At 47.3% G+C, this 144,179-nt stretch overlaps 1 protein-coding gene across 7 annotated transcripts; it reads right to left on the reverse strand.

The window, feature by feature from the left end:
* Nucleotides 1-2,270: 2,270 nt before the first annotated feature.
* Nucleotides 2,271-77,908, reverse strand: MLX (MAX dimerization protein MLX). Of its 7 annotated transcripts, none has more exons than XM_069241931.1 (10): nt 69,199-69,273; nt 44,910-45,057; nt 43,694-43,767; nt 40,663-40,699; nt 37,811-37,891; nt 36,601-36,707; nt 34,144-34,243; nt 33,102-33,201; nt 29,606-29,807; nt 2,271-5,412 (listed from the first exon to the last, which is right to left on the reverse strand). In XM_069241931.1, exons 3-10 carry the CDS (start codon nt 43,739-43,741, stop codon nt 5,353-5,355), a joined length of 735 nt encoding a protein of 244 aa, XP_069098032.1. In that variant the 5' UTR covers nt 43,742-43,767; nt 44,910-45,057; nt 69,199-69,273; the 3' UTR covers nt 2,271-5,352. The 7 variants fall into 7 exon arrangements, with proteins under 7 accessions (XP_069098032.1, XP_069098033.1, XP_069098035.1 ...); XM_069241932.1 differs by lacking the exon at nt 69,199-69,273 and adding an exon at nt 69,082-69,169; XM_069241934.1 differs by lacking the exons at nt 44,910-45,057; nt 69,199-69,273 and adding an exon at nt 77,741-77,892.
* Between the last annotated feature and the right edge of the window lie 66,271 nt (nt 77,909-144,179).

Below are 144,179 nucleotides of genomic sequence, written 5' to 3' on the forward strand. Positions count from 1 at the left end.
CAGAATTGAGCCGGCGGTGTGGGAAGGTGCGACGGGTGCAGTTGCACCCGTCGCGAATTTCAGTGTCTGCTAGGCAGACACTGAAATTCTTTTTGGGGCCCTCTTACGGGGGCCCCTGCAGTGCCCATGCCATTGGCATGGGCACTGCAGGGGCCCCCAGGGGCCCCGCGGCACCCCCTACCGCCATCCTGTTCCCGGCGGGAGAACCGCCAGGAATTGGATGGCGGTAGGGGGTGTCAGAATCCCCATGGCGGCGGAGCGCGCTCCGCCGCCATGGAGGATTCTCAAGGGCAGCGGAAAGTCAGCGGGACACCGCCGACTTTCCGTTTCTAATGCCCAGCGGTGCACCGCCAGCCTGTTGGCGGTGCTACCGCCGACCTCCGCCATGGCGGTAATTACCGCCAGGGTCAGAATGACCCCCTTAATGTTCCTTTCTTTTCTAATATCATCACACACTTTAAATAGTTAAGGGGAGAACACATTATAGCTTTAGGTGATCTTCATATTTGTAGCGGCTGGGACATGCTGGTAAACAGCCAGGTGGCGACCCCAATCATGACTCACTGAAGGCTTTGCCCCTGCACTTAATGGTAATAAATAGCACATCAAACCCTGCACACACATCAGTTTATAGATAACTTCAATGAATGGAATAGTGAACTGGACGGTGCTGCTGGTGTGCATTCACGAGAGCTACGGAAACAAGCTACTTAATGACCCCTCGGAAAACAACATTACACCAAATTAAAGTGCGTTATACACGCCAAGCGTGACTTAACACAGGAAATATCCTGAATGGAGGTAAGTGGCTGGCCGGCAGTAAGGAACAAAGACAGACAAGACAACTTTCAAACACTGATATAAAACATTACAGGAAATGTGACGCAAAGCAATAGCTAACTCTATACAAGATTGAACATTTCCTTTCATAGCAGTTATATTAAGAGTGCGTTAGACCAAAATAAAAGCTTTCAGGGACCTGCTACATATTGCCCAGCAGCTGACAGTTTACAGAAGAGGCATTTTTAGGATATAGCCCCCCCGCCCCCCAGCAGGGCAGTGCAACTAGGGCCGGGCACAAGCCAGATGTTCCGCGTAGTCAAGGCCTATGGAGAGGAGTTTCACCAACATCCACTGTACGAACATGTGCCTTGGGTGGATTTGTTGAACATAGGACATTGAGGAGGATCTATCCCTCACACCATTACCGCACGCAGCACTCTGAGCAAACATATTTATACAATGACCTGCCCCAAAATATTCTGCATTATTATTCTCCATCTAAAGGTGAGACTGTTGGATAGATATACACTTTTTCATCAGCCTTCTGAGTATAAAAAAACAAAAAAAACGATGTTGAGGTGAGGGCAACAATGGTATGACGATCAACCAGGACCTTAAACGACCACAGCGGAGGAACATGAAAAGAACACCTCCACATTATATGTATGTGTACGCATGTAGGTATGTATGTTATGGGGATTGTGTGGACTTTACAACTGTCTTGGGCAAGCTTAAAATAAAGCTCAACGTGTGTGCTATCCTGCAGGGGCCTGCACTCTACCTGAAGTCGAGCCTCACCTCCAGGTGCCACAAACTGTTCCATTGAGGTTGGCAGGATGACTGAAGGAAGACGGGAACGTTGAAGTCACCCTGGATGGTTCTTCCACACAACCTACCATTCCTTGTGGAACACCAGAGAGGAACCGTCAAATGCCTGGAAGGGGACAGTCCGGCAAACTGCCCAAACCAGGAGTCAACTATGCAATGAGACATGTCAACTGTTGAAGACCCGCCTATATATCCAGAAGACTGTCTTCTTTAGACATCACTGAGTTACTCAATTTATCACTCAGTCAACTCCAAAAAAAAAAATCTATCTTTTGGAAAAGCAGCATTTTTAGATGTCAAGGAATGCCCACTGAATCGCTGATCCTACATTTTTGTCACAAGTGTAATTGTTCTCCAAACCTGTGCAGAGCGATCAGCAACAAGCAGAGTGTAGTGGTAACTAAGAACAGAGTAGGAATGAATAGAAGCGGGGCACTTGGAAAGGCAGGCATAAGTAAAGCAATAGTCGGACCTTTCAAAGGCACTGTACAACCTCTCGGTGTAACAACGAGGTGGCTATTTTGGCAAAAGCATAAGGACATGTGCGTTCACAACTTATGATGCGACTGACTATATATATATATATATATATATATATATATATATATATATATATATATATATATATATATATATATATATTATATATAATATAAAGAATTTACTGTTCCAAGATGGCCACCCAACTTGGAGTGGAAAAAATTTGCAGATAAAGAAAAAAATATGTTAAACTGGGGACAACGGTGGAGCAAGTCAGTGCCATCAGCTAGCAGGAGAGAGCATGGGTGGACAAGGGAGTCAATAGAGGAGCTACAAAGCAGTGAGTGTGGGGGTGGCAAAAAGGAGGAAATAAAAAAATAAAAAAAAGCCAACAAAAAGGAGAAAAACACACCAACCCAAAACCAACAAAAACCCACCAACCTCCCCCCCCCCCACAAAAAAAAAAAAAAAATTGCAGGAGGGCAACAGTAGTGAAAATTGCAGGGAAAGCGATGGATGGGGGTTTGAAGTGTTTATATTTATGCAAACAAAAAATAAAACAGGAAGATGTGGGGAGAGCAACAAAGGAGCAGAGGGTGCGGGCAGCTACACAGCACAGGGCGTCTATATGAAGGGGAAGAAGCACAATGGGGAGATGGAAGAAAACACCGTTGATGGCAAAAAAAAAAAAAAAACATTGGCAAAGGCAATAGGTCTTGCCGATCAGCTTTGGCAATGATTTTTAACCACACTGTACAGCAGCGCTAGTTACAAAAATAAAGAAGAAAAGCACTACGACATAGTAATTTTGTAGGCATGTGCCAACATGGATGCGTACGTCTACAAAAAGGGGTGCCCAGTTTTCTTTTTGTTTACCAAGCAGATGATTTGGTAAATAAATAAAAAAAATATGCAAAATGCACTTTGATACAGACCTAATGCGCTTTTGTTAAAATAAACAAAAACCCAAACCTGGAGGAGGGGGTTGATGTGATGGGCACGCAGGGGACAAGGCAACACGATGGGAATGAAGGTGGGAGAGTGAGGGGTAACAATGGGTAAGCACAAATACAACGGAGGGTGGGCCGGCGGATATGGGGAAGCACAAATCCAATGGAGAGTGGGCCGGTGGATATGGGGAAGCACAAATACAATAGAGGGTGGGCCGGCGGATATGGGGGAAGCACAAATACAACAGAGAGTGGGCCAGCGGATATGGGGGAAGCACAAATACAACAGAGGGTGGGCCGGCGGATATGGGGGAAGCACAAATGCAACAGAGGGTGGGCTGACGCATATGGGTGCAGCATAAATACAACAGAGGGTAAGCAGGCGCATATGGGGGCAGCACATGGCCAACGGAGGGTGGGCCAGTGGATATGGTGAAGCACCTGACCAACGGAGGGTGGCTGGGTAGCGATGAGGAAGCACGAGGACAATGAATAGTCACCGGGAGGGGACGGGGATGACAATCAAGACGGTAGGGGGACGGATAAGCACATGGAAAACAGAGCAGGGTGAGGAAGCAAGAGACAACAAAAGGTAGGCAAGCTGGATGGAAGCAAGAACTGCAACAGAGAGGGAGATTGAGGGGGAGACACACAGGGGTGAGAAAAAGGTGAACAAAATACATGAGGGAGACAGTTGGGGGGGAAAAACCCACTCTTGCAGTGCTTATGCTAAAAGAAAAAAAATAGTGCCTAAAAAGGGAGCAGTGGGAGGACCACAAGTAAGGAGTGTATGCTTAAGGGAAGGGACACTGAAAGAGGAAGGAAGCCCACAGGTGCGGACTAATAATGAGCAAGCCGACGGGCCACCGATATAGCAATGGAACTAGAAGTTCTTTTCATAAAAGGTTATAAAGAAGAAAGGTTCTTTAAATCAGCACTAAGCTCGCTGGTCTATTCCTGGTTCCCAGCTAAAGTAAAAAAGCACCTGAAATGTAATATTGCTGGTTTAAGAATTAAATATGAACAAAAGGAAATATCAATTAGGTCCAATGTCCACTCCTGCTATCAAACAAATGGTGTCACCCTTAGGCAAAAAAGCTGTGAAGTGTTGTTCATCTCTAAGAATACTCTTCATCACATAGGTGAACACCCTGAATGAAGGACTTTCACACAGCAGAATGTTTTTGTCACGAGTCCGTGCTGCCGAACCAATTACAGACAACACACTGTTCACACACAGGCCAGCTAGGCAAGAACTTTTCCCTTTGCATTTCCCTTATAAGAGACAAACAATATCAGGTTTTTGCTAGTTTTCCCAACTCCACCATTTCAAAATCAAAGGCAATCGGTGTACGGTTCTATTCTTAGGCGTTACTTGTAACTGAGACGGAGGGAGGTGCCGTATGCACATGGAGATTCACCTTGCTAAAGGGGGGCTAAAGACAATCAGGCAGTTTCATCACGAGTTCGGGTTTTTCAAGCTCTTCATGAACAAGTATTATTTTGTCCACCCAGTGATTCTATGAATGAAGACGAGGTTGTAGGACAGAGACTGATATTAGAGTGCAACAAAGGAAATACTAGACCTTCCTCCCCTGCGACCAACACAAACTAATCATCATGGCCATTTTAAATTGCGGGTGCGGAACAACAGGGAGGCGTAGAAGAAATATCCTTAAGTTGGCCGAGGCCAATAGCACGTAGTCTTGGTTGACAGAGAACAGCGATTGTTTTAGACGACAGTAGCAACAATTCACTTGAATCAGATACTAGAACGCTTTCTCTTTGTGTGACTAACCCATGCTTGCATTATTGCTTAATTAACAGGCACCTTGAAACACAAATAAAAATACTAAAGACCAAGGCCACAAATGAATGTTGATTATTGCACAATACGAGTTATTGCTTATACCTCTCGCGCTGAATGTGATGTGTATAAAGCTGGTTGAGTGATTTTTCCCTTCCCTTCAAACACTGAAAACTAGGGGATTCACCAAGCACCCCAACTGATCTGAAGCATGTCTCTTCGGTGAAACACTAGATCCTCTTTTAAAGGGCTGTAATGTACAGTGTCATCCCAACCCTTTTTTCTTTTCATATGTTGCACAGAATAATGCCGAAAGCTCAAATTTCTACTTTGGTTTCATAGTCTATGTAGTAAATAAACAGATCACAACATATACAAAAGAAGTGCAGAGCCTGTATCTTTAAGCGTCTCCTGCGTCGAGCCCAAGGCAGGGATCCATGTTGGAACAGACACATCCATCCTGCTGTGTGGGTGGGCAGGAGTTCAGCTTCTTGAGAGGTCCCATCATCCATAGATTGGATTCTTCAACTGGTGTAAAATACCCAGCACAATCTCTTGTAGTGTCTGGATAGAGGAGAAACGAGGACTTTAGCTTTCAGCAATGGGACCAAAAAGGTTGTGTACGGGTTAGAAGTCAAATCATGCAGCACAGACTTGGATTGAAACTACCTTGTAATTACAAAGCTTTATTAATTTTGCTAATATGAAAAGAAGATCAAATAGATGGAGCTGAATGCATCAACACGCCCAACTCACCGGGAGAGCAAGTACAACCATCTTCATGGAACTGCTGCTTCCAGCTACAACTGAGGGCTAGAAGAACAAGTTACTTACCTTCGGTAACGCTTTTTCTGGTGGATACACTAGCTACCTGTGGATTCCTCACCTTATGAATTCGTCCTTGCGCCAGCATCCGACGGAAAGTCTTCTTCTTAGCTGTCCATGTTGACGAGGACGTCATAATGGACGGCTCCACGTGACTCCGTCTGACGTCACTGTGCCAATAAGAGGTCCTCGTTGGTGTGCTGACGTCAGTTTCACCTCATTTGTTTTGTGCCTTTGAGGCGAACAGGTGAGAACCGACCCATAAAAAATGTAAAGAAAACTACACAAGAACACTTCCCATAATTGCATATATTCACATGAAATACAAGTATTAGATTACACCCATAAATACATATATATATATACATATACATGGAGTGCAGAATTATTAGGCAAGTTGTATTTTTGAGGATTAATTTTATTATTGAACAACAACCATGTTCTCAATGAACCCAAAAAACTCATTAATATCAAAACTGAATATTTTTGGAAGTAGTTTTTAGTTTGTTTTTAGTTTTAGCTATGTTAGGGGGATATCTGTGTGTGCAGGTGACTATCACTGTGCATAATTATTAGGCAACTTAACAAAAAAAAATATATACCCATTTCAATTATTTATCATTACCAGTGAAACCAATATAACATCTCAACATTCACAAATATACATTTCTGACATTCAAAAACAAAACAAAAACAAATCAGTGACCAATATAGCCACCTTTCTTTGCAAGGACACTCAAAAGCCTGCCATCCATGGATTCTGTCAGTGTTTTGATCTGTTCACCATCAACATTGCGTGCAGCAGCAACCACAGCCTCCCAGACACTGTTCAGAGAGGTGTACTGTTTTCCCTCCTTGTAAATCTCACATTTGATGATGGACCACAGGTTCTCAATGGGGTTCAGATCAGGTGAACAAGGAGGCCATATCATTAGATCTCCTTCTTTTATACCCTTTCTTGCCAGCCACGCTGTGGAGTACTTGGACGCGTGTGATGGAGCATTGTCCTGCATGAAAATCATGTTTTTCTTGAAGGATGCAGACTTCTTCCTGTACCACTGCTTGAAGAAGGTGTCTTCCAGGAACTGGCAGTAGGACTGGGAGTTGAGCTTGACCCCATCCTCAACCCGAAAAGGCCCCACAAGCTCATCTTTGATGATACCAGCCCAAACCAGTACTCCAACTCCACCTTGCTGGCATCTGAGTCGGACTGGAGCTCTCTGCCCTTTACCAATCCAGCCACGGGCCCATCCATCTGGCCCATCAAGACTCACTCTCATTTCATCAGTCCATAAAACCTTAGAAAAATCAGTCTTGAGATATTTCTTGGCCCAGTCTTGACGTTTCAGCTTGTGTGTCTTGTTCAGTGGTGGTCGTCTTTCAGCCTTTCTTACCTTGGCCATGTCTCTGAGTATTGCACACCTTGTGCTTTTGGGCACTCCAGTGATGTTGCAGCTCTGAAATATGGCCAAACTGGTGGCAAGTGGCATCGTGGCAGCTGCACGCTTGACTTTTCTCAGTTCATGGGCAGTTATTTTGCGCCTTGGTTTTTCCACACGCTTCTTGCGACCCTGTTGACTATTTTGAATGAAACGCTTGATTGTTCGATGATCACGCTTCAGAAGCTTTGCAATTTTAAGAGTGCTGCATCCCTCTGCAAGATATCTCACTATTTTTGACTTTTCTGAGCCTGTCAAGTCCTTCTTTTGACCCATTTTGCCAAAGGAAAGGAAGTTGCCTAATAATTATGCACACCTGATACAGGGTGTTGATGTCATTAGACCACACCCCTTCTCATTACAGAGATGCACATCACCTAATATGCTTAATTGGTAGTAGGCTTTCGAGCCTATACAGCTTGGAGTAAGACAACATGCATAAAGAGGATGATGTGGTCAAAATACACATTTGCCTAATAATTCTGCACTCCCTGTGTATATATATATATATATATACATATACATATACATATACATACATACATACATAAGCATATATTAACTTTTGCAAGATATCTGTGCAATCAGGCAGGCAACCGGGAGGGACCGTGAGGAATCCACAGGTAGCTAGTGTATCCACCAGAAAAAGCGTTACCGAAGGTAAGTAACTTGTTATTCTGATGGATACAACTACCTGTGGATTCCTCACCTTATAAATAGAGTCCCAAAGCCGTACCGCACTTGGTGGTGGGTGCCCGCCTGATTACACCAAGAAATCTTGCAATACAGAGCGAGCAAAATGGCCGTCCCTCCTCACCTCAGAATCCAAACAGTAATGTTTTGCGAAGGTATGGAGGGACGCCCAAGTTGGCGCCTTACAAATGTCCACTAATGGAACTCCTCTTGCTAGGGCCGAAGTTGCTGACTTAGCCCTAGTGGAATGGGCCCGATACCTTCTGGGGGAACTTTCTTCGCCAGAGAGTAACAAACTTTTATACACAGGATGACCCACCTGGAGATTGTTCGTTTCTGGACCGCTCTGCCCTTCTGCTGTCCAACATACCCTACGAACAGCTGATCATCGAGAACAAAGTCTTTTGTTCTCTCCAAGTACAAACTAAGAGCCCTCTTAGGGTCCAATCGATGGAGTCTCTCTTCATCCTTAGAGGGGTGGGGAGGAGGGTAGAACGAGGGAAGGGCAATAGTCTGTCCCATATGAAAAGGAATGAAAACTTTTGGCAGAAAAGCTGCCCTGGTTTTCAACACCACTTTATCAGGGAAAAACATGGTAAATGGGGGTTTAACGGAAAGGGCTTGAAGCTCCCCAACCCTTCTAGCAGAGGTAATTGCAATCAAGAAAACAGTCTTTAGAACGAAGTATCTTAACGGGCATGAATGCAAAGGCTCAAAAGGCGAACCCATCAGAAATGTCAATACCAGATTCAGGTCCCACTGAGGCATGGGAAAAGGCGTGGGAGGAAACTTATTAACTAATCCCTTAATGAACCTATTTACAATCGGAGATTTGAATAAAGAAGGCTGGTCCGGAAGGCAAAGAAAAGCCGACAGAGCTGCCAAATAGCCTTTAACTGTAGCTACCGCACAGCCTTTCTTTGCTAAATCAAGAGAAAACAAAAGAACATCTGAAAAGTCGGCCTTTAAGGGATCTTTTTGATTCTCTCCGCAGAAAACCACAAATTTTGCCCACCTACCTGCATAAATGGATTTAGTGGAGTGTCGCCTGGATGATAGAATAACATCCACTACATCCGGTGGGAGAGAAAAGGAACTCCGGTTGCCCCATTCGATCTCCAGGCATGAAGGTGCAGGCTCTGGAGGTGGGGGTGTAGAACCTGCCCCTGCGACTGTGAGAGGAGGTCTGCCCTGAGTAGGAGACGGAGCGGAGGGCACAGAGAGTTGAAGTAGGTCTGTGTACCACACCCTTCTCGGCCTATCCGGTGCCACCAAGATTACTTGGGCCTGGTCTTGACTAACCTTCCTCAGAACCCGAGGAATCAAGGGTATTTGGGGGGGGGGGGGGAGGGGGGAGAACATGTAAAGCAACTGGCCGCTCCAGGACATCTGAAACGTGTCCCCCAACGCTCCTTGCAATGGATACTGAAGGCTGCAGAACAACGGACAGTGCGCGTTCTCCAGAGTGGCAAATAGATCCACCTGAGGCGTACCCCACATTCCCAAGATGTAGAGGACCAGGTCCGGATGGGGACGCCACTCGTGATCCACTGAGTAGTGACAACTGAGACCGTCCACACGTACATTCAGAGCTCCGGCCAAATGATTTGCTATTAAGCAAATCTGATGGTCCTGAGCCCAGGACCAGAGTCGCAGAGCCTCTCTGCAGAGAAGGTACGACCCTACTCCTCCCTGCTTGTTTATGTACCACATCGCGGTAGTGTTGTCCGTCAAGACCTGAACCGACTGACCACGAAGGGAAGGGAGGAAGGCCTTGAGCACCAAACGTATTGCCCGCAACAGATTGATCTGCAACATCTGTTTCGCTGGAGACCAATAACCCTTGATCTTCAGGTCCCCCAGATGAGCTCCCCACCCCAGAGTGGAAGCATCCGATACCACTGTGGTCACAGGCGGTGGTAGCGAAAACGGTTTTCCTTGGGAAAGGTTGCCGTCCACTATCCACCAACGAAGATCCGCCGTGGTGTCCCTGGAGATCCTTATCGAATCCCCGAGATCTCCTTTGTGCTTGAACCACTGCCTGCGGAGGCACCACTAAAGAGCCCTCATATGCCAGCGTGCATGAGTGACCAACAGAATGCAAGAAGCAAACAGACCTGACAGGCGTAAGACTGAGGACTGGAACTGCCGCTCCATTCTGAAACATTGGAATCCGCGCCTGAATGTCCCGAACCCGCTGAGGCGGTGGGTAGGCCCGAAACAATGTTGTGTCCAATACTGCCCCTATGAACAGGAGGCGCTGAGAGGGCTCCAGGTGAGATTTGGGTACATATACTGAAAAACCCAGATCGAACAACAACTGGGTTGACTTCCGCAGGTGAGACAACACAACCTCTGGAGACTTGGCTTTGATCAATCAATCGTCCAGGTAGGGAAATACCGCTACTCCCTTCCTTCTGAAATGTGCTGCAACCACTGCCATCACCTTCGTAAAAACTTGAGGTGCTGAAGTAAGTCCAAACGGAAGGACCGCAAACTGGTAGTGTTGCGACCACACCACAAACCGGAGATACTTCCTGTACGACTTGATTATCGGAATATGAAAGTACGCATCCTGCAAGTCGACAGACACCATCCAGTCTCCTTTGTTCAACGCCAATAGCACCTGCGCTAGGGTCAGCATTTTGAATTTCTCCTGTTTGAGGAACAAATTCAAAATCCTCAAGTCCAGGATCGGTCTTAGACGACCGTCCACTTTGGGGATCAGGAAATATCTTCAATAACACCCCTGACCCCTTTCCTGCACCAACTCTATTGCGCCCTTTGATAACATGGCCAGAACTTCCTGTTGTAACAACAGAAGATGGTCTTCTGAACAAAATGAGGGGGGGGGGGGGGGGAGAGAGAAGAGGAGGGGACTCCTGAAAGGGGAGAGCATATCCTTTTTCCACAATCCTTAACACCCAAGAGTCAGTTGTTATCGACTCCCACTTGTGGAGAAAAAGTCTCAACCTTCCCCCTACAGGAGAGGTATGAACAATAAAGTGTGGAAAACTAGGGCTGCTTCTGCTGTTGTCCACCGGCGAAGGAGGATAAAGATGAAGGCTGCTGGACTGCCCCTCTAGCTCTACCCCTACCCCGCCCTCTAAAGGCACGATATGGCGGATTGGCAGGTTGTTGGGCCAAGTATTGGGACCTCCGAAAGGCAGAACCACGTGCAAACCCCCTGAATCTGCGAAAAGGTCTATAAGATGTAGCAGTGGTAGTCTATAAGCCCAAAGACTTAGCTGTTGCCCAACTGTCTTTAAACCTTTCAAGGGCAGAATCCGCCTTCTCTCCAAACAGCTTTTCACCATCGAATGGCAGATCCAACAAGGACCAGGCGTGCCTCCTAGTAGCCACAGATGTTCCCATGGCCCTGGCTACCGAATCAGATGTGTCCAGGCCAGACTGTATAATCTGTTGTGCAGCCGCCTGCGCATCAGAAAAAAGAGACCCAAAGGACCTCTGTACCTCCTGCGTTAGATCTCTGACCATCTCCTTAGTAGAGTCCATAAGGGCGTGGACATACCTGCCCAGCACACAGGTAGAATTTGCAGCCTTGAGCGCCATGCTACAGGATGAAAAGATCTTCTTAGAAGACTGCTCCATCCTCTTGGACTCCCTATCAGTTGGAACCACAGGGAATGTTCCAGGAGCAGACTTCGCAGAGCAAGACGCCTGGACTACTAAACATTCAGGAGTCGGATGACGAGACAGGAAAACCGGATCTCTGGGTGCTCCTCTATGCCTCATCGCTACTGCCCTGTTCACTGCAGGAGTCGTAACCGGCTTCCTCCACAAATCCGAAATGGGCTTAGTCAACGCCTCATTGAAGGGCAGCAAAGGATCAGCACTGGACGCAGAAGGGTGCAACACCTCAGTCAGCAGGTTGGTTTTCACCTCCGCCACAGACAAGGGCAAGTCTAGAAACTCTGCTGCTTTCCTGATCACCGTATGGAAGGATGCTGCATCCTCTAAACTCCCCCGGAGATGCAATGTCCCACTCTGGGGAAGTATCCAGGCCGCTTGCAGACGCCAGACCTTGGTACTCATCACAAGGCCCAATTTCACCCTCCTCCCAACTGCCTGTACTCTTCCTCTTCCAGAAGTCGTAAAGCCTTTCTTCGAGACCGAAGGCGTGTTTCCAAAGTCTGCGTCAATAATGAAGCCATCGACGCCGAAGACTTCGAATCCCGGTAGGGCAGAGGAAGAGATGGATGACTCCAAGCATCACCCGGCGCCGACACGGACTCCAATGACGTCCTCTGCGGAGTCAGCTGGCAGGAAGGCGATGGGGCCGGCCGGGAAGGAGTCATCGACGTCGAATGGCACGGCGATGGCGTCGGCTGATGCGATGGTGGAGCCACAGACACAGCTGGTGAAGATCTCCCACGAGGAGACATCCTCGCCGCCGATCCGACACCCTCAGCAGGGCAAAAAGGCATAAATGGAGCCGCCTTATATGGCGCCGGAGAGCCCAAATCAAAGGCCAATGGCCCCGTGGGACCCACCGGTGCACCAGCAGGAGCCATGGACTAGAAAACGGCATACATTGCATTAAAAAATGCAGCCGGATCCGCCCCTGGAGCCGGGAAAGCAGGATTTGCAGAGTAGAGGACTGTCCTTGAACCTGCTGTACACATTATGCTCCTGCGACGCCGGCGAAAACGGAGGACTATGATGAGACACCTCAAAGACAGACGGCGCCGGAGATAACTCCGGACTCCTGGGCTGAGGCGTCACAGAAGGGCTCATCTCCCATGTCTTTTGGCGTTGAGAAGACGGAGACCTCGACCGGCTCCGCTCAGACCGGTGCCAAGTCATGACGGCGCCGTGCATCATGGGGACGCCGCTTCTTATGCTTCTTTGGTGAAGCATGGGAGGAATCTCTATTATGGCCCTTCTTCTTGGCTTTTGCCATAAAAAGCTTCGCCTCTCGCTCTTTTAGAGCCTTAGGGTTCATACTCTGGCACGACCTACACCCTTTAATGTTGTGCTCAGAGCTAAGGCACCAGATGCAATCCAAATGTGGATCGGTCACTGACATCCGACCTCCACATTCCCTACATGGCTTAAACCAGACTTCTTTGGAGGAGACATTGTAACCACCAAAAACACAACAGTAATCAACGAGCCAGGAAGAAAAACTGTTTGCGTCGATGGCACGGAAAAAAGGAAAACTGACGTCAGCACGCCGACGGGGACCTCTTTTTGGCATGGTGACGTCAGACGGAGTAACGTGAAGCCGTGCCATTATGACGTCCTCGTCGACAGCTAGGAACAAGACTTTCCGTCGGATGCTGGCGCAAGGACGAATTCATAAGGTGAGGAATCCACAGGTAGTTGTATCCATCAGAAAGATTAATCAAATGACCAAGTGACTTCCATAACTACCTACGAAGTACAGGATGAAAAGTGACTGGAAACTTAATCTGTCCACTCAGAAGGCACTTCTATCAGTCACTTGCTCCAATTCTTAAATGCTTTGTCATTACCTCTGACCTTGGATCAGATTACCTTTAACAGTTATCGCCACGGAGATCAACGTGGCAGAAAATTTAATTTTGTTTGTAAAATTATCTGTTAAAAAACCCAAAATGTAGGACATAAAGATCTTTGGGACATTATGTCTAAATCATCTCCAGGCTTCTTATTTAACAGACTGGAAATGCTGATGAGGAAAGTAAGGCCTGACCGTTCAGTATCTTTAGGCCCGCCAAGTGTTTTTCAAGAAAAGGCATTTTTGTATTTCTATCTCCTGAGGGCACAGCAGCTTCAATACCTTTCCGCACGCTGAGTAACTACATCTCTGTTTCCTTTTACCCCCCCTCTGACATCTTTGCATCCCCTACATTGTTTGTTTTTACATTATTCTGATTTACCAGGTCCATGACCTAAAACACAGTTGCTAACTGCAGGTAAGGGGAAAAGAATGCACTTAATTTCAAGATCGACAAATCACAATTGAGGCGCTGCCTTTAGCCTTGTTTTCAATGCGGCGTGATGGGTACTAGTAACACATTGGGATCCACACCATGTCAGCCAGATGCACATCTACACAGGCTCTACAACTGGTTACATAGAGGAACTCAAAATACTCATCTCCACACTCTGCATCCCACATCCTCCCAAACCACCCAGCCACTGACATGCCACACACCAGATATTCATCCAGTAACAGGACTGACTGCTCTCACAGACACGCTCCACCGCTACAAGAAACTGGCAAAGAGCCCTGTTGGCACTTGTCCCAGGTACCTTTACTTATGTTTTGTCCTGTTAGTTCCTCTAGGGCCCACCACGTCTTGCAGACTCAGCACTAACACTAGGAGTGGTGGATCCCTGGGCTGCTGCTCCCACCGGATCACTGCTTACTCTCAAATAAATATCTTTACAGAGTTCAGGATCTCTCCAGCGCCATCGATGAATTTGTCCAATGATTCTAGTTCACATGTACTAGGACATGTTGATATGATTTATTTCAATGTTTGTGATGATATGGTTATCTTGAGAGAAATAAGCGCTTCTGTAAAAGATTGACAAAGGGGAAAAAGAACCAATAAACAGTGGCAGTTAGAATCCGCGAGGTCGAGCTGAGAAGCACAAACTGACAATCTTCGAAGGGGAAAGATCTGAGTAAAAGGAGATCCTGACTATTTCAGTTCCAACAAGTGTCCTGAATCAAAGGTAGTTGGGCTGTGCTCCGAGGCGAGCATCCAGGGCGCTCGGTTTCAGGAGCGTGCAGTCCCAGGAAATGGCCACCAGGTTTCAGCTACTTGATGGAGCACTGACGGATCAGGGACAGAGACGCTTATCAGAGGCTCCTGATGGGGACGTGTTGGGGAGGCAGCGTGTGGCAGTCTTTGTTTAAGTAGACCACTGGATAACACAAGATATCCTTAGTTTGACTGGGACCTCTCTTGGAGCCAGCAGGGTGCATTTAGTGCTGTTTACGCAAGACTGTGTGCGCTGTCCACAGGAATCTTTGGAAAGCCTGGTAACACTAACAAGCGGTACTGAAGTCAACCTAAGACAAACCACCTTGTATCAACCCATGACACCTTAGCAAGAGCGGAAGAAGCTTGCGGAGCCTGGAGGGGCACATGGACACCCGCAATCCCAGCACTCCGCAGAATGAGGGGTTAAAGTAACAGAGATTTAATTAGCCGAAGGCCCTTGGTGCTCTTGCACCTGATCAACGGCAGCACTACAAAGTGGGAAGGTAAGAGGCTAGAAAGATTGTTTAAGCTTCGAACATGAAGGTTTCAAGGCTTTCCTAGAACACAAGAATGACAAATGATTTATAAGCTGCTCACGCACCACCCAATACAGAGCCCTTTGATCTTTGGGCTAATTCACCCTTAAGCCTTCATAACATTTTTTTCCAAGTGGCATCTATGGGGAAGCCAGGATTGAGCCCAGGCTTTCTGGTTTCACGCTGTGCGATTCAATCTCTAGAATGAATTCTTTGCTTCCAGTACATGCCCCTCCCCCACGATGGCCACTCGGCTGCAATCAGTTCAGCCCTTGGTCTACCCACAGACCAAACTTTTCACCCATGTGAAAATGTTAGTGAGTACCCATGCTCTATGACAGATACTCCAACAAAACACCCAAAGTGATGAGGGAATTCTTGAATTAATCTCAGCCACTACTCGCTGGTTGGGCTGCGTTTCATCTTTTTTCACACATTACCATTCTAGACAGAGACCAGCCATAGGCAAATCAGACTTGGTTATGCTCCAAAAAAAAAAAAAAAAAAAAAAAAAAGTACAGTTGGCTTTCAAGGACTCATCCAATCCAGACAGGAGCACAGAAAAACCCAGAGCGACTGTGACCTATTAAGAGCTCTTCATCGAGGTACAGGTCTGTGGGATCTGAGCTTGATCTCATGGTCAAAGGTTCAAACCTCAGCACACCCACTCAGCCCAACACCCTCTGATGTTGATAAAATGACTACCACTGAGGTGGGTGACAAACATCTGCTTTTCAGTGCATAAGAGAAAGGAAAGGTCAGAATGTGAAAATACGAAGCTGATCGTGTATACCCCGCTCTGCATGCAGGTCCATTAATAACTTCGTTAAATTTGATTGCGGTTTATGATCAATTTGCATGGATCTTCCCACACATTCAAACTGCACACTAACAGAATCTCTGCTGGCAAAGTTTGTAGGTGGAAGGTGGGGTTGAGACCGTCGCCCATGAATTTGGGATTATAATCTTTTGGTCTGCAGATTCTTTTAAGAAAGAAGCAACTATTTGACTCCACTCAACATCTTACAGTCCCACATTTGACTAAAGCAGGTGCCTCAGTGCTTTTCTGAACAGGTCAGACAGCAGAGTAAAACAGGGGAATCCCTGTCCTCTTTTTTGGGGTCACTTTTGTGCACCACTGAGTCTTAAACTTTATGCGTGATCATCGGTCTAACATGTCAAATGTGGCATTTGTCAATAAAAGCATGTATATCAACCATGTGATTCTGGACATAATGGGTTTGGAGAGACTCGTTCTGAAAGCTCTGATGTGGATTCCCCGAGCTGGTTCTCTCCGGACCCAGCTAGTAGATGGAGTGAACTCCTGCTCTGGGTACATGATGGGCCAACCAAAGTACAAGTGGTCAGAAGCCTGTTTTAAGTATCCACAGTACAGAACTGTCCCTTTACTGACCACAGGAGAGGCCTGGATCTTGCTTTTGCCACTTGTTTTTTTCTAAATTTAATGCATTGTCACCCAACATTGGGACATTTTAGATTAAGGGGTGGTGGCTGCGGCTGGGTAGATTGAAGTGCATTTTGATTACTTGACTTGCAGTTTTGGTAATAATGACTGATGATTGGGCTTAAGAGATCTGTACTGAAGATGTAAATAAAGGAATAAATTAATACTATATTTTTAATTGCATAGTACCAAGACCTCAAGACCTCAAAACACAGTATGCTGGCGATTCCCCTATTTGGAACATTTGATCATATCAGGAAAAAAGCAAATCATACAGGGCAAAAGAGATCGCAGGAGTATGTTAAATTAAATATGTGGGTCTTGGACTTAATTGTTCGTTCTTCTGCAAAGAGTTGGGTGGGTTGTGTTCTGATTAGGCCTTGACGGAACTTGCAGAATTTCACTCTGCAGAATTCCATGGAGCTACATAACAAGACCCGAGAGTCTGGAGTTCTGCCAATGGGTGGAAAAATGTACATGTACATCGCGGCGGCAGCAGCATGCCATCCTGAATCAGAACTGTTCCCTTTGTAAACGGTTGAGAATGTTCTAGATCAGTGGTTCCCAACCTTTGGACTTCTGTGGGCCCCCATTTTATCACTGCTGGATCCCGGGGACCCCCACTGAATCGTTATTGGAATCTGGGGACCCCTCCGTCCCCCCCACTAGGTCATTACTGAAAGCTGGGGACCTAATCTGTTATTTAATTATATAAGGAGTCGCGGACCCCCTGAGGGTTCCTGGACCACAGTTTGGGAACCACTGTTCTAGATGAAATGGCTGTCGTGTCTAGCTTGCATATCAAGGCATGAAGGAAGAAATCTGAAGAACAACCCATGCCAGGCTGCTGGGTCCTGGGTGAGGAAATCCGGTCTGCTGTGGGGATTCCACACCTCTGCAATGAGTAGGAAGTATTGCTTGTTAATCGGGCACACTGATCTTAATTTTATCTCCAAGTTTAAAACTTCTCTCACTGATTGGGAAGGACACTAGACAGAGCCAGCAGGCTTCCACCAGTAATTCTGGTAGCTTCATTATTCTCGTTTTGGGGGTGGGGGATTGTAGTTTGAACCTGTGATAAGGTGAAGCCCATCTCAGCAGGATGAACATTACTGGGCAATGGTTCAGAACCATGTAGTGCTTTGGCCAGCACGCGTCCGTCACAGCTACTAATTGCGGAGGTATTTCTTAGTATAACCTGACCTCACTGTGTCTGTTTTTATCCCCCGTATCATTTGGTGATGATATAAACATGGAATATTTAATAAGCATCAATAAAAATACTGAAAAAAATACTAATATAATTCATGAGCGACAATAGTGCCCTGCATACGTTTATTTACTGATGAGATTATTCGTATGGTCAGAACTGGCTGGTGCCCGCGTCACCTTTATTGCATGACATTTCTTATGATGCCATCTGGGTTAGGTTTGCAGGTACGTTTTCTTTGATGTGCAGCCTTTTAAATGGTTTGCTTGGTGATGCTAATTTACAATAGGCTGCGAGTTACGATCAATCTCAGATCTATGTTTGAATGTGGCCCAAGCTCACCTCGCAAGTGTATTTGCAATCTTACAGCAATGCGCAGTGGGACCGCAGGCGCAATCTAGTTCTTTGTGGAGCTGGATCTAGAGAAAGGATTGCCTGCACGCGTTTTCAATATATCAGTGTTGCATGCCAACCTTCAGAATCTCACCCTTTGGCCCTGGAGATTTAGGGGAGAACTATGGCGAGCAGGACATCGGAGAAAGATAAATGAAGTAAACTTGCAGTCGAAAGACGATCCATGGAACCTCTGAATACACCGAGGCAGAGCACATCTGCAGGTTGTGAACTACTCAAACGTGTTCGGCTGGTGCAGAGGTTCCCAATGTTCTTACGTGAACCCTTCATTGCTGCGCAGTTGAAGCATCTTTCTACCAAGTTTTTAGAAGTTGTAAAATGTACATCTAAAGCCCATCATGTTGCCAAGGAGGGCATGAACCTGGCACTATTTATTTCTTTAAACCACTAAGTTTGAGAATGTTCTGCCTCGCTCCCTTAGCTTTCCTCGTGGCCATAGCACAGAACTACCCCTGTGCCCTCAGTCGGAGGGAAGTAGTTCTGACTGTTGGAAAGTCACTTCTTCCTAAAATGATGCACTTTCTCATTGGTTAAAAAATATTTAATTTTCATGTTCTGTGCCACCACCATCTAGATACAAAGAACCTCTTCACATACATGTTAGCCCTTTTACTGGAAATAGATCAAAGTAGTTCAGATTAGAGGATCAACTTTTTGATGGAACTTCCAGAAGAAAGAAAGCACCATCCAGAAGGGCTGTGCTCTGCATCCAAGGGGGGTATGGACAGACTCCTAACGAGCCTGCAGAAGAAATTCAAACTCATTCCACGAGAGGCAAGGTCACTACATCTAAACACTCAAGAGTACTACCGAGCCAAGGGTACTGTCACAAACTCTTCACTTCAAACCTTCAACTCAGTCTCTGATTAGGAGGTGCTGAAGATCAGAGATCCCAAGTATCAAAAAAGCATTGCTCCGAGAAGCACAAGTCTCTGGGCCACTCATATCTTTCATTTCTCTTATGATAATAAATTATTATATAAAGGACAAGTGGTCCAAACAAAACTCTGGAGCAAAACCTAATTCCTTCACAACCAGTCCAAACCCATGTCTTAAAAAAAGGAGAGAAAGTTAGTGGCAGCAGCTCCGCCCTAAAGGCGCCACCACGGTCCCCCGATGAGCCTGTGGCACTTGGACTAACAATTCAAGGGATTCCGACAATAGGGTAAGAGGAGATCCCACTGTCGGAAATCATAAAAGAAGCAGGGGGGGGGGGAGGGAACAGTGGGTTTGGCAGGGTGCGAGCTCTGCCAATTTATGGCAGGCCGCCTACTTCAAACACTAAATGAGGCTGTGTGCCTTAAGAACCAGGCGGTTAGACTGCCACTAAATCTCTGTGTAATGACCACATAAAACCTGCACCAAGAGCTCCAGGGATGTGGAATTCCTATAGCCCGACCGGACATCTTGTTTGGGGTCAAGGGCAACAAGTTTTTATGTTCACTTTGTCCTTGGGACAAGTAGGCCCAACCCTTTGGCTGCCTGTTTACAGAGAGTGGAACTCTCTGCAGTTGAGGTAATGTGTTTCCAAAAGATAATGCTGTTCGAACTTGTATTTATGGTTCATTATTTGAAAACCTTCATTATTAGGGTGAGTGCTGTAAATAAATATTTTAAGGTCACACTTCACTACGGACGTAGGTTCCAGTACAAAAAAAAAAAAAAAAAAAGTGTATACAGGGAGTGCAGAATTATTAGGCAAATGAGTATTTTGACCACATCATCCTCTTTATGCATGTTGTCTTACTCCAAGCTGTATAGGCTCGAAAGCCTACTACCAATTAAGCATATTAGGTGATGTGCATCTCAGTAATGAGAAGGGGTGTGGTCTAATGACATCAACACCCTATATCAGGTGTGCATAATTATTAGGCAACTTCCTTTCCTTTGGCAAAATGGGTCAAAAGAAGGACTTGACAGGCTCAGAAAAGTCAAAAATAGTGAGATATCTTGCAGAGGGATGCAGCACTCTTAAAATTGCAAAGCTTCTGAAGCGTGATCATCGAACAATCAAGCGTTTCATTCAAAATAGTCAACAGGGTCGCAAGAAGCGTGTGGAAAAACCAAGGCGCAAAATAACTGCCCATGAACTGAGAAAAGTCAAGCGTGCAGCTGCCACAATGCCACTTGCCACCAGTTTGGCCATATTTCAGAGCTGCAACATCACTGGAGTGCCCAAAAGCACAAGGTGTGCAATACTCAGAGACATGGCCAAGGTAAGAAAGGCTGAAAGACGACCACCACTGAACAAGACACACAAGCTGAAACGTCAAGACTGGGCCAAGAAATATCTCAAGACTGATTTTTCTAAGGTTTTATGGACTGATGAAATGAGAGTGAGTCTTGATGGGCCAGATGGATGGGCCCGTGGCTGGATTGGTAAAGGGCAGAGAGCTCCAGTCCGACTCAGACGCCAGCAAGGTGGAGGTGGAGTACTGGTTTGGGATGGTATCATCAAAGATGAGCTTGTGGGGCCTTTTCGGGTTGAGGATGGAGTCAAGCTCAACTCCCAGTCCTACTGCCAGTTCCTGGAAGACACCTTCTTCAAGCAGTGGTACAGGAAGAAGTCTGCATCCTTCAAGAAAAACATGATTTTCATGCAGGACAATGCTCCATCACACGCGTCCAAGTACTCCACAGCGTGGCTGGCAAGAAAGGGTATAAAAGAAGGAAATCTAATGACATGGCCTCCTTGTTCACCTGATCTGAACCCCATTGAGAACCTGTGGTCCATCATCAAATGTGAGATTTACAAGGAGGGAAAACAGTACACCTCTCTGAACAGTGTCTGGGAGGCTGTGGTTGCTGCTGCACGCAATGTTGATGGTGAACAGATCAATACACTGACAGAATCCATGGATGGCAGGCTTTTGAGTGTCCTTGCAAAGGAAGGTGGCTATATTGGTCACTGATTTGTTTTTGTTTTGTTTTTGAATGTCAGAAATGTATATTTGTGAATGTTGAGATGTTATATTGGTTTCACTGGTAATAATAAATAATTGAAATGGGTATATATTTGTTTTTTGTTAAGTTGCCTAATAATTATGCACACCTGATATAGGGTGTTGATGTCATTAGACCACACCCCTTCTCATTACAGAGATGCACATCACCTAATATGCTTAATTGGTAGTAGGCTTTCGAGCCTATACAGCTTGGAGTAAGACAACATGCATAAAGAGGATGATGTGGTCAAAATACTCATTTGCCTATTAATTCTGCACTCCCTGTACACATGTTTGAAAAGTTTAGGCTATGAGGCTAAGTATAATGCTCTCTGATTAGATGCAAATGAAGTGTCATTTAGTAAAATGTTTTGATGCATGCTAGTATTTCCCAAAAATATTTCTAATGGAAAATCAGTGTAACCATTTTCAACACGATTATGGGAAGCATGAAAATAAACAAACACTGACAAAGCCAACTGATCTGACATATTTTTATGTCTTTTAGTTTCATCAATGCATGTCTTGTTTTGACATGGCTTTTGTAACACTTTATTGTTGTGGGAGCTACCAGGCCCTCAACATTGTAACAAACACTGGCAAAAAAAACAAAAACGTTTTTGAACTCTAAAAGCACACGTTGCCACCAGTGGCATAACAAAGGCCCCGCAGCCGCCCTCCAGGGGGCCCCTTCAGCACAGCACCTGCCCTGAGCGAGTCTGGAGAGGGGGCTCCTCCATGGTCTTTGCAAAGGGGCACCCTCCAGTTTCGTTACGTCACTGATTGCCACTGTTGTTCCTGAGACTGAACAAAACTAATTTGTGTGCCAATATGCTCCTTGTGGAAGAGAAGAATGCGATCATTCACAGTAAAGCCAGCCAAAAGAGAGAGAAATAGAAGTTTAATAAAAACAAAATGTCTTTGTTAACACCAGACCTAATTAGGGACCAAGACCCACATCTAGGTAGCTTTTTGCATGTCGCAAACAGAGACTTTCACTGTTTGCGACGTGCAAAAAGCACATTGCGATGCACAAACCCAGTTTTGCGATTCGGTAAAGTGGTTACCGAATCGCAAAACGGGTTTGCGACTCGCAATTAGGAAGGGGGGTTCCCTTCCTAATTGCGACTCGTAGTGCAATGTAGGATTGTTTTGCGAACGCGGGCGCAATCCAATCGCAGTTTGCACCCATTTCAAATGGGTGCTAACACTTTCACAAAAGGGAAGAGGTCCCCCTGGGACCCCTTCCCCATTGTGAATGTCACTGTAATGAAAATGTCACTTACCCAGTGTACATCTGTTCGTGGCATCAGTCGCTGTAGATTCGCATGTTATGCATAGCTCGCCATCTGGTGTTGGGTCGGAGTGTTACAAGTTGTTTTTCTTCGAAGAAGTCTTTCGAGTCACGGGACCGAGTGACTCCTCCTTTTGTCTCCATTGCGCATGGGCGTCGACTCCATCTTCGATTGTTTTTCCCCGCAGAGGGTGAGGTAGGAGTTGTATTGTAGTAATGGTGCCCATGCAATGGAGTGAGTAAGTATGTACCTATTGAAGGTTAAAAAAGATATATATACAAATAGTTGAAGGTAACTTCCGAACTGCTACAGGCTCCCGGGGAGGCGGGTGGGCACATGCGAATCTACAGCGACTGATGCCACGAACAGATGTACACTGGGTAAGTGACATTTTCAGTTCGATGGCATCTGTCGCTGTAGATACGCATGTTTTGCATAGACTAGTAAGCAGTTATCTCCCCAAAAGCGGTGGTTCAGCCTGTAGGAGTGGAAGTAGTCTGAAACAATGTTCTTAGTACGGCTTGACCTACTGTGGCTTGTTGTGCGGATAACACGTCTACACAGTAGTGCTTGGTGAATGTGTGAGGCGTAGACCATGTGGCTGCCTTACATATTTCTTGCATTGGGATGTTTCCTAGAAAGGCCATGGTAGCACCTTTCTTTCTGGTTGAGTGTGCCCTTGGTGTAATGGGCAGCTGTCGTTTAGCTTTAAGGTAGCAGATTTGGATGCATTTAACTATCCATCTGGCTATACCTTGTTTTGATATTGGGTTTCCTGCATGAGGTTTTTGAAATGCAATAAATAGTTGTTTAGTTTTTCTGATGTTCTTTGTTCTGTAAATGTAATACATTAATGCTCTTTTGACATCTAATGTATGTAGTGCCCTCTCAGCTACGTAATCTGGCTGTGGGAAGAACACTGGAAGTTCCACTGTTTGATTTAGATGGAACGGTGAAATAACCTTTGGTAAAAATTTAGGATTAGTCCTTAGGACGACCTTATTTTTGTGTAGCTGTATAAAAGGTTCTTGTATTGTAAACGCCTGAATTTCGCTTACTCTTCTTAGAGAAGTAATGGCGATGAGAAATGCAACCTTCCAGGTTAGGAACTGTATTTCGCAGGAGTGCATTGGTTCAAAGGGTGGACCCATAAGTCTAGTTAAGACAACATTTAGGTTCCATGAAGGAACAGGTGGTGTTCTTGGTGGAATAATTCTTTTAAGGCCTTCCATGAATGCTTTAATGACTGGTATCCTATATAGGGAAGTTGAATAGGTAGTCTGCAGGTATGCAGATATTGCTGCAAGGTGTATTTTAATGGAAGAGAAAGCTAGGTTAGATTTTTGTAAGTGAAGCAAGTAACCCACTACATCCTTTGGAGTTGCGTGTAATGGTTGGATTTGATTAATATGGCAGTAGCAGACAAACCTCTTCCATTTACTTGCACAGCAGTGCCTGGTAGATGGCCTTCTAGCTTGCTTTATGACTTCCATACATTCTTGGGTAAGTTGTAAGTGTCCGAATTCTAGGATTTCAGGAGCCAGATTGCTAGATTCAGCGATGCTGGATCTGGGTGCCTGATCTGTTGGTTGTGTTGTGTTAGCAAATCCGGCCTGTTTGGCAGTTTGATGTGGGGTACTACTGATAGGTCTAGCAGCGTTGTGTACCAGGGTTGCCTTGCCCAAGTTGGTGCTATTAATAAGAGTTTGAGTTTGTTTTGACTGAGTTTGTTTACCAGATAAGGAAGGAGAGGTAGAGGAGGAAAAGCGTAGGCAAATATCCCTGACCAGTTCATCCATAGGGCATTGCCCTGGGACTGACTGTGTGGGTATCTGGATGCAAAGTTTTGGCATTTTGCGTTCTCTTTTGTTGCAAACAAGTCTATCTGAGGTGTTCCCCAGAGCTTGAAGTAATTGTTCAGAGTTTGGGGGTGAATTTCCCATTCGTGGACTTGTTGGTGATCTCGAGAGATTGTCTGCGAGTTGATTCTGAATCCCTGGGATAAACTGTGCTATTAGGCGAATTTGGTTGTGAATTGCCCAACGCCATATTTTTTGTGCTAGCAGGCTCAACTGCGTTGAATGTGTGCCCCCTTGCTTGTTTAGATAATACATTGTTGTCATGTTGTCTGTTTTGACGAGAATGTATTTGTGAACTATTATTGGTTGGAAAGCCTTTAGTGCTTGAAAAACTGCTAGCAGTTCTAGGTGATTTATATGCAGTTTTGTTTGATGTACGTTCCATTGTCCTTGTATGCTGTGTTGATCGAGGTGTGCTCCCCACCCTGTCATGGAAGCATCTGTTGTTATTACGTATTGTGGCACTGGGTCTTGGAAAGGCCGCCCTTTGTTTAAATTTATATTGTCCCACCATAGAAGCGAGAGGTAAGTTTGGCGGTCTATTAACACCAGATCTAGAAGGTGACCCTGTGCTAGTGACCACTGTGATGCTAGGCACTGTTGTAAGGGCCTCATGTGCAGTCTTGCGTTCGGGACAATGGCTATGCATGAAGACATCATGCCTAGGAGTTGTAATATCATCTTTGCTTGTATTTTTTGTGTTGGATACATGCGTTGTATGATGTTGTTGAAATTTTGAATTCTTTGTGGACTTGGAGTGGCTACTCCTTTTGTTGTGTTTATTATGGCTCCTAGGTACTGTTGTACCTTGCACGGCAGAATGTTGGATTTTGCGAAGTTGACAGTGAACCCTAGTTTGTAGAGGGTTTGTATGATTTGATTTGTGTGGTGTGAGCACTTTGCTAACGAATGTGTCTTGATTACCAGTCGTCTAGATACGGGAATACATGTATTTGCTGTCTCCTGATGTGTGCAGCGACTACTGCTAGACATTTTGTAAAGACTCTTGGTGCTGTTGTTAAACCGAAAGGCAATACTTTGAATTGGTAATGTATTCCTTTGAATACAAACCTTAGGTATTTCCTGTGCGATGGATGTATTGGTATATGGAAATACGCATCTTTGAGGTCTAAGGTTGTCATGTAGTTTCAGCAATGGTAACACTTCTTGTAGTGTGACCATGTGAAAGTGGTCTGATTTGATGTATGTGTTTACTATTCTGAGGTCTAGGATTGGTCTTAGCGTCTTGTCCTGTTTTGGTATTAAGAAGTACAGTGAATAAACTCCTGTGTTTATTTGTGTGTTTGGTACTAATTCGATTGCATTCTTTTGCAATAGTGCTCGAACTTCTGTCTCCAGGAGCTCGGAATTATGTTTTGATAAATTTTGTGCTCTTGGTGGTATGTTTGGAGGGAATTGTAGAAATTCTATGCAATAACCATGTTGGATAATTGCTAGAACCCAAGTGTCTGTAGTGATTTCCTGCCATGCTTTGTAATAATGACCTATTCTTCCCCCCACTGGTGTTGTGTGGAGGGGATGAGTGACATGTGAGTCACTGCTTAGTTGTAGGGGTTTTGGGGCTTTGAAATTTTCCCCTATTCCTAGGGAATTGCCCCCCTCTGTATTGGCCCCGAAAGCCTCCCCTGTACTGTCCCTGGTAACTGGACGGTGTTGCCTGTGAGGTGCTGGCTTGTGTGGCCTGACCCCGAAACCCCCCTCTAAAGGGTGTTTTGCGAAAGGTGCTGTAACTTCCTCTGCTCTGCGGGGAGTAGAGTGCGCCCATGGCTTTAGCAGTGTCTGTGTCTTTTTTAAGTTTCTCAATCGCCGTGTCCACTTCTGGACCGAACAGTTCTTTTTCGTTGAATGGCATACTGAGAACTGCTTGCTGAATCTCTGGTTTAAACCCAGACGTACGTAGCCATGCATGCCTTCTGATGGTTACAGCTGTATTAATTGTCCTTGCAGCTGTGTCCGCTGCGTCCATGGAGGAGCGTATTTGGTTGTTTGAAATGTTCTGTCCTTCCTCAACCACTTGCTTTGCCCTTTTTTGTAGGTCTTTGGGTAGGTGCTCAATGAGGTGTTGCATCTCATCCCAATGGGCTCTGTCGTAGCGCGCAAGTAGTGCCTGTGAGTTAGCGATGCGCCACTGGTTTGCAGCTTGTGCTGCGACTCTCTTTCCAGCTGCATCGAATTTGCGGCTTTCCTTATCTGGGGGTGGTGCATCCCCAGATGTGTGGGAGTTGGCCCTTTTCCTAGCTGCTCCTACAACAACAGAATCTGGGGGCAGCTGTGTATTGATGAAAACAGGGTCCGTAGGAGGCGCCTTATACTTTTTTCCCACCCTTGGTGTGATTGCCCTACTTTTGACCGGCTCCTTAAAGATGTCTTTTGCGCGCCGAAGCATACCAGGGAGCATGGGTAGGCTTTGGTAGGAGCTGTGGGTGGAGGAGAGGGTGTTGAATAGAAAGTCATCCTCGACTTGTTCTGAGTGGAGACTTACATTGTGGAATTGTGCTGCTCTAGCCACCACCTGAGAATATGCAGTGCTGTCTTCTGGTGGTGATGGCTTTGTAGGGTATGCCTCCGGACTGTTATCTGACACAGGGGCATCGTATAAGTCCCATGCGTCTTGATCCTGGTCACCCTGGCTCATGGTGGTGTGAGCCGGGGAGTGTGATGGAGTTTGTGGTGGTGAGACGTGAATTACATGCGGAGGAGAGGGTGGTGGAGTAACCTTTTTCGCCACCTTTGTTTGTGGTGTTTGTTCAGTTTGGAACTCTAGTCTTCTTTTTCTCCTAATAGGGGGAAGGGTGCTTATTTTTCCTGTCCCCTGCTGTATAAAAATACGCTTTTGCGTATGGTCTACATCGGTTGATTGCAGTTCTTCCTCAAACCTATGCTTTCGCATTTGGGAGGACAGTGATTGCTCCTCTGTATAAGAGCCTGACACTGGGTCGGTTGCAGGTTGTTTTGGCACCGAAACCCTCTCTGCATCTTTTTTCGGCTCCGATGTGACTTTTTTCTTTTTCGGGGCCGAAACCTCTCGGCGTCGATCCTCGTCGGTGCCGCTGTCTCGGCGTCGAGCCGTGTCTACACCGCTATCTCGGTGTCGATGCTTGTCTCCAGCACTTTCTCGGTCCCGAGAAGGCTGCGTGCCGGTGTCTCGACCGGAGTCGGACGGCGTCGGCACTGTTTGGGCCTTTTTCGGTGCCGATTTTCGGTCACCGAATTTATGGGTCGAGCCATGGCCTGCTGGCAGTGGCGTCCCCTGGGCCTTGTCAATCTTTTTCTGAATGGTTTTCGACGTCTTACTCACGGTTCGTGGATCGTCGAATTCCTCGGAGTCCGAATCGTGGACCGAAAAGGTTCCTTCCTCTTCTTCTTCCTCGAACTCTCGGTGGGCTGTCGGCGTGGACGCCATTTGAAGTCTTCTGGCTCGACGGTCTCGGAGTGTTTTTCGGGACCGGAACACACGACAGGCCTCGCAAGTGTCTTCACTGTGCTCAGGTGACAGGCACAGGTTACAGACCAAGTGTTGGTCTGTATAGGGGTATTTCTTGTGGCATTTGGGACAGAAACGGAACGGGGTCCGTTCCATCGGCGTTCTTCTACACGCGGTCGGGCCGACCAGGCCCCGACGGGGGATCGAAAACTACCCCGAAGGGCACCGGAGCTCTTCGATCTTCAATACGGTGTTGAATCTAACTACGCCGATCCCGAACGCAACAATACCGACGAAAATCTTCCGAAATTTAGCTATCTTTCCGTTCCGAAACTCGGAGCGACAGGAACACGTCCGAACCCGATGGCGGAAAAAAAACAATCGAAGATGGAGTCGACGCCCATGCGCAATGGAGACAAAAGGAGGAGTCACTCGGTCCCGTGACTCGAAAGACTTCTTCGAAGAAAAACAACTTGTAACACTCCGACCCAACACCAGATGGCGAGCTATGCATAACATGCGAATCTACAGCGACAGATGCCATCGAACACATTTTTTCAGAGCAGTGCCTGCTCTGAAAAAATGAAACAAAAACGTTTCATTTTTCGTTTTTGTAATGCATCTCGTTTTCCTTTAAGGAAAACGGGCTGCATTACAAAAAAAAAAAAAAAAACTGCTTTATTGAAAAGCAGTCACAGACATGGTGGTCTGCTGTCTCCAGCAGGCCACCATCCCTGTGAGGCCGCCATTCACAAGGGGGTCGCAAATTGCGACCCACCTCATGATTATTCATGAGGTGTGCATTTGCGAAGCCCTTGCGAATCACAGATGGTGTCAGGGACACCATCCTACACTCGGATTTGCGACTCGCAATTTGCGGGTCGCAAATCTGAACCTACCTACATGTGGCCCCAAATTCTTAAAGAAAGTCACAAAAGTGCACCCATGGTATATGTCGTACCCCTATAAAATATTTGTGAACTGTATTTTAGCATGGGTAAATACGCATGTGTAGATTTTCTCATGTGAAAATCTATTGAGCATTTGCAAGTTCATTTTCCCTCCAGCCACTTTCTTCTCAACCCTGGAAGAAGTTCTAATTCTGCCATTGTCAGGAGTAAATGTCCAACCTTTCTTATTATGGGAAAATATTAGAGAGAAGCTGGTGAAAATCTTTAAAACATGCAGGTTAGAAGGTTTGCAGACTCAAAGGCATTCCAGCCCTGGAACTACTGCTTACTGCTTCCTCCAGCCCCAGTATGCAGATCTGCAGAAAGGTGGAAAAATAAGGAAATTGCTACAGTAGGGATTGAAACGGCAAGTATTCAAGCCCTACTATGGTAGTAGCCCTGGCATAATCAGAGAGGCTATTATCAGAGCTCTTACATAATGAGATTGCTGCCATAATTTGGCGCCACACTACATGGCACCAAAGGGACAAGTAGATCTTTTTACAGGACCATTAGATTTGAGAAGCAAATCTATTTTTGACATGACCCTCTCAGTACTGAATGTGTCTGAGGAAATGTCTACCAGAGGTGCTTGGTACAGTCTTACCAACAGTGGGTGGAGTGGCATGCACATTCATGTAGAACTGTCTCTCCCCAGCTCAGTCCAATGCTCCTCTGACTGTATAGATCCTTACAATGTCACATTAACCTAGAACAATATCGGACTTCTAGAAAATGGATTAGGCATCTGAGAATAATCAATATTGCAGTGTTAATCTTTCGTAGATTCACGTGCCTTGAATTATTTTCAGATTACAGGGAATAATTCAAATGAAGTCAACGTATGAAGGATATAAATACTGGAGAACTGACCTTACAGGGAAGTATCTTCTCCCTATAGGGTCTCCCGGACGTACATGAGTGCCCACTAAAAGACACTGAAAGTTATGATTGATTACCTGTGGTTTGCAGTGCTCCTCAATCCAACTGAAGACACACGCCGACAGCTCCTGAAAGCTGTTTACAGAGATGGAGGCGTTAAATGACTGGAACAAGGAATCCATGATGCTCTGGAAAACACTGAATTTCACCTGATCGGACACCTGATCTTTCCCCTCAAGCGGGTTATTTTGATGAGCTTTGACAATCTCCTCATAGTTCCTGAAACCAAAAAACGGAGGGTATTAGCAAAAGATAAAGCACCATTTGGTTGTGTGTTGCATGCACACAGTCACAGTAACCCAAGTTCCCTGTACTGCTTGGAGACTTTCAAGAGACCTACAATGCTATGGAGAGACACTGGTGATACCCATCAACCTTTACAGTCCATTACTGTATCCTCAGGTGTGCAGCACCTGCCGACCAGTATTTTGTGAATACGCTTGGTACCAATTTTATGCCAAAGGGCAGCACCTTGAACTGATGGTGTACCCAGTCTATGATGAATTGGAGGTACTGCCTGTGTCATTGGTGTGTGCAGGTAGGCATCCCTAGGTCTATGGTGGCCATGTAGTCCCCCTTCTTTAGGAGTGGGATAACCTCTTGTAGTGTTGTCATTTTAAAGTGTTGTGTTCGTATGAACTTCTTTAGTTATCTGAAGTTCAGTTTTGTTCTCAATGTCCGGCCTTGCTTTGGTACTAGGAAGTACGCTTCCAGTCTCGGTGTGGGACAGGTTCTATGGCTCATATTTTTTTTTTTTTAATGAGCGCTTTCCTCCTTGGCGCAGTTGTACGAGTCTTGCTCCTTTAATATTCTTTTCTTTGGGGGGGGGAGTGTAGGAGTCGGTTTCCTGGGGAGTGGTATGCAGGAGTATTTTATTATGCTTAGTATCCAATTGTGTGAGTTGATTGACCTCTAGGCTTGCTTGAACCCCCACCTCTTGTAGGTTGGCCTGTCTAGCTCTGCTTTCTGTGAAAGAGCTGTCTTGCTGGTTGCTGCACTGCTGGTGGGGATCTGGAGCACAGTTTGATGGCCAAGCCCCTGCTGCTGTTGGGAGGCTGCTTGGAAACCTCCCCCATCTGCAGGTCTTGCTTCCTCTCTTAAAGACCCCATAAACCGCAAGGTGCCCAATGTCTTTGCAGTGTTGAGTCCCTTCTTTATTTGTTGCAGTTTCATATCCCCTGCTGGGCTTATCCTGTGAAGGACATGCTGATGACTGATACCTGCACCCTCAGCCTTAAGGCCTGAGACCCTCATTCAGGTGTCCCCCCCCCCCCCCCCGAGGGTTGTCTCCATGAACATTGCCCCTCGGCTTAGTCTGCCCCACTGAGGGCTGACTGGAGTCAGGAGTTTCAAATGTTCCTGCCCTCTTGGATGAATGCACGGACAGACTTTTTAAATTCTTCAGGGAGGTGTTATATAAGGCCCTACATCTCACCCCCATTGCTGGTGAACAGAGGTTGAGCTCGGAGTTGGCGTCCTCCACTGGGTTGCTGCCTCTTTCTCCATATTTCTGCCCACCAGGTCCATCCTCTAGCTCTACTGATCTGGTGGTGACCTGGTTGACGTCAGGGTGTTCCCCTTTTCGTGGCTGTTGCTACGGTTATGGACTCTGCAGGTACATCTCTTTAATGTACTGAGGTTCTGCTCGGAATATTTGTATATTTTTCAACCTGTGGGGTCATAGCCCGTGCAGTGGCCAGCTCCGTGAACACATCCATAACCGTGTTAAGGGGGGGCTCAATCTCTGGCTGTTCACCTTCTCATTCCTTCTGCTCCGGGGGTGGATTTGAAATCCCTTCAAGGAGTCGTCAAAGCTCCTTCCTCTAGAGGAGTTCTGATTTGTCCGTTTTGAGCTGATGTTTTACGCTTGACCATTCATTGTTCAGCGTCTGCCTTCAATGTTGTCTTCCTCTTTGGGGTCCTTGGCTTTTGGTTCTTTCTCCTTTGACTCGCTCCTGCCAGTGTCGAAGGATGGCCTCCATCACGGTCATTTAGTGGGGACCAGCCTGGCTCGCTTGTGCCGTCCACCAACTGTTTCGAAGTCAAGGCAGGCAATTTGCAGCCTGACCCATTCAGCTTTTTTGTTACCTTCTGTGGCGACTTTTCGGTGTTGCTTTTCCTGCGGCCTCAGCTTCGGGACTGATGAAGACTTTTTTTGGAGGGGGGGGGGAGGGGGGCGCGGAGAGTCCTAATCTCTTCCTTGAGGCAGTTTGACTTCTACTTTTAATTCTTCCTTGCTGGATGCTTCAGAGACTTCTGCCTCCTTTGGGTGTTGGCCATGGCATGGTGTGCCAAACTGTCTCAGCCTCGCCTTCAGCATCTTTGGTGCGAACCTTGCGCACGCCTTGCAGTCTTCAGTGGCGTGGTCCTTGATGAGGCACAAGTTGCAGACCTCATAGGGTTGTCTGGATTAACTTGTGGTGGAAGCTGGGACAGAAATTAAAAGGGGTACTTTCCATCGCTCCCGGCCGTCTCATCTCTGTGAATTCTCTGGTCACAGGGTCTTTGATCAATAGGGTCCCCTATGGTGGTAGAGAGGGCTCTCCTCCACTGTTCGACCTTCTCTGTTCAGCACTGATACTTGGTTACTTTTGGTGGAATATCTTTGATGTCTGTAGCTCTTCCTGGCGATGTCCTCAGTTCTTCAGAGGTTCTCCATCCTGCTCCGAGACCCAACAGTGGAAAAGAGAAGCTGAAGAGGTCGCTCACGCACAGAACTTCCAGGGCATGTCTGGCTTCACAGAGGGGATGGAAAACACAATTCCGTATCCAACCAGTAGATGGTGGACTAATGCACAGCAAGTGAATTCAGAAAAGGAAAGATGCTGGAAGAGCACAATTATATTAATGTAGTTGGGGCTAGGGTGGAACTTTGAAGATGGAAACTGCTGTAGTGTTTGTTTCCTTCTGCTCGGTCTGAACCCCTTTATTACTCTGGATAGCCCAGCCTAGCCCTGATCAACCGAGCTTCGGTGTATCAATTATCCAGACTACACAAAGTCCAGAGTTGGACACTCAGGTATGTTTTTAATCTAAAGAGAAATCTCACCTGCATTGGTGGAATTTAAAATCCTGTGCTCAGAGCAACTGGGGCAAAGGCCCTGTACACCTGAATCCAGAGGTCAGAAAGCACCGCCCTGGATGGATGGCATTGTTGGAAACAGCGAGAATAGTCACTCCCAAGTACATCAAGGCCAGTGCAGGCAAAGAATGAGAGCACAGGGAGCCCTGCTGTAGAATAATCTTCACAAGATCTCCAAGTGATCAAGGACTGCTCAGGTTTTAGAAAGATGCTGAAGATGTTTCTCTTCAGAGACATATACAGTGGTCTTGAACAAATATCATAAATGTCAAGCTAGGTGTGCAGGAAGCATGGACATGGAGAGGGGGAACCTTGAAAATCAGTGTGTAAGGTATTTTAATCTTCTTAAATCTGACCCTCCAAGAGGGACAGGAGGCCCAAGACAATGTAATTAACGAGCTCCAAAATGAGTAAAAATAGATAGCTCTTACGACTTCATAATCTTCAAGGCCATGACATCTTTTCTGAGGGTTGACACCTCTTCTTCCTGCTTCTTTTTTTCTTTATGTAAAAACTGAATGTAGTCAATTGCTAAAGAAAAAAAAAACATTTTAGAAGAAACAGTACAGAAGCTGTGATTTACAGGGTTAAAGAGACTGCTACCACAGTGCAGGTAGTTTTAGGGCATCATTCAAGAATGACAGTACCAGGACATCAGTCTACCTCCCTTGTGGACCCCCTGCCATATGTAGAGGTTTTAGCTCTCCTGACAGCAGAGCGACTGTCAGCTCTGTCACTATGAAATCCATAAACACTGGTGGAAATACCATTCTTAGACCTGCTCCAAGTAGAGCTTATGTCTGTCCAACTGCATGCCCACTGGGACCCCAGCAAAAGAGAAGGGGCACAGTTTTTGTTTGTACATTTCAGAAGCAAATACCCACTTTCATATTGGTCTTTGAAAAAAAACAAATGCTGACTGGTCCTGCCAAGTTACGTTGCTGCTCCTGTATAGTTTTTACCAGAGCACTTCCGGTTAGAAACTGCAGGTGCATTAGCGGCACAACATAAATGTGCCCAGGACACCCCAACACTTCGGTGACTGCCTGCGAAGCGACTCCGTGCGCGATACCGGCCAGATATTGGAGACCTACGACAAATCTTTACCTGATCTTCAACGGTCAGGTATATTTCAGTCACGAGCAAGAAACTGTGTTCTTTGCACTCTAGTTGAGAATAAATATAATGTATCACAAACCATTCCAGATATGTTTTGGAGGTTTATCAAAAACATATTTAGGGTCCATTTTTTAAACTAAATTAATACATTTTCGTTGCTGCAGTTTCATAAAGTCAAGTTCAATAAGATTCTCTGGATGTCACTAAAGGAATCCAGAGTCATCTGTCTGCTTCCCTGATCACAGTTTACCCTCCATTGCTGCCCACCCATAAGACACATTTAGGAAATTCATGAAATGAGAAAAAAATTACTAAGAAGAAAAACTATTCAGAAATTCTGTGGTGAAAACTTACTTTTCTGGAGGACAACAGCTTTGCTCATTTTTGGGGAGCCAATTGAAAACTCTTGTTGCAGGCACGTGGGGACGATTGCTTGTAAGTCGTCATAACCTTTCTGTTTCAAGATAGAATTTGTGTTAACTGCTTGAATTCCAATGAAGAGCTTATTTAAACATGCCTCAATCATCGGACTGTCACATTTTGCCCAATGAATACCTTACAAGGTTCCCCTCCCACTGTGTTACTCAGACAGCACTCTACAGCCCCTGCCCTCAATGATGAATATAGAAGCTGAAGGCTGCAGAGAATGGAGGATGGAAACCAGTGGAGTTCAGATGGTCTCTGAAGGAAAGGTGAGGATGGCAGGATAGCTTGACGACAATACTGTAATTTTTGCACAATGAGCTTTTAGTGCATGCGTTAAGCTGCGCACAGAAAAATATAATTGTATCTACTGTCAGGTAAAGCGAGTTGAGGGGAAGAGACGTGTAATGGAAAAACACAAGATTAGAGACCGCGCATACAGTGTACCTGCCAAGATATTACTTTCCAATCTGTGAGGACTACCCAATGACATGTTAAATAGGAGCTGGGCAGAGCCAGAGATGTGCGAGGATGAGAAGCAGTGGCTCTAAGGTGGTCTAGTGTCAGATGTGTGAGGACCAGAAGCTACAAAAGGACATCTCTCAGGCAGTGGCTCTAAGGTGCTCTAGTGTCAGATTGGTGAGGACCAGAAGCTACAAAAGGACATCTCTCAGGCAGTGGCTCTAAGGTGGTCTAGTGTAAGATGCGTGAGGACCAGAAGCTACAAAAGGACATCTCTCAGGCAGTGGCTCTAAGGTGGTCTAGTGTCAGATGCGGGAGGACCAGAAGCTACAAAAGGACATCTCTCAGGCAGTGGCTCTAAGGTGGTCTAGTGTCAGATGCGTGAGGACCAGAAGCTACAAAAGGACATCTCTCAGGCAGTGGCTCTAAGGTGGTCTAGTGTCAGATGTGTGAGGACCAGAAGCTACAAAAGGACATCTCTCAGGCAGTGGCTCTAAGATGCTCTAGTGTCAGATGTGTGAGGACCAGAAGCTACAAAAGGACATCTCTCAGGCAGTGGCTCTAAGGTGCTCTAGTGTCAGATGCGTGAGGACGAGAAGCTACAAAAGGACATCTCAGGCAGTGGCTCTAAGGTGCTTTAGTGTCAGATGTGTGAGGACGAGAAGCTACAAAAGGACATCTCTCAGGCAGTGGCTCTAAGGTGCTCTAGTGTCAGATTGGTGAGGACCAGAAGCTACAAAAGGACATCTCTCAGGCAGTGGCTCTAAGGTGGTCTAGTGTCAGATGCGTGAGGACCAGAAGCTACAAAAGGACATCTCTCAGGCAGTGGCTCTAAGGTGGTCTAGTGTCAGATGTGTGAGGACCAGAAGCTACAAAAGGACATCTCTCAGGCAGCGGCTCTAAGGTGCTCTAGTGTCAGATGTGTGAGGACCAGAAGCTACAAAAGGACATCTCTCAGGCAGTGGCTCTAAGGTGCTCTAGTGTCAGATTGGTGAGGACCAGAAGCTACAAAAGGACATCTCTCAGGCAGTGGCTCTAAGGTGGTCTAGTGTCAGATGTGTGAGGACGAGAAGCTACAAAAGGACATCTCAGGCAGTGGCTCTAAGGTGGTCTAGTGTCAGATGCGTGAGGACGAGAAGCTACAAAAGGACATCTCTCTTAGGCAGTGGCTCTAAGGTGGTCTAGTGTCAGATGTGTGAGGACGAGAAGCTACAAAAGGACATCTCAGGCAGTGGCTCTAAGGTGGTCTAGTGTCAGATGCGTGAGGACCAGAAGCTACAAAAGGACATCTCAGGCAGTGGCTCTAAGGTGGTCTAGTGTCAGATGCGTGAGGACGAGAAGCTACAAAAGGACATCTCTCAGGCAGTGGCTCTAAGGTGCTCTAGTGTCAGATGCGTGAGGACGAGAAGCTACAAAAGGACATCTCTCAGGCAGTGGCTCTAAGGTGCTCTAGTGTCAGATGTGTGAGGACCAGAAGCTACAAAAGGACATCTCTAAGGTGCTCTAGTGTCAGATGTGTGAGGACCAGAAGCTACAAAAGGACAGCTCTCAGGCAGCGGCTCTAAGATGCTCTAGTGTCAGATGCGTGAGGACCAGAAGCTACAAAAGGACATCTCTCAGGCAGTGGCTCTAAGGTGGTCTAGTGTCAGATGCGTGAGGACCAGAAGCTACAAAAGGACATCTCTCAGGCAGTGGCTCTAAGGTGCTCTAGTGTCAGATTGGTGAGGACGAGAAGCTACAAAAGGACATCTCTCAGGCAGCGGCTCTAAGATGCTCTAGTGTCAGATGCGTGAGGACGAGAAGCTACAAAAGGACATCTCAGGCAGTGTCTCTAAGGTGCTCTAGTGTCAACTACTACAAGTGCATCCAATGAGCTCCGCATCCTTCCTGGCTACTTCCTGCCAGGCAGGGTCCCCCAGTGCAGACCTTGATGGCATCCCTCCTCTTCTGCTCCGCCTGCGTGTGGGCTTGCCTTCTACGGTCCTTGTACGACTCTTTACTAGTGTCCTGTCGGTAGTCACTGTCCTCGTCATCTGCAGGTGGAGAACATTCACTGTAATGCATTGCCGCTCTTGGGAGAACAGATGCCCACAATCACAACCAAGAAGAACGACATCCAGGATGCAGAACACAAAGGTCCACGATCACTTGCGCAGGTAAACAACTAAAGGGGTGGGCAACAGGGGGCAATAAAAGCATCACTTATTTAACAAATAACTGGAATGCAAAGGGCACTCCAACAGTTTGCTAAACCAAGTTGAGCACACAACATTGTTCTTGCCACAGTGCACACAACTCCTTTGTATCCAACGCACAGAAGCCTGAACTGTTCATCTGTTTGTTTATACTCTTCTTTTTACACCAATATTTCAACTGATTACACTTCCCCTTGTATTTACACTACTAAAGTCCTTGTAAAAGCCAATGCCTTGTGCCTCACATAAGGCTCCTCTATGAAATCTCTAAAAGAAAAGTCACTTCTTTCTTCAAGAAAGTGAACAGAACTTGGGATCGGAGACATTTAGAAATCTTCTTTTGGTTTCTGTTGGCGCATCTATGCTTTGATCTTTTCAGACAAGTTGCAGCAGGTGCCTTTGTTAACACAGCACATCAGGAAGAACAACAATACCTTTTTATCAGACATAGAGCAGGCAAAAAAGCATTTTGTAACATTCTGCACAGCATAGAAGTACGGAAATACTTTGCATCTATATTACCCAAATAATGGTGCCAACAGGAGCTAGAGTTTGTTATTAAAATACAAACACTCGCTTACTTCCAGCAGCTCTGTTACTCACACAGCGTAGTCTTGAAACAAGAGAATGTGTATTTAGATTTCCCTCATTTATTGACAAGCAGATTCCAGACCCCAGAGCTCCTTTGCTCGTCCTTTCATATTAAGCGGTGCCATGTGCACGGAGTAAAGATGCTTTTAAAATCAACCACACACTATACACTGACTACAAAACAAACTGTTGCCAATGATTTAGGCCACATGCACCCTGAGGAATATTTGCATGTAGTTCCAAAGTATTAAGTGCGTAAGCTCCTTATCCTTGTCAAACAAATAAGCAGAGTCTTTGCTATACATCTTTAGGATACACACAACTCTAGGTGTCAAGTACCCGGGTAATACCTGTATTCGGAACCGAAGAGGCACTGGTCGATCCAATACTATTTGCTCTCGACACTATACCTTTCCTGTCAATAAAGAGTGCTGCGGGGAAAAGAACAGAAACAGCATTTAGTGTAGGAGACAAGTAGTCCAAAGGCAGATCATCCATGAGACGAAAGTGAGATTTTACACATTTTATCATTGAAAAGAGAAGTGAGATTTGTGATAAATTACCCTTTAGTGTACTGAACAAGGATAATTCTACTCATTAGATTCATACGGTGTAATCTACAATCTAATCTTGTCTCCAAGTGCCTTGAACAGGAGTAATGAATAGTCAACTACACACCATTGTCAAACTCAACAATCCAGAGGGCAGATGGGCATAGCTCAGTCACAACTTCTGAAACAGAAGGGTTTTCATACTTTAATGCTGACTTCTGACATCCAAGTGAAGTGAGTTCTAGAGGTGTAAGCAGAGGACAGAGAACCTCTCACCTGCCTTCTATCCGAGACACTTGTAATGAACCATCAGCCGATCACACCTGTTGGACCACAATGCACGGATGGAGGAGTAACAGAATCCTTCCTAGAAAGTATACTGAGGTGTCCTCCCACAGTCACTGGGTCATGTCAGCTTGTCGACCTGCATCCAGTGTAATGACTCTACCCAGGGACCAATGAGTCTGCGAGTCACTGAGAATTCTAGGGTGAAATAGATTAACTTTCTTACTTGCAAAGGTGAATACTGTATTACTTCTACTGCCCACCCACACCCATTACCCATCCTAGTTTGGAGGCAATGGTATACATAAGTGAGTAGATTGCCACTAGACTCCTGGAGGCTGCGGACCTCCTACTCACCAAATGAGACAGCCAGTCAATGGAAGGCCAAGCAGACACCCCCTGTGATGGAATGGACTAATGACATGGACCACTGAGCAAGGGCTGAGGAATGTGTTAGCAAATCAAGAGGTTGCCCTAAAAAGCATAGCAAGATCTGGGGGGCCTGCACAGCCTACTCCACAAACATTGATAAGTGACTGGTGAGTCTTACCCTTTGTACGTTAAAGTTAAGGTGGGGATGAGATGAGAGTGCGCCAAAGATGACACGATTTCCTTGATAATTGTGGGTATTCTAGACTAAAATTATGAACTTTACTCAACAAGCCGGTACCTCAGCTGGAGAGCCTAGGACCAACTTCAGCATTAAGGAAATCTAAGCCAGGTTTTACGCCAAAAGCTCCACCTAACAAGCATTTGCAATGCAACGGGTCTCGCGTTTGCTCATGTTAGAGCTGATCACGTTGTAAAGTCCTAACCCGACTTTTCACCTATTGGGCAAAAGTGCATTTATGTACGTAACCCGAAAAAGTGAAATTAACTATGTAAAGCGCTCGCCTTTTGCCAAGCGAGATCGCGCTTGTAAATTAGAGAAAAAAGTCCACGAGCCCGATGGAAAACAGCGAAGCCTTGCGTGTTTTCTGTACTTGGTCACTGCGCTCGAGCAGGGCTAGCCACCGGAAAAGGCATGACGCCTGCGTGCCTTCAACTAATGAAAGCAAGCAGATTTTATTAAGCAAGCCCACGAACCAATAAAAAACACTGACGTGATGTTGACAGGGCTCCGAGCCCTTTTCTAAACACTAAAGCGTCTCTCTGCGATACGCATGCAACACAGGCTCGACCCTAAAAAGTAAACACCAGATGTGAACCCTCCACTATATGTCCTGTTTCCCAACAATGTGTTTTGCACCCAATGCTTCAGTGTGCTGAGGGCACATATCCTCTTACCACTACTACTGGGGTCTCCAGAAGTTGCATTACTTGTACATTGGGTTGATGTATTCTTTAGACTATCACTGACACTTACACTATTTTTTATTGTGCTCCTACAATCCATCAAGTCCACAAACACCAGACCTCATGCTTAGTTCTTACAGCTGACAACGTCATGGCAAATACCGAATACATGTTGCTTTGGCCTTTTAGATTTCAAATGTTGGCACAGATTTTTGTAGAGAAGGTGGATTACTCCACTTTCCCACACTGAATTCTTGTTGTTCACCCTCCTTAATATAAGAACCCAGTATGGTGCAGTAACCGGGCGGTTGCATTCTCATACTCTAGTGCTCTCTCATTAGAATCATTGAACTGAATACCTAGGGAGAGCAGATGTGACATCCCACACCCTCCTCCCCTCCATACTGTCACCAAAGGAATGCACACAAACTTCTACCTCTATGAAAGAGCAGTGCAGTGAGCTAATAAAGTGAAGAGAAACACCAACTAACCGCATTCAACACTAGCGAACCTAAAGCAGACTACTTCCAAGCGTCTGCCTGGAAGTACTGAAAGCAGCCCCAGCTGTTGACAGTGGACACAGGGGTCTTCAACTGTTATCAATCTAAGACACACACGTCTCGGACAAGTCCCCCACCAGTTTCTGCAAAAGCTCCTTCCTACATGGCAAAATCTTCACTTTATCACAGAAGAGAATTGAAGGTATTTTGTAAAAGTCTCCAGATGATAAGCAATAAAAACAGCAAGATAAAAGATTTTTTAAGAAATGCATATGCACGATTTTCAGAACATAGGGGGGTTGCTCAGAAAAGACAAATCTAATGGGGAGCCAGGGCGTGAAGAGAGGAATTATTGGGGGGGGGCGGGCAGTGGTGAAAAACAGTTGGAAAACATCATGGTAATGCTTTCTTGGCAACTGGCTCATTTATAAAATAACCTATATTCTCACAAAGCAATACTCCCAATCATGAAGTGCAATGTTAAAAAACAAATAAAAAACACAGCTGATCATGGCAGAATGAGCATTCGCAGAGAACCCACTTGATAGTCAGTCCAAGAATACAACTTACTTTGTTCAACTCCATTGTCGCCAAAAGTGCTGTCAACCTTGGCCATTGTAGAGTTAAAGTTGGCATTTAAGGAAAGAGGAAAAGAGCAGTGGAAATAGTTAGAGATAACAGTGGAAAACCCGAAGATTACAGACATCTGAATATTATTTACGAGCATAGTTTATTTTACAAACTATAAGTCATGACAAATGTTGCTACAAGTAGTTTCAGCATTTTTGCATTTTAGAGGTGCCATGGAGCTGTGAAAGAAGCGTGGAAAAAACATGGGCCTCCGACTGAACAACAAGCTAACAAAAGAGGAGGGGATCCCCCATCCATTGAAAACGGAGAATCATCTGAAACCTGGCACAACTCCAGGGAGAGGGTGTCCCAGAGTTTTCAGGCCCAAACCCAGCTAGGCTCTGCGAGCACGCAATCTCCTAATCCAACAAGCAAATGGAGGCAAGATTGTTAAGGAAATGTAATAAAAACAGAGATCACAATCAATGGATTATGTTCGAGAGGGCTTTGGTGCCATGTTAATTCAATTCAAAAACATGGGTTGGAATATCTTTTATTGCAATAACTACAAGTTTAGGTGAAACTGGTCCTGTGTCTTCCTCACCAAAAAAAAAAAAAATTAACCCATCTAAATACCTAACTACCAGGTTCTCAAGCACTACCTATCGAAAAGACCTCTTCATGGGGGATTCAGAGCTTCAGAAGTCAACGAGTCAGCAAAATGATCAAATGTGCTGCCTTACGAGTTCCTCTGCTCCTCACTGCCACAGAAAAGAAACTAAAATATCCTTTGCACTCCTAGCTGCGGATTTCTGGGTTCCACTCTTTACAATGTAATACTTCCCTATGATGCGGTGATTCCTACAGGGAGCCCCCACTGCGGTGCCTCCCCTCACCCCATGTGTCAGCAGCTTCCCATGGGAAGGTACTCTTGAATGTTTACAGGCTCAGAATGTGGTGTCACCTTTAAAATGATAAGAAGACATTTTCCTTTCCCAAGTCCTCAACTTCGGACCCAAAGCACCAATGGCTCTGGTACAAATGGATTTCACCGTTCACGGTGTCCCCAGTATTGAAGAGCAAGGAAATCATCTGCTGTGCAAAGCAGACACTGCTTGGTGGAAAGGCAAGACCCAGAGGTGGAGGACTTGTGGGAAGAGGCTAGAGGAAATGTGGCAGACTGCGAGTGGCCTCCACCCAATATGTGGCACGCAAAGGAGTAGCTGAGAGGATGGATAAGCCACCTAAAGACCTGCAGCGTTTACTTAATTATAAAAGCTTAGTTGAGGCTCTTGCTTAGAGGGGCTAACAGCATTTAACACCACCTATGGGCAAAATCAGTAAAGACGCGGCAAGCAATTCACTTAGAACGTAGTTACAGATCAGAGGACAGCTACAGGGGTATCAAATGTACACGCGGCTGAAGATAAAGTGAACCCCCCCCCCCCCCCCTTTAAAACAAACCGTAATGAAGGATCCAAAGCACTGCACATTTAACTACAGCCCTGAATCGCCCAGGGTCCTACACAGAAGCCCCTCAAAACAAGACTAGCTCGTGATGGCTCTTTGAAGGGAACAGCGGACCTAATGAGCCATTCATTCAAGGCGGCGCGGTCCTCCTGTTTGGGAGATGTGCTGGAACTTGGATTCTGAGTGTTGGGCAGATGTGCTACAGTAGTAAATGGTTAACATTGCGGCTGTTCGAGAGTGTGCGGCTCCTCCGTGGTGACGTGGTAGGATTACCACTGGGCGGCAAGGTAGGATTACCCCAGGGTGGCACGGTAGGATTACCACTGGGCGACACGGTAGGATTACCACTGGGCAACACGGTAGGATTACCACTGGGCAACACGGTAGGATTACCACTGGGTGGTATGGTAGGATTACCACTGGGTATGGTAGGATTACCACTGGGTGGTATGGTAGGATTACCACTGGGTGACACGGTAGGATTTGAAGATCCTCAGCAGAACATTCCGAGTATTTGTTTCAGTCTTTAGTTCCTGTTTGAAGTGACTGTGTCTGAGTGGTAGGTTCCACACGTTTGGTGCTTGCATGGAAAAAGCACGGCCTTCTGTGTTCCCTGAACATAGCACCCACTGGCTGTGCAGTCTGCGCTGAACGCAATGCTCCATTTGACTTGCAGGAGAACATCTGTATTTTTTGTAAACATTTAAATCTGCCATTTTGAAGTACCTTTAGCTGTTCATTAGCAGGCCGCCAGTAAGGACCTTTAGCTGTCCTTTAGCAGGCCGCCAGTAAGGACCTTTAGCTGTCCTTTAGCAGGCCGCCAGTAAGGACCTTTAGCTGTCCTTTAGCAGGCCGCCAGTAAGGACCTTTAGCTGTCCTTTAGCAGGCCGCCAGTAAAGGGCTCAAGCTGCCTGGGAGTGAGATCTTACCGTGTTGTAAAGTTAGGAGCAGCAGTGTTGCATTTTGAAGTGTCTGCGGTCACTGTACGGATGGGGATTCAGGAAGTCTAACTGTGGCTGTGCAACTCTACCAAAGAGCGACAGAACATTACAACCACAAAAGCGCATGACTGCACCATCTCCTGAACCGTACAACTCATCACCCCAATTAAGACTACTTAGTGTGACGTGTTAAGAAGCTTGTTCACAACAGTTCTTGATTTTTTTTTTTGTTTTTTTACATGAATGTTATTCATTTATTTTTTAAACGTTATACTGCTTTGCGCGAATTCTGAGTGCGATCTATTTATTGCAATTCTATTTTACATCTCATTTATTAACGTGGAAGTGAATTTATACAGTGCTGAGCTGTATGGGGGGGGGGGGGGGGGGGAAGGAGGAGTGAATATGTGCCATTTTGGTTTTCTAACAATTCCCTAAAATCTTTCCTAAAAACCTTCACAAAGGAGATGGGAACACCAAAGGATATTGTAATTAACCTGTAAATCAAATGAAGGAAAAAAGTACTTTAAAAATTACAATCAATACCTCTTCGTCAAATATTTATAAGGCTCTGCAAATATGGCTTCAACTTTGTAAATATGCCTTTTTAAAATCTGTACCTGACAAAGGTTGGGAAAAACGTCCTTTAACTGTTTGTCTTGATCCATAATTTAAAATTGGGCACCAAATTTCTCTAAAGAGGATGAAAAATAGAACGTGAATATCGTCTACCTTTAACATAATGTCTTTATTATCTGCAGCATATTGTACACACTGTCCACACAGCATAAGACCATGAAGAATGGCATTCAATAATGAGTGTAAGTGCGTGCTCTGCAACAGTGGAGAAAGACACAGCTAAAAACATGATTTTATTTTTAAGGCATGATGCTATTGAGGGTAAAAGAAATAACACTTTTATATTAACACATTCCTGAATGTAGTCCGAACTGCTGAGAAGGGACGAACAAGTTACTTACCTTCGGTAACGTCTTTTCTGGTGGATACACTCGCTACCTGTGGATTCCTCACCTAATGAATTCTCCCAATGAACCAGCATTTGACGAAAATTTTCTTCCCAGCTCTGCACGTCGACGTCACAATTGCCAGACTCCCACGCGACTCCGTCTGACGTCGGAGGAAATAAGAGGCCCTAGCCGGCATGCGGACGTCAGTTTTCACCATTTTTTACATGCCTTCAAGGCGAACAGGTGACTACCGACAATACATACTTGACATGAATACATCAGTCAAATATAAAAAAACATAACCTTTAATCAAATATAAACAGCAAAATATATATATATATATATATACACCTATATGTACAAATATCTACAAATATCAAACATATATACAACTCTTTATATACATATACACCTTAGGATATCTTGGTAAGACCAACCAGGCAACGGGGAGGCGGGTGGGACCGTGAGGAATCCACAGGTAGCTAGTGTATCCACCAGAAAAGACACTACCAAAGGTAAGTAACTTGTTCTTCTGATGGATACGACTACCTGTGGATTCCTCACCTAATGAATAGAGTCCCAAAGCAGTACTGCACTCGGTGGCGGGTGACTGAATGGTCACACCAAGAAATCCTGCAACACGGACCGTGAAAAATGGCCGTCCCTCCTAACCTCTGAATCCACGCAATAATGCTTCGCAAAAGTATGTAGGGAAGCCCAAGTTCCGGCCTTACAAATATCAGCCACAGGAACACTTCTAGCCAAAGCCTAAGAGGCCGACTTAGCCCTGGTGGAATGGCCTCTAATTCCAACAGGAGGAACCTTCTTTGCCAAGGAATAACAAATTTTTATGCAAAGAAGGACTAACCTGGATAGTGTTCTTTTGTGGACCGCCTTGCCCTTTCTCTTCCCCACGTAGCCGACGAAGAGCTGATCTTCCACTCGGAACTCTCTCGTTTTCTCAACGTAGAAGCTTAAAGCTCTTTTAGGGTCAAGCCGATGGAGTCTCTCCTCCTCTTTCGATGGATGGGGAGGAGGATAAAAAGATGAGAGCGTTAGACTGCCCTAACCTTTTAAGAACCTTATAACTATAGGGGATTTAAACAAAGAGGGTTGATCAGGAAGGCACAGAAAGGCCGACAGTGCCAACAGATAGCCCTTAACAGTCGCAACTGCACAACCTCTCTGCGCCAAGGACAACACAAATAATAAAATGTCCGACAAATGGGCCCATAAAGGATCAGTTTGCTTCACTCCACACTAGGCTACAAATGTTGCCCATCTACCAGCATAGACTGATTTGGTGCAGTGTCGCCTGGCCGATAAAATAACGCCCACCACTTCCGTCAGGAGAGAAAAGGAACTCAGATTGCCCTGTTCAATCTCCAGGCATGTAGGTGCAGACTCTGGAGGTGGGGGTGTAGAACCTGCCCCTGCGACAGGAGGTCTGCCCTGTGAGGGAGACGGAGCGGAGGGTAGTGAGAGTTGGAGAAGGTCTGAGTACCACACCCTTCTTGGCCAATCCGGAGCTATTAAAATTACTTTGGCCCGGTCTTGGCGAATTTTCCTCAGAACCCGAGGAATCAAGGGTATGGGGGGGGGGGGGCAGGGATGTGAAATTCCTATAGCCCGACGCCCGGGACATCTTGTTTGGGGTCAAGGGCAACAAGTTTTTATGTTCACTTTGTCCTTGGGACAAGTAGGCCCAACCCTTTGGCTGCCTGTTTACAGAGAGTGGAACTCTCTGCAGTTGAGGTAATGTGTTTCCAAAAGATAATGCTGTTCCAACTTGTATTTATGGTTCATTATTAGGGTGAGTGCTGTAAATAAATATTTTAAAGGTCACACTTCACTACGGACGTTGGTTCCAGTACAAAAAAAAAAAAACATGTATACACATGTTTGAAAAGTTTAGGCTATGAGGCTAAGTATAATGCTCCCAGAATGCTCTCTGATTAGATGCAAATGAAGTGTCATTTAGTAAAATGTTTTGATGCATGCTAGTATTTCCCAAAAATATTTCTAATGGAAAATCAGTGTAACCATTTTCAACACGATTATGGGAAGCATGAAAATAAACAAACACTGACAAAGCCAACTGATCTGACATATTTTTATAAGTCTTTTAGTTTCATCAATGCGCGTCTTGTTTTGACATGGCTTTTGTAACACTATTGTTGTGGGAGCTACCAGGCCCTCAACATTGTAACAAACACTGGCAAAAAAAAAAAAAAACGTTTTTGAACTCTAAAAGCACACGTTGCCACCAGTGGCATAACAAAGGCCCCGCAGCCGCCCTCCAGGGGGCCCCTTCAGCACAGCACCTGCCCTGAGTGAGTCTGGAGAGGGGGCTCCTCCATGTTCTTTGCAAAGGGGCACCCTCCAGTTTCGTTACGTCACTGATTGCCACTGTTGTTCCTGACACTGAACAAAACTACTTTGTGTGCCAATATGCTCCTTGTGGAAGAGAAGAATGCGATCATTCACAGTAAAGCCAGCCAAAAGAGAGAGAAATAGAAGTTTAATAAAAACAAAATGTCTTTAACACCAGACCTAGTTAGGGACCAAGACCCAAATGTAGGTAGCTTTTTGCATGTCGCAAACAGCGACTTTCGCTGTTTGCGACGTGCAAAAAGCACATTGCGATGCACAAACCCAGTTTTGCGACTCACAATTAGGAAGGGGTGTTCCCTTCCTAATTGCGACTCGTAGTGCAATGTAGGATTGTTTTGCGAACGCGGGCGCAATCCAATCGCAGTTTGCACCCATTTCAAATGGGTGCTAACACTTTCACAAAAGGGAAGGGGTCCCCCTGGGACCCCTTCCCCATTGTGAATGTCACTGTAAACATTTTTTCAGAGCGTTTAATTTTTCGTTTTTGTAATGCATCTCGTTTTCCTTTAAGGAAAACTGGCTGCATTACAAAAAAAAAAAAAAAAACCTCCTTTATTGAAAAGCAGTCACAGACATGGTGGTCTGCTGTCTCCAGCAGGCCACCATCCCTGTGAGGCCGCCATTCGCAAGGGGATCGCAAATTGCGACCCACCTCATGATTATTCATGAGGTGTGCATTTGCGAAGCCCTTGCGAATCACAGATGGTGTCAGGGACACCATCTTACATTCGGATTTGCGACTCGCAATTTGCGGGTCGCAAATCTGAACCTACCTACATGTGGCCCCAAATTCTTAAGGAAAGTCACAAAAGTGCACCCATGGTATAGGTCGTACCCCTATAAAATATTTGTGAACTGTATTTTAGCATGGGTAAATACGCATGTGTAGATTTTCTCGTGAAAATCTATTGAGCATTTGCAAGTTCATTTTCCCTCCAGCCACTTTCTTCTCAACCCTGGAAGAAGTTCTAATTCTGCCATTGTCAGGAGTAAATGTCCAACCTTTCTTATTATGGGAAAATATTAGAGATAAGCTGGTGAAAATCTTTAAAACATGCAGGTTAGTAGGTTTGCAGACTCAAAGGCATTCCAGCCCTGGAACTATTGCTTACTGCTTCCTCCAGCCCCAGTATGCAGATCTGCAGAAAGGTGGAAAAATAAGGAAATTGCTACAGTAGGGATTGAAACTGCAAGTATTCAAGCCCTACTATGGTAGTAGCCCTGGCATAATCAGAGAGGCTATTATGAGACCTCTTACATAATGAGATTGCTGCCATAATTTGGCACCACACTACATGGCACCAAAGGGACAAGTAGATCTTTTTACAGGACAAGTAGATTTGAGAAGCAGCCTGTCCCGTGGACAAGTAGATATATTAATAAATTCCACACCCCTGGGGGGGGGGGGGGGGGGGGGGGGGGGGGAACGACACGGACGCGTAAAACAACTGGCCATGCCAGGACACCTGAAATGTGTCCCCCAATGCTCCTTGCACCGGATACTGGAGGCTGCAGAACGACAGGCAGTGCGCGTTCTCATGAGTGGCAAAAAAGTCTACCTGAGGAAATCCCGACATCCGGACGATGTAAAGGATCAGGTCCGGATGGAGACACCACTCGTGAACGGTTGAGAAGTGCCTACTGCGACTGTCCACACGTACGTTTTGAACTCCGGCTAGATTGGTTGCTACTACACAAATCCGATGGTCCTGTGCCCAGGACCAGAGCCGCAGAGCCTCTCTGCAAAGAAGGTACGACCCTACTCCTCCCTGCTTGTTGATATACCACACCACGGTAGTGTTGTCCGTCAGAACCTGGACCGACGGACCGCAAAGGGAGGGGAGGAAGGCCTTGAGAGCCAAACTTATCGCCTGCAATTCCAACAGATTGATATGAAACATCTGTCCCACTGGAGACCAACGACCTTTGATCTCCAGGTCCCCCAGATGAGCTCCCCACCCTAGAATGGAAGCATCCGTTATCACCGTGGCCACTGGATGCGGCAGTGAAAACGGCCTTCCTTTGGAAAGATTGCCGTCCACAGCCCACCATCGTATATCCGCTGCAATGTCTCTGGAGATCGTCATCGACTCCGAGATCCCCTTTGTGTTGAAACCACTGCCTGCGGAGGCACCACTGAAGAGCTCTCATGTGCCAGTGTGCATGAGTGACCAACCGAATGCATGAAGCGAACAGACGAAGGACCATGAGGACTGGAACGACCACTCCAGTTTGAAACATTGGAATCAACGCAAATTTCCTGAATCCGCTGAGGCGGAGGAAAGGCCCGATTCAACATTGCGTCCAGTACTTCCCCTATGAACAGGAGGCGTTGAGAGGGCTCCAGGTGAGATTTGGGCACGTTTACCAAAAAGCCCAGGTCAAACAACAACTGGGTTGTCATCTGCAGGTGAAGCAGCACAAGCTCTGGAGACTTGGCTTTGATCAACCAATCGCCAGGTAAGGGAATACCGATATTCACTTCCTCCTGAGATGTGCTGCAACCACCCCAATCACCTTCATGAAGACTCGAGTCGCGGAAGTAAGACCAAAAGGAAGGACCGCAAACTGGTAGTGTTGCGACCCCACCACAAACCGGAGATACTTCCTGTGCAACTTGAGAATAGGGATATGGAAGTAAGCACCCTGCAAGTCGACAGACACCATCCAATCCCCTTTGTTCAACGCCAAAAGCACCTGCGCTAGAGTCAGCATTTTGAACTTCTCCTGCTTGAGGAACCAGTTCAAAACCCTCAGATCCAGGATAGGCCTCAACCGACCATCCTTCTTGGGAATCAGGAAATATCTTGAATAACAACCCTGACCCCTTTCCTGCTCTGGAACCAACTACACTGCTTCTTTTGACAATAGGGTGTGAACTTCCTGTTGCAGCAACAGGTGATGGTCTTCTGTGCAAAAGGAGGGAAGGGAAGTGCATAACCTTTCTCCATAATATTGATGACCCAGGAATCCGATGTGATCAGCTTCCACATGCGGAAAAAAATTAAACAACCTTCCCCGTATAGGAGAAGTATGGGATGGAATGGACGGAGGACTAAGGCTGCTTTCCCTGTTGCAGCCCCCCCCCCGAGAAAGAGGAAGGGTGCTGCTGGTGGCTCCTCTGGTTCGAACTCTACCCCTACCTCTAAATGACCAATAGGGACGCGTAGGTTGTTGTTGGCCTGCAGGATGGAGTCTCCCCCGAAAGGAAGAGCCTCGTCCAAACCCCCTGAACCTTCTGAATGATCTGAACGGGGTGGTGGTTGAAGCCTGCAAACCTAGGGACTTAGCGGAGGCCCTGCTCTCCTTGAAGCACTCTAAGGCAGAGTCAGCTTTAGAACCAAATAGCTTGTCCCCATCAAATGGCAAGTCTAAAAAGAGTCGTTTGCACATCAGATGAAAAACCAGACGATCTCAGCCAAGCATGTCTTCTGGTTACAATGGACGTTCCCATCGCTCTGGCCACTGAATCCGCAGTATCTAACCCTGACTGAATGACCCGAGTCGCTGCCGCTTGTGCATCAGCCAAAAGACCCCGCATGTCCTGGGGCAAATCCGGAATCTCAGCCTTAGCCGCATTCATCAAGGCATGGATATATCTTCCTAAAACACAAGTGGCGTTAGCAGACTTCAGGGCCATACTGCATAAAGAAAATATATTTTTGGGCGACTGCTCCATCCTTTGACTCCCTGTCTGATGGAGCTCCAGGGAATGATCCAGGAGCTGAGCGCGAGGAGCAGGAGGCCTGAACCACCAGACTCTCCGGAGTCGGATGCCTAGAGAGGAAGCCCGAGTCCCCAGGAGCCACTATCTCCTCGCCACTGATCTGCTAACTGCAGTTGAAGATACTGGTTTTCTCCAAACCTCAAGAATCGGTTCAGTGAGAGCCTCATTAAAAGGAAGGAGTGGCTCTGCAGCAGCCGAAGTTGGGTGTAACACCCCGTAAGGATATTGGTTTTCACCTCAGCTGCAGGTAGCGGGAGATCTAAGAAGTCCGCTGCCTTCCTCACCACTAATGGAATGAAGCAGCCTCTTCAGTAAACTCGCCTGGAGAAGCTAAGTCCCACTTTGGGGAAGTATCAAGACCGCTGGCAAAGTCCAAACCCTGAAAGTCCCCCAGGGGCTCTGCGATCTCAACTTCCTCCAGGAGCTAACAATGATACTCCTGCTCCTCCAATAGCCTCATAGCCTTCCTCCTCGAGCGCAACCTGGCCTCTATCCTCAGCGCCGATCAGGAATTAGCCAACGCCGATGACCTCGGCTGACCTTTGGATTCTTCCGACGCCGGATCCATCGGCGCCATGGAAAGGTGAGCCTTCTTCGCCGGCGTCGATTGGAGTCATGGGGAAGCCAACTGCGTCACCGGACCAGCAGAAGCCAACGGCGTCAAAGGTCTTCTCGGTGACGTCAAAGGCACCGACGCCGGACCAGCACCTTCTAGTGGACAGAAGGGCATGAAAGGCTTTGGCTTGTATGGACCCAGAATGCCCAAACCAAAAGCTAATGGACCAGAGGGACCAGCCGGTGCACCGCCAGGAGCCATGGAGCTGGAGATGCTGTACATCGCATTTAAGAATGCCGCCGGATCCGCACCTGGAGCCGGGAAAGCAGGATACCCTTGCAGCTTTGAATATTCCTGCGACATCGGCACTGGATCTGGCACCTAGGACTGTGCAGGTGAGAAGGCAGGACTATGGAGAGGCTCGTCCACTTCAAAAACCGACGGCGCCGGAGAAGCCTGAGGGCTTTGTGGCTGTGGCATCACTGTCGGGCTGACCTCCCATGTCATACGATACCGAGCAGATGGAGATCTCGAACAAGAACGGTCTTTCTCCAAACGACGTCAGTGTAGGAAAGTACCATCTTGCCTGTCATGTTACCCCCATTTTAACATGTGTGTCAGTTTGTTTTTGCCGGTGTCACTGGGATCCTGCTAGCCAGGACCCCAGTGCTCATAGTTTGTGGCCTATATGTGCTCCCTGTGTGCTGCCTAACTATCACTGAGGCTCTGTTAACCAGAACCTCAGTGTTTATGCTCTCCCTGCTTTTAAAATTGTCACTGCAGGCTAGTGACTATTTTCACCAATTCTGATTGGCACAGTGGAACACCCTTATAATTCCCTAGTATATTGTACCTAGGTACCTAGGGTATTGGGGTTCCAGGAGATCCCTATTGGCTGCAGCATTTCTTTTGCCACCCATAGGGAGCTCAGAAAATTCTTACACAGGACTGCCACTGCAGCCTGAGTGAAATAACGTCCACGACCAGCTGAAGGTTCAATGCGACATCTGTATGCTTCCTTCAGTATACTGGCTCTCCGCCCCTTCTTACTTGTTCGGTTTCTCTACAGGACATGGTAGCCAAGGGGTAAAGCTTGCACCAGGTCTGTCCCTGAATCAGAATTGGAGCCAAGTCTGTCAAGAACACCACATCTGGTGTTTTATCTTCTATAAAAAGGAAAGAGATCTAGTTTATGGCTCGGTAATGATCTACAATTAAATTTTAAAAAAATGTGCCACGTACCTTTCTCAGCCATCCCCTTTTGCAATTCATCTTTATAAACGGCGACAAAGGGAGGCAGAGAAGGGGCAGTATTTACAAGCTGTACTCCAGTGGTTCCCAACCTTTTAACTTCTGTGGACCCCCATTTTATCAGTACTGGAGCCCAGGGACCCCCACTGAATCATTATTAGAACCGGGGGACCCCCACTGAGTCAATATTGATAGCTGGGACCTAATATTATTACATTTTTTAAGCTGCTGTGGACCCCCTGACGAGGCTTCGTGGACTCCCAGGGGTCCCCGGCCCACAGGCTGGGAACCACTGCTGTACTCCCATTGCTTAAGTTAAGAGAGTGGCGGCATTTATCATTTAAATTCTTTTGTAAAGCCCATTATTGTGAGGGGGAGACGATTCGAATGCCTGCGGGTGGAGAAGTAGGGGTCCGGCCTGCCTTTGGCATGCCATCAGCACACCCGCTCGCCTGTTATCTGCCAGCTAGAAGAGAGCCCCAGCGCTAACAAAAACACGACTCCAGGCGTCAGAATAAAGTGCAACCGTGCTATTACAATTTAAAATTCTCAAAAGCATAAAAATGTAATTACAGTACAGTCAGCAAAAATGATATTCCCCTTGATGGTCCCAGCACTCGGATTATATCCTGGGAGAGCGACACTAACATGGGGAAAGAAAAGGTAATTGTCTCTTGGAAATAAGGTGTTCATAAACAACCATCTATCGTCCATTAAAGGAACGAGCTGGACAACTTGATGTTAGGAAGAGCAAAAGGCCATTCCCTCTCAAGCGGGGAGTATTCTGTCTGCGAAAACTGCTGAGTTCTCAAATAGAAAGGACCAAACTACCTGGAAAGACAAGGAGCATTTTTACTGTAACAATAATTGCCTATTCCCAATAAAGCAAAACGTTTCCCACTAGCTACAAAGGCCTGCCTGGTGGAGGCAAGAAGGCCTTTCTTCTAAGGGGAATTACTTTGTTGTTCAAAGCACACATTACTTACCAACTACTTTGTATCATCCCCAAGCAGTATACTTCCTCACCAGCCCTGGCCTAGTGCGGCTGGTGTAGTGTCTCACACATGTGACAGACGGGGCTCTGCACCCCATGATTACCCCCTGAAACCTGGATGAGATACCTCCAGCCAGGACTGCTGATTGTATGTGAATCTTTTCACTCACACTGCTCTAATTATCATGTACTTTTGTATTTTCTTCTGACCTACATTTCTGGTTGTCAGGTTTTCTGTTAGCAAAGCACCCCAACACCTCACGGGTATTATTTGCTCTGAAGCATTCAAATGCACCTCTTCATGTGGCATTACTTTACAGAGAGTATGAAGGTCCAGATTATACATTCTGCCTTCAAGAGACTTCTGGTGCACCTCTACGCGTGTTCACTACTATTCAAACGGCATTATAGATGTACAAGATAGCTATCTGCTCGTTTCAGAGAGCAGATGGCGCTTGCTCAGCGTGTGCAAGCTCAGCATCCCACATTTCTCCTAGGTTTCATGTTTTTGCTTTGATCGCATCCAATGACCAAAAAGAGCTGTCACACAGTGTCCATTGTTGAGGAGATATGCTGGGCAGGAACCTGTATTTCTGTTTTGGAACCATTTGAAACTCATCGTCAATCTATACCGCCATGCTTTTGGGCCACTGCTGATTCTTTCAAATTGGTTGGAATGCACTCTGAGATATCTCCTTACCAACTGTGCCGGTTGGGAAGTAGAGGAGGTGGGAGCGTAGTTGGTCCATTAGTGGCTTTACGCAGACGTTTGAGGGGACGGAACAGGGAACCCTGCAAAAGACCTTTGGGCAGTTCGGTGAGAATTCCCTCATGCTCAAGCAGACACATGTGTGGGCAGGGGTTAGCTCTCTCGTTTCCAGGTCCGAGGCCTTTCAGTGGTGGGGAGTGGAGTTGAGAGAGTATGGGGTACCATGTTGTCTGCTGATGTCCTGTGGCAAAGTGAAGCTTACATGAAATCTTCTTTTTGTTTGCAGCGCTGATTGTTTGCAGTTCTTGATAAAGAAAGCCAGAGATGTGCATAACCTTACAGCAACAGAGGTGAACAGATCCTGGGTTTGGGTACTGATCAGACTACCCATGGAGGGTTGAGGCTATCCACTGAGGGCTTATACATTTTTATATTACCTAGAAAGGTTCTATAGGTTTGTTAGAGAAAAAACCTTTTTTTTTTTTTGTATTAGACAGTTCGGTGGTACTCTGCATATTATCGTGAGCAATAGTCCAGAGGCTTTATGCCAGGCTGTTTCACATTTGTGACAGCATGTTGTAAGAATTTTAAGATGAACGGTGAACCATAAGTAGGAGTAACATGGTTTTAGTTTTTTTGAGCAGCCACAGCCTTGACGAGACACTCGGTGAAAGCAGAGAAAATATCATCAGGTGTTGCATGCAGGGACATGGTAGGGCAGTTTTTCTAGATTGAGGAGGTGAGTTTTTGCTGGAGCAGGAAAGGATGTAAGTAGTGGTGAGTTTGTATGTGAGGATCCCAAGGGGGCGTGAGGTGTTAAGAGGATGGAGTGGTCGGTCAGTGGTAATTGTTGAGGTGATGGATGAGACTCCCAATGTATGATGAAGTGCAGCGCCCAGGCAAAGGCCCTTCTAATGGTGGCTCTCACGGGAGTCCATGAAATCTTGCAGTGACGAGATGCTATTACCGTGTCCAGATATGTTGTCAAGAAGGTGAAGAGGTAGTCTATTGAGTTATTAGCTAGGCCTCGGGGTTGTAATGTAGCAAGTGATAATTTGGAGGCTGAAGTCATAGGATAGTGCGACTATTGTTTCCAGAGTTTCCGTTTGCACTTGTCAATAGGGTGCGCCGGATTGCGTTTAGACTATATTATTGCTAGCACTCCCACATGGCCTATTGGTGTGAACACACTTGGGGCACAAGGTGCACCAGGTTAATGGTGCAGGTGCCGGAGAGCCATCCATTTGGAGCAGAATGTCTACAGTACAATCTGATATGAGGTGATTCATGTCTGCATCATATTTCACTATTGACATTTTAGTAAGGGCACAAATTTAGAATGTGTTTTGTTTAGATGTTCCGCTTAGTGTCTTTAATTATTATTTTGAATTTCGGATGTTTAGCTTTACACTGAAATAGCACTTTGTTCATTCTTTATCTCCCTACACACCTGTTAACCTGCTAGCCCTCAACTGAAGGTGCTGCCAGATTTTTAAAATGAGTGCAATCCCATTAAAGTGAACGGAGAAGAGACCTTTTGGTTGATGCTGTCGCAGGTGACCTCAGCAAAGTCTATAGAGACGTGCTGCTTTTTAGGGGTGAATATTCCTGAAAGAGGGTGACACCCAACAAATGAGAGAAAACTGCAGGCATAATCTAGCTAGAGTGACAGGAGAGAGAGGAACATAAGATCATTAGTAAAGACAGTGCAAGAACAGTGACAAAGGCAGAGCCTCTGGCAACCAGTTATCAATGCAAAAGGTCAGATTTAGAGCAGGCAAGCCATTTATAGCCAGACTCACTAAGGGCCTAATTAGGAGTTTGCCGGGTGGAAAAGGCCACCGGCCAAACACTCGTAGGTCAGGAGAGAGTGTGGTCTCCTTCCCGGTGGCGCTATAACGTGTTTCCCGCTGACCCTGCGGGAAACACAAAACATTGACGCTGGCTCATAATAGAGCCGACGATAATGCTGTTGTGTGTCGGGTGTACAAGCACCCATCACGCAAATCACTGTCTGCAAAGCAGGCGGTGGGCTGGCCGGGGGTCCCTGCACTGCCCATGCCAAGTGTAAAAGCAGTGCGGGGGGGCTTCAGCACTCTGCCTCTGTAGGAGGCTGGACTGGCTTGTAGTGAGTACCAAGGGGTACTTGCACCTTGCACCAGGCCCAGTTATCCCTTATTAGTGTACAGGGTGTCTAGCAGCTTAGGCTGATCGATAATGGTAGCTTAGCAGAGCAGCTTAGGCTGAACTAGGAGACGTGTGAAGCTACTACAGTACCACAAGTGTCACTTGCACAATATCATAAGAAAACACAATACACAGTTATACTAAAAATAAAGGTACTTTATTTTTATGACAATATGCCAAAGTATCTTAGAGTGTACCCTCAGTGAGAGGATAGCAAATGTACACAATACCACAAATATGCAGTATAGTCTTAGAAAACAGTGCAAACAATGTATAGTTACAATAGGATGCAATGGGGACACATAGGGATAGGGGCAACACAAACCATATACTCCAAAAGTGGAATGTGAACCACAAATGGACCCCAAACCTATGTGACCTTGTAGAGGGTCGCTGGGACTATTAGAAAATAGTGAGAGTTAGAAAATTAGCCCTCCCCAAGACCCTGAAAAGTGAGTGCAAAGTGCACTAAAGTTCCCCAAAAGACAAAGAGTTGTGATAGAGGAATAATGCAGGAAAGACACCAACCAACAATGCAACAACTGTGGATTTCCAATCTAGGGTACCTGTGGAACAAGGGGACCAAGTCCAAAAGTCACAAGCAAGTCGGAGATGGGCAGATGCCCAGGAAATGCCAGCTGCGGGTGCAAAGAAGCTTCTACTGGACAGAAGAAGCTGCGGTTTCTGCAGGAACGAAAAGGGCTAGAGACTTCCCCTTTGGTGGACGGATCCCTCTCGCCGTGGAGAGTCGTGCAGAAGTGTTTTCCCGCCGAAAGAACGCCAACAAGCCTTGCTAGTTGCAAATCGTGCGGTTAGCGTTTTTGGATGCTGCTGAGGCCCAGGAGGGACCAGGAGGTCGCAAATTGGACCAGGAGAGGGGACGTCGAGCAAGACAAGGAGCCCTCTCTGAAGCAGGTAGCACCCGGAGAAGTGCCAGAAACAGGCACTACGAGGATGCGTGAAACGGTGCTCGCCGAAGTTGCACAAAGGAGTCCCACGTCGCCGGAGACCAACTTAGAAAGTCGTGCAATGCAGGTTAGAGTGCCGTGGACCCAGGCTTGGCTGTGCACGAAGGATTTCCGCCGGAAGTGCACAGGGGCCGGAGTAGCTGCAAAAGTCGCGGTTCCCAGCAATACAGCCCAGCGAGGTGAGGCAAGGACTTACCTCCACCAAACTTGGACTGAAGAGTCACTGGACTGTGGGGGTCACTTGGACAGAGTTGCTGGATTCGAGGGACCTCGCTCGTCGTGCTTAGAGGAGACCCAAGGGACCGGTAATGCAGCTTTTTGGTGCCTGCGGTTGCAGGGGGAAGATTCCGTCGACCCACAGGAGATTTCTTCGGAGCTTCTGGTGCAGAGAGGAGGCAGACTACCCCCACAGCATGCACAAGCAGGAAAACAGTCGAGAAGGCGGCAGGATCAGCGTTACAGAGTTGCAGTAGTCGTCTTAGCTACTTTGTTGCAGTTTTGCAGGCTTCCAGCGCGGTCAGCAGTCGATTCCTTATCAGAAGGTGAAGAGAGAGATGCAGAGGAACTCTGATGAGCTCTTGCATTCGTTATCTAAAGTTTCCCCAGAGACAGAGACCCTAAATAGCCAGAAAAGAGGGTTTGGCTACTTAGGAGAGAGGATAGGCTACTAACACCTGAAGAAGCCTATCAGAAGGAGTCTCCGACGTCACCTGGTGGCACTGGCCACTCAGAGCACTCCAGTGTGCTGGCAGCACCTCTGTTTCCAAGATGGCAGAGGTCTGGAGCACACTGGAGGAGCTCTGGACACCTCCCAGGGGAGGTGCAGGTCAGGGGAGTGGTCACTCCCCTTTCCTTTGTCCAGTTTCCCGCCAGAGCAGGGGCTAAGGGGTCCCTGAACCGGTGTAGACTGGCTTATGCAGAATTGGGCACATTTGTGCCCAAGAAAGCATTTCCAGAGGCTGGGGGAGGCTACTCCTCCCCTGCCTTCACACCATTTTCCAAAGGGAGGGGGGTGTAACACCCTCTCTCAGAGGAAGTCCTTTGTTCTGCCATCCTGGGACAAGCCTGGCTTGACCCCAGGGGGGCAGAAACCTGTCTGAGGGGTTGGCAGCAGCAGCAGCTGCAGTGAAACCCCAGGAAAGGCAGTTTGGCAGTACGAGGGTCTGTGCTACAGACCACTGGGATCATGGAATTGTGCCAACAATGCCAGGATGGCGTAGAGGGGGCAATTCCATGATCTTAGACATGTTACATGGCCATATTCGGAGTTACCATTGTGAAGCTACATATAGGTAGTGACCTATATGTAGTGCACGTGTGTAATGGTGTCCCCGCACTCACAAAGTTCAGGGAATTGGCTCTGAACAATGTGGGGGCACCTTGGCTAGTGCCAGGGTGCCCTCACACTAAGTAACTTTGCACCTAACCTTTACCAGGTAAAGGTTAGACATATAGGTGACTTATAAGTTACTTAAGTGCAGTGTAAAATGGCTGTGAAATAACGTGGACGTTATTTCACTCAGGCTGCAGTGGCAGGCCTGTGTAAGAATTGTCAGAGCTCCCTATGGGTGGCAAAAGAAATGCTGCAGCCCATAGGGATCTCCTGGAACCCCAATACCCTGGGTACCTCAGTACCATATACTAGGGAAATATAAGGGTGTTCCAGTAGCCAATGTAAATTGGTAAAATTGGTCACTAGCCTGTTAGTGACAATTTGAAAGAAATGAGAGAGCATAACCACTGAGGTTCTGATTAGCAGAGCCTCAGTGAGACAGTTAGTCACTACACAGGTAACACATTCAGGCACACTTATGAGCACTGGGGCCCTGGAGAACAGGGTCCCAGTGACACATAACAGACATACTGAAAACATAGGGTTTTCACTATGAGCACTGGGCCCTGGCTAGCAGGATCCCAGTGAGACAGTGAAAACACCCTGACATACACTCACAAACAGGCCAAAAGTGGGGGTAAAAAGGCTAGAAAGAGGCTACTTTCTCACAGCCTCCCTTTACATGACAGTAAACCCGCCCTGTAAACGCCAGCAGAGAGAGGGGGGTCGTAATCCCCAGAGCAACACTGCTTGCAGCACTGCCCGGGTGGATTGGGTCCGCCGGCACCGCTTGGCCGCCGAAAAGTAACTGTGCCAGAGTTCCGACCATGGCACGTTTGCCACAGTCATAATGTTAGTTGGACTACCGCTTTGTCTGCGGTCCGACCGCAACCCTAGTGATCTAGTGACCCCCCCCCAATAGTCAAAATAAACATGCCACTCTTAATTTTGCATCCCTGTCTATTACATAACAAGGCTATGCTACAAAAAAACAAAACAAAAAGTACACCCTCTCAGCCACCAAGTCAACAGCCAACACACACAGACCCAACAAAATGCCTCCTAAGCCTGCTTGAAGACAAACAATATATTGTAAAACAGGACTATTGTGACCCTCATACAGTTATCACAACTAACACACCTGCTACAAGCTCAAAATATACTGCTCACCCATCTCCAAAAAAACAATGCCTCAAACACACATTTTCTAAACTGCCTGCTCATAAATGCTTGATCACTCTAAAAACCAAGCAGCACATCTACGACCTGCTCATGGACACACAACCCTAGTCATAATGGAATCATGGTTGGGAGATGACATGGCCCCAGCTTTGCATGAAGTCGCTCCTCTGGGCCATCAAACCATCACAAAAATGTGTAGGCAAGAGAGGAGGTGAACTGGCGATTATATTCAAACAAGCAATATATCTCAGTAAAACACATTTCCATACAAGACTGTGAGGCCCTCCTCACCAGATGCCACCATACTCCAACTTCCCCCCTGTAACTTTCTCCTCCTTTACAGACCTTGCCCTAACAATTCAACATTACCAGACACTTTTATAGATACTGTCTCAAAACTTATAACATTATACTCAAACCTATGCATTCTTGGGGACCTAAACTTTTGATTTGACAAACCCAATATGCCCCATCCAAAAGCTATCACCACTGGCCTAGTCCCATTTAACCTACATCAGATTCTACACAATCCCAAACATATCGCTGGTCACATCCTAGATGTCATTTTTGCACAGCCTGAACTAGTTACCGTTCATAGCATCACAACAGTCTATTCCTACTGTACTAGAGAAACATTAAAAATAAAATATATAATCTATAAAATTCAAATTATAAAGGAAAAATACATATCGTAATGAAAAATTAAAAAAATATTTAAAAATTATATATATATCTAAAATAATATTAAATATAAAATCTTGTAAGCTTTACAGGGAGTGCAGAATTATTAGGCAAGTTGTATTTTTGAGGATTAATTTTATTATTGAACAACAACCATGTTCTCAATGAACCCAAAAAACTAATTAATATCAAAGCTGATTATTTTTGGAAGTAGTTTTTAGTTTGTTTTTAGTTTTAGCTATGTTAGGGGGATATCTGTGTGTGCAGGTGACTATTACTGTGCATAGTTATTAGGCAACTTAACAAAAACAAATATATACCCATTTCAATTATTTATTATTACCAGTGAAACCAATATAACATCTCAACATTCACAAATATACATTTCTGACATTCAAAAACAAAACAAAAACAAATCAGTGACCAATATAGCCACCTTTCTTTGCAAGGACACTCAAAAGCCTGCCATCCATGGATTCTGTCAGTGTTTTGATCTGTTCACCATCAACATTGCGTGCAGCAGCAACCACAGCCTCCCAGACACTGTTCAGAGAGGTGTACTGTTTTCCCTCCTTGTAAATCTCACATTTGATGATGGACCACAGGTTCTCAATGGGGTTCAGATCAGGTGAACAAGGAGGCCAGGTCATTAGATTTCCTTCTTTTATACCCTTTCTTGCCAGCCACGCTGTGGAGTACTTGGACGCGTGTGATGGAGCATTGTCCTGCATGAAAATCATGTTCTTCTTGAAGGATGCAGACTTCTTCCTGTACCACTGCTTGAAGAAGGTGTCTTCCAGGAACTGGCAGTAGGACTGGGAGTTGAGCTTGACTCCATCCTCAACCCGAAAAGGCCCCACAAGCTCATCTTTGATGATACCAGCCCAAACCAGTACTCCACCTCCACCTTGCTGGCGTCTGAGTCGGACTGGAGCTCTCTGCCCTTTACCAATCCAGCCACGGGCCCATCCATCTGGCCCATCAAGACTCACTCATTTCATCAGTCCATAAAACCTTAGAAAAATCAGTCTTGAGATATTTCTTGGCCCAGTCTTGACGTTTCAGCTTGTGTGTCTTGTTCAGTGGTGGTCGTCTTTCAGCCTTTCTTACCTTGGCCATGTCTCTGAGTATTGCACACCTTGTGCTTTTGGGCACTCCAGTGATGTTGCAGCTCTGAAATATGGCCAAACTGGTAGCAAGTGGCATCGTGGCAGCTGCACGCTTGACTTTTCTCAGTTCATGGGCAGTTATTTTGCGCCTTGATTTTTCCACACGCTTCTTGCGACCCTGTTGACTATTTTGAAAGAAACGCTTGATTGTTCGATGATCACGCTTCAGAAGCTTTGCAATTTTAAGAGTGCTGCATCCCTCTGCAAGATATCTCACTATTTTTGACTTTTCTGAGCCTGTCAAGTCCTTCTTTTGACCCATTTTGCCAAAGGAAAGGAAGTTGCCTAATAATTATGCACACCTGATGAACGAGTTACTTACCTTCGGTAACGACTTTTCTGGTGGATACATTAGCTACCTGTGGATTCCTCACCTAATGAATTCTCCCATGGCGCCAGCATTCGACGGAAATCTTCTTCCTAGTCTCTGCACGTCGACGAGGACGTCACTCTAGCCCACGCGACGCCGTCTGACGTCATACAGGCAATAAGAGGTCCTCGACGACGTGCCGACGTCAGTACCAATCATTTTTTACGTGCATGAGAACAACCAGGCAATGCAATGAAAGAGCAAGGCAACATCCCATAACATTGTAAAATACACAACATTGCATGAATAGCTGTAAATTTTTATATATATAACTCTCTCTCTTTTTTAAAATATATATACAAATCAAGTATATACACAAAGATATATATATATATATATATATACACAGATAAATATACACAAGTATACATATATACAACATCTATTGCACCCTCGAAGACCAAGAGGAGCGCACTCAAGGATTACTTGGTAAGACCAGAAAGGCAACGGGGAGGCGGGTGGGACCGTGAGGAATCCACAGGTAGCTAATGTATCCACCAGAAAAGTCGTTACCGATGGTAAGTAACTCGTTCTTCTGATTGATACAACTACCTGTGGATTCCTCACCTAATGAATAGAGTCCCAAAGCAGTACCACGCCCGGCGGTGGGTGCCTAAATGGTCAAACCAAGAAATCCTGCAGCACTGACCGTGCAAAATGGCCGTCCCTTCTAACCTCAGAATCCAAACAGTAATGTTTTGCAAAAGTGTGAAGGGACGACCAAGTTGCGGCCTTGCAGATGTCGACCACAGGAACACCTCTGGCCAAGGCCGAAGTGGCCGACTTAGCTCTGGTGGAATGAGCTCTAATGCCCTCAGGAGGATCCTTCTTTGCCAAAGAGTAATAGATTTTAATGCAAAGAACAACCCACCTGGATAGTGTTCTCTTGTGGACTGCCTTTCCTCTCCTCTTGCCCACGTATCCAATAAACAGCTGATCCTCCAGCCTGAAATCCTTTGTTCTATCAATAAAGAAGCTCAACGCCCTCTTTGGGTCCAGACGGTGCAGTCTTTCTTCCTCTTTGGAAGGATGAGGCGGAGGATAGAACGTGGACAAAGTAATTGCCTGAGCCAAATGGAAAGGTGAAACAACCTTCGGGAGGAAAGCAGCCTTGGTCCTCAACACCACCTTATCCCCATAAAAAGTTGTATAAGGGGGCTTTACTGATAAGGCCTGCAACTCACTCACTCTCCTTGCTGATGTTATAGCTATCAGGAAGACTGTTTTTAAAACCAAATACCTTAAGGGGCAAGAATGCATAGGTTCAAAAGGGGACCCCATAAGGAAAGTCAGGACCAAGGACAAATCCCATTGCGGCATAACGAATGGCTTTGGAGGATATTTATTTAGAAGACCTTTCAAGAATCTGATAACAATAGGGGATTTAAATAAAGATGGTTGGTCTGGAAGACATATGAAGGCTGACAAGGCCGATAAATAACCCTTAATGGTAGCCACTGCACAACCTTTCTGCGCTAGAGACAGAGCAAAAGACAAAACGTCCGATAGATGAGCATGCAAGGGATCAATCTGCCTCTCTCCACACCACGCAACAAATTTAGACCATCTATTAGCGTAGATAGATTTAGTGGAGTGTCGCCTGGCCGCTAATATAACATCCACTACCTCAGGCGGGAGAGAGAAGGAACTCAGGTTGCCCCGTTCAATCTCCAGGCATGTAGGTGCAGACTCTGGAGGTTGGGGTGTAAAACCTGCCCCTGCGACTGCGAGAGGAGGTCTGCCCTGAAAGGGAGACGGAGCGGGGGGCACATTGAGAGTTGGAGAAGGTCGGAGTACCATACCCTCCTTGGCCAATCCGGAGCTATTAGGATGACTAGAGCCCGGTCCTGGCGAATCTTCCTCAATACTCGAGGAATCAAGGGTATGGGAGGAAACGCGTAAAGCAACTGGCCGCACCAGGTTATTTGAAACGCGCCCCCCAACGCTCCCTGCATCTGATACTGGAGGCTGCAGAATAACGGACAATGCGCGTTCTCTCGAGTGGCAAACAGATCTACCCGAGGAAACCCCCACCTCTGGAAGATTAAACGGACTTGATCTGGATGGAGACGCCACTCGTGGTCTGCCGAGAATTGGCGACTGAGACTGTCCGCACGCACGTTCAAGACTCCGACCAGATGGTTTGCTATCAAGCAAATCTGATGGTCCTTTGCCCAGGACCATAGTCGAAGAGCTTCTCTGCAGAGAAGGTACGACCCCCACTCCTCCCTGCTTGTTTATGTACCACATCGTGGTAGTATTGTCCGTTAGGACCTGTACCGACTGACCACGAAGGGAAGGGAGGAAGGCCTTGAGAGCCAGACGTACAGCCCGTAACTCTAACAGATTGATGTGAAACATCTGTTCCTCTGAAGACCAAAGGCCTTTGATCTCCAGATCCCCCAGATGAGCTCCCCACCCTAGAGTGGAAGCATCCGTTATGACTGTGGCCACTGGTGGCGACTGCTCGAACGGCTTTCCTTGTGAAAGATTGTTGCTTGCAATCCACCACTTCAAATCCACAGCAGCATCTCTGGAGATCTTGACAGTACTCTCTAGATCCCCTTTGTGTTGAGACCACTGCCTTCGGAGGCACCACTGAAGAGCCCTCATGTGCCAGCGAGCATGCGTGACCAACAGAATGCAGGAGGCAAACAGACCGAGCAGACGAAGGACCTTGAGGACTGGAACTACCGCTCCATTTCGAAACATTGGAACCAAATCCTGAATATCTTGAATCCGCTGAGGCGGAGGAAAGGCCCGACCCAATGTTGTATCCAGTACTGCCCCTATGAACAGGAGGCGCTGAGAGGGCTCTAGGTGAGATTTGGGCTTGTTCGAAAAACCCAGGTCGAACAACAACTGGGTTGTTGACTGCAGATGATGCGACACAAGCTCCGGGGACTTGGCTTTGATCAACCAGTCGTCCAAGTAAGGGAATACTGCTATCCCCTTCCTTCTGAGTTCTGCCGCAACCACCGACATCACCTTCGTGAAGACTCGAGGTGCTGAAGTAAGACCAAACGGAAGGACCGCAAACTGATAGTGCTGCGATCCCACCACAAACCAGAGATACTTCCTGTGTGACTTGAGTATCGGGATATGAAAGTAAGCATCCTGCAAGTCGACAGACACCATCCAGTCTTCCTTGTTCAACGCCAAAAGCACCTGTGCTAGGGTCAGCATCTTGAACTTTTCCTGCTTGAGGAACCAATTCAAGATCCTCAGGTCCAGGATTGGTCTCAATCGACCATCCTTCTTGGGAATCAGGAAATACCTCGAGTAACATCCTCCACCCCTTTCCTGCTCTGGGACCAACTCCACCGCGCCCTTTGAAAGGAGGGCTGGTACCTCCTGTTCTAGCAACAGGAGGTGTTCTTCTGAACAATAAGAAGGGCGGGCGGGATGAGGGGCGGGAACTCCTGAAAGGGAAGGGTGTAGCCTTTTCCCACAATACTGAGAACCCAAGTGTCTGTTGTAAAAGTCTTCCATTTGCGGAGAAAATGTTGTAATCTTCCCCCTACAGGAGAGGAGTGAATGGGAAATGGTGGAAGCCTAAGGCTGCTTCCCCTGCTGCACCCCTCCAGAGGATGAGGCAGAGTGCTGCTGAGAGGCTCCTCTGGTGCGGACCCTACCTCTCCCTCTAAAAGATCTATAGGGATGGGAAGAGGCAGGTTGCTGATATCTTCCCCGAAAGGAAGAGGAGGAAGAGCCACGCCCAAATCCACGAAACCTCCTGAAAAATCTGGAAGAGGCCGTGGAAGAAGGAGCTTGGAGCCCTAACGACTTAGCCGTGGCCCTGCTCTCCTTAAAACGTTCCAAGGCCGAATCAGCCTTGGCTCCAAACAGTTTGTCCCCATCAAACGGGAGATCCAACAATGTTGCCTGCACATCCGCAGAAAACCCCGAGTTACGGAGCCAGGCCTGCCTCCTTGCCACCACAGTTGTGCCCATTGCTCTGGCCACCGAGTCGGTCGTATCTAGTCCAGTCTGGATGATCTGGGTCGCAGCAGCCTGGGCATCTGAAACAACATCCAAAAGACCCTGGGGAAGCTCTGTAAATGATGAGGAAATGTCATCCTTAAGAGCATGAATATATCTCCCCAGGATACAGGTTGCGTTGGTGGCCTTCAACGCCAGACTGCAGGACGAAAAAATCTTCTTGGACTGCGCATCCAGTTTCTTCGAATCTCTGTCCCCAGGCACCGTCGGGAAAGAACCAGGCGCTGACTTGGATGAACAGGAGGCCTGCACCACCAAGCTCTCCGGCGTAGGGTGCCTAGACAGAAAACCAGGGTCAGTTGGAGCCACTCGATACCTCCTGGCTACGGCTCTGTGAACTGCTGGGGAAGATGCCGGCCTCTTCCACACCTCTAACACCGGATCCAGCAAAGCGTCATTAAATGGCAAAAGAGGCTCCGCCGCAGCTGAGGCCGGATGTAGCACCTCTGTTAGAAGGTTTTGTTTTGCCTCCACCACCGGCAAAGGCAGGTCCAAAAAACTAGCTGCCTTCCGTACCACTGCGTGAAAGGAAGCAGCCTCCTCCGTATATTCTCCCGGAGAAGAAAGATCCCACTCAGGGGAAGTGTCCAGCCCACTGGCCGACTCCAGACCACGCAGCCCATCACCCGAGTCCTCTAGTTCTCCTTCTTCCAGGGCTCGTTGGTACTCCTGCTCCTCTAATACACGGAGAGCACGTCTCCTCGAATGAAGCCGCTGCTCAATACGCGGAGTCGACAATGCCTCCGCTGAAGTCGAAGATCGGCGCCGATCTTCAGAAGCCACCGACGCCGCGTCCGGCGCCACAGGTAACTTCGGCACCGACGAAAGAGGAGTCGAAGCGGATGGACCCACCGGAGTCACAGGCCGAAATCCCGACGTCGACGGGATGGAAATCTCCGGGGCCAATCCCTCTGAAGCCACCGGAGCGGCCACCGGCGCCGAGCCCACGTTCCCAAAAGGGAGAAAGGGCATAAAGGGTGCCTGCCGAAGAGGCGCAGGATCACCCAATGAAAAGGCCAAAGGCCCAGCCGGAGCACCCCCTGGAGCCATCTGTTGGAAGATGGCATACATCGCATTCAAGAATGCGGTACTATGGGCTCCAGGGGTGGGAAAAGCCGGATACTGGGGTGCCTGTCTCGAAGGCGACCCCGACGCCGGCCTCGACGTCTGCGACGCCGGAGATAACACCTGAGGCTCCAATACTTCAATCACCAACGCCTGTCCAGGTGAAGTCGGAGACGCCGGAGAGGGCAACGGCGTCGAAGGATGCGGCGTGACCGTGGGACTGACCTCCCATGTCCTTCGGCGCCGATCCGAAGACCTGGAACGAGTCTCCTTGCTTGAATGGCGCCGTGATTCTCTACGGCGCCGGGAGTCTCGATGACGCCGATGTCTTGGCGAAGAAGACTTCTTGTGATGCTTCTCTTTTTTCGATTTCGCCATAAACAACTTCGCCTCACGTTCCTTGAGGGCCTTTGGATTCAATGCTGGCATGAATCGCAAGTCGAGACGTCGTGGTCGGAGCTCAAACACCAAAGGCAGTCGGAATGAGGATCCGTCACTGACATCTTGCCTCCACACTCACGACAAGGCTTGAATCCAGACTTTCTCTGCGACATTATTACCACAGCGAAAGACTACGCAGCAAAAATACACTGTAACCACGAAAGTAACAGTTGCTCCCTCGAAGATAACCGTTTCGAATGCACGGAAAAAAGGGAACTGACGTCGGCACGTCGTCGAGGACCTCTTATTGCCTGTATGACGTCAGACAGCGACGCGTGGGCTAGAGTGACGTCGACGTGCAGAGACTAGGAAGAAGATTTCCGTCGAATGCTGGCGCCATGGGAGAATTCATTAGGTGAGGAATCCACAGGTAGTTGTATCCATCAGAAATAGGGTGTTGATGTCATTAAACCACACCCCTTCTCATTACAGAGATGCACATCACCTAATATGCTTAATTGGTAGTAGGCTTTCGAGCCTATACAGCTTGGAGTAAGACAACATGCATAAAGAGGATGATGTGGTCAAAATATTCATTTGCCTAATAATTCTGCACTCCCTGTACTTTGTCTCCCAATCACCCTGCCTCTATCAAGCTATCCTCCATCGCCACTGACTCATCCCAAATCCATTCTGCTAGTTTAATCTCCAAAATAACCCTGCCTAAGCTCTTCCCTCCTCTACCACATCTAGCTCACCGCACACCTCAGTTTACTACTATGATCTCCCAAACAACCCTACTAAATTCTCCTTCATTTATCTCACCTTTGACTCACCCAAAACCTCTCCAATACTATTACAATGCAATAATGAGGTCCTAAGTCTCCTTCCACCACTGCTTAGAACAGTGAAGTTGTCATAGTGTAAGATTGAAGTAATTCGCTATTCACTCACATAGGTCTTGTTCTAGGAGCAATGTGGGTCCATTCACAAAGAACGTAAACCAGCACCATTAAAACTCTAGGAACTGGTGCAGATTCAATACTTTAGGGAATTCACAAACATACTCAGTATTGCACCTTGAAAGCTGTGCCACGATCTGTTTTCCGGGTATCCTATTTGGAATTTCACGTGACATGTGAGTACCATAGGCTTCTATTTAGTCTGTGTAAAAATCAACCTAATGTCCATTTACGTACAATGGTAATCCAGCATGCTGTGCAAATACATTTTTTTCATGTACAGGAAACTCATTGTTTTTTTGTTGAGAAAGTATATTTCCCTATGCGCTCACTAAAATCTGTGTATGCTGAGTTCCCCTTCTCATCCTGGAAGGGGAGTTACTGTAGCCCTTTGCTGTAGTAAATCTAGGACTTTTTCTATGGTGGGAAAAGGAGCAGATGAGTTCCAAAATTTACAAAGTTACCCAGGACTTGGAAGACACACTTCCTGTCTGTTGCATGGGAGTCCCTACTACAGACTTCCCTATGCGTGGCAGAAAAATGTAGAGTAGTAAAACTAATTACCCCCGCAAGGATTCTTTTTCTGAACTTCTAGCAGATAAAAATGGGGGATTGTGCAGGTATGTGCTCATGTGCACGGTCAGAATGTCTTTAGAGAACTGAGCCCAATGTGTGTAGAATGCCAATGTGCACATAAATATGGGAAGGCGACAGCCTGGCGATGAGAAGGGTCCGCCAATGTACACCGATCTGGGAGATTCTTACACGGACAGGAAGGTGTGTGGTTAATTGAGCGCTAACGTGAACCAGCCATAGGTAGGGTGACCAGATTTTGAGGAGCAAAAACCGGGACAGGTCAGACATAAAAGAAGGACTAAAGACTTTACTCTCACTTTTATATGTGGCCTGTCCACTTTTTAGCGTAGCTTTGTGAATGTGTCTATACACATGCGTGTGTTTATGGACATATATATATATAAAAAAAAGTCACACACACATTTACAAGACTACATATATAAAATTAGCCATGGCTTGACCTCCCGCCCTACAGCCCCAACTCCGAGGAGCCCGTGGCTGTCCGTGAGCAGCCGGACCTGCGGGACCCTCACCTCTCCGGGGCGGACCGGGGCAGCGGGGAGACCCGGCACCCTCCCCTCACGGGGGCGGCCGCGAGGGCCACAGCAGAGCACAGGCGGCAACAAGCAGCGGCCACAACATTCACCTACCGAGGGCTTCCCTTCAACGGCCGTCGCTGAGCTTTGACGGATGTTGTCATGTGTCACTTTAGCACTTCCGGGGACCATAACAACCAATCCTACGGCTGAACACATGCCCGAGGTGGGCTGCTAATGCGTGAGATCATCTCGGATTGGAGCATTGAGACGCTCCTCCAGCCAATCCTGCTCCGCTTTACAGTGAGCCTGCCTGCGGATTGGTGGGAGGCTCGGAGTTTGTCCCACTCGTCCTCTCCCATTCGGAGTCGGTGGGAGTGGGCGGGGCTTACCTGAGCCCCCGTAAGCCCCGCCCTCCGCTCGGCCAGCAGGAGCGCGGTCACTAGTCCGGGCCGTGTGGCCGAGCGCAGGGAAGCGGCTCCGGTCAGTGTGTGAAGCGCAATGCTTACCTTGTCGAGCGCCCGCGCTGCCAACGCCAACATTCCGAGTCCGTTAACGGCTCAGCGCTCACGCCTTTTCTAAATCAACATCGATTACCACAGGGGCGCGGGAACACGTTCGTAGGGGGCGGCGACGGCCTTGGGGCCTCCTCAACCGTCCCCGTACAGATCCGCCCGTTGTTTGCGAAGTGCAGCTCCGATGAATGTGCACGGTCCCATGGTTTGTTATTCACAAAGTATTTACACCACATGTGGAAATAACACGGTGGTGAACCTGCATCTTCATGCACCAAGCAAAGGTGGGAGGGAGCAGGGGGAGCAACCCCTCTGTGCCCCCCCCGACCGCGCCTCGTGCAAACTGAACCCACTAGAGATACCGCAAGGACCCGGGACAATCATGGTAAACTCTGCTCCGCTGAGCGCAAACCCTCAAAACTGCATCCTTCAAAACTGTAAAATTATTGGCATCACTTTCTTTCACAGTAAGGAGCCTATCCCCAGCTTTTCCACTAAACGATAGCCATAGGATAGCAGCCCCCTGCCTTTGAGGGACATCCTGTACAGCACAGGCCCTCTCAAGTGCAGCAAACCACTTGTTAATGTCACCCCCTGTAGGAGGCTGGACTGGCTTGTACTGAGTACCAAGGGGTACTTGCACCTTGCACCAGGCCCAGTTATCCCTTATTAGTGTATAGGGTGTCTAGCAGCTTAGGCTGATAGATAATGGTAGCTTAGCAGAGCAGCTTAGGCTGAACTAGGAGACGTGTGAAGCTACTACAGTACCACAAGTGTCATATGCACAATACCATAAGAAAACACAATACACAGTTATACTAAAAATAAAGGTACTTTATTTTTATGACAATATGCCAAAGTATCTTAGAGTGTACCCTCAGTGAGAGGATAGGAAATATACACAAGATATATGTACACAATAGCACAAATATGCAGTATAGTCTTAGAAAACAGTGCAAACAATGTATAGTTACAATAGGATGCAATGGGGAAACATAGGGATAGGGGCAACACAAACCATATACTCCAAAAGTGGAATGCGAACCACGAATGGACCCCAAACCTATGTGACCTTGTAGAGGGTCGCTGGGACTGTAAGAAAACAGTGAGACTTAGAAAAATAACCCTCCCCAAGACCCTGAAAAGTGAGTGCAAAGTGCACTAAAGTTCCCCTAAGGACAAAGTAGTCGTGTTAGAGGAATAATGCAGGAAAGACACAAACCAGCAATGCAACAACTGTGGATTTCCAATCTAGGGTACCTGTGGAACAAGGGCACCAAGTCCAAAAGTCACAAGCAAGTCGGAGATGGGCAGATGCCCAGGAAATGCCAGCTGTGGGTGCAAAGAAGCTTCTACTGGACAGAAGAAGCTGAGGTTTCTGCAGGAACGAAAAGGGCTAGAGACTTCCCCTTTGGTGGACGGATCCCTCTCGCCTTGGAGAGTCGTGCAGAAGTGTTTTCCCGCCGGAAGGACGCCAACAAGCCTTGCTAGTCGCAAATCGTGCGTTTGGCGTTTTTGGACGCTGCCGGGGCCCAGGAGGGACCAGGAGGGCGCAAATTGGACCTGAAGAGAGAGGGGACGTCGAGCAAGACAAAGAGCCCTCACTGAAGCAGGTAGCACCCGGAGAAGTGCCAGAAACAGGCACTACGAGGATGCGTGAAACGGTGCTCGCCGAAGTTGCACAAAGGAGTCCCACGTCGCCGGAGACCAACTTAGAAAGTCGTGCAATGCAGGTTAGAGTGCCGAGGACCCAGGCTTGGCTGTGCACAAAGGATTTCCGCCTGAAGTGCACAGGGGCCGGAGTAGCTGCAAAGTCGCGGTTCCCAGCAATGCAGCCCAGCGAGGTGAGGCAAGGTCTTACCTCCACCAAACTTGGACTGAAGAGTCACTGGACTGTGGGGGTCACTTGGACAGAGTCGCTGGATTCGAGGGACCTCGCTCGTCGTGCTGAGAGAAGACCCAAGGGACCGGTAATGCAGCTTTTTGGTGCCTGCGGTTGCAGGGGGAAGATTCAGTCGACCCACGGGAGATTTCTTCGGAGCTTCTGGTGCAGAGAGGAGGCAGGCTACCCCCACAGCATGCACAAGCAGGAAAACAGTCGAGAAGGCGGCAGGATCAGCGTTACAGAGTTGCAGTAGTCGTCTTTGCTACTATGTTGCAGGTTTGCAGGCTTCCAGCGCGGTCAGCAGTCGTTTCCTTATCAGAAGGTGAAGAGAGAGATGCAGAGAAACTCGGATGAGCTCTTGCATTCGTTATCTAAAGTTTCCCCAGAGACAGAGACCCTAAATAGCCAAAAAAGAGGGTTTGGCTACTTAGGAGAGAGGATAGGCTACTAACACCTGAACGAGCCTATCACAAGGAGTCTCTGACGTCACCTGGTGGCACTGGCCACTCAGAGCACTCCAGTGTGCTGGCAGCACCTCTGTTTCCAAGATGGCAGAGGTCTGGAGCACACTGGAGGAGCGAGTGGTCACTCCCCTTTCCTTTGTCCAGTTTCGCGCCAGAGTAGGGGCTAAGGGGTCCCTGAACCGGTGTAGACTGGCTTATGCAGAATTGGGCACATCTGTGCCCAAGAAAGCATTTCCAGAGGCTGGGGGAGGCTACTCCTCCCCTGCCTTCACACCATTTTCCAAAGGGAGAGGGTGTCACACCCTCTCTCAGAGGAAGTCCTTTGTTCTGCCATCCTGGGACAGGCCTGGCTTGACCCCAGGGGGGGCAGAAACCAGGAAAGGCAGTTTGGCAGTACCAGGGTCTGTGCTACAGACCACTGGGATCATGGAATTGTCCCAATAATGCCAGGATGGCATAGAGGGGGCAATTCCATGATCTTAGACATGTTACATGGCCATATTCGGAGTTACCATTGTGAAGCTACATATAGGTAGTGACCTATATGTAGTGCACACGTGTAATGGTGTCCCGCACTCACAAAGTTCAGGGAATTGGCCCTGAACAATGTGGGGGCACCTTGGCTAGTGCCAGGGTGCCCTCACACTAAGTAACTTTGCACCTAACCTTTACCAGGTAAAGGTTAGACATGTAGGTGACTTATAAGTTACTTAAGTGCAGTGTAAAATGGCTGTGAAATAACGTGGACGTTATTTCACTCAGGCTGCAGTGGCAGGCCTGTGTAAGAATTGTCAGAGCTCCCTATGGGTGGCAAAAGAAATGCTGCAGCCCATAAGGATCTCCTGGAACCCCAATACCCTGGGTACCTCAGTACCATATACTAGGGAATTATAAGGGTGTTCCAGAGAGCCAATGTAAATTGCTAAAATTGGTCACTAGCCTGTTAGTGACAATTTGAAAGAAATGAGAGAGCATAACAACTGAGGTTCTGATTAGCAGAGCCTCAGTGAGACAGTTAGTCACTACACAGGTAACACATTCAGGCACACTTATGAGCACTGGGGCCCTGGAGAACAGGGTCCCAGTGACACATACAACTAAAACAACATATATACAGTGAAAAATGGGGGTAACATGCCAGGCAAGATGGTACTTTCCTACAGTCTCCTCTCAGCACGACGAGCGAGGTCCCTTGAACTCAGCAACTCTGTCCAAGTGACTCCCACAGTCCAGTGACTCTTCAGTCCAAGTTTGGTGGAGGTAAGTCCTTGCCTCACCACGCTAGACTGCATTGCTGGGTACCGCGTGATTAGCAGCTGCTCCGGCTCCTGTGCACTCTTCCAGGATTTCCTTCGTGCACAGCCAAGCCTGGGTCCCCGACACTTTAACCTGCAGTGCACGACCTCCTGAGTTGTCCTCCGGCATTGTGGGACCTTCTTTTGTGACTTCAGGTGAGCTCTGGTTCACTCTTCTTCGTAGTGCCTGTTCTGGCACTTCTGCGGGTGCTGCCTGCTCCTGAGAGGGCTCCTTGTCTTGCTGGACACCCCCTCTGTCTCCTCACGCAATTGGCGACATCCTGGTCCCTCCTGGGCCACAGCAGCATCCAAAAACCCTAACCGCGATCCTTGCATCTAGCAAGGTTTGTTTGCGGTCTTTCTGCGTGGGAACACCTCTGCAAGCTTCTTCACGACATGGGACATCCATCCTCCAAAGGGGAAGTTCCTAGTCCTCTTCATTCTTGCAGAATCCACAGCTTCTACCATCCGGTGGCAGCTTCTTTGCACCCTCAGCTGGCATTTCCTGGGCATCTGCCGAATCTCGACTCTGTCGCGACTCTTGGACTTGGTCCCCTTGTTCCACAGGTACCCTCGTCCGGAAATCCATCGTTGTTGCATTGCTGGTGTTGGTCTTCTTTGCAGAATTCCCCTATCACGACTTCTGTGCCCTCTGGGGAACTTAGGTGCACTTTACACCTACTTTTCAGGGTCTTGGGGTGGGCTATTTTTCTAACCCTCACTGTTTTCTTACAGTCCCAGCGACCCTCTACAAGGTCACATAGGTTTGGGGTCCATTCGTGGTTCGCATTCCACTTTTGGAGTATATGGTTTGTGTTGCCCCTATACCTATGTGCTCCTATTGCAATCTACTGTAACTTTACATTGCTTGCATTACTCCCTTTTGCTATTACTGCATATTTTTGGTATTGTGTACATATATCTTGTGTATATTTGCTATCCTCATACTAAGGGTACTCACTGAGATACTTTGGCATATTGTCATAAAAATAAAGTACCTTTATTTTTAGTATATCTGTGTATTGTGTTTTCTTATGATATTGTGCATATGACACTAGTGGTACTGTATGAGCTTCACTCGTCTCCTAGTTCAGCCTAAGCTGCTCTGCTATAACTACCTTCTATCAGCCTAAGCTGCTAGAAACACCTCTTCTACACTAATAAGGGATAACTGGACCTGGTACAGAGTGTAAGTACCCCTTGGTACCCACTACAAGCCAGGCCAGCCTCCTACAGTCACAGATTGCACACTGTGGTAACACCAGTCACTGCAGTTACCCCACAGGTTAGTATTACCACCCGGACACAGATTGAACACTGCGGTAACACTGAGTCATTGCACACTCGCCTCACGGTATTACTGCATGGTCCCAGATTGCACACTGTGGTAACACCGGGTTGTTGCATACTCTCCCTGCAGTATTACTTCATAGGAATAGAGTGCACGCTGTGGTAACACCTGGCGTTGCACACTCCCTCCATGGTATTACCACCCAGGTACAGATTTCACACTGTGGTAACGCCTGTTGTTGCGCACACACTCCACGGTATTACCTACCACCCAGGTACAGATTGCACACTGTGGTAACACCGGGTTGTTGCATACTCTCCCTGCAGTATTACTTCATAGGAATAGAGTGCACGCTGTGGTAACACCTGTCGTTGCACACTCACTCCACGGTATTACCACTCAGGTACAGATTGCACACTGTGGTAACACCAGTTGTTGCACACTCACTCCCGGTATTACCACCCAGGTACAGATTGCACACTGTGGTAACACCAGTCGTTGCACACTCAGCCCGTGGTAGTGCCACCTGGGCACAGGTTGCACACTGTGTTAACACCAGTCATTGCACACTCAGCCTGTGGTATTACCACCTGGGCAGAGATTGCACACTGTGGTAACACCAGTCGTTGCACACTCAGCCCGTGGTATTACCACCCAGGTACAGATTGCACACTGTGGTAACACCAGTCGTTGCACACTCACTCCACGGTATTACCACCCAGGTACAGATTGCACACTGTGGTAACACCTGTCGTTGCACACTCACTCCACGGTATTACCACCCAGGTACAGATTGCACACTGTGGTAACACCAGTCGTTGCACACTCAACCCGTGGTATTACCACCCGGGTACAGATTGCACACTGTGGTAACACCTGTCGTTACACACTCAGCCCGTGGTATTACCACCCGGGTACAGATTGCACATTGTGGTAACACCGGGTTGATGCACACTCAGCCCGTGGTATTACCACCTGGGCACAGGTGGCACAGGCTGAGCTCTTTCCCGCCTGTGTTTCGTCAGGTCGAACCTGACCCAAAACGCCCGAAATGCGCACATGTTCGGCTCCCCCCCCCCCCCCCCCCCCCCCCCCCCCCAGCACGTTGTCTACATGCGCCCCTGACACACGGTAGCCCCCTGTGAATAGCCCGTACCGGGGGCACATGTGCGCCTGACACACTGGAGACCCCTGTAACAGACACCTATCGGGGGCCACATGCGCGCCTGGCACACACCGAAGATCACTGTGACTGGCACATACCGGGGGCACAGGCGCTCTTGGCACACACAGCAGACCCCTGTGACTGGCACGGGCCGGGGGCACATGCGCTCCTGGCACATACCGAAGATCCCTGTGACTGGCACATACCGGGGGCACATGCGCTCCTGGCATACGGTTGATCCCTATGACTGGCACATACCGGGGGCACAGGCGCTCTTGGCACACACAGTAGACCCCTGTGACTGGCACATACCGGGGGCACATGCGCTCCTGGCATACGGTTGATCCCTATGGCTGACTCATACCGGGGGCACAGGCGCTCTTGGCACACACAGTAGACCCCTGTGACTGGCACATACCGGGGGCACAGGCGCTCTTGGCACACACAGTAGACCCCTGTGACTGGCACATACCGGGGGCACAGGCGCTCTTGGCACACACAGTAGACCCCTGTGACTGGCACGGGCCGGGGGCACATGCGCTCCTGGCACATACCGAAGATCCCTGTGACTGGCACACACCGGGGGCACATGCGCTCCTGGCACATACCGAAGATCCCTGTGACTGGCACATACCGGGGGCACATGCGCTCCTGGCATACGCTTGATCCCTATAACTGGCACATACCGGGGGCACAGGCGCTCTTGGCACACACAGCAGACCCCTGTGACTGGCACGGACCGGGGGCACATGCGCTCCTGGCACATACCGAAGATCCCTGTGACTGGCACATACCGGGGGCACATGCGCTCCTGGCATACGGTTGATCCCTGTGACTGGCACATACCGGGGGCACAGGCGCTCTTGGCACACACAGCAGACCCCTGTGACTGGCACGGACCGGGGGCACATGCGCTCCTGGCACATACCGAAGATCCCTGTGACTGGCACATACCGGGGGCACATGCGCTCCTGGCATACGGTTGATCCCTGTGACTGGCACATACCGGGGGCACAGGCGCTCTTGGCACACACAGTAGACCCCTGTGACTGGCACGGACCGGGGGCACAGGCGCTCCCCTCTCTCCGGCGGGGGCGTTGGCAGACCGAGTGAAAGCGAAAGAGATTCCGAGGGACAGCAGGTGGACAGACATACAGACAGACAGACAGAGGGCGCCACAGACAGGGAGTCAGAGACAGACAGGAAGAGACAAACAGGGACAGGGCGAGAGGAGCGGGTGTAAGGGGGAGAGACAGGACAGGGGGGAGAGCAGAGGAAACACAGAGGGGTGCATGGGCAGAGAATGAGGGGGCAGGTAAGGGGGGAGGACAGAGCCAAAGGACATGGGCAGGTAAAGAGGGGGCAGAAGCACAGGAGATGGGCAGGTAAAGAGGGGACAGAACCACAGGAGATGGGCAGGTAAAGAGGGGACAGAAGCAAAGGAGATGGGACGGTAAAGAGGGGGCAGAAGCACAGGAGATGGGACGGTAAAGAGGGGGCAGAAGCACAGGAGATGGGCAGGTAAAGAGGGGGCAGAACCACAGGAGATGGGCAGGTAAGGGGGGAGGACAGAACCACAGGAGATAGGACGGTAAAGAGGGGGCAGAAGCACAGGAGATGGGCAGGTAAAGAGGGGGCAGAACCACAGGAGATGGGCAGGTAAAGAGGGGGCAGAACCACAGGAGATGGGCAGGTAAAGAGGGGGTAGAACCACAGGAGATGGGCAGGTAAAGAGGGGACAGAACCACAGGAGATGGGACGGTAAAGAGGGGGCAGAAGCACAGGAGATGGGACGGTAAAGAGGGGGCAGAAGCACAGGAGATGGGCAGGTAAAGAGGGGGCAGAAGCACAGGAGATGGGCAGGTAAAGAGGGGGCAGAACCACAGGAGATGGGACGGTAGCAGTGAGGACAGAGGGAGCGCGGGCAGAGAGGGCAGGCAGAGCAGGTGAGAGACGTCCAGGGAAGGGGGCGAGGGGCAGAGAGACAACCGGCTGCCCTCAGGAGCAGCACCCCCGCTACCTGTCCCAGCCCCCAGCTCACCTGTAGCGCTGCGAGGCCGCCTCGTGCTCTCCGGAGCTGTGAGCCAGGTGGGTCCTCTCGAGGTCCATCCCCCACGCCCCTTCTGCTTCTCTCTTCCTGCCTTTCCCCGTCGAGTTACTGCCCCTCTGCCGCGTCCTGTCCTCTCTGTGTCCTACCCTCCTCTGTCACTGCCCTCCTCGGTCACTGCCCTCCCCCTCTCTAGTGTCTCCTCCCCGGACTCCCCCTGGCTCCGGTCCCAGCTCTGAGCGGAAAATGAAACTGAAAGAGCAGAAGCGTCTCTCCTGCCCTCCCCGGCCCTGCCCTTCTCTCCTCCCTCCTGGCTCTGCCCTCCCCGGCCCTGCCCTCCTCTCCTCCCTCCTGGCTCTGCCTTCTCTGCCTCTTCTGCTTCTCTCTTCCTGCCCTTGCCTCCTCTGCCCTGTCCTGTCCTCTCTGTGCCCTACCCACCGACCCTTCTCTGTCACTGTCCCACCCTCCTCTGTCACTGCCCTACCCTTCTCTGTCACTGCCCCACCCTCCTCTGTCACTGTCCTACCCTTCTCTGTCACTGTCCCACCCTCCTCTGTCACTGTCCCACCCTCCTGTCACTGTCCTACCCTCCTCTGTCACTGTCCTACCCTTGTCGGTCACTGACCCACCCTCCTCTGTCACTGTCCCACTGTCTCTGTCACTGTCCCACCCTCCTGTCACTGTCCTACCCTCCTCTGTCACTGTCCCACCCTCCTGTCACTGTCCTACCCCCCCTCTGTCACTGTCCTACCCTTCTCTGTCACTGACCCACCCTCTTCTGTCACTGTCCCACTGTCTCTGTCACTGTCCTACCCTCCTCTGTCACTGTCCCACCCTCCTGTCACTGTCCTACCCTCCTCTGTCACTGTCCTACCCACCTCTGTCACTGACCCACCCTCCTCTGTCACTATCCTACCGTCCTCTGTCACTGTCCCACCCTCCTCTGTCACTGTCCCACCTTCCTCTGTCACTGTCGTACCCTCTCCTCTGTCAACGTCCCACCCTCCTCTGTCACTGTCCTATCCCATCTCTGTCCCACCCTCCTCGGTCACTGCCCTCCCCCCTCTCTAGTGTCTCCTCCCCGGACTCCCCTGGCTCCGGTCCCGGCTCTGAGCGGAAAATGAAACTGAAAAAGCAGAAGCGTCTCTTCTCCCTCCTGGCTCTGCCCTCCCCGGCCCTGCCCTCCTCTCCTCTCCTCCCTCCTGGCTCTGCCTTCTCTGCCTCTTCTGCTTCTCTCTTCCTGCCCTCGCCTCCTCTGCCCTGTCCTGTCCTCTCTGTGCCCTACCCACCGACCCTTCTCTGTCACTGTCCTACCCTCCTCTGTCACTGTCCAACCCTCCTCTGTCACTGTCCTACCCTTCTCTGTTACTGTCCCACCCTCCTTTGTCACTGTCCTACCCTCCTCTGTCACTGTCCCACTGTAGGAGGCTGGACTGGCTTGTAGTGAGTACCAAGGGGTACTTGCACCTTGCACCAGGCCCAGTTATCCCTTATCAGTGTATAGGGTGTCTAGCAGCTTAGGCTGATAGATAATGGTAGTTTAGCAGAGCAGCTTAGGCTGAACTAGGAGACGTGTGAAGCTCCTACAGTACCACTAGTGTCACTTGCACAATATCATAAGAAAACACAATACACAGTTATACAAAAAATAAAGGTACTTTATTTTTATGACAATATGCCAAAGTATCTTAGAGTGTACCCTCAGTGAGAGGATAGGAAATATACACAAGATATATATACACAATAGCAAAAATATGCAGTATAGTCTTAGAAAACAGTGCAAACAATGTATAGTTACAATAGGATGCAATGGGGAAACATAGGGATAGGGGCAACACAAACCATATACTCCAGAAGTGGAATGCGAACCACGAATGGACCCCAAACCTATGTGACCTTGTAGAGGGTCGCTGGGACTATTAGAAAATAGTGAGAGTTAGAAAAATAACCCTCCCCAAGACCCTGAAAAGTGAGTGCAAAGTGCACTAAAGTTCCCCTAAGGACAAAGTAGTCGTGTTAGAGGAATAATGCAGGAAAGACACAAACCAGCAATGCAAAAACTGTGGATTTCCAATCTAGGGTACCTGTGGAACAAGGGGACCAAGTCCAAAAGTCACAAGCAAGTCGGAGATGGGCAGATGCCCAAGAAATGCCAGCTGTTGGTGCAAAGAAGCTCTTACTAGGCTGAAGAACTGTGAATACTGCAGGAACGACAAGGGCTAGAGACTTCCCCTTTGGAGGATGGATCTCCCACGCCTTGGAGAGTCGTGCAGAAGTGTTTTCCCGCCGGATGGACGCCAACAAGCCTTGCTACACGCAAATCGTGCGTTTGGCGTTTTTGGACGCTGCTGGGGCCCAGGAGGGACCAGGAGGTCGCAAATTGGACCTGAAGAGAGAGGGGACGTCGAGCAAGACAAAGAGCCCTCACTGATACAGGTAGCACCCGGAGAAGTGCCAGAAACAGGCACTACGAGGATGCGTGAAACGGTGCTCGCCGAAGTTGCACAAAGGAGTCCCACGTCGCCGGAGACCAACTTAGAAAGTCGTGCAATGCAGGTTAGAGTGCCGTGGACCCAGGCTTGGCTGTGCACGAAGGATTTCCGCCGGAAGTGCACAGGGGCCGGAGTAGCTTGCAAAGTCGCGGTTCCCAGCAATGCAGCCCAGCGAGGTGAGGCAAGGACTTACCTCCACCAAACTTGGACTGAAGAGTCACTGGACTGTGGGGGTCACTTGGACAGCGTCGCTGGATTCGAGGGACCTCGCTCGTCGTGCTGAGAGGAGACCCAAGGGACCGGTAATGCAGCTTTTTGGTGCCTGCGGTTGCAGGGGGAAGATTCCGTCGACCCACGGGAGATTTCTTCGGAGCTTCTGGTGCAGAGAGGAGGCAGACTACCCCCACAGCATGCACAAGCAGGAAAACAGTCGAGAAGGCGGCAGGATCAGCGTTACAGAGTTGCAGTAGTCGTCTTTGCTACTATGTTGCAGGTTTGCAGGCTTCCAGCGCGGTCAGCGGTCGATTCCTTATCAGAAGGTGAAGAGGGAGATGCAGAGGAACTCGGCTGAGCTCATGCATTCGTTATCTAAAGTTTCCCCAGAGACAGAGACCCTAAATAGCCAGAAAAGAGGGTTTGGCTACCTAGGAGAGAGGAGAGGCTACTAACACCTGAAGGAGCCTATCACAAGGAGTCTCTGACGTCACCTGGTGGCACTGGCCACTCAGAGCAGTCCAGTGTGCCAGCAGCACCTCTGTTTCCAAGATGGCAGAGGTCTGGAGCACACTGGAGGAGCTCTGGACACCTCCCAGGGGAGGTGCAGGTCAGGGGAGTGGTCACTCCCCTTTCCTTTGTCCAGTTTCGCGCCAGAGCAGGGGCTAAGGGGTCCCTGAACCGGTGTAGACTGGCTTATGCAGAATTGGGCACATCTGTGCCCAAGAAAGCATTTCCAGAGGCTGGGGGAGGCTACTCCTCCCCTGCCTTCACACCATTTTCCAAAGGGAGAGGGTGTCACACCCTCTCTCAGAGGAAGTTCTTTGTTCTGCCATCCTGGGCCAGGCCTGGCTGGACCCCAGGAGGGCAGATGCCTGTCTGAGGGGTTGGCAGCAGCAGCAGCTGCAGTGAAACCCCAGGAAGGGCAGTTTGGCAGTACCAGGGTCTGTGCTACAGACCACTGGGATCATGGAATTGTACCAACAATGCCAGGATGGCATAGAGGGGGCAATTCCATGATCATAGACATGTTACATGGCCATATTCGGAGTTACCATGGTGAAGCTACATATAGGTAGTGACCTATATGTAGTGCACGCGTGTAATGGTGTCCCCGCACTCACAAAGTTCAGGGAATTGGCTCTGAACAATGTGGGGGCACCTTGGCTAGTGCCAGGGTGCCCTCACACTAAGTAACTTTGCACCTAACCTTTACCAGGTAAAGGTTAGACATATAGGTGACTTATAAGTTACTTAAGTGCAGTGTAAAATGGCTGTGAAATAACGTGGACGTTATTTCACTCAGGCTGCAGTGGCAGGCCTGTGTAAGAATTGTCAGAGCTCCCTATGGGTGGCAAAACAAATCCCGTGGTTCGAGGGAATCTTCCCCCTGCTAACGCAGGCACCAAAAGACTGCCTCACTGGTCCTCTCGGTCCCCTCTCATCCTGACGAGCATGGTCCCTGGCACACAGCGACTCTGTCCAAGTGAATCCCACAGTCCAGTGACTCTTCAGTCCAAGTTTGGTGGAGGTAAGTCCTTACCTCCCCACGCTAGACTGCAAAGCTGTGTTCCCCATGATTTGCAGCTGCTCCGGCTCCTGTGCACTCTTCCAGGATTTCCTTCGTGCACAGCCTAGCCTGGGTCCCCAGCACTTCGTCCTGCAGTGCCCAGCTCGCTGAGTTGGCATCAGACGTCGTGGGACTCCCTTTTGTAACTTTGCATGGACTCCGGTTCACTCTTCTTCCAAGTGCCTGTTTGGGCACTTCTGCAGGTGCTGCCTGCTTCTATGAGGGCTCTCCGAGTTGCTGAGCGCCCCCTCTGTCTCCTCCTCCGAGTGGCGACATCCTGTTCTCTCCTGAGCCCCTGCAGCACCCAAAAACGTCTAATGCGACTCTTGCAGCTAGCAAGGCTTGTTGGCGGTCATTCTGCACAGAAACACATCTGCAAGCTTCATCGCAACGTGGGACATTTGTCTTCCAAAGGAAAAGTCTCTGATCCTCTTTTTCCTTGCAGAACTCCAAGTTTCTTCTACCCGGTGGCAGCTTCCTTGCATCTTCAGCTGGCATTTCATGGGCTCCTGCCCACTCCTAACACTGTCACGACTATTGGGCTTGGTCCCCTTGTCTTACAGGTACTCAGGTCCGGAAATCCACTGTTGTTGCATTGCTAGTGTTTGTTCTTCCTGCAGAATCCCCCTATCACGACTTCTGTGCTGTCTAGGGGTAGTAGGTGCACTTTACTCCTACTTTTCATGGTCTTGGGGTGGGGTATTTTTCTAACCCTCACTGTTTTCTTACAGTCCCAGCGACCCTCTACAAGCTCACATAGGTCTGGGGTCCATTCATGGTTTGCCTTCCACTTTTGGAGTATATGGTTTGTGTTGCCCCTATACCTATGTGTTCCTACTGCAACCTATTGTAATTCTACACTGTTTGCATTGCTTTTCTTGCTATTACTTACCTAATTTTGGTTTGTGTATATATGTCTTGTGTATATAACTGATCCTCATACTGAGGGTACTCACTGAGATACTTGTGGCATATTGTCATAAAAATAAAGTACCTTTATTTTTAGTAACTCTATATACTGTTTTCTTATGATATTGTGCATCTGATACAAGTGGTATAGTAGGAGCTTTGCATGTCTCCTAGTTCAGCCTAAGCTGCTTTGCCATAGCTACCTTCTATCAGCCTCAGCTGCTAGAAACACCTCTTCTACACTAAGGGATAACTGGACCTGGCACAGAGTGTAAGTACCCTTGGTACTCACTATAAGCCAGGCCAGCCTCCTACACCTTACCGCTACAAGTACGACCTACTCATTTTTGAATGCACCATGGAAACATAGATACCTTGTGTAAGGAAATGCCTCCTTGGCATGGTTACCCCCTGACTTTTTGTCTTTGCTGATGCCAAGTTATGATTTGAAAGTGTGCTGGGACCCTGCTAACCAGGCCCCAGCACCAGTGTTCTTTTCCTAAACTGTACCTTTGTCTCCACAATTGGCACAACCCTGGCACCCAGTGTTCAGTATTAGGGAAAGATGCGGAAGACATTGTAACACGAAGGGTTAATTAGCTTGAGCAGTGTAGATGAGTGTGATGCCTGTTGAAACCCCCTCCGAAACATCGTAGAAAAGTTCATGATATTATTTTCAAGCTTGTTTGTGTAGAAGACCCCGTCTCAACCTTGAGAACGAGAGTACAGGGAGAAGATGGAATGAAAACAAAGGCTGGAGAAAGGCAGAGCAGCCAAGTACTGATAACATAGCTAGAAAATGCCAGAAGGAGATAGAATCCAAGCTTCGAGTTTTTTAAGCACTGAACTGTGGGTGAGGGATTTTGGAAGCTCGCAGATGGAACTGTGGAAGCTGCCATGGCCCAGCGCTGCCTGTTTGCTCGTGGTGCTTGAGGTGGAGAGAGGTCCAAGCAGGCGGTAGAGGGCTCCCCAGCATGTCGTGGATTAAGTTAAGTTTCCACACAGGGATAAAATACCTTTGTTTCTCTGCTCTATTATTATGACTGATTATTTATGCCTGCACTGTGTTTATAACCTGAAGTATTCAGCTCGTTTTTATTTTGCTTTCTAAACCTATTAGTGTGAACTGCTACAATAACTGAAACATGCATTTAGGTGTGCAGTAAATCAAAGCTTACCTGAAGTATTAGTTTGTTTATATATTGCCTCCTGAACATCGTAGTGAGAGCCTGCTGCAGTAATTGAAACATGCATTTTGGTGTGCAGTAAATCAAAGCTTATCTGAAGTATTCAACTCATTTATATTCTGCTTCCTGAATATCGTAGTGCAATGCATTTTAGTATACAGTTAATCAAAACTTATATCTGTCAATTAATTCTTTGCCTATATATATATATATAAATAAGTAGATGCTTTTCATTGCTATTCTTATTCTACTATTGTTAATGTGCTAAATGCCTACATTTTACCTGCAATTCTAGTAAAGCTAAATTGTATTTATAATTGGCGTGTGGTCCTTCATTGAGCGTCCTTATTGACTTATACCGAACAGGTGTCAACCAGACACCTGGATAAGACATTTGGTACCAGAAGTGGGGTATAAGTCAATAATGCCTCTTTGGGGACGTAAAAAAAGTGAGGCAGAGAGCGGAAGCAGCATGGGGCAGAAGTCAGATCAATTCCCGGGTGGTTAACAACTGACCCGTTCTCTGGTGTGACAGGACTCCTGAACCGGTGGGCAGCGCCGGTGGTTGGATGAGAAAGTGACTCCTCTCTTAGTGGAATATGCGGTTGAGAGTGTGAAGCTAAGAGGGGCAAATCTGGAGCTGAAAGCAGCAGGGCAAGTGGGATGGCTTTACCTGTCTGCGCTCCGTACGGTATACAGGAAAACATTAACACACAATGCAGAGATAATAAAACTGCGGGATGAGGTTGCAGCCTTGCAGGAAAGGCAGTTACTTATGAAAGAGACCATAGAAAGTGCAGTGGCTCGGGGCGATCAAATATAGGCAAGGTGCACCTCATTAGCAGTACGAGTAGCAAAACAGAAGAGTAGGCAGAAGCCTAAAATGCCCTCAACTGTGCAAGTGAGGGCACTGATACGCAAACAGAAGAGTAGGCAGAAGCCTAAAATGCCCCCAACTGTGCAAGTGAGGGCACTGATACGCAAACAGAAGAGTAGGCAGAAGCCTAAAATGCCCTTAACTGTGCAAGTGAGGGCATTGATGCGCACACAGAAGAGTAGGCAGAAGCCTAAAATACCCTTAACTGTGCAAGTGAGGGCATTGGTACTCAAAGAAAATTGGGATCCACATACTTGGGAGGATGAGGTGGAAGTACGTGTAACAGAACTAGGTGGAGTTGAAAGTGGAGAAGGACGTGTAGGTGAAATTGAAGGTGAAAAGGGAGCGAATGGCGGGCAAATACAGAATTCTTGTTTGGTAAGAGATTATACGCAGAGTGAGTTGTTGCAGAGAACCCGTATGTTTAGGCAGATGCCTGCAGACCCTTTGTTTAAATGGTTGGCGAGGTTGTGGGACACTGGAGCAGAAGATGCATTACAGAATCCTTTTACGTTAGGTCCCATCACAGAAGGAGACCCGTTTGAGCTGGAAATGATAGTACAGGATGATGTAGATGATGTAGTGATGTGGAGCCTATGGCAGAGGCAGAAAAAAAAGAGGGTGCCACAAGATTGGGCCTTAGTGGAAATAGAACGCATAACTGATGATCGTCCGGTCACTTTAAAAACATGGGTCCCCTTACTAGGTTGGGCAAGAGAAGGAGGGGTTGGCAATAAAGTAGGCAGAGCGCAGGAGTTTGCCATCGTGAAGTGGAAATGGTATCTGCAGCAGAGGGCAAAAACCGGGCCAGCAGGAGTATCGAAGTTACAAGAAGATATGCTGGGGGCAGTGGACTTACAAGCAATGGTCCCCTCACCAGAGCCATCTGAGATGGAGTCCTCACCATTTAAAACAGCCCCGCCTTTTGAACAACTCACCGAAGAAGAACGGCAAAATGTATGGTTCACAGATGGTACTGCCCGGTACTATCAAGGAAAAAGACAAAGGAAAATAGTTGCATTCCAGCCTGCTACAGAAACTATGTTGCTGCGAGAAGGGGATAATGAATCAAGCCAGCTTGCAGAACTGAAGGGGGTAGCAGCAGTGATCGAACAAGCCCCCATCAGAGAGAAAACATTTGTGCACACTGACAGTCGGGCCACTTACCAAGGACTAGCAAGCTGGGCCCGACTTGGCGCAAGGATGGATGAAAAATGAAAGGCACCCCCATTTCGGGAGGCAAACAGCTATGGGAAGAGATGTGGGAGAAAGGGCACGAATGTCAAATCTATGTGGGACATGTGGATGCCCATTTCCCATTGGACACTTCACTTGCATCTCTATTCGACAACACCGTAGATCAGATGGCCAAAACGCGAACGGTGGTCATCAATGAGGAAGCTGAAGCCGCTTTAGCAAACAGGGCCCATGCAACATCCGGACAGCCAGGAGAGAATGGCACTTATGCATGGGCACAGCTATGACAAATTCCAGCCACTAAAGAACAAGTGCAAAAAGCAGTAAAGGAGTACCCCACATGCAACCGGATTAGACAAATGCCCTTGCAAAAGAAGCCTAGCGGCCATATCAGAAGAGGAACTGCAGCTACTACAGTGTGGCAATTGGACTATATCGGGCTGCTACCAAAGGAAGGAGTAAAAAGCTACGTATTGACCATGGTGGACACCTACTCTGGCCTTATGTTGGGTATGCCCTGTAAGTCTGCAGACCAAAAGTCCACTTTGCGAGGGCTAAACTACCTGATAAAACATTATGGGGGACATGATGAGATCCAAACAGATATGGGCACACACTTTTCAGGGAAAACAGTGCAGGGCTGGGCGCAGGAACAGGGAATTCGGTGGATGGTGCACCTTAGTTATTATCCACAAGCTGTAGGCATGATTCAGAGATATAACGGATTGTTGAAAGAACAGCAAAAAAAAAAAAAAGTTATCAGCACATGATAGACTTGTACAAGTGATTTGTGAACAAGCGTACACCCCTCACATTGAAGAAAGATCTGCCGCCCACCCCGATAACACCCAGAGAGGTGAGGGAGGATTTGGAAGCACAGGAAGAAAAGTATGGGTGAACCATCCAGGAAAAAAAAACAGAGGCAGGAGAGCTATTGAGTCAAAGGGTGGGGAGTACGTATATTATACTTTTAAAGAACTCAAATGTACCTGTATTTGAACTTGCAGTGAGACTTACCCCACGGTCGTAAATGATGACATCTGCATCGATGACGTGGTTCATGATTATAACCGGAAAAAGTGTATGAGTCCGACCGAATATAGTCCGTCATGTCACTTGTGCACCTCAAGCAGCTAACATAACTGATGACCAGGGAAATGTTTCACTTTACAACGTGGAGGTACCTGGAGGCAAGTGGATGGCTGCCAAAGCGACCTGGAAGGTAACTGGACAGCAAATCCGACATGCCAACGGGCTGAACAAGGTGGAGAGGACGCCAGCAACAGTACAGGCTTTGAGTTACATGCTAAACATGATATGTAAATATTGTGATACCAGGACACATGGTGGTTGTTACAATGAACAATAGAATACCAGCCTTCATGTTTTATGTAACCGAAAGACGCATGGTTAACAACTTAAGCAACGTTACTATAATGCGATATAGAATAGGATGTAAGCAAGTTCTGCATGCAAGCATAATTAATCGTATTGTGTTACAGATAAATTTTGTCAAGGGGAATGTCCCAAAGTATGATCTATTATGTGCACCATGGACACCACAGTTATGGCCCTTGCCAAAGTTATGCAATAGAAGAGATCTAGGTACCTTGATAGCTGGGGCCACCGGAATCGGGGTAGGGGCCCTGAATTCTTTTTGATGTTGAAGCCATTAGGAATAAGCTATCCTCTACAGGATATAGTACAGGAGAGGCCATAAAAGTAATTTCTCAATGGGGGCCTACACACTCACAAGAAGTATGGAAAGTCCTGCGTGGGTTGTATCGTGATTGGCAATGGCATAATTTCACTTATGAACAATTTAGAAAAAGCTTTCAAAGCACCCAAACAATGTCCAAAGGAATTCAGTGCATAATATGGCAAAGTATTGTTAATCAACAGTATCTAGACTTCAAGGCAGAATGGGGACAGCTTCAGGGTGAATATTGGAGACAGCAATTGCATTTGCCTGAGGAAATATGGGTAAAGCCTATACAATTCCATTGTGAGGGAGAGATGTATTATGCTCATTTTGATATAGCTAGAAGTAATCTTCCCCCTGAAATATGGTGCCCCTTTATATTGCTCCCTGTAGTAATAGGTGAAGAATGGTGGATACCTCACGCTGACAAAAAATAGATTGATCAAACAAATCACACCACCGTAGATCCCACTAGATGTACAGATTGATCTAATCGGTGGGTATGTACCCACACTGGACGGGCGCTAGACCCATGCCTTCACCCAATACCAGGAGAATGTGAATGGTTATACTATTAATGGCACAGACATATCAGATAGGAACGGAGAGTATATGTTACGTTACTAATCATCCCTTACTTATTAACGGATTTATACAAACCACCGGAGAACAAGTAATGTGTACGCGCAATATTACCAGAATTATTGACATAAGCACTCACATCTTGTACCGACCAAGTTCACCATAACCACATTAAAGACGCAAATGCATGCGCAGTTAGAGTGGAACATCTCGCTTGTTGTTAAGCTACCCAGATAAGAGGCAATCAGGCACTACGCACAAGTTACCTTCGCTAAATTTGATATGGCAGCTAAATACACCAAGGATACAGCCATACTGATGACCATAAACACTAAACAGCTTATGCACACTGCTTCATGCATCCAGCAAATAACTGAGCACCATTGGTATGATATCTTCTTAGGCTGGGCACTAGGAGCCATAAAGACGCTAACTATAGTGTTACAACAGCTAATTTGGTTATTGATTGTTTGTGTTACGCTAATGACTATACTATGTAGACTATATGTATGCACAAAGCAGTTTTTATACTAAAGATGCAAGCGCTTAGAATACCGTTGACCAGTATTAGTAGCAACCTAGCTAGCGGAATGTCAAAGTAAATGATATCCGTTGCAACATGCATCACGCTCATCTAAGGGGTGGAGTGTTCAGTATTAGGGAAAGATGCGGAAGACATTGTAACACGAAGGGTTAATTAGCTTGAGCAGTGTAGATGAGTGTGATGCCTGTTGAAACCCCCTCCCAAACATCGTGGAAAAGTTCATGATATTATTTTCAAGCTTGTTTGTGTAGAAGACTCCGTCTCAACCTTGAGAACGAGAGTACAGGGAGAAGATGGAATGAAAACAAAGGCTGGAGAAAGGCAGAGCAGCCAAGTACTGATAACATAGCTAGAAAATGCCAGAATGAGATAGAATCCAAGCTTCAAGTTTTTTAAGCACTGAACTGTGGGTGAGGGATTTTGGAAGCTCGCAGATGGAATTGTGGAAGCTGCCATGGCCCAGCGCTGCCTGTTTGCTCGTGGTGCTTGAGGGGGAGAGAGGTCCAAGCAGGCGGTAGAGGGCTCCCCAGCATATCGTGGATTAAGTTAAGTTTCCACACAGGGATAAAATACCTTTGTTTCTCTGCTCTATTATTATGACTGATTATTTATGCCTGCACTGTGTTTATAACCTGAAGTATTCAGCTTGTTTTTATTTTGCTTTCTAAACCTATTAGTGTGAACTGCTACAATAACCGAAACATGCATTTAGGTGTGCAGTAAATCAAAGCTTACTTGAAGTATTTAGTTCGTTTATATATTGCCTCCTGAACATCGTAGTGAGAGCCTGCTGCAGTAATTGAAACATGCATTTTGGTGTGCAGTAAATCAAAGCTTATCTGAAGTATTCAACTCATTTATATTCTGCTTCCTGAATATCGTAGTGCAATGCATTTTAGTATACAGTTAATCAAAACTTATATCTGTCAATTAATTCTTTGCCTATATATATATATACATAAATAAATAGATGCTTTTCATTGCTATTCTTATTCTACTATTGTTAATGTGCTAAATGCCTACATTTTACCTGCAATTCTAGTAAAGCTAAATTGTATTTATAATTGGCGTGTGGTCCTTCATTGAGCGTCCTTATTGACTTATACCGAACAGGTGTCAACCAGACACCTGGATAAGACACCCAGGTAAGTCCCTTGTAACTGGTCCTGATGCCAGGGAAGGTCTTCAAGGGCTGCAGCATGTCTTATGCCACCCCGGGGACCCCTCACTCAGCACATGCACACTGCCTCACAGCTTGTGTGTGCTGGTGGGGAGAAAAAGACTAAGTCGACATGGCACTCCCCTCAGAGTGCCATGCCAACCTCACGCTGTCTTTGGCATAGGTAAGTCACCCCTCTAGCAGGCCTTACAGCCCTAAGGCAGGGTGCACTATACCACAGGTGAGGGCATATGTGCATGAGCACTATGCCCCTACGGTGTCTAAGCGAAACCTTAGACATTGTAAGTGCAGGGTAGACATAAGAGTATATGGTCTGGGAGTTTGTCAAACACGAACTCCACAGTGCCATAATGGCTACACTGAAAACTGGGAAGTTTGATATCAAACTTCTCAGCACAATAAATGCACACTGATGCCAGTGTGCACTTTATTGTGAAATACACCCAGAGGGCACCTTAGATGTGCCCCCTGAAAACATACCCGACTTCCAGTGTGGGCTGTTGCCAGCCTGCCACACACCAGACATGTTGCTCGCCACATGGGGAGAGTGCCTTTGTCACTCTGTGGCCAGGAACAAAGCCTGTACTGGGTGGAGGTGCTCTCACCTCCCCCTGCAGGAAGTGTAACACCTGGTGGTGAGCCTCAAAGGCTCACCCCCTTTGTTACAGCGCCACAGGGCATCCCAGCTAGTGGAGATGCCCGCCCCTCCGGCCACTGCCCCCACTTTTGGCGGCAAGGCTGGAGGAGATAATTAGGAAAACAAGGAGGAGTCACCCACCAGTCAGGTCAGCCCCTAAGGTGTCCTGAGCTGAGGTGACCCTCACTTTTAGAAATCCTCCATCTTGTGGATGGAGGATTCCCCCAATAGGACTAGGGCTGTGCCCCCCTCCCTCAGGGAGGAGGCACAAAGAGGGTATAGCCACCCTCCAGGACAGTAGCCATTGTCTACTGCCCTCTCAGACCTAAACACACCCTTACGTTTAGTATTTAAGGGCTCCCCAGAACCTAGGAAACTAGATTCCTGCAACCTAAGAAGAAGAAGGACTGCTGACCTGAAGCCCTGCAGAGAAGACGGAGACGACAACTGCTTTGGCTCCAGTCGTACCGGCCTGTCTCCCAACTTCGAGAAAAACTGCAACAGCGACTCATCCCACAGGGTCCAGCGACCTCTGAAGCCTCAGAGGACTACCCTGCATCTAAAAGGACCAAGAAGCTCCCGAGAACAGCGGCCCTGTTCAACAAACCTGCAACTTTGCAACAAAGAAGCAACTTTTAAAGACCACACGTTTCCCGCCGGAAGCGTGAGAATTTCTACTCTGCACCCGACGCCCCCGGCTCGACCTGCAGAAAACTAACACTTCAGGGAGGACTCCCTGGCGACTGCAAGACCATGACTAGCCAGAGTTTACCCCCCTGAGCCCCCACAGCGACCCCTGCAGAGGAAATCCAGAGGCTCCCCCTGACCGTGACTGTCTGCTTCAAGGAACCCGACACCTGGAAACCACACTGCACCCGCAGCCCCCAGTGCCTGAAGGAACCGAACTCCAGTGCAGGAGCGACCCCCAGGCGACCCTCTGCCTAGCCCAGGTGGTGGCTACCCCGAGGAGCCCCCCCTGTGCCTGCCTGCTTTGCTGAAGAGACCCCGGTGTCTCCCCATTGCTTTCAACGTAAAACCCGACGCCTGTTTGCACACTGCACCCGGCCGCCCTTGTGCCGCTGAGGGTGTACTTTCTGTGCCTGCTTGTGTCCCCCCCGGTGCCCTACAAAACCCCCCTCGTCTGCCCTCCGAAGACGCAGGTACTTACCTGCTGGCAGACTGGAACCGGGGCACCCCTGTTTCCATTGAAGCCTATGTGTTCTGGGCACCACTTTGACCTCTGCACCTAACCGGCCCTGAGCTGCTGGTGTGGTAACTTTGGGGTTGCCTTGATTCCCCAACGGTGGGCTACCTTGGATCCAACTTTGAACCCTGTAAGTGTGTTACTTACCTGTGAACTTAACAAATACTTACCTCCCCCGGGAACTGTTGATTTTTGCAGTGTCCACTTTTAAAATAGCTTATTGCCATTTTTGTCAAAACTGTATATGCTATTGTGATTATTCAAAGTTCCTAGAATACCTGAGTGAAATACCTTTCATTTAAAGTGTTGTTTGTAAATCTTGAACCTGTGGTTCTTAAAATAAACTAAGAAAATATATTTTTCTGTATAAAAACCTATTGGCCTGGAATTTGTCTTTGAGTGTGTGTTCCTCATTTATTGCATGTGTGTGTACAACAAATGCTTAACACTACCCTCTGATAAGCCTACTGCTCGACCACACTACCACAAATAGAGCATTAGTATTATCTCTTTTTGCCACTATCTTACCTCTAAGGGGAACGCTTGGATCTGTGCATGCTACTTCTTACTTTGAAATAGCACATACAGAGCCAACTTCCTACACTTTGGTTAAACGACTCTCTGCCATTCAGGAACTCTGCTCTTCTCCAGAGAAACTCCTACAAGGTCTGGCTGCATCGAAGTCTTCAAAATAATGAGCAATGTGCTTGGGTGTGGCTGGGCTTTATAGGCCTGCCACACCCCAAGATGGCCACCGTCTCTATAAACATGGAAATTGTAGTCCCTTCATAGAATAGCACTGATAGGTGCATCTTGTCCACCAATGTCCTGAACCTGCAGCTCTGTGAGCTTTGCCACAGGGCAGACGACGCTGATGGTCACCTTTGGAACAAGAGGGGATGACAAGTGGTACGTATAAAGCGCCGCAGAGTCGTGCAGCAGAGTTTCGGGCGAGATCTGGACCGCGCATGGCCTTATTCCTGACATGGAGGGACAAACTCAAGCGGGACAGCCTAAATCAAATTCAGCTAGCAAGTAGAACCAAACACATGTAAGTTGCAAAGCCAAAGGTAAGCAATGGGTGGAATACATTCCCAGTGAAGCTTTCCAAGTGCCCTCTAAATGACTTTAGCAAACCAGACAGCTTCGATCTAATGAACTCAGCCTTCAGCCTAGTTCCTATGTATTTTTATGGACCTCCTCTGTGACTGCGACAGCCAAACTGTGTCTTGCTATTTAGGGCCTTTTACACGCGCTCTTATGGGCCAAGACTGCTGTATTGCCCTGTAACATTATGTAATGTGTGCAGATCTAGGCAAATGCATTGGTACGAATACTGTATTTCAGCTGCCTGGGTTGGCTATCGCCAGGGCCAATGGAATTATGCGATTTTGCGCTGTAGTGTTTTTTCGCATAGTTATGGATTTGCCGCATTTGCCACAAAATCTAACATCTGCTGCATAATCTCCAGATTTAAACAAAAACGGTTCAAAAGTTACTAAATGTGCAGCACCACGTGTTGGTGCACAGTGGAGGCCCCATGGCAAACGCAGCCACAAGAGTTGGTGCACAGTGGAGGCCACGTTGCAAACGTAGCAACACGTGTTGGTGCACAGTGGAAGCCCTGTTGCAAACGTAGCAACAGTGTTGGTGCACAGTGGAGGCCCCATGGCAAACTCAGCAACACATGTTGGTGCACAGTGGAAGCCCCATTGCAAACGTAGCAACACGTGTTGGTGCACAGTGGAGGCCCCATTGCAAACGTAGCAACACGTGTTGGTGCACAGTGGAGGCCCCATTGCAAACGCAGCAACACATGTTGGTGCACAGTGGAAGGCCTCTTTGCAAACGTAGCAGCACCTGTTGGTGCACAATGGAGGCCCCATGGCAAATGCAGCAACATGTGTTTGGTGCACAGTGGAAGGCCCCTTTGCAAAAGTTGACTGCTAAACCGTCTTTTGCTTGTTGCTGTATTTATGTGTTAAGCTGATACTAATGAGGTGCAACCTTAGCCCAGAGAGTGTTAACAAGTGTAACAATGACAAAATAATGAAATACTATCACAAAAAGTGTAATATTATGTTGCATAATTTGCCTCTTCTGCCTGCATAACTTAGTCAACCCTGCCACATAATTTGTCCCTCCCCTGCTGCATAATTCTATTGGCCCTATCACTAATGTATCCTCATGTAACTGTTATTCTTTATTTGCCATTTTTTCTGTCTTTACTCATAAACATTGAAAACTAATAAAAAAAAATTATAATAAAAGTCAAACGAGAATGTTAAATACAGAAAAGATAATATACTTCAATATGCTTAAGTATGTGACAATAACAACAACATAACTAATAACGCTAGGCAAACGGCCTAAAATGAAAAGTGGCTTCTCCTTGTTAGCCACTCTGTAATCCAACCCTTCATTACTTAGATAAAAAACACTGGGCCCGATTCACAAAGGTAAACTTACACATTTGGTCTAAATTTAGACCAAACGTCTAATTTTACGATTTTTGGGAATACACAAAGGGCATTTACAAGTAGTATCTTTATGTCGGCACTTGGGGTTTATCTCCGTTACATGTAAATGTTAGAAAGAGATACCCTTCTAGTAGCTAAAGTGTATAGTGTGAAAAGATAAAATCTCACCTTCCCTGTTTCAGTGAATGGTGTGATCCTAGGCAACTACAAATATTCAGGACAAGTCCTAAAAAAAATAAGGGGGTGGGGCTAACCAAGTTAGACAGTATGCAAGTGTCATCACAACGCATGACATCATGGCGTGTGACATTGCACTTGGCATCTGTAGGAAGGTAGCCCCTTTCTAGCCTTGTTACCCCCACTTTTGGCCTGTTTGTGAGTATATGTCAGGGTGTTTTCACTGTCTCACTGGGATCCTGCCAGCCAGGGCCCAGTGCTCATAGTGAAAACCCTATGTTTTCAGTATGTTTGTTATGTGTCACTGGGACCCTGCTAGCCAGGACCCCAGTGCTCATAAGTTTGTGGCCTATATGTATGTGTTCCCTGTGTGATGACTAACTGTCTCACTGAGGCTCTGCTAACCAGAACCTCAGTTTTTATGCTCTCTCTGCTTTCTAAATTTGTCACTGCAGGCTAGTGACTAAATTTACCAATTCTCATTGGCACACTGGTACACCAATATAATCCCCTTGTAAATGGTTCTGAGGTACCCAGGGTATTGGGGTTCCAGGAGATCCCTATGGGCTGCAGCATTTCTTTTGCCACCCGTAGAGAGCTCAGCCAATTCTTACACAGGCCTGCCACTGCAGCCTGAGTGAAATAACGTCCACGGTATTTCACAGCCATTTTTCACTGCACATAAGTAACTTATAAGTCACCTATATGTCTAACCCTCACTTGGTGAAGGTTGGGTGCTACGTTACTTAGTGTGAGGGCACCCTGGCACTAGCCAAGGTGCCCCCACATCGTTCAGGGCAAATTCCCCAGACTTTGTGAGTGCGGGGACACCATTACACGCGTGCACTATACATACGTCACTACCCATGTATAGCGTCACGATGGTAACTCCGAACATGGCCATGTAACATATCTAAGATCATGGAATTGTCCCCCCAATACCATTCTGGTATTGGGGAGAAAATTCCATGACCCCCGGGTCTCTAGCACAGAACCCGGTTACTGGCAAACTGCCTTTCTGGGGTTTCCACTGCAGCTGCTGCTGCTGCCAACCCCTCAGACAGGATTCTGCCCTCCTGGGGTCTGGGCAGCCCCAGCCCAGAAAGGCAGAACAAAGGATTTCCACTGAGAGAGAGTGTTACACCCTCTCCCTTTGGAAATAGGTGTGAAGGGCTGGGGAGGAGTAGCCTCCCCCAGCCTCTGGAAATGCTTTGATGGGCACAGATGGTGCCCATCTCTGCATAAGCCAGTTTACACTGGTTCAGGGATCCCCCAGCCCTGCTCTGGCGCGAAACTGGACAAAGGAAAGGGGAGTGACCACTCCCCTGACCTGCACCTCCAAGGGGAGGTGTCCAGAGCTCCTCCAGTGTGTCCCAGACCTCTGCCGTCTTGGAAACAGAGGTGTTGGGGGCACACTGGACTGCACTGAATGGCCAGTGCCAGCAGGTGACGTCAGAGACCCCCTCTGATAGGCTCTTACCTTTCTTGGTAGCCAATCCTCCTTTCTTTGTAGCCAAACCTCCTTTTTTGGCTATTTAGGGTCCCTCCTCTGGGGAATTCTGCAGATAACGAATGCAAGAGCTCACCAGAGTTCCTCTGCACTTCCCTCTTCGACTTCTGCCAAGGATCGACCGCTGACTGCTCCAGGACGCCTGCAAAACCGCAACAAAGTAGCAAGACGACTACCAGCAACATTGTAGTGCCTCATCCTGCCGGCTTTCTCGACTGTTTCCTGGTGGTGCATGCTCTGGGGGTCATCTGCCTTCACCCTGCACTGGAAGCCAAGAAGAAATCTCCCGTGGGTCGACGGAATCTTCCCCCTTCTAACGCAGGCACCAAAAGACTGCATCACTGGTCCTCTGGGTCCCCTCTCATCCTGACGAGCATGGTCCCTGGAACACAGGAGTTCTATCCGATTGACTCTCACAGTCCAGAGATCCTTCAGTCCAAATTTGGTGGAGGTAAGTCCTTGCCTCCCCACGCTAGACTGCAAACCTGTGTACTGCATGATTTGCAGCTGCTCCGGCTCCTGTGCACTCCTCCAAGGATTCCTTCGTGCACAGCCTAGCCTGGGTCCCCAGCACTCCGTCCTGCAGTGCTCAACCCTCTGAGTTGGCCTCCGACATCGTGGGACCCTCCTTTGTGACTCTGAGCCAGCTCCGGTTCACAAATCTTCTAAGTGCCTGCTCTGGTACATCTGCGGGTGCTGCCTGCTTCTGTGGGGGCTCTCTGAGTTGCTGAGCGCCCCCTCTGTTTCCTCCTCCAAGGGGCGATTTCCTGGTCCTTCCTGGTCCCCAGTAGCACCTAAAAACCTCTACCTCAACCCTTGCAGCTAGCAAGGCTTGTGTGCAGTATTTCTGCGTGGGAACACTTCTGCAACCTTCAGCACGACGTGGGACATCTTCCATCCAAAGGAGAAGTTCCTAGTCCTCTTCGTTGTTGCAGAATCCTAAGCTTCTTCCATCTGGAGGCAGCTTCCTTGCACCTTCATCTGGGGTCTCCTGGGCTCCTGCACCCCCTGGACACTATCGCGACTCTTGGACTTGGTCCCCTTGCCTTGCAGGTCCTCAGGTCCAGGAATCCGTCTTCAGTGCTTTGCTGGTGTTTGTGGTTCTTTCAGAATCCCTCTATCACGACTATTGTGTACTTTGGGGTGGTAGGGGTACTTTACTCCTACTTTTCAGGGTCTTGAGGTGGGGTATCTTGGACACCCTGACTGTTTTCTTACAGTCCCAGCGACCCTCTACAAGCTCCCATAGGTCTGGGGTCCATTCGTGATTAGCATTCCACATTTGGAGTATATGGTTTGTGTTGCCCCTAGACCTGTGTTTGCCTATTGCAACCTATTGTAATTCTACACTGTTTGTATTACTTTTCTTACTCTTACTTACCTTTTTTGGGTTTGTGTACATATAACTTGTGTATATTACTTACCTTCTAACTGAGGGTACTCACTGAGATACTTTTGGCATATTGTCATAAAAATAAAGTTCCTTTATTTTTAGTAACTCTGAGTATTGTGTTTTCTTATGATATTGTGCTATATGATATAAGTGGTATAGTAGGAGCTTTGCATGTCTCCTAGTTCAGCCAAAGCTTTGCCGTAGCTACCTTCTATCAGCCTAAGCTGCTAGAAACACCTCTATTCTACTAATAAGGGATAACTGGACCTGGCACAGGGTGTAAGTACCACAAGGTACCCACTATAAGCCAGGCCAGCCTCCTACAGCATCACAACCCATGACCTCAAAGAAGATGGCATCAGATCTTAACACCTCAAGACATATGTTCAGCAGGTCTATGATGAGTATGATTGAGCGCTTTACTATATTTAACAAATGAGATTTTGCTTTGGGACTGTGCCAAAAAAGTTAGGCAACCTTGACACAAAATCTGGGCCTCAATGTATACATTTATTTTTTAGAGGCCCTGCCACCAAGAAATTGGCATGAGGGAGAAATGTGGCAGTAAATCAGTTCTGCTTAATTTGTGCAAAGTCTGTATTTTAAAATATCTTGTGGGGGTTAAGGCATCTGCTGAAGAGATCTTTGTGTGCCCAGTATATCTTAGGGAATAACAATAATGTGTATGATGTGAAGCGCTTGGACACCCTGCATTGGATTAAGTAGCGCTGTAAAAGATACAAAAACAAAACAGTGGTATTTAAATTATGTAAATACTGGGTCAGACCAACACATCTGACATTCTTACAGAGCATACCTATCTCTTATATGCAGGGACTGAACAAAGTGAAAACCATGTCTCTCTTAGATACCTGTGAAGTAATAGCAAGATGTCTGCTTTTTTTTTCTTAAATAGCAGCTAGGTGTGAGGCTCCAAATAGCTTCCAGCTAGAATATTCAAACAAAAGAAGGCCTGATGGCCCCTTAATTTCAACCTTTGTCCTGGGCCAGCAGAAATGTAGAACCAGAAAGCCCTTTTTTATGCTGCCCAGAAGGAATGAAAGCGCTTCTGAAAGTGTGTGCAGACGCTTCTGAAAATGTCAAATACATTGGGACGAAATGGCCCTGCAAGATAGAAGTGAGAGGGGAAATTCTTTTGTTCCCTTGACCCCCCCCCACCCTCGCCCTTGTGTCCTCCACACTCCAAAATCTGGGGGGGATACATCCCCTGCATCCCCCACACTTCCTACGCCCATGGTTTTACCTACGTACTGTTTATGAGACGTGAAACATTGGTAGTTCCAGATGGGACTGTTATAAGGATTCTGAACTTATGACATATTTATACTTTGGAAGTTATGTTTCTTGTAGGACAGTGTGCACGTGCGATCTATTGCACAGTGATGCATGGGGAAGTGTGAAGTGGGCAGTTGCAGAGAGCACGCGCCTAAGGATAGAGGTGAAATGTGTATAGCCGTTCTTCCCCAAGTGTATCGGTATTGATGTTGCATGCTTCAATAAACATAACAAGAATTCAACCGCATTCGTAACAATCTTCCTTACACAATTGGCGACGAGGATGGGAGCCGAACCCACGTGTGCATAGCACAGTGGTTGGCTCCATTAGTGGTAGTGAGGAAGTCCAAGGCAAGTTGAGATTATGTATTAATTTACTGGATCTTAAAAATATTCTGATTGAGCAGTTCCCATTACCAAAGATGTGAAATGGTTTCCAACTATAGACCTTACTGCTGTATCTCCAGGTCTCTTTACACCGACAGTAGAAGTCTCACTACTTTCATAACACCATTTGGATGTTATAGGTAGAAAGTAGTACCTTTTAGTTTACCATCAGCAGTAGCAATCTTCCAAAGGCTAATGCATGAACTATTCCAAGATGACATTGATGATAGGTAAGACCAGGGAAAGACATGATAACAAACAATTACAGGTATTATGTATTAAAGAAAAGACTTGACAGCAGAGTTTAGCAAATGCAAATTCACAAGGAAACAAGTGACTTATCTGGGACATGAAATTACAGGAGAGGGAATTAAAGAAAAAAACAATTATTAGACGCAATCAAAGAGGCACGTGCCCCTCTGACCAAACACAAAGTAAGAGCATTTTTAGGATTGGTGAAATTCTACTCTAAGATTGTGAAACATTTTTCATCAAAAACATACAAACTTAGACAATTACTAAAGGCAAAACACAAGTTAGAATTATCCACTCTTTTCAAGATAAATTTAATTCCCTTTAGAATAATGTTTGTGGTGCCCCCCCTTGCAGGGTTTTGATCCAAATTTTCCAAGCATTGTCACCTCAGACGCTAGCAATAAAGATATTGGTGCTGTACTTACGCAAAAAATAAATGGAATAAGGAAGAAACCATTGCATTTGCTTCCCGTTCACTAACTACCAGGGAGGAAAAATATTTGGTTATAGAACGGGAAGCACTCACGCACGTATGGGGCCTGGAACATTTGAGACAATGTATATGCTGTAAGAAAGTTATCTTGTGTAGCAATCACAAACCCCTTACTAAAGTGCTATCTACAAAAGGTTTGTATAATGCATCCCCAAGATTAGCTTCCCTGTCAGTAAGGCTATTTGATTTCAGTTACGAAGTACTGTGTGTCCCAGGTGTAAAAAATGTGATTGCATATTTTTTAGCCGTTTACCACTGCACTTAGCAGAAGTAGAAGGATATTTTAGATGAGTTTTGTGTAGCAAATATAGCACAAGAGTTTTCTAGCATTACAAATGAAGAGTGCGGATGTGCACAACAAAATGATGCGGTTCTCAATGGCGTAAGCAAAATGATATTGGAAGAATGACCATGTAAGAAAAATATTATAGAGGAACTATTGCCATATTAGAATTGAGAGATGAGTTATCATATGAAGGAGGGCTAACCTTGAGAAAAGGAAATGTGATTGCCCCAGATGTACTGAGAGAGAAAATTCTACAAGTATGCCATGAAGGTCTTTTAGTTATACGTAAAACTAAACCGAGAGTAAAAAATTGGTATTAGTGGCCAGGATGTGACATAGGAATTGAGAGGAAAGTCAGAAACTGCATACACTGTGAGAATTCTGATGAGACACAATTCACTCTTAAACCTCCTCTACATCCGTCGACCTTCCCTGAAATGCCATGGGAAAGAGTGGTCATTGATATAATGGGACCCTTTTGGTAAGAAGAGGATCAAATGTACGTAATAGTCTCAATCCACCATTTTACTAAATGGCCGAGTTAGAAATTGTACAAAAGGCAGATAGTAGTAACATTATCAAATTCTTAGACAAAGAATTTGTTAGAGAAGGACTGCCAAAATATATTGTGAGGGACAATGGTCCTCAATTCATAGCAGATAAGTTTAAGGCTTATGTAAAAAGGGATGGAATCACTCACAAGACCACGTCGGTGTACCATCCTGCAGGAAATGGAGCCATAGTAGGTTTTAATCGAGTGATCAAAGGATTCGTAAAATTGGATAGTTACAACAACCTTCTGTGGAGTATGGAAGTATATAAAACAGTGTGGGCATATAGAATTACTCCATTAGAGAGTACTGGCTCTAGTCCCCTCGAACTTATGAGAGGAAGAACACCTATGTCCAAAGATAGCATTGGGTGGTTGAGAATGTCCCAACAAATTGATTGGTCACCTGAAATAGCAAAGGAAAATTTGTATAGAGCACAAAGAGTATGCAAAAGGTATTATGACTTCAAGTATAAATGCAAAACAGTACATCTGAAAATAAAAGACATGGTAAAAGTGAAAAAAGTGGATTTATAGGGAAAAAACAAAACAGTTTTTCCCAACCTTTAATGATATAAAAACATTTTTGTAATTCAGTATTGTTAAACAACGGAAAAGTTTGGCACTTGTCTTCCTTGTCTTTATGTAAGAGAAAGGATGATAGATCTGGAAAGTGTTCAGAAAATGATAGATGAAGCAAGACAACATTGAATAGTAGTAATAACCGCCAAGGAAAATTACAAACTACAAGACAAGAAAGACTTGGAGTGGTTAAATGAGGAAGGTGGATGCAGGACGAGATGTCACAAGGCTTTAGGAACAGATACATGGAAAAATATATTAGAGAGACGTAGAGAGGATGTGGTAAGCCACATGAAGAAAACCAATCTGGTATACAAAATCAAAGGTATGAGAGACTTCAAGAATTAATGGTAAAACCTAGAGAATGTAGTCTAACAGACAGGACTAGCAGGGTGGGTCAAGCTGTGATCAAACCTAGGAAGTTTAAGGATTATTTATGTGACTAACTTAGAGTATGGTTAGGAATCCTCTATAGTTTTAGAATAGTTATATATAACCCATGTGAACTTAGTAGGCTTTACACACCTACGATAAATGTATATCATTTTTCTATATAGGTTTTTGTAGAACAATAATACATATGTTATCAAACATATTATTTGCTAAGTGCTCTTGTATATTGATATATATAATATATATATATATATATAAATATATATATATATATAAGTATATATATATAGAGAGAGAGAGAGAGAGAGAGAGAGGGAGAGAGAGACAATTAATTGTAATTAGTATTAAGTATAGTATTATTTTTTTCTGATTAATTCTAGAGTGTATCTTAATTTAGAATGTCTTACAGGGACTGAATAATTCATTCACCAGAGGCTGTGGTGAGTAGAGAGCTCTTCTGTTTTGGTGTGTTGGTGGCTTCCTGCATCGAGGTGGGCGAGCCCCTTCATACAAGCATCTGGAGTGCCTCACAAATTCTGTGGCAGGACCGGAGACTCTGTGTATGCTTTCTCTGTCTTTACTACATCAAAAAAACAGCAGCCAATCAAAAACAGTGAAACTTAAACTTACACTACATATCCCACAGGCTTTAAACCACGCCTCTATCACAGTCCACTCAAAGTATATAGACGTAACCTACAAAACAGTGAAGCACCATATTGACTGCCTCTTTTTTGCTGCTCCGCAGCCACAATTAGTGCTTCTCTGTTTTTTATGTTATGCTAAAGATATTGGTGGTCATTACAACCCTGGCGGTTGCTGGTAAAGCGGCAGTAAGACCTCAAACAGGCCGGCGGGAAAATAAATGGAATTATGACTGTGGCGGTTACCGCCGCAGTCATCCGCCACTTCACCATTCCGACCGCCATGGCGGTGAAGACAGCTGGGCTGGAAATTGCGGTCTCCAGCCCGGCGGTCGTCACTAGACCGCCAACGGTATCAGGACCCTGCATACCGCCATGGATCTCGGGTGGTTGGGAACCGCCATGAGATCCATGGCGGTAGGCACTATCAGTGCCAGGGAATTTTTAAAACAGCGGCAAAATAGTATTGAGGCTGTGTGAATCACACTGGTAATCCTTGTATTAGATACCGTTGCGTTCTCCACTTGTGGTTTCTGTTCGGAAATGCCGCACAGCTGTACTCACATGAAAAAGTCCCTCCTGGGAGCGAGGACGTATGCATAGCTCATCCAGGCCACGCATGTGTACCTTCGCGAAGTTTGCCGACGCCTATCTCATTCGGGGTCAGCAACTTCAGAGAATCAACTTCACGCTGGTGCCTCCTCTCCCGACTGAAACAACAGGGCTAAGTGCAGGCACTTAAAAAGACTCTGGGGCAAGTGAACTTTGATGAAATTTTTCCCTCCTTGGATTTAGAATATTTCATCCTATCATAGGATAGTTTTTGGACACTTTTTCCTTTCCTGAACTGCGCCTGCTTCCAGCTTATGCTCCTGCAGATGCCCAGTACATTAGAGTACTCCTGGGGTGTAATAACATAAGAAATATTTGATATTGGGTGTGTTCCTCCTCTGATTTTCACTGTGCTGACCCTTGCTGCCCTCTGGGGATCTAAGAGAAAGAGGCTCCACCCTCTTGCGACCATGTCTGATTATGAGCCCTTTGGGCCCTGTGGACATAACAAAGATAAAGATTATTACTATGATGATGGTTTTGTTGAGGTCATTGACCAATCTGTCCAACGCTTTATTGACAAGGCCCTTTCATCAGCCCTATATTGTGAGAAAGTAGCCTCTTTCTAGCCTTGTTACCCCCACTTTTGGCCTGTTTGTGAGTGTATGTCAGGGTATTTTCACTGTCTCACTGGGATACTGCTAGCCAGGGCCCAGTGCTCATAGTGAAAACCCTATGTTTTCAGTATGCTTGTTATGTGTCACTGGGACCCTGCCAACCAGGGCCCCAGTGCTCATAAGTGTGTCCTGTATGTGTTACCTGTGTGATGACTAACTGTCTCACTGAGGCTCTGCTAACCAGAACCTCAGTGGTTATGCTCTCTCATTTCTTTCCAAATTGTCACTAACAGGCTAGTGACCAATTTCACCAATTTACATTGACATACTGGAACACCCTTATAATTCCCTAGTATATGGTCCTGAGGTACCCAGGGTATTGGGGTTCCAGGAGATCCCTATGGGCTGCAGCATTTCTTTTGCCACCCATAGGGAGCTCTGACAATTCTTACACAGGCCTGCCATTGCAGCCTGAGTGAAATAACGTCCACGTTATTTCACAGCCATTTACCACTGCACTTAAGTAACTTACAAGTCACCTATATGTCTAACCTTTACCTGGTAAAGGTTGGGTGCTAAGTTACTTAGTGTGTGGGCACCCTGGCACTAGCCAAGGTGCCCCCACATTCTTCAGGGCAAATTCCCCGGACTTTGTGAGTGCGGGGACACCATTACACGCGTGCACTACACATAGGTCATTACCTATGTGTAGCTTCACAATGGTAACTCCGAATATGGCCATGTAACATGTCTATGATCATGGAATTGCCCCCTCTATGCCATCCTGGCATAGTTGGCACAATCCCATGATCCCACGGGTCTGTAGCTCAGACCCTGGTACTGCCAAACTGCCTTTCCCGGGGTTTCACTGCAGCTGCTGCTGCTGCCAACCCCTCAGACAGGTTTCTGCCCTCCTGGGGTCCAGCCAGGCTTGGCCCAGGAAGGCAGAACAAAGGACTTCCTCAGAGAGAGGGTGTTACACCCTCTCCCTTTGGAAAAAGGTGTTACGGCTGGGGAGGAGTAGCCTCCCCCAGCCTCTGGAAATGCTTTCATGGGCACAGATGATGCCCATTTCTGCATAAGCCAGTCTACACCGGTTCAGGGATCCCCCAGCCCTGCCCTGGCGCGAAACTGGACAAAGGAAAGGGGAGTGACCACTCCCCTGACCTGCACCTCCCCTGGGAGGTGCCCAGAGCTCTTCCAGTGTGCTCCAGACCTCTGCCATCTTGGAAACAGAGGTGCTGCTGGCACACTGGACCGCTCTGAGTGGCCAGTGCCAGCAGGTGACATCAGAGACTCCTTCTGATAGGCTCCTCCAGGTGTTGCTAACCTATCCTCTCTCCTAAGTAGCTAAACCTCCTTTTCTGGCTATTTAGGGTCTCTGCTTTGGGGAATTCCTTAGATAACGAATGCAAGAGCTCATCAGATGTCCTCTGCATCTCTCTCTTCACCTTCTGCCAAGGAATCGACCGCTGACTGCTCTGGACGCCTGCAAAACTGCAACAAAGTAGCAAAGACGACTAATGCGACCTTGTAACTCTGATTCGGCCGCCTTCTCGACTGTTTTCCTGGTGGTGCATGCTGTGGGGGTAGTCTGCCTCCTCTCTGCACTAGAAGCTCTGAAGAAATCTCCTGTGGGTCGACGGAATCTTCCCCCTGCAAACGCAGGCACCAAAAGACTGCATCACCGGTCCTCTGGGTCTCCTCTCAGCACGACGAGCGAGATCCCTTGAACTCAGCAACTCTGTCCAAGTGACTCCCACAGTCCAGTGACTCTTCAGTCCAAGTTTAGTGGAGGTAAGTCCTTGCCTTCCCACGCTAGACTGCATTGTTGGGTACCGCATGATTTGCAGCTGCTCCGGCTCCTGTGCACTCTTCCAGGATTTCCTTTGTGCACAGCGAAGCCTGGGTCCCCGACACTCTAACATGCAGAGCACGACCTCCTGAGTTGTCCTCCGGCGCCGTGGGACCTTCCTTTGTGACTTCGGGTGAGCTCCAGTTCACTCCTCTTCGTAGTGCCTGTTCCGGCACTTCTGCGGGTGCTGCTTGCTTCTGAGTGGGCTCCTTGTCTTGCTGGACACCCCCTCTGTCTCCTCACGCAATTGGCGACATCCTGGTCCATCCTGGGCCACAGCAGCATCCAAAAACCCTAACCGCGACCCTTGCAGCTAGCAAGGCTTGTTTGCGGTCTTTCTGCACGGAAACACGTCTGCAAGCTTCTTCACGACGTGGGACATCCTTCCTCCAAAGGGGAAGTTTCTAGCCCTTGTCGTTCTTGCAGAATCCACAGCTTCTACCATCCGGTGGCAGCTTCTTTGCACCCACAGCTGGCATTTCCTGGGCATCTGCCCACTCCCAACTTGATCGTGACTCTTGGACTTGGTCCCCTTGTTCCACAGGTACTCTCGTCAGGAAATCCATCGTTGTTGCATTGCTGGTGTTGGTCTTCCTTGCAGAATTCCCCTATCACTCCTTCTGTGCTCTTTGGGGAACTTAGGTGGACTTTGCACCCACTTTTCAGGGTCTTGGGGTGGGCTATTTTTCTAACCCTCACTGTTTTCTTACAGTCCCAGCGACCCTCTACAAGGTCACATAGGTTTGGGGTCCATTCGTGGTTCGCATTTCACTTCTAGAGTATATGGTTTGTGTTGCCCCTGTACCTATGTGCTCTCATTGCAACCTATTGTGACTATACATTGCTTGCACTGTTTTCTATTGCTATTACTGCATATTTTTGGTATTGTGTACATATATCTTGTGTATATTTGCTATCCTCATACTGAGGGTACTCACTGAGATACTTTTGGCATATTGTCATAAAAATAAAGTACCTTTATTTTTAGTATATCTGTGTATTGTGTTTTCTTATGATATTGTGCATATGACACTAGTGGTATAGTAGGAGCTTTACACGCCTCCTAGTTCAGCCTAAGCTGCTCTGCTAAGCTACCTTTTCTATCAGCCCAAGCTGCTAGACACCTCTCTACACTAATAAAGGATACCTGGACCTGGTGCAAGGTGTAAGTACCCCTTGGTATTCACTACAAGCCAGGCCAGCCTCCTACATTGGTTGTGCAGCGGTGGGATAAGTACATGCAACTACTTACCACTTTGTCATTTTGTACTTTTCATAAGAGAGAAATATACAAAACAAGTTCAGTGTATGTACACCTAACCAAAATGTTTTGCTTTTCTTCTCTTACTCCTTTGCTAAGTGCTGAAAAGTACCTCTAAAACTTTCAAAAAATTCTTAAAAGGTGAAAACGTTTTTTTTTCTGTTCTTTAAAAAGTTCTGAAACTTTTTCTTTCTTTTTCTGTCCCTTAAACATTTTCTATCATGTCTGGTACAGGTCAAACTCCAGATCTGACCAGAGTTGCTTATGACCACCTTAGCCGGAAGGGAGCAAGGAGTCTCTGCATTGAAAGAGGTTTAGGGGTAGGGAAGAATCCCTCAAGAGAACTGTTAGTTAATATGCTCATTGAACAAGATAAGACCACAGTTGGCACTTCAGGTGAGAAATTAGCTGATGGTTCACACTTTGATTCTGAAGTAACCTCAGCAAGAGTGTTAGATGGGAACCTTCCCAACCTGCCCATTAGCAGACCACCTAGCAGGGCTGGTACTGATGTGAGTTCCCATCATAGTATATAGATAGCTCCTTTAGGCCAGGTTGTTAGAGGGCCATCTGTTAGGGACAGGTCTCCCTCTGTTCATTCTCACCATTCTTCTGTGTCAAGGCATGCCCAACCCACCCACCCTGATGTCAGAGTGTTAGAAAGGGAGCTCAATAGATTGAGAGTGGAAGAATCCAGGCTGAAGCTCAAGAAGCAACAGCAGGATTTAGATAGGCAAGCATTTGACTTAGAAAAAGAAAGACAGAGGTTGGGGCTTGGACCCCATGGTGGCAGCAGCAGTATTACAGATAGTAATACTGTAAAAGAGCATGATTCTAGGAATCTGCACAAGATAGTTCCCCCTTACAAGGAGGGGGATGACATTAACAAGTGGTTTGCTGCACTTGAGAGGGCCTGTAATGTACAGGGGGTCCCTCAAAGGCAGTGGGCTGCTATCCTATGGCTATCTTTCAGTGGAAAGGGTAAGGATAGGCTCCTTACTGTCAAGGAAAGTGATGCCAATAATTTTACAGTTCTTAAGAATGCACTCCTAGATGGTTATGGCTTAACCACTGAACAGTACAGGATCAAATTCAGAGAAACCAAAAAGGAGTCTTCACAAGACTGGGTAGACTTTGTTGACCATTCAGTGAAGACCTTGGAGGGGTGGTTACATGGCAGTAAAGTTTCTGACTATGAAAGCCTGTATAGCTTAATCCTGAGAGAGCATATTCTTAATAATTGTGTGTCTGATTTGTTGCACCAGTATCTAGTGGACTCAGATCTGACCTCTCCCCAAGAATTGGGAAAGAAGGCAGACAAATGGGTCAGAACAAGAGTGAACAGAAAAGTTCATACAGGTGGTGACAAGGATGGCAAGAAGAAAGATGGTGATAAATCTCAGGATAAGCATGGGGATAAGGGTAAAACCAAAGATCCTTCTTCAAATCCTAAACACTCTTCAGGGGGTGGGGATAAAACAAATTCTTCCTCTTCTTCACAACCTACACAATTTAAAAAGCCTTGGTGCTTTGTGTGTAAAAATAGAGGCCATAGGCCAGGGGATAAGTCCTGTCCAGGTAAACCCCCTCAGCCTACCACCACTAATACATCAAGCTCTAGTGCCCCTAGCAGTAGTGGTACTAGTGGTGGGACTGCTGGCAACAGTCAAACTAAGGGTGTAGTTGGGTTCACTTATGGGTCCATCATAGAAACTGGGGTAGTCAGTCCCAAGACAGTTTCTGTCACACCTAGTGGCATTGGCCTTGCCACACTGGCTGCTTGTCCCCTTACAATGGATAAGTACAGGCAGACAGTTTCAATAAATGGTGTTGAGGCCCAGGCCTACAGGGACACAGGTGCCAGTATCACTTTGGTGACTGAAAACCTAGTGGCTCCTGAACAACACATCATTGGACAACAGTATAAGATTATTGATGTCCATAGCTCCACTAAGTTTCTTCCCTTAGCTACAGTTCAACTTAGTTGGGGTGGAGTTACTGGCCCTAAGCAGGTGGTAGTATCACCTAGTTTACCTGTAGACTGTCTCTTAGGTAATGACCTAGAGGCCTCAGGTTGGGCTGATGTAGAGTTTTATACCCATGCAGCCATGCTGGGTATCCCTGAGGAATTGTTCCCTCTCATTTCTACTGAAATGAAAAAGCAAAGGAGAGAAGGCCTGAAAACTCAGGATCCCTCTCCAACAACAGGTAAAAAGGGTATCACTGTATCCCCTAACCACCCTGCCATTCAGGATACAATTCCTGTGGTGGGAGAAACCTCTCCTGGGGTGGCACCTGTTCCAAGGGAACCATCAGCTGGCATAGCTGTACTCCCTGAGGTGGGAGTACCTCTCTGTGGGATAACTCATATTGGTGAGAAAAAGAGCACCATTTTAGTTAACATGGAGCATCCCTCCAACCCTCCCAGAGAAACTTTAGTGCAGAAACCCTGCACTGCCTCACAACACGTAGGACAGCATCCCTGCCCTAGTGTGGAGCTCATAGGACAGCATCCCTGCCCTGCTCCAACTAAAGAGAAACAGCATCCCTGTTCTCTCTTCCAGCCATATGGACAAAGGTTTTGCCCAGCTATGGCTTTTCTGAGACAGCATACCCTGTCCGGCATTCTCATCACTAAAAATAGGTTCAGTGGTCAATTCCCACTGCTCTAAACTAAAACTTACTGATAGAAACTCTGAAAATATATCTTCACATTGTTGCTTAGCTAAAAAACTTCAAACAGGGTGGCTTACATCCCCACAGGGAAGTAACCATATAGTGGATGATAAAGGGAGTAACCAGTCTATTGCAGAGCTACTCTCTACTTATCACCACTTAGACAATAAAGTCTCAACTGGCCAAGGTTAGCCTTATTGTCCTTCGTTTGGGGGGGGGGGGTTGTGTGAGAAAGTAGCCTCTTTCTAGCCTTGTTACCCCCACTTTTGGCCTGTTTGTGAGTGTATGTCAGGGTGTTTTCACTGTCTCACTGGGATCCTGCTAGCCGGGGCCCAGTGCTCATAGTGAAAACCCTATGTTTTCAGTATGTTTGTTATGTGTCACTGGGACCCTGCCAACCAGGGCCCCAGCGCTCATAAGTGTTCCCTGTATGTGTTACCTGTGTGATGACTAACTGTCTAACTGAGGCTCTGCTAACCAGAACCTCAGTGGTTATGCTCTCTCATTTCTTTCCAAATTGTCACTAACAGGCTAGTGATTAATTTCACCAATTTACATTGGCATAGTGGAACACCCTTATAATTCCCTAGTATATGGTACTGAGGTACCCAGGGTATTGGGGTTCCAGGAGATCCCTATGGGCTGCAGAATTTCTTTTGCCACCCATAGGGAGCTCTGACAATTCTTACACAGGCCTGCCATTGCAGCCTGAGTGAAATAACGTCCACGTTATTTCACAGCCATTTACCACTGCACTTAAGTAACTTATAAGTCACCTATATGTCTAACCTTTACCTGGTAAAGGTTGGGTGCTAAGTTACTAAGTGTGTGGGCACCCTGGCACTAGCCAAGGTGCCCCCACATTGTTCAGGGCAAATTCCCCGGACTTTGTGAGTGCGGGAACACCATTACACGCGTGCACTCTACATATGTCACGACATATGTATAGCGTCACAATGGTAACTCCGAACATGGCCATGTAACATGTCTAAGATCATGGAATTGTCACCCCAATGCCATTCTTGCATTGGGGAGACAATTCCATGATCCCCCGAGTCTCTAGCACAGACCTGGGTCCTGCCAAACTACCTTTCCTGGGGTTTCACTGCAGCTACTGCTGCTGCCAACCCCTCAGACAGGTTTCTGCCCTCCTGGGGTCCAGCCAGGCTTGGCCCAGGAAGGCAGAACAAAGGACTTTCTCAGAGAGAGGGTGTTACACCCTCTCCCTTTGGAAAAAGGTGTTAGGGCTGGGGAGGAGTAGCCTCCCCCAGCCTCTGGAAATGCTTTCATGGGCACAGATGATGCCCATTTCTGCATAAGCCAGTCTACACCGGTTCAGGGATCCCCCAGCCCTGCCCTGGCGCGAAACTGGACAAAGGAAAGGGGAGTGACCACTCCCCTGACCTGCACCTCCCCTGGGAGGTGCCCAGAGCTCCTCCAGTGTGCTCCAGACCTCTGCCATCTTGGAAACAGAGGTGCTGCTGGCACACTGGACTGCTCTGAGTGGCCAGTGCCAGCAGGTTACGTCAGAGACTCCTTCTGAAAGGCTCCTCCAGGTGTTGCTAGCCTATCCTCTCTCCTAAGTAGCCAAACCTCCTTTTCTGGCTATTTAGGGTCTCTGCTTTGGGGAATTCTTTAGATAAAGAATGCAAGAGCTCATCAGAGTTCCTCTGCATCTCTCTCTTCACCTTCTGCCAAGGAATCGACTGCTGACTGCTCTGGAAGCCTGCAAAACTGCAACAAAGTAGCAAAGACGACTACTGCGACCTTGTAACGCTGATCTGGCCGCCTTCTCAACTGTTTTCCTGGTGGTGCATACTGTGGGGGTAGTCTGCCTCCTCTCTGCACTAGAAGCTCCGAAGAAATCTCCCGTGGGTCGATGGAATCTTCCCCCTGCAACCGCAGGCACCAAAAGACTGCATCACCGGTCCTCTGGGTCTCCTCTCAGCACAACGAGTGAGGTCCCTTGAACTCAGCAACTCTGTCCAAGTGACTCCCACAGTCCAGTGACTCTTCAATCCAAGTTTGGTGGAGGTAAGTCCTTGCCTTCCCACGCTAGACTGCATTGTTGGGAACCGCATGATTTGCAGCTGCTCCAGCTCCTGTGCACTCTTCCAGGATTTCCTTTGTGCACAGCCAAGCCTGGGTCCCCGACACTCTAACCTGCAGTGCACGACCTCCTGAGTTGTCCTCCGGCACCGTGGGACCTTCCTTTGTGACTTCGGGTGAGTTCCGGTTCACTCCTCTTCGTAGTGCCTATTCCGGCACTTCTGCGGGTGCTGCTTGCTTCTGAGTGGGCTCCTTGTCTTGCTGGACGCTCCCTCTGTCTCCTCACGCAATTGGCGACATCCTGGTCCCTCCTGTGCCACAGCAGCATCCAAAAACCCTAACCGCGACCCTTGCAGCTAGCAAGGCTTGTTTGCGGTCTTTCTGCACGGAAACACCTCTGCAAGCTTCTTCTCGACGTGGGACATCCATTCTCCAAAGGGAACGTTTTTAGCCCTTGTCGTTCTTGCAGAATCCACAGCTTCTACCATCTGGTGGCAGCTTCTTTGCACCCACAGCTGGCATTTCCTGGGCATCTGCACACTCCCAACTTGATCGTGACTCTTGGACTTGGTCCCCTTGTTCCACAGGTACTCTCGTCAAGAAATCCATCGTTGTTGCATTGCTGGTGTTGGTCTTCCTTGCAGAATTCCCCTATCACTCCTTCTGTGCTCTTTGGGGAACTTAGGTGCACTTTGCACCCACTTTTCAGGGTCTTGGGGTGGGCTATTTTTCTAACCCTCACTGTTTTCTTACAGACCCAGCGACCCTCTACAAGGTCACATAGGTTTGGGGTCCATTTGTGGTTCGCATTCCACTTCTAGAGTATATGGTTTGTGTTGCCCCTGTACCTCTGTGCTCTCATTGCAACCTATTGTGACTATACATTGCTTGCACTGTTTTCTATTGCTATTACTGCATATTTTTGGTATTGTGTACATATATCTTGTGTATATTTGCTGTCCTCATGTTGAGGGTACTCACTGAGATACTTTTGGCATATTGTCATAAAAATAAAGTACCTTTATTTTTAGTATATCTGTGTATTGTGTTTTCTTATGATATTGTGCATATGACACTAGTGGTATAGTAGGAGCTTTACACGCCTCCTAGTTCAGCCTAAGCTGCTCTGCTAAGCTACCTTTTCTATCAGCCTAAGCTGCTAGACACCTCTCTACACTAATAAGGGATAACTGGACCTGGTGCAGAGTGTAAGTACCTGTAGGAGGCTGGACTGGCTTGTAGTGAGTACCAAGGGGTACTTACACCTTGCACCAGGCCAAGGTATCCCTTATTAGTGTATAGGGTGTCTAGCAGCTTAGGCTGATAGATAATGGTAGCTTAGCAGAGCAGCTTAGGCTGAACTAGGAGACGAGTGAAGCTCCTACAGTACCACAAGTGTCATATGCACAATATCATAAGAAAACACAATACACAGATATACTAAAAATAAAGGTACTTTATTTTTATGACAATATGCCAAAAGTATCTCAGTGAGTACCCTCAGTATGAGGATAGCAAATATACAGAAGATATATGTACACAATACCAAAAATATGCAGTATAGTATTAGAAAACAGTGCAAACAATGTATAGTTACAATAGGATGCAATAGGGACACATAGGGATAGGGGCAACACAAACCATATACTCCAAAAGTGGAATGCGAACCACAAATGGACCCCAAACCTATGTGACCTTGTAGAGGGTCGCTGGGACTTTAAGAAAACAGTTAGGGTTAGAAAAATAGCCCACCCCAAGACCCTGAAAAGTGAGTGCAAAGTGCACTAAAGTTCCCCAAAGGACATAGAAGTCGTGATAGGGGAATTCTGCAGGAAAGACACAAACCAGCAATGCAACAACGATGGATTTCCAGTCAAGGTTCCCTTGTGTAACAAGGGGACCAAGTTCAAAAGTCACAAGCAAGTCGGGGATGGGCAGATGCCCAGGAAATGCCAGCTGTGGGTGCAAAGAAGCTGCTACTGGACAGTAGAAGCTGAGGATTCTGCAGGAACGACAGGGGCTAGAGGCTTCCCCTTTGGAGGATGGATCCCCCATGCCGTGGAGAGTCGTGCAGAAGTGTTTTCCTGAAGAAAGACTGCCAACAAGCCTTGCTAGCTGCAAGTCGTGCGGTTAGTGTTTTTGGATGCTGCTGTGGCCCAGGAGGGACCAGGATGTCACCAGTTGCGTCTGGGGACAGAGGGGACGTCGAGCAAGACAAGGAGCCCTCTCAGAAGCAGGCAGCACCCGCAGAAGTGCCGGAACAGGCACTACGAAGAGGAGTGAAACGGTGCTCACCCGAAGTCGCACAAAGGAGTCCCACGTCGCCGGAGGACAACTTAGGAAGTCGTGCAATGCAGGTTAGAGTGCCGTGGACCCAGGCTTGGCCGTGCACAAAGGATTTCCGCCGGAAGTGCACAGAGGCCGGAGTAGCTGCAAAAGTCACGGTTCCCAGCAATGCAGTCTGGCGTGGGGAGGCAAGGACTTACCTCCACCAAACTTGGACTGAAGAGTCACTGGACTGTGGGAGTCACTTAGACAGAGTTGCTGGATTCAAGGGACCTCGCTCGTCGTGCTGAGAGGAGACCCAGGGTACCGGTGATGCAGTTCTTTGGTGCCTGCGGTAGCAGGGGGAAGATTCCGTTGACCCACGGGAGATTTCTTCGGAGCTTCTAGTGCAGAGAGGAGGCAGACTACCCCCACAGCATGCACCACCAGGAAAACAGTCGAGAAGGCGGCAGGATCAGCGTTACAGAGTTGCAGTAGTCGTCTTCGCTACTTTGTTGCAGTTTTGCAGGCTTCCAGCGCGGTCAGCAGTCGATTCCTTGGCAGAAGGTGAAGAGAGAGATGCAGAGGAACTCTGATGAGCTCTTGCATTCGTTATCTAAGGAAATCCCCAAAGCAGAGACCCTAAATAGCCAGAAAAGAGGGTTTGGATACTTAGGAGAGAAGATAGGCTAGCAACACCTGAAGGAGCCTATCAGAAGGAGTCTCTGACGTCACCTGCTGGCCCTGGCCGCTCAGAGCAGTCCAGTGTGCCAGCAGCACCTCTGTTTCCAAGATGGCAGAGGTCTGGAGCACACTGGAGGAGCTCTGGGCACCTCCCAGGGGAGGTGCAGGTCAGGGGAGTGGTCACTCCCCTTTCATTTGTCCAGTTTCGCGCCAGAGCAGGGCTGAGGGGTCCCTGAACTGGTGTAGACTGGCTTATGCAGAAATGGGCACCATCTGTGCCCATGAAAGCATTTCCAGAGGCTGGGGGAGGCTACTCCTCCCCAGCCCTGACACCTTTTTCCAAAGGGAGAGGGTGTAACACCCTCTCTCTGAGGAAGTCCTTTGTTCTGCCATCCTGGGCCAAGCCTGGCTGGACCCCAGGAGGGCAGAAACCTGTCTGAGGGGTTGGCAGCAGCAGCAGCTGCAGTGAAACCCCGGGAAAGGCAGTTTGGCAGTACCAGGGTCTGAGCTACAGACCCGTGGGATCATGGGATTGTGCCAACTATGCCAGGATGGCATAGAGGGGGCAATTCCATGATCATAGACATGTTACATGGCCATATTCGGAGTTACCATTGTGAAGCTACACATAGGTAGTGACCTATGTGTAGTGCACGCGTGTAATGGTGTCCCCGCACTGACAAAGTCTGGGGAATTTGCCCTGAACAATGTGGGGGCACCTTGGCTAGTGCCAGGGTGCCCACACACTAAGTAACTTTGCACCTAACCTTTACCAGGTAAAGGTTAGACATATAGGTGACTTATAAGTTACTTAAGTGCAGTGGTAAATGGCTGTGAAATAACGTGGACGTTATTTCACTCAGGCTGCAGTGGCAGGCCTATGTAAGAATTGTCAGAGCTCCCTATGGGTGGCAAAAGAAATGCTGCAGCCCATAGGGATCTCTTGGAACCCCGATACCCTGGGTACCTCAGTACCATATACTAGGGAATTATAAGGGTGTTCCAGTAAGCCAATGTGAATTGGTGAAATTGGTCACTAGCCTGTTAGTGACAATTTGGAAAGAAATGAGAGAGCATAACCACTGAGGTTCTGGATAGCAGAGCCTCAGTGAGACAGTTAGTCATAACACAGGTAACACATTCAGGGCACACTTCTGAGCACTGGGGCCCTGGCTGGCAGGGTCCCAGTGACACATACAACTAAAACAACATATATACAGTGAAAATTGGGGGTAACATGCCAGGCAAGATGGTACTTTCCTTCACAACCCCCCCCCCCCCCAAACGAAGGACAATAAGACATTCCCTGATTGTCTTCATTGTCTAAGTGGAAATATCTGGAGAGTCCATCTGCATTGGAGTGGCTACTCCCAGGTCTATGTTCCACTGTATAGTCCATTCCCTGTAGGGATATGGACCACCTCAACAATTTAGGATTTTCACCTTTCATTTGTTTTAGCCAAAGTAAAGGTTTGTGGTCTGTCTGAACAATGAAGTGAGTGCCAAACAGGTATGGCCTCAACTTCTTCAGTGCCCAGACCACAGCAAAGGCCTCCCTCTCTATGGCAGACCAACGCTTTTCTCTAGGGGTCAACCTCCTACTAATAAAAGCAACAGGTCGATCCTGGCCCTCAGAATTGAGTTGTGATAGGACTGCCCCTACTCCTAATTCAGATGCATCAGTTTGGACATAGAATTTTTTAGAGTAACAAGGGCTTTTCAGGACAGGTGCAGAGCACATGGCCTGCTTCAGCTCCTCAAAAGCTTTCTGACAGTTTGCTGTCCATAATACCTTTTTAGGCATTTTCTTGGATGTGAGGTCATTAAGAGGGGCTGCAATGGAGCCATAGTTCTTTATGAACCTCCTATAGTACCCAGTGAGGCCTAAAAAGGCTCTCACCTGAGTCTGAGTAGTATGGAGAACCCAATCTATTATAGTTTGGATTTTCCCCTGAAGTGGTGCAATCTGTTCCCCACCAACAAGGTGTCCCAGATAAACCACCTTCCCCTGCCTATCTGGCACTTTGAAGCCTTGATAGTGAGGCCTGCCTTTTGCAGGGCCTCCAAAACTTTCCATAGGTGGACAAGGTGATCATCCCAGCTGGAGCTAAAGACAGCTATATCGTCCAGATATGCTGCACTAAAAGCTTCCAGCCCTTGCAGGACTGTGTTCACCAACCTCTGAAAAGTGGCAGGTGCATTTTTCAATCCAAAAGGCATTACTGTGAATTGGTAATGTCCTCCAGTGGTTGAAAATGCAGTTTTAGGTTTAGCATCTTATGATAATTTGATCTGCCAATACCCTGCAGTCAAATCAAAAGTGCTTAGATACTTGGCAGATGCCAGTGTATCTATGAGCTCATCTGCCCTGGGTAGAGGGTGAGCGTCAGTTTTGGTTACCTGGTTGAGACCTCTGTAGTCTACAAAAAACCGCATTTCCTTCTTTCCATCCTTGGAATGAGGTTTTGGTACAAGTACCACAGGAGAAGCCCATGGACTTTCAGAGTGCTCAACCACTCCCAGTTCTAACATTTTCTGCACCTCTTGCTTTATGCAGTCTCTGACATGGTCAGGCTGCCTATAGATCTTACTTTTGACAGGCAATCTGTCACCAGTATCTATAGTGTGCTCACACCAAGAAGTGGTACCTGGCACAGTGGAGAAGAGTTCAGAAAACTGACCCAGGAGATTTATGCAGTGGTCTTTTTGCTCAGCAGTAAGACAATCTGCCAGTACAACCCCTTCCACTAGAGCATCTTGTTCTGTGGAAGAGAAGAGATCAGGAAGAGGATCACTGTCTTCTTCCTGTCCCTCATCAGTTGCCATGAGCAGGGAGAGATCAGCCCTGTCATAGTAGGGTTTCAGGCGGTTGACATGGAGCACCCTAAGGGGACTCGTGGCAGTGCCTAAGTCAACTAAATAGGTGACTTCACCCTTTTTCTCAACAATTGTGTGGGGTCCACTCCATTTGTCTTGGAGTGCTCTTGGGGCCACAGGCTCCAGGACCCACACTTTCTGCCCTGGTTGGTACTGAACCAAAACAGCCTTCTGGTCATGCCATTGCTTCTGGAGCTCTTGGCTGGCCTGAAGGTTTTTACTGGCCTTTTTCATGTACTCAGCCATCCTTGATCTTAGGCCAAGTACATAGTCCACTATGTCTTGCTTAGGAGCTTTTAAAGGTTGTTCCCAACCCTCCTTTACAAGTGTTAGAGGACCTCTCACAGGGTGACCAAAAGGAAGTTCAAAGGGGCTGAAGCCCACTCCTTTCTGGAGTACCTCCCTGTAAGCAAAAAGGAGGCATGGTAAAAGGATATCCCATCTCCTGCGGAGTTTTTCTGGGAGTCCCATAATCATGCCTTTGAGAGTTTTGTTAAATCTCTCTACCAGTCCATTTGTTTGTGGATGATAGGGTGTGGTGAACTTGTATGTCACCCCACACTCCTTCCACATGGCCTTCAAGTAAGCAGACATGAAATTGCTTCCCCTGTCTGATACCACCTCTTTTGGGAAGCCCACCCTGGAAAAGATTCCCAGGAGGGCCTTTGCCACTGCAGGGGCTGTAGTGGTCCTTAGAGGAATTGCTTCAGGATATCTGGTGGCATGGTCCACTACCACCAAGATAAACCTATTGCCTGAAGCAGTAGGAGGGTCAAGGGGGCCAACTATGTCAACCCCTACCCTTTCAAAGGGAACCCCAACCACAGGCAGTGGAATAAGGGGTGCCTTTGGAGTGCCACCTGTTTTGCCACTGGCTTGACAGGTTTCACAGGACTTACAAAAATCTTTTGTGTCCTCTGACATTCTAGGCCAATGAAACAAGGGAACAAGCCTGTCCCAAGTTTTCATTTGCCCCAAATGTCCAGCTAGGGGAATGTCATGAGCAAGAGTTAGGAGGAACTTTCTGTACTCCTGAGGAATCACCAATCTCCTGGCAGCTCCAGGTTTTGGATCCCTTGCTTCAGTGTACAAGAGGTTGTCCTCCCAGTAAACTCTATGAGAGTCACTGACATCCCCATTTGCTTGTTTGACAGCTTGCTGTCTTAGACCCTCTAATGTGGGACAGGTCTGCTGTGCCACACTCAGCTCCTCCCTGGCAGGCCCCCCTTCACCCAAAAGCTCAGCAGTGTCTGCTTCCAGCTCCCCTGGTGTAGGTTCTGCACAGGGTGGAAATTCTTCTTCCTCAGAAGTAGAATCCACTGTAGAGGGAGGGATAGTAGGTAGTGCTTTACTTCTACTAGCCCTAGCTTTACGGAGCACTTGGTCCATTGTGCCAGGATCCAAGTCACCCTGTCCTTTTTGCTTTTTGGCCTGAGCCCTGGTCAAAGCAAAAACATGCCCTGGAATGCCCAGCATTGCTGCATGAGCCTCCAGCTCCACTTCTGCCCAAGCTGATGTCTCTAAATCATTCCCTAATAGACAGTCTACAGGTAAATCTGAGGCAACCACAACTTTCTTTGGGCCTGTAACCCCTCCCCCAGTTGAGATTCACAACAGCCATGGGGTGGCTAAGAGTGTTGTTATGAGCATCAGTTACTTGGTACTGGTGACCAAGTAGGTGTTGTTCAGGGTGGACCAGTTTCTCTATTACCATTGTAACACTGGCACCTGTGTCCCTGTAGGCCTGAACCTCAACACTATTTATTAGGGGTAGTGGCTTGTACTTATCCATGTTAAGGGGACAAGCAACCAAGGTGGCTAAATCAATAGCCCCCTCAGAGACTAACACAGCCTCTGTGGTCTCCCTAATCAGACCAACCCCAACTAAGTTACCAAAGGTGAGCCCAGCTACTCCCTTAGATTGGCTATTAGTAGGTTTGCTCCCACCACCACTGCTATTAGTAGGGACACTAGGTGTAGCAGTAGGGGTTGTAGTGGTAGAAGGCTTGGTGCTTTTCTTTGGACAACTGGGATCTGTTGTCCAATGGCCTTTTATTTTACATAAATAGCACCATGGTTTCTTTTCTTTGTTTTGATTTGAAGAGGATTTGGGCCCACCACCCCCACCAGAGTGTTTTTGTGGGCCTGATGAAGACTCATTTTCAGATTTGTCCCCACCCTTGTCAGAAGACTTACCATCCTTCTTCTTATTGCCATCTTTGTCACCCCCTGTATGAACTTTTCTGTTCACCCTTGTTCTGACCCATTTGTCTGCCTTCTTTCCCAATTCTTGGGGAGAGGTCAGATCAGAGTCCACCAGGTACTGGTGCAACAAATCAGACACACAATTATTAAGAATATGCTCTCTCAGGATCAAGTTATACATGCTTTCATAATCAGTAACTTTACTGCCATGTAACCACCCCTCCAAGGCCTTCACTGAAAGGTCAACAAAATCAACCCAGTCTTGTGAAGACTCCTTTTTGGTGTCTCTGAACTTCATCCTGTACTGTTCAGTGGTTAAGCCATAACCATCCACGAGTGCATTCTTAAGAACTTTGAAATCATTGGCTTCACTTTCTTTCACAGTAAGGAGCCTATCCCTACCCTTTCCACTAAATGATAGCCATAGGATAGCAGCCCACTGCCTTTGAGGGACATCCTGTACAACACAGGCCCTCTCAAGTGCAGCAAACCACTTGTTAATGTCATCCCCCTTTTTTATAAGGGGGAACTATCTTGTGCAGATTCCTAGAATCATGCTCTTTTGCAGGATGACTATTGGGAATACTGCTGCTGCCACCATGGGTTTCTAAACCCAATTTCTTTCTTTCTTTCTCTACTTCTAAGGACTGTCTATCCAAATCCAGCTGTTGCTTCTTGAGCTTCAGTCTGGTTTGTTCCACTCTCAATCTATTGAGCTCCCTTTCTAACAATCTGTCATCAGGGTGGGTGGGAGGGACATGCCTTGAAACAGAAGTATGGTGAGAATGAACAGAAGGAGACCCATCCCTTACAGAAGGCATCCTAACAGCTTGGTTAACAGAAAATCACTTCTACTATGGTGAGAAGGAATACTCTTGCTATGATGTGAGACAACACTATCAGTATGGTGTGACTCTACTCCAGCACCAACTATGCTAGGCTGTCTAGTAATGGGCAGGCTAGGAAGTTTCTTTCCTGACTCTCTTTCTAGGGGAGTCCCTGGATCAGATTGGGAACCATTAGCTACTTTTTCCACAGAAGGGGCACCTCTGGCCTTATCCTGTTCTATAAGCATGTTAACCAACAGTTCTCTGGAGGGATTCTTCCCTACACTTAAACCTCTTTCTATGCAGAGACTCCTTGCTCCTTTCCAGCTAAGGTGATCATAAGCAAGTTTGGACAGATCAACAGTTTGGCCTGTGCCAGACATTTTTAGAAAGTGTTTAAGTGACAGAAAAAGTGAGAAAAAGCTTTTAGAACTTTAAAGAACAGGAAAAAAAACTTTTAAAACTTTTTAAGAACTTTTTAGAAAGTTAGAGGTACTTTTCAGCACTTAGAAAAGAGTGAAAAGAGGAAATGCAAAACTTTTTGGTTAGGTGTACATACACTGAACTTGTTTTGTATATTTTTCTCTTATGAAAAGTACAATGACAAAAGTGGTAAGTAGTTGCAAAGGACTTATCCCACCGCTGCACAACCAATGTAGGAGGCTGGACTGGCTTGTAGTGAGTACCAAGGGGTACTTACACCTTGCACCAGGCCCAGGTATCCCTTATTAGTGTATAGGGTGTCTAGCAGCTTAGGCTGATAGATAATGGTAGCTTAGCAGAGCAGCTTAGGCTGAACTAGGAGACGAGTGAAGCTCCTACAGTACCACAAGTGTCATATGCACAATATCATAAGAAAACACAATACACAGATATACTAAAAATAAAGGTACTTAATTTTTATGACAATATGCCAAAAGTATCTCAGTGAGTACTGTAGGAAAGTACCATCTTGCCTGGCATGTTACCCCCATTTTTCACTGTATATATGTTGTTTTAGTTGTATGTGTCACTGGGACCCTGGTAACCCAGGGCCCCAGTGCTCATAAGTGTGCCTGAATGTGTTACCTGTGTAGTGACTAACTGTCTCACTGAGGCTCTGCTAATCAGAACCTCAGTGGTTATGCTCTCTCATTTCTTTCCAAATTGTCACTAACAGGCTAGTGACCATTTTTACCAATTTACATTGGCTTACTGGAACACCCTTATAATTCCCTAGTATATGGTACTGAGGTACCCAGGGTATTGGGGTTCCAGGAGATCCCTATGGGCTGCAGCATTTCTTTTGCCACCCATAGGGAGCTCTGACAATCCTTACACAGGCCTGCCACTGCAGCCTGAGTGAAATAACGTCCACGTTATTTCACAGCCATTTTACACTGCACTTAAGTAACTTATAAGTCACCTATATGTCTAACCTTTACCTGGTAAAGGTTAGGTGCAAAGTTACTTAGTGTGAGGGCACCCTGGCACTAGCCAAGGTGCCCCCACATTGTTCAGAGCCAATTCCCTGAACTTTGTGAGTGCGGGGACACCATTACACGCGTGCACTACATATAGGTCACTACCTATATGTAGCTTCACAATGGTAACTCCGAATATGGCCATGTAACATGTCTATGATCATGGAATTGCCCCCTCTATGCCATCCTGCCATAGTTGGCACAATCCCATGATCCCAGTGGTCTGTAGCACAGACCCTGGTACTGCCAAACTGCCCTTCCTGGGGTTTCACTGCAGCTGCTGCTGCTGCCAACCCCTCAGACAGGCATCTGCCCTCCTGGGGTCCAGCCAGGCCTGGCCCAGGATGGCAGAACAAAGAACTTCCTCTGAGAGAGGGTGTGACACCCTCTCCCTTTGGAAAATGGTGTAAAGGCAGGGGAGGAGTAGCCTCCCCCAGCCTCTGGAAATGCTTTCTTGGGCACAGATGTGCCCAATTCTGCATAAGCCAGTCTACACCGGTTCAGGGACCCCTTAGCCCCTGCTCTGGCGCGAAACTGGACAAAGGAAAGGGGAGTGACCACTCCCCTGACCTGCACCTCCCCTGGGAGATGTCCAGAGCTCCTCCAGTGTGCTCCAGACCTCTGCCATCTTGGAAACAGAGGTGCTGCTGGCACACTGGACTGCTCTGAGTGGCCAGTGCCACCAGGTGACGTCAGAGACTCCTTGTGATAGGCTCCTTCAGGTGTTGCTAGCCTATCCTCTCTCCTAGGTAGCCAAACCCTCTTTTCTGGCTATTTAGGGTCTCTGTCTCTGGGGAAACTTTAGATAACGAATGCAAGAGCTCATCCGAGTTCCTCTGCATCTCCCTCTTCACCTTCTGATAAGGAATCGACTGCTGACCGCGCTGGAAGCCTGCAAACCTGCAACATAGTAGCAAAGACGACTACTGCAACTCTGTAACGCTGATCCTGCCGTCTTCTCGACTGTTTTCCTGCTTGTGCATGCTGTGGGGGTAGTCTGCCTCCCCTCTGCACCAGAAGCTCCGAAGAAATCTCCTGTGGGTCGACGGAATCTTCCCCCTGCAACCGCAGGCACCAAAAAGCTGCATTACCGGTCCCTTGGGTCTCCTCTCAGCACGACGAGCGAGGTCCCTCGAATCCAGCGACTCTGTCCAAGTGACCCCCACAGTCCAGTGACTCTTCAGTCCAAGTTTGGTGGAGGTAAGTCCTTGCCTCACCTCGCTGGGCTGCATTGCTGGGAACCGCGACTTTGCAACTACTCCGGCCCCTGTGCACTTCCGGCGGAAATCCTTTGTGCACAGCCAAGCCTGGGTCCACGGCACTCTAACCTGCATTGCACGACTTTCTAAGTTGGTCTCCGGCGACGTGGGACTCCTTTGTGCAACTTCGGCGAGCACCGTTTCACGCATCCTCGTAGTGCCTGTTTCTGGCACTTCTCCGGGTGCTACCTGCTTCAGTGAGGGCTCATTGTCTTGCTCGACGTCCCCTCTCTCTTCAGGTCCAATTTGCGACCTCCTGGTCCCTCCTGGGCCCCAGCAGCGTCCAAAAACGCCAAACGCACGATTTGCGACTAGCAAGGCTTGTTGGCATCCTTCCGGCGGGAAAACACTTCTGCACGACTCTCCAAGGCGAGAGGGATCCGTCCACCAAAGGGGAAGTCTCTAGCCCTTTTCGTTCCTGCAGAAACCTCAGCTTCTTCTGTCCAGTAGAAGCTTCTTTGCACCCGCAGCTGGCATTTCCTGGGCATCTGCCCATCTCCGACTTGCTTGTGACTTTTGGACTTGGTCCCCTTGTTCCACAGGTACCCTAGATTGGAAATCCACAGTTGTTGCATTGCTGGTTGGTGTCTTTCCTGCATTATTCCTCTAACACAACTTCTTTGTCCTTAGGGGAACTTTAGTGCACTTTGCACTCACTTTTCAGGGTTTTGGGGAGGGTTATTTTGCTAACTCTCACTATTTTCTAATAGTCCCAGCGACCCTCTACAAGGTCACATAGGTTTGGGGTCCATTCGTGGTTCGCATTCCACTTTTGGAGTATATGGTTTGTGTTGCCCCTATCCCTATGTTTCCCCATTGCATCCTATTGTAACTATACATTGTTTGCACTGTTTTCTAAGACTATACTGCATATTTTTGCTATTGTGTATATATATCTTGTGTATATTTCCTATCCTCTCACTGAGGGTACACTCTAAGATACTTTGGCATATTGTCATAAAAATAAAGTACCTTTATTTTTTGTATAACTGTGTATTGTGTTTTCTTATGATATTGTGCATATGACACTAAGTGGTACTGTAGTAGCTTCACACGTCTCCTAGTTCAGCCTAAGCTGCTCTGCTAAGCTACCATTATCTATCAGCCTAAGCTGCTAGACACCCTATACACTAATAAGGGATAACTGGGCCTGGTGCAAGGTGCAAGTACCCCTTGGTACTCACTACAAGCCAGTCCAGCCTCCTACATTGGTTGTGCAGTGGTGGGATAAGTGCTTGAGACTGCTTACCACTCTTGTCATTGTACTTTTCATAAGAGAAAAATATACAAAACAAGGTCAGTGTATATACACATAGCCAAAAAGTTTTGCATTTCCTCTTTTCACTCTTTTCTAAGTGCTGAAAAGTACTTCTAAACTTTCAAAAAGTTCTTAAAAGTTTAAAAAGTTTTTTTCTGTCTTTCCAAAAAAAGTTCTGAAAACTTTTTTCTCTTTTTCTATCACTTTAACTCTCTCTAAAAAATGTCTGGCACAGGCCAAACTGTTGATCTGTCCAAACTTGCATATGACAACCTTAGCTGGAAAAGAGCAAGGAGTCTCTGTATAGAGAGAGGTTTGAGTGTAGGGAAGAATCCTTCCTTGGAACTGTTACTTAACATGCTTAGAGAACAGGATAAGGCCATAGGTGCCCCATCTGTTGAAAAAGTACCTAATAGTTCACAATCTGATTCAGGGACTCCCCCAGGAAAAGATTCAGGAAAGAAACTTCCTAGCCTGCCCATTACTAGACAATCTAGCATAGATGGTAATGATGATGAGCCACACCATATAAATAGTGTTGTCTCACATCATAGCAAAAGCATTTATTCTCACCATACTGGTAGTAATGTTTCTGTAAACCAAGCTGTTAGGGTGGCTCCTGTAAGGGACAGGTCTCCTTCTGTTCATTCCCATCATAGCTCTGTTTCTAGAAATGTCCCTCCCACCAACCCTGATGACAGAATGTTAGAGAGGGAACTCAATAAGTTGAGGGTGGAACAAACCAGACTGAAGCTTAAAAAGCAACAGCTGGATTTGGATAGACAGTCTTTTGAATTAGAGAAGGAAAGACAGAAGTTGGGTTTAGATACCCATGGTGGCAGCAGCAGTATTCCCCATAGTCATCCTGCAAAAGAGCATGATTCCAGGAATCTGCACAAGATAGTTCCCCCTTATAAGGAGGGGGATGACATTAACAAGTGGTTTGCTGCACTTGAGAGGGCCTGTGTTGTACAGGATGTCCCTCAAAGGCAGTGGGCTGCTATCCTATGGCTATCATTTAGTGGAAAAGGTAGGGATAGGCTCCTTACTGTGAAAGAAAATGATGCCAATAATTTCCAAGTTCTTAAGAATGCACTCCTGGATGGTTATGGCTTAACCACTGAACAGTACAGGATAAAGTTCAGAGAGACCAAAAAGGAGTCTTCACAAGACTGGGTTGATTTCATTGACCAGGCAGTGAAGGCCTTGGAGGGGTGGTTACATGGCAGTAAAGTTACTGATTATGACAGCCTGTATAACTTGATCCTGAGAGAGCATATTCTTAATAATTGTGTGTCTGATTTGTTGCACCAGTACTTGGTGGACTCTGATCTGACCTCTCCCCAAGAATTGGGAAAGAAGGCAGACAAATGGGTCAGAACAAGAGTGAACAGAAAAGTTCATACAGGGGGTGACAAAGATGGCAACAAAAAGAAGGATGGTAAGTCTTCTGACAAGGGTGGGACAAATCTAAAAATGAGTCTTCATCAGGCCCACAAAAACACTCTGGTGGGGGTGGTGGGCCCAAATCCTCCTTTAATCAGAACAAGGAAAATAAACCATGGTGCTATTTATGTAAAATAAAAGGCCATTGGACAACAGATCCCAGGTGTCCAAAGAAAGGCACCACTGCTCCTACCACTACAACCCCTACTGCTACACCTAGTGTCCCTACTAATAGCAGTGGTGGTGGGAGCAAACCTACTAATAGCCAATCCAAGGGAGTAGCTGGGCTCACTTTTGGTAACTTAGTTGGGGTTGGTCTGATTAGGGAGACCACAGAGGCTACTTTAGTCTCTGAAGGGGCTATTGATTTAGCCACTTTGGTTGCTTGCCCCCATAACTTGGAGAAGTACAAGCAACTAACCCTAATAAATGGTGTTGAGGTCCAGGCCTACAGGGACACAGGTGCCAGTGTCACAATGGTGATTGAGAAACTGGTGCACCCTGAACAACACATACTTGGACACCAGTACCAAGTAACCGATGCTCACAACATAACACAAAGCCACCCCATGGCTGTTGTAAATCTCAACTGGGGGGGGGTAACTGGTCCAAAGAAAGTTGTGGTAGCTTCAGATTTACCTGTAGACTGTCTATTAGGGAATGATTTGGAGACATCAGCTTGGTCAGATGTGGAGTTGGAGGCCCATGCAGCAATGCTGGGCATCCCAGGGCATATTTTTGCTTTGACAAGGGCTCAGGCCAAAAAGCAAAAAGGACAGGGAAGCTTGGATCCTGGAACAATGGACCAAGAGCTCCCTAAAGCTAGGGCTAGTAGAAGCAAACCACTTCCTACTATCCCTCCCTCTACAGTGGATTCAACTTCTGAGGAAGAAGAATTCCCTCCCTGTGCAGAACCTACACCAGAGGAGCTGGAAGCAGACACTGCTGAGCTTTTGGGTGAAGAGGGGCCTGCCAGAGAGGAGCTGAGTGTGGCACAGCAAACCTGTCCCACATTAGAGGGTCTCAGACAGCAAGCTGTCAAACAGGCTAATGGGGATGTCAGTTACTCTCACAGAGTTTACTGGGAGGACAACCTCTTGTACACTGAGCATAGGGATCCTAAACCTGGAGCTGCCAGGAGATTAGTGATTCCTCAGGAGTACAGGAAGTTCCTCCTAACACTGGCACATGACATTCCCTTAGCTGGGCACCTAGGACAAATATAAACTTGGGACAGGCTTGTTCCCCTGTTTCATTGGCCTAGGATGTCTGAGGACACAAAGGAATTTTGTAAGTCCTGTGAAACCTGTCAAGCCAGTGGCAAGACAGGTGGCACCCCAAAGGCACCCCTTATCCCACTGCCTGTGGTTGGGGTTTCCTTTGAAAGGGTAGGGGTTGACATAGTTGGCCCCCTTGACCCTCCTACTGCTTCAGGCAATAGGTTTATCTTGGTGGTAGTGGACCATGCCACAAGATATCCTGAAGCAATTCCTTTAAGGACCACTACAGCTCCTGCAGTGGCAAAGGCCCTCCTGGGAATATTTTCCAGGGTGGGCTTCCCAAAGGAAGTAGTATCAGACAGAGGAAGCAATTTCATGTCTGCATACTTAAAGGCCATGTGGAAGGAGTGTGGTGTAACGTACAAGTTCACAACACCCTATCATCCACAAACAAATGGACTGGTGGAGAGATTTAATAAAACTCTCAAAGGCATGATTATGGGTCTCCCTGAAAAACTCCGCAGGAGATGGGATATCCTTCTACCATGCCTCCTTTTTGCCTACAGGGAGGTACCCCAGAAAGGAGTGGGCTTCAGCCCCTTTGAACTTCTTTTTGGACACCCTGTTAGGGGTCCACTCACACTTGTAAAGGAGGGTTGGGAACAACCTTTAAAATCTCCTAAGCAGGATATTGTGGATTATGTACTTGGCCTCAGATCAAGGATGGCTGAGTACATGAAAAAGGCCAGTAAAAACCTTCAGGCCAGCCAAGAGCTCCAGAAGCAATGGCATGATCAGAAGGCTGTTTTGGTTCAGTACCAACCAGGGCAGAAAGTGTGGGTCTTGGAGCCTGTGGCCCCAAGAGCACTCCAAGATAAATGGAGTGGACCCCACACAATTGTTGAAAAGAAGGGTGAAGTCACCTACTTGGTTGACTTAGGCACTGCCAGGAGTCCCCTTAGGGTGCTCCATGTCAACCGCCTGAAACCCTACTATGACAGGGCTGATCTCACCCTGCTCATGGCAACTGATGAGGGACAGGAAGGAGACAGTGATCCTCTACCTGATCTCTTCTCTTCCACAGAACAAGATGCTCTTGTGGAAGGTGTAGTTTTGGCAGATTGTCTTACTGCTGAGCAGAAAGACCATTGCATAAATCTCCTAGGACAATTTTCAGAACTCTTCTCTACTGTGCCAGGCACCACTTCTTGGTGTGAGCACTCTATAGATACTGGAGACAGTTTACCTGTCAAAAGTAAGATCTATAGGCAGCCTGACCATGTCAGGGACTGCATAAAGCAAGAAGTTCAGAAAATGTTGGAACTGGGAGTCACTTGGACAGAGTTGCTGGATTCAAGGGACCTCGCTCGTCGTGCTGAGAGGAGACCCAGGGTACCGGTGATGCAGTTCTTTGGTGCCTGCGGTAGCAGGGGGAAGATTCCGTCGACCCACAGGAGATTTCTTCGGAGCTTCTAGTGCAGAGAGGAGGCAGACTACCCCCACAGCATGCACCACCAGGAAAACAGTCGAGAAGGCGGCAGGATCAGCGTTACAGAGTTGCAGTAGTCGTCTTCGCTACTTTGTTGCAGTTTTGCAGGCTTCCAGCGCGGTCAGCAGTCGATTCCTTGGCAGAAGGTGAAGAGAGAGATGCAGAGGAACTCTGATGAGCTCTTGCATTCGTTATCTAAGGAAATCCCCAAAGCAGAGACCCTAAATAGCCAGAAAAGAGGGTTTGGCTACTTAGGAGAGAAGATAGGCTAGCAACACCTGAAGGAGCCTATCAGAAGGAGTCTCTGACGTCACCTGCTGGCCCTGGCCACTCAGAGCAGTCCAGTGTGCCAGCAGCACCTCTGTTTCCAAGATGGCAGAGGTCTGGAGCACACTGGAGGAGCTCTGGGCACCTCCCAGGGGAGGTGCAGGTCAGGGGAGGGGTCACTCCCCTTTCCTTTGTCCAGTTTCGCGCCAGAGCAGGGCTGAGGGGTCCCTGAACCGGTGTAGACTGGCTTATGCAGAAATGGGCACCATCTGTGCCCATGAAAGCATTTCCAGAGGCTGGGGGAGGCTACTCCTCCCCAGCCCTGACACCTTTTTCCAAAGGGAGAGGGTGTAACACCCTCTCTCTGAGGAAGTCCTTTGTTCTGCCATCCTGGGCCAAGCCTGGCTGGACCCCAGGAGGGCAGAAACCTGTCTGAGGGGTTGGCAGCAGCAGCAGCTGCAGTGAAACCCCGGTAAAGGCAGTTTGCCAGTACCAGGGTCTGAGCTACAGACCCGTGGGATCATGGGATTGTGCCAACTATGCCAGGATGGCATAGAGGGGGCAATTCCATGATCATAGACATGTTACATGGCCATATTCGGAGTTACCATTGTGAAGCTACACATAGGTAGTGACCTATGTGTAGTGCACGCGTGTAATGGTGTCCCCGCACTCACAAAGTCCGGGGAATTTGCCCTGAACAATGTGGGGGCACCTTGGCTAGTGCCAGGGTGCCCACACACTAAGTAACTTTGCACCTAACCTTTACCAGGTAAAGGTTAGACATATAGGTGACTTATAAGTTACTTAAGTGCAGTGGTAAATGGCTGTGAAATAACGTGGATGTTATTTCACTCAGGCTGCAGTGGCAGGCCTGTGTAAGAATTGTCAGAGCTCCCTATGGGTGGCAAAAGAACTGCTGCAGCCCATAGGGATCTCCTGGAACCCCGATACCCTGGGTACCTCAGTACCATATACTAGGGAATTATAAGGGTGTTCCAGTAAGCCAATGTGAATTGGTGAAATTGGTCACTAGCCTGTTAGTGACAATTTGGAAAGAAATGAGAGAGCATAACCACTGAGGTTCTGGTTAGCAGAGCCTCAGTGAGACAGTTAGTCACTACACAGGTAACACATTCAGGGCACACTTATGAGCACTGGGGCCCTGGGTTACCAGGGTCCCAGTGACACATACAACTAAAACAACATATATACAGTGAAAAATGGGGGTAACATGCAAGGCAAGATGGTACTTTCCTACAGTACCCCTTGGTACCACTACAAACCAGGCCAGCCTCCTACAGTGATTTATCGACATTTCAAAAAGTAAAGTATTCACCTTCTCTGAGATCTGCTTCAGGTGAAAAATTGGATGGTGCATCTAGATCTCAAAGACGCCTACCTCTCCATTCTTAGTTTTCCTCTTCACAGATGCTACCTTTAGTTCCAGTGGCGAAGACAGTAGTATGAATACCTTTATCTAGTGCTTAATTTGTAAATTAGGAGGTGCCGGTGCTCAAAGTGCTTCTCTTAAACACGAGGCTGCTGTAATTAAATCTGCAAGCACTGAATACTGAGGCAGCGTAATCCAGAAGCCATCTCGGGCCTCCTCAATCCATTTACGGCCACCCCTGCCCCTTCAGCTCATCCTGCAACTGTCTACTTTCTCCCTTTATGATGCTTTTTAGTTTTGTCTTCTTCCGTCTGTCACATATGTGTCTTTTGCCCGCAGCAAATGCTTGAGGCATAGGAATAAGCCCCGGCCCTCACAAATAAGTGCCAGTGCTCAGCACCAGAAACAACAAGCACAAATTAAGGACTGCCTTTCTCTCCCCTTTGGGCTGTGGGCATTCACGAAGCTCATGAAACCTGTGGTCCATGATGATTCCTTCCCTAAAAATAGAGTTTTGGGGGTTTCAGGTGGATTCCATTATGACCCAACTTCACCCTCCTCAAAAAGTCAAATCCATCAAACAAGAATAGAAGTTGACTGTCCAGTCTGATGGGGTCCTTGAGATCCCTGGCACGCATTGTGGGTCTATTAGATTCTTTTTTCAAGCTATTTTCCCCAGTCCATTGCATTATTGGGCTCTTCAACAGTTGAACAGTCATTATCTAGCTTATGATTCTCAGATTCCCTTAAACCCTGAAGCTCAGGAAGAACTTCAGTGGTGGCTTCTCCACATGGAAGCATGGAATGACAGGGCCATATTCGGTTCTGTGCTGGACATCATTGTAGAATCAGACGCAAGCCATTGGGGGAATTTTCCACTGCGGTCGATGGCCCTCAGAAGAACTAGGGCTTCACATAAATTGTCTGGAATTGTTAGCAGAGTCTTTTGCCATAAAGTGTCTTACTCCCAAGAAGAGCAACTGCTGCATTCTTCTGTGAATGGACAATGTGTCAGCAGTTCGCTACATCAATCGTTTGGGGGTGTACCAGGTCCTGCCTGCCACAACCGTTGCCAAGGAGATCTGGCATTTGTGTCTCAGTCGAAAGATTACGGTGCTGCTGTAATATCTGCCAGGCAAGGACAACAAGATAATGGATTGAAATTCCAGATTTCTGGTAGATTACAGCAACTGGAAACTCCGTCTGCAGATCTTTTAGAAGGTGATGTGATCCATTGGTCCTTGTTAGTTGAATCTTTTCACCTCCTGCCTAAACACTCAATTTAAGGATTTTTACAGTTGGAGACCCGATCCGGTAGCATTGGCAACAGATGCTTTCCTTCAGAATTGGTACGGCCAGATGAATTATGTGTTCCCTCCTTTTTCCTTGATCTTAGAGTTGCAGCCCAAGTCAGACGTCAGGCCACATCATAGATCTTGGTAACCCTGGTCTGGAAGACTCAACCTGGGTTTCCTGTTCTTCTGGAGATGTCAACGTCTCTTCCTGTTCTTCTTCCTTCATTCCCTCATCTTGTGGTAGATCCTGTGGGACTACCTCATCCGCTTCTTCTTCAAGGCCAATTACCGCTCATGGCTTGGAAAATATCCAGAGACACGGTCAGGTCAAAGACATTTCAGCCGCAGCTGCCGCTTTTATACAACAAGCTTGGGCTTTGTCCACCCACAAGCGGTATTCTTCTGCATGGAAGAGATGGGTGGGTTGGTGCCTTCAACGGGATGTGGATCCCATCGGATCCGAACTGAAAGATGTTCTCAATTTTCTGTCGGAATGTGCTGAGTCTGGGTTCTGTTACAGGTCAGTAAATAACTTCAGGTCAGCTTTGTCCACTGGACACAACCTTATTGACAGTAACAGTTAGGTATGCACCCTTTAGAGTGTAAGTTGCTTAAAGGCATTTGAGTGGCAAATCCTCCCAAGCCTAGATATTCCCAACTGTGGGATGTCAATCGTGTTGTATCCCTGTTTGATTCTTGGCCAGATAACGATGAATTATCCTTGAAACAAATTTCAGCTAAGTGGGCCATGCTGTTATGTTTGGTTTTGGGTCAAAGGGTTTTGGATGTTAGAGCCCTTGATTTAGCAGGTAGGTTATTTTTACCCAAAGATGTTTCTTTTGTGTTCAAAATGAACGAAAACTATGTCTCAATCTATTGATTATCCAGCTTTTCCTCATAATGCAAAATTATGTAGTCAAATGTTTGAAAGCTTATGAAGAACATACATTGAATTGTAAATCTGATCCCTTGGGTCGTCTTTTGTTAGCTATTCAGAAACCCTTTAAGCCAGGTTCGGCAGCAACTTTGGCCCATTGGGTTTGTCGGGTCATGGCAGAAGCAGGCATTAACGTGTCTGTGTATGGTGCTCATTCAGCAAGGGGGCGATGGCCTCAAAAGCGTTTATATTGGATTCCAGATTGGAAGACATTTTACATGCTGCTGATTGGTCATCTGATCCTGTGTTTAAGACTTTTCATTACAAACCTATTTCACATGCTTCTTCTGTTGTGGTACGTCAGCTTTGGACCAGCATAATCGGAGCCTCCGGTCCTGCCATAGAATAGAAAAGTTTCTAGCATTTGCAACAATAATTTTAGATTCTGTTAAGGACACTGAGGCCCACTGGGTCAGGTAAGACATTGTGACAACATAAGTTTGATGTACTCTGTGATATCTGATGGTGCTCTTCTCTTGTACCCACCCTTGTGATATTTTCAGGGTTTTAATTTTGGATTCATATCTTCCCTTTTATTTTTACGCTCCAGTAAGAAGCAAGGCTGGGATTACAGTTTTCCTGAGATGTATGTTCTCTTCTGGAACTTTTTTGTATTCTTCGTTACAGGGTTTCCTGGTTCTGTGATCCATTCCTGTCATGGACTTGAGTTGTTTAACTTGAACTATTCTTAAAGCAAATAAAGAGGCAGTCAATATGGTGCTTCACTGTTTTGTAGGTTACGTCCATATACTATTGGTGGACTGTGATAGCGGCATGGTTCAAAGCTACATGGGATATGTAGTGTATGTTTATATGTTTTCCTGTTTTTGATTGGCTGCTGTTTTTTGGGGTAGTAAAGATAGAGAAAGGACAATCCTCGCCTCCGTGTCCTTAATAGTATCTAATATTCTTGTTGCAAATGCTAGATACATTTCTATCCTATCAGCGGCATGGCTGCACATCTTCCGTCCCGTGAAAGACGGGAGCTTAGTATCCCTGACTCTACATTGCTGGGCTGATTTTTGCTTCCGGAGAAGTTTTCTAGCCACTCAGCAGTTTTTCAAAGCGCCACTACAGGAACCAAAATAACTATTTCATAGCTGAAAAGTTATCCATATAACTTTTATTGCATCAAATCATTTGTTATACAAGTAGCACATCACCTGCTGAGTAGTTAATGTGGTGGACATGTTTATTTTCTAAAGAAAAGGTAGTTATGGTTATGACCATGTTTTCATAGCAAAAGCGGTTTTTGACTTGCCCCGTATCTTTGGCACCGTTGGACGAATCTTCACAATTTTTTTTTTTAAAGTGGCCCAGTGATTCTAGGTGCGCATGGAAAGTTTCGGGGTGATCTGTGAATCGGGGGTGAGAAAAAGGGGGTTCAAAAAACATTGTGTGTCCTATGTTAATTTCCATAGGATCTGTCAATAAGTCTACAGCCCGAACTGCTGTACAGAATTACACCAAATTTGTCAGAAAGCTAGCTGTCGGTGCGCAGTTCTTGGATTTCATTGATTGGTGTAAATACGTTCAGTAGTTTTTGAGAAATTTAGGGAAATTCAAATGTGTTTCTCTATGGCCGCGAAGTATTTGCGAACAAAGATGAGCTTGTGCAGGAAAATGCACAGCTCTGATTGGCTGCCAACACTTCAAACCAGGAAGTGTTGGTAGCCATCTAGGGACTCGGCTTGAGCCGAGTCCCAGAAAAAAAGTTTTAAAAAAAGAAAAGGGGCCAGGGTAGGGACACCCTGACCCCTTAGCATGGGTAGTGGTGGCGGGGTCCCAGAGAGACATCCCCCCCAATAGCTAAAAAGCATTTTTTTAATTATTTTTTGCTGAAAATTGGCAATATTAGCAGGAAGAAAGTGCGGGCTCCTGTGCTTGTCTTTATATAGGCCCCCGGGTGGCCAGGTCCTGGTGGCATTAGGAATTTTATGTGGGGGGGGCCTCCCGGCCCCCCACAGCCCTGGGAACCACCACCTCACCCGGGCTTTCATTTTCTATATATGTGGGAAGGCTGCGGACCCCCGGGGGACCACCATTTCCCTGGGGTTTCAATTTTCATTTATGTGGGAGGCTGCATGCCTGCCCTCTGCCCTGGGGACCACCACCTCCCCAGGGCTATGTTATTTAGAATATGCGAGCAGGGGCCGCCCGACACTCTCCCGCTTCACCACCTCCTCAGGGCGTTTAAGTAATAATATCCGGGGGGCCTGTGGCCCCCCGCACCCCAGGCGATAAATGTGATTAAAGTGAGGTGGCCTGAGGCCCTGGGGCAAAATGTAATTTATTTGCAGGAGGCTGTGTGGTCCCCCTGCTGCTGCCCCGAGGACCACCACCCCAGGGCTATTTTCGCTGGAGGGGGGCACGCAGCCCCACTCGTGGAGCCACTGATTGCCCCTGGGGAACGCCCCTCCCCCCCAATCAATCAATGAATCAGGAATTTGAAAAGCGCACTACTCACCCGTGAGGGTCTCTGTCGACCCGTCCCAGGGTCGGGTCGGGTCGACAGAGATGAAATGTTTCAGCAAGCAGGGAGTTTCAAAGCAGCTCCCTGCTTGCTGAAGCACTGGCACTGCGAGGAAAGTCATAAGTCTTCCCCGTGGTGCCAGGTAGCCTGCAAGACCTTTTAATTGAAAAAATATATATATATTGAAAAATAAAAATAAATAAATACATTTATAGGGACTGTGGGGGAGCCCTTGAAGGCTCCATCCCGGTCCCAGAAAGGGCTAAAATTGATTTATTTTTTTTAAATCCTGAGCTTTGTGGGTTCAAGTCCAGCTGGACTCATTACCACTTTTGTTAAATAAAAAACAAATTATTATATTTAAAAAAAACAAATACATTTTTTGTTTTAAATTGGAGACAAATATCTCAATCTAAGTATATCAGACATCAAAGCCTAAAAACTCTATCTCTCTCCCTCTCACTTTCATTCTGTCTCTCTTCATCAATTCTCCCACTCAGACACTCACGCACCCACTCACAGACCCATTCAGACATTCACGCACCCACTCACAGACCCACTGAGACTCTCAGGCACTCACTCACAGCCCCAGTCAGACCCTTACGAGCCCACTCAGACCCACTGAGACAGTTATGCACCCACTCACCACTCGGACCATCACACACCTACTCACAGGCCCACTGACACCCTTATGCACTCCCACGCCCTAACACATACTGATGCACCCACTAAACCACTGATGTACGCACTCTCACACTCAGGCAGACACTCTGACAGCCATTCTTACCCCCAGATACAGCCTCTCACACCTATTCTCACACCCATAGAGGCCAGGGCCAACTTCTGCTGTACATGCACAAAGGGCCGTCCACAGCATCAAACCAAGCATTTGCAATGCAATAGGTCTCGCATTTGTGAGAGTTAGAGCTATTGGTATTGTAAATTATAATGTTTTTTTTACCTACGTGTTTGTTTTGTAGTGTAGTGGATGTATGTAGTGTGTGGTGGAATTATGTGGATTGAAATTGAATTGCTATTTGTGGATTTGTGTGGGGTGGCATTGTGTGGTGTATTTGTGTAGTGGACTTTTGTGGTATGGTAAATAGATAGGGGTGGGAGCTGTAGAGAATAGATAGGAAGGAAAAAAGAGAGTGATAGGTAGTTTGTCCACAAAGTGGTGAAGGATATTTAGGCAGAAGAGCAGAAATAGCATGTGAGAAAGAGAGAAACAAGAGGGCAGCGTGCCATTGACGTATAAAGAGGGATTGTTTGTGTATGGAGAAGATATCCAGAGAAGAGGAGAAGAGCGTTGTTGCTGAAAAGGTACAAGAAAGATATTTTGCTTGAAGACCTTCAGTGAACTATACGAGAGATTCTGTAATAGTGCATGAGAGTTAAGGAGGGATGAGACTTGGTATGGGGGGGGAGAGGTGAGAGTGGAAGGGCATTGCGCATTGAGAGGTGATGGGTGGGGAGACTACAGGTGGATTAGTGTACAGCATGACAAGGTCTAGGAAGGTGCTGTGTGTGAGTAGTTATCTCCTCTATGCAGGAGGTCCAGCAAGGTACTGTGTGTGAGTAGTTATCTCCTCTATGTAGGAGGTCTAGGAAGGTATAGAAGGTGCTGTGTGTGAGTAGCTATCTCCTCTATGTAGGAGGTCTAGGAAGATACTGTGTGTGAGTAGTTATCTCCTCTATGTAGGAGGTCTAGGAAGGTGCTGTGTGTGAGTAGTTATCTCCTCTATGTAGGAGGTCTAGGAAGGTACTGTGTGTCAGTAGTTATCTCCTCTATGTAGGAGGTCTAGGAAGGTGCTGTGTGTGAGTAGTTATCTCCTCTATGTAGGAGGTCTAGGAAGGTGCTGTGTGTGAGTAGTTATCTCCTCTATGTAGGAGGTCTAGGAAGGTGCTGTGTGTGAGTAGTTATCTCCTATGTAGGAGGTCTAGGAAGGTGCTGTGTGTGAGTAGTTATATCCTATGTAGGAGGTCTAGGAAGGTGCTGTGTGTGAGTAGTTATCTCCTCTATGTAGGAGATCTAGGAAGGTGCTGTGTGTGAGTAGTTATATCCTATGTAGGAGGTCTAGGAAGGTGCTGTGTGTGAGTAGTTATCTCCTCCATGTAGGAGGTCTAGGAAGGTATAGGAAGGTACTGTGTGTGAGTAGTTGTCTCCTATGTAGGAGGTCTAGGAAGGTACTGTGTGTGAGTAGTTATCTCCTCCATGTAGGAGGTCTAGGAAGGTATAGAAGGTACTGTGTGTGAGTAGTTATCTCCTCTATGTAGGAGGTCTAGGAAGGTGCTGTGTGTGAGTAGTTATCTCCTCTATGTAGGAGGTCTAGGAAGGTACTGTGTGTGAGTAGTTATCTCCTCTATGTTAGAGATAGGCAGTGTGGGAGAGGGATGAGAGTGTTTAGTGGTATTGCGAGATGAGAGGCTGCAGCGCAGTGTCAGAGAGAGATGAGCGTTGCAGTGGCTATGTTGTGGAGAGATGACTGGCTATGTTGTGGAGAGATGACAGGGGTGGTGGGAGGAAGAAATTTGTTGTATCACAATTGTTTGTTGTGGAATTGTGTTGCATGGAATTGTGTGGTGTGGTGTGGAGTTGTGCAGTGGAAATATGTTGTATGGTGTGCTGTAGAATGATGTGGATAGTGATTAAATGGTATTAGGTGCGTTAAGCTACCAGCACTTTCTTTTGAGGTTACCTTTAAGAACAAAATAGATACATGAAGCTGCCAAGCCCTTTTTTGTGGCTATCAGAGCGGATTAACAAAGGGCAACCTTACAATAAAACACTGCTACATTGTAGCGCACGTAAAATATCTTGTAAAACTATATTGTACACACTCTGTTACTGCTATAAATAAACCCATTGCACCTAAATATATAGATGAAAGAACTAAAAAGGTGCGTGTTGGTTTACTAGTTTATAAAATGTTGAATTTATTTTACATATGCATTAATGTAGGGACACTTTAGTTTAAGGTTGGAGAACAAAATAGATACACGAAGCTACCAAGCCCTTTGTTGTGGCTATCGATGCGCATTAACCAAAGGCGACCTAAAAAAAGCATTGCTACATTGTAGCGCAAGTAAAATAATGTGTACACTATGGGGGTCATTATGACCCTGACGGAAGGCGGAGAAGCTGCGGTAAGACCGCCAACAGGCTGGCGGTCATTTTTTTGTATTATGACCATGGCGGTTACCGCCATGGTCATCCGCCGCTTCTCCGTTCCGCCCGCCGGGCTGAAGACCTGGGTCTCCAGCCCGGTGGGCGTCACTATACCGCAGGCTGTATTTTGACCCGGCTTACCCCCGTGGATTTCCTGCGGTTGGAACCGCCATGAAATCCATGGCGGTAAGCACTATCAGTGCCAGGGAATTCCTTCCCTGGCACTGATAGGGGGCTTCCGCACCCCCCACTCCCACCCCGACTCCCTCCCCTACACCCCCCACCACCCCTGCCAGCCCCCATACATGCCGACATCCACACACACAGTCAGACACGCACACCCACATACAAACATACACGCACACATCCATACAGACATACCCACAGACATACATGCACTCATTCCCAAAACACACAACCCCCCGCAAGCATACACGCACTCACACACCCCCTCTACATACACAGACGCACACCCCCATGCACCCACACAACACACAACACCCCTCCACCCCCCTCCCCTAACGGACGATCGACTTACCTGTTCTGTTGATCCTCCGGGAGGGGACGGGAGCCATGGGGGCAGCTCCGCCGACACCACACCGTCAACAGAACACCGCCACGCCGAATCACAGGACGTGATTTGCTGGGCGGTATTCTGTTGGCGTGGCGGTCAAGGTGGAGCAACCTCCACTTCCCCGCCTCCCGCCAGTATGGCTGTTGGCGGCTCTCCGTCTGTAAAAGGACGGAGACCTGCCAACGGTCATAATAGGCCGAGCGGCAAACCGCCACCACTGGCGGTCTTCCGCACGGCGGTCCCTCGGCGGTCTTGGAAAAAGACCGCCGAGGTCAAAATGACCCCCTATATCTGAACACGCTCTCAATCTGCTCTGCAGAAATCCATCCTGAGCGAAATACATAGATTAAATACAATTCTCACAGCCTTTTAATGGCAGTAAAGCAGTACACCAAACGTTTAAACATACATCAATTAAGGAAAAGCAAACCAAACTGCATTTAATATGGCAGCAAAGCACAGCCTAATCCTGAAATACACACATTTAAAGGAGTACTGCCTTAAATGTGCACAAAAGCTGATGTTTAACCTAATGTAAAAAGAAAATAATACATCAATAAAATACACCAGCACACCCTAAAAATTAAACATAATTCACCAACCAATTATGGAAAGTTTCATGTAATTAGCTAAAATGTTAACATTGCCTTTAGGCTAGCTTTACACAGCAAGCTAATTGTAATAGTTTCACACCTTTCTTTTTTCAGAAGAAACAGAGGTGCAACAAGTACTCTGGACTGCTGTGACAGCTTTGAATAGTACTCAGTGTTTTCAGAAAGGAGAGAACGAGAGTATGATAAAAAGCTCTTAGTGTTGTAAACTCGGAACCAGACTTTTCTTGCCTCATAAAATGAAAAGGAAAACAGTTTCACATAAGCGAGCCGACGGCTGCCACTACAATGTGCATGCTTTAAAGAATGCCATGTTGCACTAAGTATTCACCTGTTTATCATAGAATCTAAAAGGCACCCAAGCATTGGTGCACGTTGTGAGAAGGTAGCCTCTTTCTAGCCTTGTTACCCCCACTTTTGGCCTGTTTGTGAGTGTATGTCAGAGTGTTTGTCACTGTTTTCACTGTCTCACTGGGATCCTGATAGCCAGGCCTCAGTGCTCATAGTGAAAACACCATGTTTTCAGTATGGTTGTTATGTGTCACTGGGATCCTGCTGGTCAGGACCCCAGTGCTCATAGGTTTGTGGCCTATATGTATGTGTCACTGGGACCCTGTCACACAGGGCCCCAGTGCTCATAGGTGTGCATGTATATGTTCCCTGTGTGGTGCCTAACTGTCTCACTGAGGCTCTGCTAACCAGAACCTCAGTGGTTATGCTCTCTCATTACTTTCAAATTGTCACTAACAGGCTAGTGACCAATTTTACCAATTTACATTGGCTTACTGGAACACCCTTATAATTCCCTAGTATATGGTACTGAGGTACCCAGGGTATTGGGGTTCCAGGAGATCCCTATGGGCTGCAGCATTTCTTTTGCCACCCATAGGGAGCTCTGACAATTCTTACACAGGCCTGCCACTGCAGCCTGAGTGAAATAACGTCCACGTTATTTCACAGCCATTTTACACTGCACTTAAGTAACTTATAAGTCACCTATATGTCTAACCTTTACCTGGTAAAGGTTAGGTGCAAAGTTACTTAGTGTGTGGGCACCCTGGCACTAGCCAAGGTGCCCCCACATTGTTCAGAGCCAATTCACTGAACTTTGTGAGTGCGGGGACACCATTACACGCGTGCACTACATATAGGTCACTACCTATATGTAGCTGCACCATGGTAACTCCGAATATGGCCATGTAACATGTCTATGATCATGGAATTGCCCCCTCTATGCCATCCTGGCATTGTTGGTACAATTCCATGATCCCAGTGGTCTGTAGCACAGACCCTGGTACTGCCAGACTGCCCTTCCTGGGGTTTCACTGCAGCTGCTGCTGCTGCCAACCCCTCAGACAGGCAGCTGCCCTCCTGGGGTCCAGCCAGGCCTGGCCCAGGATGGCAGAACAAAGAACTTCCTCTGAGAGAGGGTGTGACACCCTCTCCCTTTGGAAAATGGTGTGAAGGCAGGGGAGGAGTAGCCTCCCCCAGCCTCTGGAAATGCTTTGTTGGGCACAGAGGTGCCCAATTCTGCATAAGCCAGTCTACACCGGTTCAGGGACCCCTTAGCCCCTGCTCTGGCGCGAAACTGGACAAAGGAAAGGGGAGTGACCACTCCCCTGACCTGCACCTCCCCTGGGAGGTGTCCAGAGCTCCTCCAGTGTGCTCCAGACCTCTGCCATCTTGGAAACAGAGGTGCTGCTGGCACACTGGACTGCTCTGAGTGGCCAGTGCCACCAGGTGACGTCAGAGACTCCTGCTGTTAGGCTCCTTCAGGTGTTAGTAGCCTTTCCTCTCTCCTAGGTAGCCAAACCCTCTTTTCTGGCTATTTAGGGTCTCTGTCTCTGGGGAAACTTTAGATAACGAATGCATGAGCTCAGCCGAGTTCCTCTGCATCTCTCTCTTCACCTTCTGATAAGGAATCGACCGCTGACCGCGCTGGAAGCCTGCAAACCTGCAACATAGTAGCAAAGACGACTACTGCAACTCTGTAACGCTGATCCTGCCGCCTTCTCGACTGTTTTCCTGCTTGTGCATGCTGTGGGGGTAGTCTGCCTCCTCTCTGCACCAGAAGCTCCGAAGAAATCTCCCGTGGGTCGACGGAATCTTCCCCCTGCAACCGCAGGCACCAAAAAGCTGCATTACCCGTCCCTTGGGTCTCCTCTCAGCACGACGAGCGAGGTCCCTCGAATCCAGCGACACCGTCCAAGTGACCCCCACAGTCCAGTGACTCTTCAGTCCAAGTTTGGTGGAGGTAAGTCCTTGCCTCACCTCGCTGGGCTGCATTGCTGGGAACCGCGACTTTGCAAACTACTCCGGCCCCTGTGCACTTCCGGCGGAAATCCTTCGTGCACAGCCAAGCCTGGGTCCACGGCACTCTAACCTGCATTGCACGACTTTCTAAGTTGGTCTCCGGCGACGTGGGACTCCTTTGTGCAACTTCGGCGAGCACTGTTTCACGCATCCTCGTAGTGCCTGTTTCTGGCACTTCTCCGGGTGCTACCTGCTTCAGTGAGGGCTCTTTGTCTTGCTCGACGTCCCCTCTCTCTGCAGGTCCAATTTGCGATCTCCTGGTCCCTCCTGGGCCCCAGCAGCGTCCAAAAACGCCAAACGCACGATTTGCGTGTAGCAAGGCTTGTTGGCGTCCATCCGGCGGGAAAACACTTCTGCACGACTCTCCAAGGCGTGGGGGATCCATCCTCTAAAGGGGAAGTCTCTAGCCCTTGTCGTTCCTGCAGTATTCACAGTTCTTCAGCCTAGTAAGAGCTTCTTGGCACCAACCCCTGGCATTTCTTGGGCATCTGCCCATCTCCGAGTTGCTTGTGACTTTTGGACTTGGTCCCCTTGTTCCACAGGTACCCTCAGTCAGGAATCCATCGTTGTTGCATTGCTGATTTGTGTTTTCCTTGCATTTTCCCTCTAACACGACTATTTTGTCCTTAGGGGAACTTTAGTGCACTTTGCACTCACTTTTCAGGGTCTTGGGGAGGGTTATTTTTCTAACTCTCACTATTTTCTAATAGTCCCAGCGACCCTCTACAAGGTCACATAGGTTTGGGGTCCATTCGTGGTTCGCATTCCACTTCTGGAGTATATGGTTTGTGTTGCCCCTATCCCTATGTTTCCCCATTGCGTCCTATTGTAACTATACATTGTTTGCACTGTTTTCTAAGACTATACTGCATATGTTTGCTATTGTGTATATATATCTTGTGTATATTTCCTATCCTCTCACTGAGGGTACACTCTAAGATACTTTGGCATATTGTCATAAAAATAAAGTACCTTTATTTTTAGTATAACTGTGTATTGTGTTTTCTTATGGTATTGTGCATATGACACTAAGTGGTACTGTAGTAGCTTCACACGTCTCCTAGTTCAGCCTAAGCTGCTCTGCTAAGCTACCATTATCTATCAGCCTAAGCTGCTAGACACCCTATACACTAATAAGGGATAACTGGGCCTGGTGCAAGGTGCAAGTACCCCTTGGTACTCACTACAAGCCAGTCCAGCCTCCTACATTGGTTGTGCAGTGGTGGGATAAGTGCTTGAGACTACTTACCACTCTTGTCATTGTACTTTTCATAAGAGAAAAATATACAAAACAAGGTCAGTGTATATACACATAGCCAAAAAGTTTTGCATTTCCTCTTTTCACTCTTTTCTAAGTGCTGAAAAGTACTTCTAAAACTTTCAAAAAGTTCTTAAAAGTTTACAAAGTTTTTTCTGTCTTTCCAAAAAGTTCTGAAAACTTTTTTCTCTTTTTTCTATCACTTTAACTCTCTCAAAAAAATGTCTGGCACAGGAAAAAATGTTGAACTGTCCAAACTTGCATATGATCACCTTAGCTGGAAAGGAGCAAGAGACTTCTGCATAGAGAGAGGTTTGAGTGTAGGGAAGAATCCTTCCTTAGAACTGTTAATTAATATGCTTAGAGTACAGGATAAGGCCATAAGTGCCAAATCTGGTGAAAAAGTAGCTAATGGTTCTCAATCTGATCCAGGGACTCCCCCAGGAAAAGGTTCAGGAAAGAAACTTCTCAGCCTGCCCATTACTAGACAGTCTAGCATAGTTGGTAGAGAGGTTGAATCACACCATACTGATGGTGTGCTCTCACATTATACTGGTAGCCAAGCTGTTAGGGTGCCCTCTGTAAGGGACAGGTCTCCTTCTGTTCATTCCCATCATACCTCTGTATCTAGAAATGTCCCTCCCACCCACCCTGATGACAGATTGTTAGAAAGGGAGCTCAATAGATTGAGAGTGGAACAAACCAGACTGAAGCTCAAGAAGCAACAGCTGGATTTGGATAGACAGTCTTTAGAATTAGAGAAGGAAAGACAGAAGTTGGGTTTAGATACCCATGGTGGCAGCAGCAGTATTCCCCATAGTCATCCTGCAAAAGAGCATGATTCCAGGAATCTGCACAAGATAGTTCCCCCTTATAAGGAGGGGGATGACATTAACAAGTGGTTTGCTGCACTTGAGAGGGCCTGTGTTGTACAGGATGTCCCTCAAAGGCAGTGGGCTGCTATCCTATGGCTATCATTTAGTGGAAAAGGTAGGGATAGGCTCCTTACTGTGAAAGAAAATGATGCCAATAATTTTACAGTTCTTAAGAATGCACTCCTGGATGGTTATGGCTTAACCACTGAACAGTACAGGATAAAGTTCAGAGAGACCAAAAAGGAGTCTTCACAAGACTGGGTTGATTTCATTGACCATTCAGTGAAGGCCTTGGAGGGGTGGTTACATGGTAGTAAAGTTACTGATTATGAAAGCCTGTATAACACAATCCTGAGAGAGCATATACTTAATAATTGTGTGTCTGATTTGTTGCACCAGTACCTGGTAGACTCTGATCTGACCTCTCCCCAAGAATTGGGAAAGAAGGCAGACAAATGGGTCAGAACAAGGGTGAACAGAAAAGTTCATACAGGGGGTGACAAAGATGGCAATAAGAAGAAAGAT

This window comes from Pleurodeles waltl, chromosome 6, assembly GCF_031143425.1.
Source record: "Pleurodeles waltl isolate 20211129_DDA chromosome 6, aPleWal1.hap1.20221129, whole genome shotgun sequence".
Lineage (NCBI taxonomy): Eukaryota > Metazoa > Chordata > Amphibia > Caudata > Salamandridae > Pleurodeles > Pleurodeles waltl.

Excerpts from the sequence above, each read along its gene's own strand:
- MLX (XM_069241934.1), bottom strand. The coding sequence starts at position 43,741 with ATGGATCAAGACAAACAGTTAAAGGACGTTTTTCCCAACCTTTGTCAG. Across the intron at positions 40,700-43,693 it reads TTTTTCCCAACCTTTGTCAG|GTTGACAGCACTTTTGGCGA; the intron begins GTACAGATTTTA and ends ACAATGGCCAAG. Across the intron at positions 34,244-36,600 it reads AGAGGAGGGATGCCATCAAG|AAAGGTTATGACGACTTACA; the intron begins GTCTGCACTGGG and ends ATCTTGAAACAG.